The sequence below is a fragment of the Bos indicus x Bos taurus genome, chromosome 5, assembly GCF_003369695.1.
Source record: "Bos indicus x Bos taurus breed Angus x Brahman F1 hybrid chromosome 5, Bos_hybrid_MaternalHap_v2.0, whole genome shotgun sequence".
Taxonomy (NCBI): domain Eukaryota; kingdom Metazoa; phylum Chordata; class Mammalia; order Artiodactyla; family Bovidae; genus Bos; species Bos indicus x Bos taurus.
The window spans coordinates 7,544,998-7,682,667 of record NC_040080.1 but is presented as its reverse complement, the minus strand read 5'-3'; the positions used below and the strand labels follow the sequence as shown (position 1 = coordinate 7,682,667).

The window sequence follows — 137,670 nt, the reverse complement described above, 5'->3', positions numbered from 1 at the left end:
CCTGGTGACTTGTGAGGTGGCCTTGATCTGTTTTCCCTTGGCATGAGTACTGACTCCATTTCCAAGAGGAGCAGAGATAAGGTCTGCTCCCTGGGAAAGGGAGCTTTCCAGGGCCTCAGGTCGGGGAGACCACACCAGTCCCTGTGCCATGGGAGTGGGGGGTGGGTGTGGGTGTATGCACATGCGTGTGCACAAGCATGCAAGTATCCCCGAGAGAAGGTGCCACCAGTGTTGAACTTAGCCCACTCTGGAGCCCAGCTGGACGGGACCTGCCCTTCTCCTTCTCCCTTTCTGTTCACCAAGAGCAGGTCTGGCCTTGCCAAAGTCCTAGGGCCTCGACACGGGGGGTGGTTTGCCCTGCTGGGACGTGGCCCTGAAGGAGCTCCTGGAGGCAGGGATGTACTTCTTGGTCCTTTTCCTCACCGTGCATGTCCTTAACTCCATAATATATTTTGATTCCGCTGCTCCTCTGAAAGTACATTCTAGAATTTCACCTGGTGTCTGCCCACATTTCAGCTGCTTCTGCTCCGCAGTTAAGTCTCCTTTGAAGCTGTCTTCTCCCTCTGACTCACCCTCTCTTCAGGAGACCTGGGACCTAAGTGGTAACAGGCTGCTGTCCTCAGCCCTTCTTTTTCCTTCCGCGTGTTTGAGTAGAGACAGCATGGCTGAGTGTGTCCCTGTGTTCCCCTGTAATAGCTGCCACGGCCCATGCTTGCCTGATGGGGTGCTGACCTTGGGTGTGTTGAGGACTCTGCTGTTGGGTGTCATCCCAGAGATGGGCAACCAGCCCAAAGGGAGCCAATTTCAGTTCAGAGAGAACCAGATCATTTGTCCTTTCCTAAAGGCACTGTGCAGGCTCACGTGGAATAGAAACGACGCTCTTGCAGCCTGAACTCCCCTAAATGTGACAGGGGCTGTGCCTCCCCTCACCCCACCTCACATTGATGGGTGGGTCATGGGAGGAAGGTGGCCGATAGTGGCTTGCAGTTCCACAGCCTGCTCTCATCGCCTGCCTTTGTTGAGGGTGACTTGCCCAGCTGAGAAGAATCATTTTCCCCTATGCTCTTGCCCTTAAAGGATCAAGTTCTGCCTAAAGAGCTTCTGGGGCGATGGGACTTGATTGGCTTTCAGTTTTGCTTCTTCCTAAGTGAAGAAGTTGATGCCCACAACTTGATGCTTGGGTGCAGCAGGCAGGGCTAGAGGACAAGTTTAGCCACCGTTACAGCCCCAGATGGGCTTCCCACACCTAAATCCTATGAGACGATTAAATCCCTTTCTTGCTGCAGTCAGTCTGTCAGTGTTCCTTCTGAGACACCACCCCACCAGGTCGGTTACAGAGACGGGGAGAGTTCACCCGTGAAGAGTGCAGAACAGCACGTCTCCACAGCAGTATGCTATGTTTTTTGTCCCTGCCACTCCCCTCCCAGGACCCCGGGCTCCCCAAAGGCCCAGCCCGTGTCTTCATGTCCCTGGGACCTAGAGGTTAGTCGGTCACAGACGGGAGTGTCGACCTCCAGGGCGTTTTAGCTCAAGGCACAGAATGAACCTTGTCCCTCCACTGCCCTTGCCTATGGATGGGACTTGAAGTTCCACAGCAGTGGTGGGGGTCGGGGGCGTGGGGAACACCTGAAGACTGGAAGACATCCTGAGGAACAGAAGCCTCTCTACTCCTTGCCCCACTGCCTGACGGCCTGCAGCGAGCGGCTCCCTGGTACAAACACTGGTGGAACCCCCTGCACCTTCCTTTACTGTCACCCCGTCGGACTCGGCTGCTCGACGGATGGGGAAGCAAGGGATTCCACATTTGTGACAGCCTCATGCCAGACACTAGTTTACAGGTGTTCACACTGCTTGCTTCATCTTTGATCCTGTGAGGATGTGCTGACTTTATTTTACAAGTAAGAGAAAGAAGGCTTGTTAAAGTTCAGTAACTTGGTGGCCTAAGTTGACATGAAATGGCAACAGTGGGATTAAACTTCATCCAGCTCGTCGGCCAGGTCACAACCAGGACTCGGTGGTTTCAATCTGGTGAGCACCCCAGTGCAGAACATTCTGCCGGGGATCAGAGCCCATGTCCTTCAAGGCCTTTGTATTCCTGGGAGGAAGCAGCTATTTTCAATAGAAGTAGAAACAAATCCTAGGGCTTCCCTGATGACTTAGTGGTAAATAAAACACCTACCAGTGCAGGAGATGCTGGCTTGATCCCTGATATGGGGACATGCCACATGCTGCAGGACAACTACTAAGCCTGTGCTCCAGAACCCAGGAGCTACAACGACTGAGCCCATGTGCAGCTAAAGCTGAAGCCCAAGAGTCACCACGGTGAGAAGCCTGTGCACCGCAATAAGGGCAGCCCCCACTTGCTGCAATTCCAGAAAAGCCCGTGCAGCCAAGAAGACCCAGCCTAGCCGAAATAAACCCCTGGTGTGATCACTCACCTAGAGCCAGACATCCTGGAATGCGAAGTCAAGTGGGCTTTAGGAAGCATCACCATGAACAAAGCTAGTGGGGGTGATGGAATTCCACTTCAGCTATTTCAAATCCTAAAAGATGATGCTGTGAAGATGCTGCACTCACTCAATATGCCATCAAATTTGGAAAACAACAGTGGCCACAGGACTGGAAAAGGTCAGTTTTCATTCCAGTCCCAAAGGCAATGCCAAAGAATGCTCAAACTACTGCACAATTGCACTCATCTCACATGCTAGTAAACTAATGCTCAAAATTCTCCAAGCCAGGCTTCAGCAGTACATGAACCGTGAACTTCCAGATGTTCAAGCTGGTTTTAGAAAAGGCAGAGGAACCAGAGATCAAATTGCCAACATCCCCTGGATCACAGAGAAAGCAAGAGAATTCCAGAAAAACAGCTACTTTATTGACTATGCCAAAGCCTTTCTGTGTGGATCACAACAAACTGGAAAATTCTGAAAGAGACCGGAATATCAGACCACTTTATCTACCTTCTGAGAAATCTGTATGCAGGTCAAGAAGCAACAGTTAGAACTGGACATGGAACAACAGACTGGTTCCAAATAGGAAAAGGAGTATGTCAAGGCTGTATATTGTCACCCTGCTTATTTAACTTACATGCAGAGTACATCATGAGAAACGCTGGGCTGGATGAAGCACAAGCTGGAATCAAGACTGCCGGGAGAAATATCAATAACCTCAGATATGCAGATGACACCACACTTATGACAGAAAGCAAAGAAGAACTAAAGAGCCTTTTGATGAAAGTGAAAGAGAAGAGTGAAAAAGTTGGCTTAAAGCTCAACATTTAGAAAACGAAGATCATGGCATCTGGTCCCATCACTTCATGGCAAATAAATGGGGAAAACAATGGAAACAGTGACAGACTATTTTGGAGGGCTCTAAAATCACTGCAGATGGTGACCGCATCCATGAAATTAAAAGACACTTGCTCCTTGGAAGAAAAGTTATGACCAACCACGACTGAAGCGACGTAGCAGCAGCAGACAGCATATTAAAAAGCAGAGACTTGACTTTGCCAACAAAGGTTCATCTAGCCAAAGCTTTGGTTTTTCCGGTAGTCACGTATGGACGTGAGAGTTGGACTATAAAGAAAGCTGAGCGCCAAAGGATTGATGCTTTTGAACTGTGGTGTTGGAGAAGACTCTTGAGAGTCCCTTGGATAGTAAGGAGATCCAACCAGTCCATCCTAAAAGAAATCAATCCTGAATATTCACTGGAAGGACTGATGCTGAAGCTGAAACTCCAATACTTTGGCCACCTGATGCGAAGAACTGACTCCTTTGAAAAGACCCTGATGCTGGGGAAGATTGAAGGCAGGAGGAGAAGGGGACGACAGAGGATGAGATGGTTGGATGGCATCACCGATTCAATGGACATGAGTTTGGGTAAACTCTGGGAGCTGGAGATGGACAGGGAGGCCTGGCGTGCTACAGTCCATGGAGTCGCAGGGCCGGACATGACTGAGAGACTGAACTGAATTATGGTCCCAGTTACTTAAAGAAAACTATATGTTTTGTCAAATGTAGTCAAGGGGGTGATGGAGTCTCATCTGTGGTGCCAGCAGCACACCTGTACCCTTGCTCTTCCCACCCCAGCAACAAGCAAGGCCCCCGAGATTGGGTGGGAAAAGGCTGAATGGACAGCAAGCCAGCAGTGACCGTCATTGTGGGATTCTTCTGGACACACGGTCCCGGGAGGCTGCAGCTTAATCAGCCACTGCCCAGGGGACAAAACGGCGTGCAGTCATTTCCCCATAGGCCCCCTCTGAGCTTAGCGCAGAGCTGGAGAGGATGGACATCACTCTCAGAAGCCACCAGAAGTAGATCTGGTCCCTGCCCAGATCTACAACCTCATGAAACTGGGACCAAGACAAGTCAGACCCCTACTACCATAAGGGCCTTGAAACCTGACCCAACCACCCCTCGGCCGACCTTGTTCGCTCTCTGCCGTCTTCCCTTCGTGGGGGTCCCCCAGGCGCCAGGCCTGGGGGCTGGTGTCCGCTTGGCCTTCCTGGCAGCCTGGCCTGGGCAGGCTTCAAAGACAGCAGCTGCGGCCTTCACCCTCTGGCCACGGGCACTGGGAGGGGTGGCACAGGTGGCCCCCACGCGCAGGTTCAGCCCAGCCAGCCACCTGAGAAGAAAAGGGGTAGTGGGGAAGCCCCTGTGCCGAGCTTTCCTGAGGACAGCGAGGAGGTCCTCAGGGATTTGGGGATGGTGGGGCCTAGTGGGTGAGAGTGGACACACCAGTTAAGTGATCCTGAGCAAATCAAACTTCAATCCCCTTCCTGTAAAAGGGGGCCGGTAATAAACAGTGGTGGAGGACTGGTGAGCCAAACCGATCGAGACGAGCTACTGAATTTAACGTCATTTTACAGTCACCATCATGGCCTTTATAGATGATGAAACAGCACAGAGAGGCCACGTTCCTCAAAAGGAGACAATCACAGAGGCGGGTTTGAGCCCCGGTCACTGGGCTCCAGGGCCCTTGCTGCTTTCTTGGGCAATGATGTACAGCACTCACACACACTGACTAGGTCCACTCGGCCAGGCAGATTTCACCCCCACTTTATGGATGAGGGAACAGAGGCTCAGGGAAACCCACCCCAAGCCCTGTGGGGTAGTTCCCCAGAGGGGGTAACTGGCCCTGGCAGGATCCTCCCCTGCCAAAGGTGCTCAGATGGCACCGACTTGGTGCCCCCAGAGAGACGGTGGGGGCTTGAGAGCAGCTGGCCGGGCCCCCAGCTGGGGGACTTCAGGCGGAGGTGCTCACCTGTGAAGCGGGAGCAGCTGGCAGTCACAGTGGAAGGGGTTGCCGCTGAGATCAACGAGCTCCAGCTCACCAAGACCGGGCAGGGCAGGCAGTGTCTGCAGCTGGTTCTTCTGCAGGTGTAGGCTCCGGAGCCGGGGCCCCAGGCCTGAGAAGGCCCCAGGAGAAATCTGCAGGAAGGCGCCAGGCCCTGGTGTGAGACCCTGCACGCCTGTCCCAGCCCCAGGCCTGGGGAGTGGCAAGGCCAAGGCAGAGGCAGGAAGGGCAGTGCTGGTGGAAGACTCAGGCTGGTCCAAGGCCAAAGCACTGCCCTCTGCAAGCCACCCAGACCCCCAGTTCATGGTTCTTACTGCTAGGCCCTATCCCCCCATATAATATATATTATAAATATTTGATTATAAATATAATTATTTATATATATACCCCCCATGTAATTATAACAAAAGCCCTGCCCACAACGTGTGTAACAGCAGGTAATCCCACAGACCCTGGGGAGCTCCTGCCTCCAGGCCTCAGCAGCGTCCTCCCTGCTTCGCTGTGGCACAGCATTCGGCCTGATCTGTGGCCTACACCTGAGCCCCTAGGGGCAGGCGCAGTGCCCGGCTCATCTCGGGGCCCCACGCCCAGCCTGGGGCCCAGCGAGGCAGGGCAGCGGTGTGGGCTGCCTCCCCTCGCCCCTCTTCCCCTGCGCCCACCTGCTCCAGGCCACTGCTGTTCAGGAAGAGGTGCTGCAGCGAACGGCCCACGGGCCGGAAAGCGCCATCTCGTAGGGCCCCGAGCGGGTTCCCTGAGAGCTGCAGCTCCAGGAGGGCCGGCAGCCCCTCCAGGGCCTCAGTGGGCACCTCGCCCAGCTGGTTCCTGTCCAGGTGCAACTTCTCCAGCTCCCGAGCGGGGCCCAGCGCCCCAGGGGACACTCGGGCGAGGCGGTTCCCACTCAGGTAGAGCCAGCGCAAGGCCCGCCCGCCTGCCAGGTCACCAGGTGCCAGGTGGTCCAGGGCGTTGTCCTGCAGGTGCAGGGAGAAGAGGCTGGGCAGGGCGAGCAGGGCGGCCCCTGGCATCCGCACAAAGCGGTTCCGCTCCAGGTACAGGTAGCCCAGGCGGGGGGCCCCCTCGAGAGCGGCAGCGCTGAGGCCGGAGAGCCGGTTGTCTGACAGGTAGAGGTAGATGAGGCTGTCCAGCCCCGCCAGGGCGCCCGCCTCCAACTCCGTGAGGCCGCAGTGCTGCAGGTGCAGCGACAGGAGACGGCCCAGACCCGGGAAGGCCGCTTGGGGCACCACGGGGAAGCGGTTCCGCCTGAGGTCCAGGAGCTGGGTGTCGTTGGGGAAGCCGCGGGGCACGGCCTGCAGGCCCCGGCCCTCACAGCTGCTGTGCCGCGACTCCGGGACGCACACGCAGGTGCGCGGGCAGGGCCCGGCCGCCCCGGCCTCCTCCCCAGGGGCGCCGCCAGGGGCGCGGGCCCGCGCGGCCTTCAGCTCCTCGGCCTCCTCCTCCTCCTCCGCCCCGGGCCTGGGACAGCGCAGGTCCGAGGGCCGCAGGGCGTCCAGGGCCTCCCCGCGCAGGCGCCGCGGCCCCCAGCACGCGCCGTCCGAGCGCACGCGCGCCCGCGCCAGCCACTCCAGCAGTGGCCGGGCCCGGCAGCCGCACCACAGCGGATTTCCCTGCAGCCGCAGCCGGCGCAGCTGCCCCGGGCCCTGCAGCGGCGGCAGGGCGTCCAGCTGGTTCCCGCGGAGATCTAGGGTGTGCAAGCGAGGGCAGCGGGCGAAGGCCCGGGCATCCAGGGCCTGCAGGGCCCCGTGGTCCAGCCTCAGCTCCCGCAGGCCGGGGAGCGCCAGCCCATCCTCCTCGCCCGTGTAGGTGAAGGGGTTGTGGCCCAGCTCGAGGCGGGCCAGGCCGCGGGCCTGGGACAGGGCCGCCCCAGGCAGGGCCTGCAGCTCGTTGTGGTGCAGGCTGAGCCGGCGCAGGGCGGGCAGGCCGGCCAGGGCCTCGGGGGCCAGCACGCTGAGCGCGTTGTGCGACAGCTGCAGCCAGCGGGCGCGCACCAGCCCCTGGAAGGCCATGGCGGGCAGGTAGACCAGGGCGTTGTGGGCCAGGTTCAGCGTGGTCACCGCGCCCAGCGCCCCAAACGTCCCTGGCCGCAGCTCCTCCAGCAAGTTCCCCGCCAGCTCCAGCCGCTGCAGCGAGCCTAGCCCGTCCAGCGCCTCCTGGGGTAGCGCGCGCAGGCGGTTGGAGGCCAGGTTGAGGAGGAGCAGGCGGCCTAGGCCTCGGAAGGCACCCTCGGCCACCAGCTCCACCTGGCAGCGCCGCAGGTCCAGGTGCGTCAGGTGAGGCAGGTCCCGGAAGGCGGCCGGGGGATCTCCTTCAGCATGTTGCCCTGGAGGTCCAGACGCTGGGTCAGCTGAGAAGGGAGAGGGAGGGGACGCTGAGGGGCACCCGGACCACAGCCTGTGCCCCTTGCTGATGCTGGCACCTGTTCTTCCCTCACCTGGAACAGCCTCCTCCCCCTCATTCTCTTCATCCTGCTCCCTGACACCTGCTCCAGGGTATCCACAGCCACCCGGGTATCCCCCACTCTGGCACTTTCCACACTGAATTATCACTGACCCCTCTACATTCACTCTCCAGCTCTTGACTCCGCAGGGCAGAGACCATACCTTATCCCAGTAGGTCCCCAGTTCGCTGCCCTAGGGCCTGTAATTAACTCAGTATCTATTATAGGTCACATAACTTGTTCCAGTCACTTAGGATTTTAAATAGATCATCTCCCTGTTGTTGGCTGTTATCATTCCCATTTTACAGATGTGAAGACAGAGGCTCAGGGAGGAAAAGTGACTTGCCGGGGCCTCCCCCAGCCAGGTAGTGGCAGAACCTCCGGTGCCAGCCCAGGCTCCTCCCGCTGTCCTTCTCCACCCCACCTTGCCCTGCTGACCTCAGGAATGGCAGTTGGCACCTCGGTGAGGTTCTGGTGCCGGCAGGCGACATGCCTTCTGGGATTGTCACAGACACAGGCCTGTGGACAGCGCTGGGCCACTGCGCACCGGTTTGGCCCTAGCGGCAGCAGCAGTGGAAGCAACAGCACCAGGGAGAGGCTCTGGGGCCTGGCAGAGAGAAGGGCCAACTGTTCACAGAACAAGAGACCCACACTGTCTGCTTCCCTGAGCCCTGCTTCTTGTCCCAGAGCCCATCGGACATCTTCCTCCTTTGGTGCTGGGGAAGCTTTCGTTACCCTGAGCCTCCAACCCCTCCACAGAGCTGGGATTCCGTTTTAACAGAGGAGATGGGATCAGAGGGACGACCTGGCGAGTCTCTGTGACTATCTGCCCGTTGCCTTGGTGAGGCCTTGCCCAGTCAGTTCAGAGGAGTGAACAGGCAGTGCAGAGGCTCCTGGGTCCAGGGGAGGCCTGTCTTCCCGGGGTGCGGCTGGCGATGGAGAGTCAGCCATTCCTCAGACTGATGTGGCATCAGCACCCTGGTGCCAGGGAGCACGACACCCACCTTGAGAAGACGGCCCAGCAGCTGGAGGGGCGGACCCAGGCCTGGCCCGAGTGAGGCTAGACTTTGGGGGACCAGGTGTCATGGGACCCGAGAGCCTCAAGGAGCCTTGGTGGCTGGCCAGCGCCACTCTGACAGGCAGGCTGGTGGGAGCTCTGCCTTCTCTGCTGTTTATTCCTCTGCTCTCCTCTCTCCATCTTAGCACCACCCAGCTGGCCTGGCCTGGGGGAAACTGAGGATATGGCCTTAGAGCTGTGCTTTGGGCCTGGTCTGTCCACTTACCCATCTATCCACCCACCATCCATCCATTGCCCAGCAAGACCCCTTCACCTCCCAACTGCTACCTGCCTCTCCACAGGGCCCACCGTGCCACGATGGCACTCCTTGCCGCACCCCCCCCCCCCCCCGCAGCCTTCCGCTCACTGCTAACACCCAGAGGGAACTTTCTGAAATACAGCTGGGCCCTGACACCCCAGCTGAAAACCCTCCAGCATCTCCTCACTGCCTTTGCTGGGAGGTCCTGAGTCCTGATTCCCTGACAGGTACCCACCCGCTCTGAGCCTTCAGTGTACCGTAAGTACGCAGAGCAGCTCCCTCCTGTCTGCCTGCCACGCAAACCTCACCAGCTCTTCCCGTGTCTGTCCTTAGCTCTGAGCAGCCCTTCCTGACCCCTGGGCTGGCTTCTACCCTGAGCTGCCCCCATTTCTGTTCACTGGCTTGTCACCATCTATTTTGCAGTCTCCTTGGAGTCCCAGGGTCCAGCCTGGCCTTGGGGCTGGTGGCATCCTCTAGTCTGTAGTGAGGTTGGGGCTCAGCGCAGGCTGGAGTGGGGTGGGGGCTGCGTGGTGACAGATCCCTGCAAGGTCAAGCGTCCAGGAGGGCTGCCAAGCTCTCAGCCGGGCTCCTGGAGGACTAGCCCAGGGGAGCTCACGGGAGCAACTGCACCCGCCATCTTCCTCAAAACCCTCTTTTGAGACCCTTGGAGAATCTCTGTCCGGGAAGATCCCAGAGCCCCTGTCCCCCCAGCCCTGAGAGGCCCAGAGAGGGACAGGGGCTTGCCTGCAGCCATGCAGCTTCTCAGACCCCCCCAGCAACCCTGAGGCCCCAAGACTCACCCCGCCATGCCGATCGCACGGCCAGTCTGGCCTGGAGGCGCAGCACAGGGAAAGGCTGGCAACAGTCCCCCGCCTGGACGCCGGGGGAGCCCCCCCTCCCGGCCCACAGACCTGGCAGCAGGGGCAGAGCTGAATGGGAGGCTTTGTGAGGTGAGGGAGAGACAGGCACCACGGGAGCAGCGGCTGGAGTTACAGGGCCTCCTGCTCTGAATCTGGGCCTGGGCCTGAGACCCAAGTCCCTGGACCAGCCCAGCAAGGAGGGGCCTCGAGGGCCAGGCAGCCCGTGGGTCCCAGACCTAGACTTCCTCCTGCTGTGGGTCAGTTCCCTGCTCTGTTAATATGCTCACACACAGTGACTGGTTTACGGGGCTGCTGTGGGGTTACGGTTGGCATCTGGCACACCATAGGGGCTCAAGAACAGTTAACTCTGCCTTGTTTGTGCTAACATTTACCTATGTTCTTCAACACTTTACACAAGATATTCTGCACATTTTTTGTTTTTCCACTCAACATCATGGAACTAAGTTGATTAGTTAGTATTGGATGGTATTTCATTGGATAAATGTATCGACTTGCCTCCATTTTTTATTGCAGTGTTGCACAGAATACCTAAATACTATCTTCCTGGGGACATGCACACTTAAAAAAAAAAACAGTTTATCTAGACCGTAGCAATTATGTATCCTATGATTTTCCACATCCTATACTTTAGATCTGTGTTTCTGGTGGAAGTGCAGCTTTCATTCTTTTTTAAAAGCAAGAAACAGTGTCACACCACACACAGACTTCCCCATGTGCTTTATCTCACACAGCGAGTTCTATCCACAGTATCCCATGGGGTGTATTCTTTTATGTCTGGGCTTTTTTTTCGATCAGTATTGTTTGTGAGATTCGCCTGTGATGCATATTTTAAAAATTTGTTCATTTTCATTTTTACCCAGCATTCCCTTCTGGGACAGCGGCAGGAGCGTGGTCCGCCCCTGATGGAGGTAAGAAAGTGTAGCATCTCCTTGTCTCTCCTTTCTACCCGAAGGCAATGGCTTTCATGTAGTAGTATAGTTTTTAAATATATTAAACAGTGCCATATTATTTTGCAAACATGTTTCTTTCACTCAGCCATGTTTTTGAAGGTTTATTTAGTAGATCCATGTAGCTTCTGCATCTGGTTTGTTCACTTTGAGTGCTACACATATCTCACTGCATGTCTGTGTGCCATAGTTTAACTCTTCTACTGATGGATATTTGGTTCTTTATTTACTTTGGCTGTGCTGGGGTCTTAGTTGTGACATGTGAGATCTCTGCTGTGGCACGCAGAATCTGTAGTTGTGGCACCTGGGAATCAAGTTCCCTGACTGGGAAGCGAACCTAGGCCTCCTGCATTGAGAGCTTGGAGGCTCAGCTGCTGCGCCACCAGGGAAGCCTCATTCGGCTATTGAATCTTCTGGTATTCCTCACCAAGCTGCTTGTCTCCTTCTGCGCGTGTACAAGTTTCTCTCAAGCAGACCCTTAGATGGGAACTTGGACTCACAGGCCGTGTATGTTTTCAGCTTTCTGTGTCTGCCAAATTACTCTCTGAAGCGGCTTTCGTTAGCTTGACGTCCCTCCAGCAATGTGTAAACGTGCCAGACTCGTCTTTTTTCTGGTGTCACCTCTCAATCGTATCTGCCAGCCTGGTCTATAACGGTATTACCTAGAGTTTTACTTCGCATTTCCTTCAAACTGGATGTATATTCTCAGCACGAATCCTTGCTGTGTTGCAGTGTCTTTTTCTACTCTCTCACCTTGTCTGTTAACTTCCACGGTATTTTTGGTCACTTGTTTTTCACTTTGTTTTTCAAATGTATTTGGCTATGTCTGGTCTTAGTTGCGGCGCATGGGCTCCAGGGTGCGGCCTCAGCAGTGGCAGCCTGTGGACTTGGTTGCTCTGGGGCACGCGCTTTGTTCCCTGACCAAGGTCAAACCCACATCCCCTGCATTGGCAGGCAGATTCTTACCCAGTGTACCACCAGGGAACTCCCTTTTATTTTGATGAAGGCAAATTTCCTTATGGTTTGTGCTTTTTGTGTGTCAAAAATGCTCTTGTGTTTAATTTTTCCCTTAAAAAAAGCTATGGCTGTCAGGCAGTGGAGGTGGACCACTCTGAAGACTGGTGCACGAAGGCAGCCTGTGCCTTCACCCCGTCCTGACCCCTGCCCTCCCCAGGCTAACTCCCGTCCTGAAAGCTGGGTTTGTCGCACACGTGTATCCCGGCTTTGGAACCCGGGGTGCTGGGCTGAGGCTGCCTTTGCTCAAGGCCACTGTTGATTCACCTGTGGGGGTCACGGTGTGCTTCCAGCCCACAGCACGCTCTCACTGTTGTGACGTGGCCTGTGCTCCTGGTCCGCTTTTCAGATGTGCCTGTGAGCCATTTCTAGGTTCCTGCTGTCCCAACAGTGCTGCTCCGGGCGCCCCTGACCACACTGCGTGGGCCTTCCAGGATGGAATCGATGGTTTGCAAGCCACTGGCCCAAAGCTGAGCTCCGTTTACTGGGAACAGCCTGGGGCTGAGCAGGTCGTTTGCAGCTGGTGCGGGGGGTCACAGGCTGCCTCAGCGGAGGCATCCGTGATCTCGCAGACCCCAAGTCAGGGTGTTCAGGGACCTGGTGCCTGTGTAATCCTAGGATTGGCTGTCATCCTCAAATGTGGGCATTCGAGTCTGGGGAGGAGATTCCAAAGTCTGCTCTCAGTAGGCAGGGGAGAAGCCCCCGGCCCCTTCCTGCACCTGGAGTTGCTCTGAAGGACGGGGCAGGGGTGGGCATCCTTTGTATCACCTGTGAGAGGTCCTGCTTGGACGTCACGACTCAGCTCTTGAACCTGTAACTCGAGATTCTTCTCTGACTTCACCGCCCACCACCCCCACACTGGGTCTCCTACACCAGACTGGAGCTCCCCAGAGGCTGGGTGCCGCCCAGGAGCTCAAAATGGCCAGACCCCCACTGGCCTCCTGCCTGACACCTGGGATGGGGCGAGGGGAGGGTGAGGCCTGGGCATCGCTCTGCCACCCAGCCAAAAAGGATGTTGCCTGAGTGGTCCATGCCCAGTAAAGACACACTGCCCCCTAAGCAACCTCGGAGGGAGCTCTTCACTGTGGGGCCCGCTCCAGGGCGGGAAGGAGAGGATTAGGCTGTTGTCACACCACCGCAGCAACAAGAGGACCCCAGGGGTGGTGCCCTCCACTCTGGGCCGCTTCCCATGCAGGCCCAGGGGCTCCTGCCTCGGCCGCCAGCAGGGCCTGTGGCCACATCTGGACTGTGTTCCACTCAGCTGGGTCCGTAAATGGAATAATGAAAGGTCTGGTGGAGCCCAGGTTAGGTAAGGCGGGACGTGGGGCTAGGCAGGTGAACCAGGGCCCAATTCCCCTGCCCAGAGCAGAGGCCTTCCACTGTCCCCGAACTCCAGGAGTGGCTGCCCCTCCTGGGCGCCACCCACCCAGCTGTGCGAAGGGGACAGGAAGGCCCACGACAGAGAGAGGGGGCTACCAGGCTGACCCCCGGTGATGATACAGACTGGCCTGGGAGCTCTTGGGCAAGGCGGACTGCCCCTTACAGACCTAGATGTGGCAGGGGTTGGGGGGCGCATCACCGTGGCCCCGTGAGGCAGGACCCCAGGAACCAAGGCCTGAGAACAGCTGCTTTAGGGGAAATGTTTCTCAGTGGTCACTGCTGCCACACTTTATTTGTGAAGCCCCGGGCACAGCCCAGACACACACAGAGCACATGGGGAAAGCACGGAGTGTCGCAGGGCTCCTCCAGCCCAGCCCAGCCCCCACCTTGCCCCGGCCCCAGCAGGCCCTGTCCCTGCCCACACCGCTGGAGAACAGCTGTGGGCCTGCCCAGACCCTCCACCTCTCTGCCAGGGCTCCCAGGCCACACCCAGACACCTTAGCGGCCCACACGGGGTGCGGAGCCAGAGCTGTCCAGGCAAATGCAGCTCCCAGACCCTTGCGTCTGCCCCCCGCTTCCCTTCCTGCCCACGCGGTGTGGGCGGACACCCACACCCAGTCTTGCCCTCTGCCACCCCCACCCCGTGGCCCCAACCAGAGTGGTCCTGGCCCCTCAGGCTGAGCGGCCGCACAGAGCGGGGTGGATGGTAGGGGCAGGGGTGGCCGGAGGAGCCAGCCCTGGCGACAGGAAGCAGAGCAGCCCTGAGCAAGCAGCCCCAGGCAGGACAGGACACACCCGGCCAGCAGTGCCCCAGGCCTGGTGCCGCCCGCAGCGGGGGCAAGGAAGGCAGGCGGGGGGATGGCCGCCGGGGCCTGGCGCCTGCGCAGAGAGCAGAGCGTCCTCAGACGGCGGCAGCTTTAATGGCACAGCAGCCTGCAGCCCTGGCGCCTGGGGGCCATCAGCTCCGCTCCAGCGGGACCAGGGCAAGTCCGGCAAGGAGACATGAAAAACTCAAACCCCGACCAGAAGCACACGCCTGCACGTACGCCACACCAACACACACACTCGGGAGACGACACGCGAGACAAAGCCCGTCCCTGCCGCCGGCCAGAGTCCTTCAGCTGAGTCCCTTCCCAAGTCATGGTCCAGGCGAGGGATGGGCAGAGGCCAGCTTGGCATCTAGACCTTGTACAGCGTCTGCAGTAGATTGTGGCGGGCAAAGGAGCAGGATTCCAGGGCGCCGTTGGGCCTGTGGGGAGAGAAGGGTCAGTGGGCGGGCCCCGCTGGACCCAGGAAGCTCTGGCTGTGCGGTGCCAGCTTCCCAGCTGTGATGCTACCCAGAATACACACCACACTCGGGTTTTCTAATTTTCACGACGACTCTGCAAGGGGGACGTCAGCTCCTGCCTTTGCAGGTTGGGGTTGGGGAGGCACCTGAGGCCACATGGCCCCGAGCTGGCACCGGGCTGGGAACCTGGCCTCCGCTCCACCAGACAGGCTCTCCCAGGCTTCTCCAGCGGGCACAGGGCCAGGGAGCCTTCCTGAGCCACTGGTCCCTGTGAGCGACTGGACCGTGGGAGTCCCAGCTGGGCCCCTGAGAGCCACAGGTAACCAGATTGTTAGATGGTTAGTTCCACTGCCGAGAAAGAAACTGGCGAGGTGCTCAGGGGGACAGGGAACCTGGCGAGCAGCCAGGACCGAAAGCCACGGACGCCTTGCCTGGTGCAGGCTGGGCCTGGACCTAGAGCCCTGGGCTGGAGCTGAGGGAAGGGAGCACACGTGACCCTCACGGTCGCCTATCAGGCCCAAGCCCCCCTCCTCTGATGTGGATACGTTGAGGCCTGCACTGGAGGGCCGGCAACAAGCCGGGAGGAGGCAGTCTGTCACTGACCAGCAGGCGAGGGTGTCTTCTAGGGGTTTGGGGGTCCATGCCCAGCCCAAGGGCCAGACAGGGACGACAGGAGAACAGAGGCGACAGTCCCAACCAAGGGCTGGAAGGACACGGGCAGCCGGGGATGGCAGCTGGGGACACTCTGGACAGCCTGTGGCAATGGCTCCTGCAGCGGGAACAGGTGCAGGGAAGCGCGCACCTCGGCTGGCGGGGGAGGCCGGGCTGCAGTCCTCATGAGACCATGCCCAGGGCTTGGACTTGCCCTGGGCTTTGGCAGAGGAGCAGCTGCAGCACAAGGGGATGCCTGGGCTGGGGCAGGGGGTGGAGGGGTGGTGTGTGGTGGCAGGGGCAGGCAGACACAGCGAGGGAGTCAGGCCAGACCAAGGAGGCACCTGAGATGCCAAGTGGCAGAGGCCAGCTGGGTCCTCGTGGCCAGTGGGTGGTCCTCACCCTCCTCTATGCAGGCCACCCCCACATACTCCCTCACAAGCTCTAAGCGCCCTGACTGATGCCCGGGGGCCCAGTGATGTCACGTGTCCCCCAAGGTGGGGGCCCCTCCTTTCTCCTTGGACCCTCCCATGTTCCCCCACGGTCCTGACTTCACCAGAAGTATGGTGGTCAGAGCCTCAGAGACAGCCTCACCCACCCCTCAGTTTGGCAGAAGGGGAGACTGAGGCCTGGGGAAGGCAGGGGCTCGGCTGGGGGCCACACGGGGCCTCAGTGAGGGCAGGGACGGGCCTCCCACCCCACCCTACCCCACCCCACCCCAGCTGGGCCTTGAGGTTAGGAGGCTCCTTGTTCCTTGACTGTGGCCAGCACCCTACCAGGCCCAGGACCCTCCAGGACAAGGCCCCCCTTGGCCTAGGCTGCTGAGGGAACAGACACAAACTGCTCCTGGGATGCTGCCAGGCATGGAGCCCCGGTCGGCAGCAAGACGTGGGCAGACCCCCTCTGACCCGGTGTTCACTGCCTTGTCTGCAAGACAGGGCCACTACCGTGTCCCCACTCTCAGGGAAGATACTGTGCCCGAGCCGTGTCCTCAGCTGTCCAGGCCTGGTGAGATTCAAACACAGATGCCGAGAGCTGGGGAAGCCTGCGTGGCCAGGCTGGGGACATGGACACTGGCCGCGTGGCCGGCGGGCGGACACTCACTTGGTCATGAACGCTAGCAGCAGGGGGGCAAGGGCCTTGGGGAAGTAGTCCTGCTGCACCACGTGGGTCAGCGCCATCAGGGGGCCGTACAGGTTGGCAACGGCCTTGATCTTGTCTTCACTCTGCGAGACAGACACACAGCAGAAGGCTGGGTGAGCACCGACGCAGCCCCTGCTGAGAGCGCCCCACGGCCGAGGTCAAGCTGAATCCCACATCCCATCACAAAGGCAAAGCCTGCTTAAGCAGACCCAGGCCTGGGGACGGTGGGCAGGCGGCCCCAGCAGGACTCGAGGTGCCGGATGTTGGGGTGTACCCCCCCACCTGGGCCACGCTCCTTTTGGCGCACCTTGAGCAGCCCCATGTGGATGAGCAGCCGGGTGAGGAAGGCGTTGGAGTTGAAGGCGGACGAGCTGAAGGCCTTCTTCATCAAAGCATCTACAAGGCAGAAGCAGTCGAGAGGACTCAGGTCATGTGGCCCCTGGGCACACAGGCTGGCCCTGTCTCCTGTCTCGTCAGGAGGTGGACGTGGGGTGGATGTGGCCACGGCAGCCAGACGGCGGGACCAGCCAGCACCAGGGGAAGGGCTCAACCCCCCTCCCGCCCCTACAGGGACGCCTGGGCCTGGCCTGGCCTCAGGTGGAACGGGCGTGGGCAGAGGTGAGGTGAGGCAGGTCACCCTGGGGCGGTTTCAGCTGGTCTCTGGAGGTGGGGGGTTGGGGAATGGATGGGGGAACGGGAGGAGGTGTGGCCAAAGCCATGCAGGGACCCCACGAGCTCCTGCTCCTGTGTGAGGCTGTTCTGGTAAACAGAATTCAGGCAACCTGTCCCCACAAATGCCCCAGGAGGGGCGGGGCTGGGCCCTCAGGGAACAGACACAGAGACCCCGCCTGGCCCTTCCCGCCCCTCCCAGCCTCCCCTCCACCAGCCCACCAAGCGTCACCCACTTCTCCAATCGCTTCCAGCCTGTCCTCCCCTCCCTGCCTGGCCCAACCTGGTGGCCCAAACACTGGCAAGGTGGAAGGTGAGAAGTGCTGTGAGGAGAGGAACTGAGAGGATGGGGTGGCGAGAGAGGGTCCCAACAGGACCAGAGACCCTCGGAAGCCTGGGGAAGGCCTGAGGACCTGCGGGTGGAGGGGGACAGTGTGTGCAGCGGCTTGGAGGCGGGGACAGGGTTCAACTCTCATCACCCCTCCTCAGAGAGGTCTGACCTTCCTGCAGAGGGCACCACCTGGCCCGAGTTCTCACCGTATAGAACTGTATGGCTTTGGGAAGGGCCTCAGGCTCCCCATCTGCAAAAAACAGAGAGGCGAGCACCCGGCCCGAGCTACGGCGAGAACCCGACGAAGAACAGATGGGAGGGCAGCGCTCTGAGCCGAGCCCAGGGCAGCGAAGAGGCCGGAGCTGTCTGGGCCACCCCCCGCACGCACCTACAGCGTCCTGCACAGCCGTCCGCACCGAGGCTTCATCCTTGAACACGGAGGACACCTTCAGGAAGGCGGAGACCACCTTCTCTGGGTCAGACGTGTCAGTCTGAGGACACAGGAGACGACGGCTGGTCACCAGGGGCCTTGGCAGACGTGGGCCCCTGCCTGTGGCTAGAGGAGGCCTTGGCAGGACATGGGCCTTTGCTGGGCAGGGACACGCTGTCCCCCCAGAGCCGGCAGGGGCCCGGCCGCCACAGGTGTGCAGCACCCACGGAGAGTGTACACGCTAAAAACCACTGTCTCCAGGGACCCCCTCTTGCAGCCTAACCCGATGAAATAATCCAGCACGCAAATGACGTTCACATGAAGGAAACCTGCCTCAGCTTAACCGACAACAGAGGAAAAGCGAAATGTTGGGAATCCACGCAAAGTGTGGATGGTTTAAGTGCTACCTCTGCTCACTGACATAAAGGGCGTGATGAGAGCTGTACTGACACAGAAAACAATGAATGGTGTTCAGTGAAAGGGTGGCCACACGAAGGTCTGCATCATATAATCTCATTTACCATGGGGGAAATCAGATAACAAGAAAAAAAAAGAGATCACAGAACAACATAAGAGGGAAATAAAAAGCCAAAATACCAAGCCAACTCTGCGAGTGGCCCCTTTTATTTCTTCTAGACGCACCTCGCAGACACTGTGGGCTTGGCTCCAGACCACAGCAATAAGGCAGATGCCACAGTGAAGCCAGCCATGTGAACTTTGGGTCACCCTGTGTGTGCGTCTATGAAGTGTGCAGTAGCATCATGTCCAAAAAAACACGTATATTAACTCAAAAACACGTTCTTACTAGAACATGCTGTTATCTGAGCCTTCAGAAAGTCGTGATCTTTTGTCAGTGGACGGTGTGAAGCACTGTGAGAAATACCAAAATGTGACAGAGACACCGAGCGAGCAAATACGGCGCAACCACGGCATCAAGAGACTCGCTCACCATGGCTGCCACACACCTTCCATCTGTGTAAAAACAAACATGCAGCCTCAGCTTTCTTATCTGTCAAATGACAGGAGAAGGGCCTACGTTCCGAGGTGCCAAGAAGGTTGAGTAAAATCATGTCCAAGTGCTCAGAGCAGTGGGGGCAGACAGGCACTGGGCGCTGTTGAGCTCAGGGTGCTCGGTAATCACCTCGGCAAGAACGAGTCACAAGTGAGCAGCCTGGGGCCTGCTTGGGGGCCTGGGACCTTCACGGGGGCAGGAGAGCCGTCTAGAAGCCGGTCCTGCAGGACGTGCAGAGGGAAGCCTAATAACCGTGTGCTCCCGTGACAATCCTGCGAAAATTCCCAAACCCCAGTTATCACTGAGACGCCCCAGGCCTACCCTTCCTCGCGGCCCAAGTTGTGTCCACAGTGTGCGCAGACCTGTGCCAGCACTTGTCACACTCATTACACGAGTGTGCATTAGCTATGACGCTTGGCAGCCCCGCCCCCGCCCAACCCCGAGCTGTGCCGGAACCTCTGCTCCGGCAGCTCCAGCAGCCGAGGCCCGAGTGGGGCTGGCGTCAGTGGTACTGTTACCTGCTGGGCTATCAGCATGGAACTCTTGGGCCCGAGGCGCAGCAGCTTCTCCGGGGAGGGGAAGGCCAGGAAGGTGGAGACGTCTGCGGGAGGCGGGGAGGACAGGACAGGAGCTGGTTCCTGGGGGACAGGCGGCACAGGTGGCTCTGGAGAGGTCCATGTCCAGACTCCTTGCCCAGAAGGACGCCCCTCACTCGGGCCACTCAAGGCTCAGAGTCCAGAATTTCCCCAAATTCCCCAAGGGTGAGGGGCCTGCAGAGGCTGCCTCTGGTCAGCTCTTCGCGTAGGAGCCTCTAGGGTGTGGGCAATCACTTCCTTCAGACTCCAAGAGCCTGGTGCGGCCAAGGGGATCCTTGGGATGACATGGGATACTGCAGAAATGACTCCAAGGCTCAAGGGGCCCCACCAGGAGCCAGTGTCTTAGCCGGGATGACCACTGCCGGTGGGCACCAGAGGCGCCCGGCCATCACACTGGACCATTAGCCACATTCAACATAGCCTGGCCCTCTGTGCCCAACCCGAAGTCCCCCAGAAGCTTTACTTGGGAACCTGAGGGAACAGACATGCCTCCCGGCCGGGAAAGGAACACCAAGTATCCAAGCTGGGTCACGACCCGGCCACTGTCTCCAGAATGGGGACCATCCCTAGGGGTCACCAAGATGGGGAGGAAAGTGAATTTCCATTTTTGCCTGTTTTTTACCCTACTCTTTTAGAAACACTTATATGCCTCCCGCACAACTGAAAACCCAGGTATGACTTTACAGTTGCCCTCTGTGTCTGAGGTTCTACACCCACAGATTCAACCAACCACGATCACGGAGCCGCGCTGCAGTTTAGTCACTGCAGACACCCACACAGAAGTGGGCTCGTGCAGGGCACACCCGTGCTGTTCAGCAGTCTACTGCACGTGGTGCAGCAGCACTGTGCGTGTGGATAACTTATAAATGAGCAGACACATCTGTCCTGGGGTTAAGTAAGACAAATGCAGCCGCACTGGGGTGATTTCCTCTTTTCCATGTGGAAGCGCACAGGCAGAACGAGTCTGCAGTCCTGGGACCAAGACACCCCCACCCCTCCTCCCGGGGGAGCGGTCTCACGACCCCAGGACCCGGGGCGGGGCTCTGACCTGCAGGACTCACCCCACTGTTCGGGCCCTGGCCCTTCCTTGAAGGTGTGCTCGACTCCTCGCCCTGCTCTTCCTGCTGTGGCTCCTCTTCCTCCTCCTCCTCTTCATCCTCCTCCTCCTCCTCTTCTCCTTCCTCCTCCTCCTCCTCGTCCTCATCCTCGTCATCCTCACCCTCGTCATCACTGCGGAGGAAGGTCTGGCTGAAGCAGACCCCTCCCTGTCCGGTGGCCCACATTGGCCCCGAGAACCCACAGACCCCCAGCCAGGCAGGAGCCGGGCAGGGAGGGCCGAGGAGCAGCTGTCCCGGACTGGGGACCTGGGAGTCGCCTGGAGGCCCGTCCCACAGGGACGCCTGCACTGCATCTTGTCCCTGTCCCAAAGAACCCGCAGTCCCACGGGGGAGAAGGAGGAAAGGAAGAATTCTGTCATAGCTGGGGCCCAGGGCTGGGCGGGAACACTGCCCAGGCTGAGACGCCCAGGACGGTGCCACCCACGTCTTGCTGACCACGGGAAACTATGGTCAAGGGGGAGTGAGGGGGCCGCCCTGCCTCAGATGAAGCCTGTTCCACTTCCCCCGGACTGGGGGGCCCCTCGAGCCCTTCCTGGCCTAGGTCCTGCAGCAGCACGGGGCCTGGCCCTGATGGGACATGATGGAGGGCCTGACACAGAAATGACGCCCATCTAGAGGTCAGAGAGGCAGGCAGAGACGGGTGCTGATGGACGAGCCAGCTCCCATCCAGACGGAGGAGGCAGCCCCCTGCCCCTCAAACCCGGAAGACCCTCGCTCCTGCATCAACTTCTGCCTTCTCCAGTCGACCTCCAAGACTGGTCTCAGGAACAGCCCGGGCCCATCCCATGGCCACTGCACCCCACATCACTGCTGCCCCGCGTAGCGTCACCTCAGATCGAAGCGCGTCCCTTGGGAGGCTTCCCCGACCCTCCTGCTCTATAGGGTGACTGCTCTCAGCCCCCTCTATGTCCCTGTGATATTTACACGCCATTACTTGATTATCATTGTCTTATTCCTTGATCCCTCGCCCACGGCAACAAGGTCTTAGGAGTCAGAAACCTTGACTGTCTCGCTGTCAATCCCCTAATGCCTAGCACGGTGCCCGGCACACCACAGGGACTCCACCCATGTTTTCTGAATGAATAAAGGGAGGAACGAAGAATCCGGGGCCCCAGACCCCCCACCTGAGGGACGCCAGCACCGCGGCCATGTTGAAGCCTTCCAGCACTTCCTGCAGCTGCTCACAGCCTTCTTCTCCCAGCATGTTGCCTGCTCGCGGGGAGGGGCCGGAGGTCAGCACGGGGTGGGGCCCACTGGGCAGGCCGGGGCCGAGGCCACCCGCCTCCTACCATTGAGGTCCAGTTTCTCCAGTTCCGTCTTGTCTGCCACGGCCTCAGCGACGGACAGAGCAGCCTCTCTCTTGATCTCACCAAATGACAAATTCAGCTCCTAAAAGATAACGGGAAGGGGTGGAGGCAGGCAGACACAGGAGCCAGAAGACAGGGGGACCAGGAGACACGGGGTGACCAGGAGACAAAGGGGTCAGGAGCCTCCACTTCCCCAGGTGAGGGTTTGAGGCAGACTCTGTCCGGCGTAGACACACCGCCACGACAAAAGGAATACTATTCACCCAACAACTCCCACTAAACTGCAACGACCCGAGTCACTCTTCTCTTTGAAAAGTCAGAAACCCTAGCTCGGAGGGGTGAAGAGACTTGCAGAGTCACTCGGGGAGAAGGAGGTGGAAAGGCCGGGCTGTGAACCCAGGCCCACCTGCCTTGACAGGCCTGAACCCTGCTCCCCGCACGCTGTCACCCTGAGAGCGGGGGAGCCTGGACCCCGGAGGGAGGAGGTAGGGGGTCGGCCAGCACCTTCAGCTTCGGCAGGCCCCCGTGGATGGCGTCTGCGATGGCGATGGCGCCCTTGGAGCGCACCAGGCAGTCCCCGAAGTTGATCACCTCCACCTGCCGCAAGGTCTTCAGCGTCTGCAGGAGGAGGTGGGGGACAGGGTGAGGCCCTCCTTGAGCCAGCGTCACACCGCCCTGTGCCCGGTCCAGTTGCCTCATCAGCTCTTCCTGTTGCCCCCGGGAGGCCTCCCAGCCTCTGGCTAAGCCCCTTCCAGGGCTCCCTATTACTCATGGGAGGTCTCAAGGAGTCAGCAAGGCCCCTTCCATCCCCCAGCCCTCAGACACACCTTGACCCCCGGCCTGGTCACACCAGGACCAATGGAGTAAGGGTCACTCCTGTCTCTGGCCTGCCCACGGGCTGCTGACCCCTTTTCCCGAACACCCCTCCTGCCCTCCCTGTCCACACAAAGTTCACTTGTCCTGGAGAACTTGGCCACAAGGTGGCCTCTTTCAGGAAGCCTGCCCTGCGTCTGGCTGGAACTCCCTGTGTGCTCCCCAACGCTTGCTCAAGTCTCTAAGACCCCACAGCAGGCCTGCCAGACTCCTGTGGGGTCGTGCAGGCCTCTGAGGTTGATGGGAGCAGCAGCGTCTCCCACCCAGCAGCCCCGACGCCCAGCAGCCACTGTGCTCGCAGTGGACTGGCTCCTTCCTCCCCTCCTCGCCCTCGGGGCTCCTTGAAGGCAGAGTCCCAGACTCAGCTCTGTGTGGCCTGCACTCGGTACAGCGCTGGGCACTAGACGGGGGCTCAATAAACAGCTGAGGAAAGAATCGATGAGGCCAACAGGCTGGAGCAGCCTCTACGTGGCCTCTGAGAACAAAACCAGCACCGACAGCTGCGGCTGCATGGAGGTCGCTCAGGATGGGGCAGCGCGGACACGCAGAGCTGCCCCCAGGGCCCAGGCCCCCTGGTGACAGATGCCCCGTTCGGGACACGTGCACGTGGCTGAAGCCACGGGATACACACCAGGTGGGTGGGCCGGGGGGAGAGCAGCCACCTGCCAACGGGTCCACAGCAAAGACAACCACCAGTCCTGGTTTCCGTGGCCCACTCGGGCCCTGCTGTGCCCCTCTCACCTTGGCCATGGCCACGGCGCCCTTCTCGGTGAACGTGTTGTCGTTCAGGTTGATGACCCGCAGCAGGGGGTTGATGGCGAAGGCTTGGGCCAGGGCAGTGACGCCGGGGTGGTTGATCCCATTCTGGGGCATGTGGACCTCCTCCAGAGTCCCGATGATCTGTGGGGGGCAGGAGTGAGAGCAGTGGGCCCCGAGGTCGGGGGCGGGGCCAGGGGACACCCTGCGGGCAGGAGGGCAGTACCACCAACCAGGTGTGGGAGGGGCTTGTCCATGAACAGAGGGCAAAGCATGCTTCAGGGCACAACCACACCTGATCCTCTCGTCTCACGAGGGAGACCTACCTGGGATCAGGACCATCACCAGACAGATGACTGAGATCAGAGGGGCTAAGTAACTTGCCCAGGGCCACACAGCTCTGAGCACTGGTGTCTCTGTCTGGCACCTCTGCACTGCAGGGACCCTGGGCTTTGGCCTGCAGTCAGCCCAGGCCCTGCTCTGTATAATGCAGCACCACGTGGCCTTTCTTTATGAGGGTGCTGCTGCCTTATTTACACAGTATGAGTGGCAGCCCATCTTCTGCATCCTTTTCTTGGGGTGAGAAGGCTTCCTGAACCTAGCGAACCCCCTCACTCCAGCCTTCCCTCACCTCCTTTTCTCTGCCTGGAACACTCTGTCTCCTCCTTTTTCTGGCATTTTCTTGACAGGCTGACTCCTAATGTGTTTAATAGCTCTCATTTTGGATGCCTCCTCCCACAGGAAGACTTCCTGGATTGCCCTACCCCAACCCCCCCAGCACAACCCAACACTCTTCCTCTCTGCCCCCAGGGTGCCTCATCCTTCCCCTCTCATGGTGTTCATCCTTCTAAAGTGTCAAAGCCACCTTCCTGTCTGCATCCTAACAGCCCCCAAGATCTCAAGGAGAGGCCCACGTCCCAGTCTCTATCACCACCCTGGAGGGACTGAGGACAGGCCTGGCCTAATTCTGTACCCAGGCACCTTGTCATCTCTGGGCGCCCAGCACAGCATGGGGATTCACAAATGAACACAGGCAGCCCAACTGAGGCACATTCCAAGTCAGGGCTCTTAATATTTTCTGTGCCATTGGGCAACCTGGTAAAGCCCTAGGGCTCCCCCTCTGGATGTTTTTAAATTTTAAGCTAAATTATACAGAATAACAAATCAATTCAACTGGAAGACAAGTATCAAAATGTTTAGAAAACTGCCTAAATGTTTGTTGTACTCATACATATACCTCGTAAGCCAACGGATAATAAGACCTTGGAGAACCATTAACTTTAATGTATGAGAAACAAATACTTCTGTCTATCCACAATGGCTATCATTTGACATGAAAATACCTGTGATTTCTCCTGGTAACAATGCCACAAGAATTTCTAAAGCTGAAGTTTACTGTCCACATTCACCATGGAAGGTAAATGCTGCATTTTATTAGCTCTGGTAGTGAAACAATCATGCACTATCCCCCTGACCACATTCAAAGCCTTCCTGAACTCTATTCACAGACCAGTGGGATTCCACAGCGTGCATGCTCGGTCATGTCCAACTCTATGCAAAGCCATGGATCGTAGCCCACCAAGCTCCTCCGTCCGTGGGATTTTCCAGGCAAGAATATTGGCGCGGGTTGCCATTTCCTACTCGAGGGGATCTTCCTGACCCAGGGATCGAACCCAGTCTCCTGTGTCTCCTGCATTAGTAGGCAGACTCTTTACCACTGAGCCACCTGGGAAGTCCACGGACCTGACTTAGACGCCCTGCCCTGAAGGACACCTGAGAGCACCCCCTCCAGCTGCTGCTCCCGCCCTCCTCCCTGGCTCATGGGCAAGTTTCATGGGCTCCATCCCAGCGCCCTTCTCACTGGAGCCAGGGACTGTGACCCCACAGGCCGGGGTCAGCACTCACGCTGCTCTGGCACTGCCGCTCGTTTCCCAGCCTGGCAGGTCACAAATAGCACTGACGATTCACCCCAGAAGGCGGATCACGCCACCTTTCCTACTCGAGTGATGGGGATACTGTCCCGAGAAGATGAGCTAGCAGCCTCGGAGGGGGAGGTGAGCCACCCGAGGTCTCTTGGCCAAGTTCTTGCGTCTGCCGGCCATGCTCAGCCTGCCCCAGGGCAGGGAGGGCAGAAACCACTCACCCCGAAAGCTTCTGCCAAGGCGGTGGCTCCGTCATTCTCCAGACGGTTTCTGCCCGCCACGAAGACCTTCAGTGCCAGTGGCTTGCCTTGGGCACTGGACTTCCGATGACACTCGGTCAGAGCTGCTGCCAGGATCTGGGGGAGGCAGGAGGCCCTGGTCTTCAACGTGCTGCACCAGCCACAGCCCGGGTGGATATGGGACGAGGAACTGCTCAGCAGCAAGCACCTCAGCTGGGCCCAGCACTTTGCAGGAACATGGGCTGTGACATCCACCTCTGTGTCCACCTATCCCGTCAGCCTGTGGGGCTTAGCCTCATGGTAGGGACGGGGAGAGGGAGATAACAACACCGAGTGACGTGGGCAAGGGGCTTCATGGTCAGCCCACTTTAGCGTCAGGACCCTCTGTCAGGTGGGCACCATCGCGACTCCCACACTCTGGCTGAAGAAACTTGGGCTCAGAAAGCGACAGAAACTTTCCTGCAGACACCATGCAAGCGGCACACCCTGGACAGAACCCGAACCTTCTGGCATCTCCTCCATGCTCCGCAAGGCCTCAGGGGAGCTGGCCAAGGAGGGCAGGGCTCCCCCCACCATGACCCATCTGACACCCGCCCAGGCTCTGACCAGCCATACAGCGGGGGCTCACCTGCTGGGGGTAAAAACCTAAAACCTGGTTTGCCCTGACCCTGGGGTGGTGCCAGGAGGTGGCCTCTATCTAGTGACACCAACAGAGCAAGAGGTCACAAACACCAGTCGGCTGGTGGGTTGAAGTGGAGAGACGGCAGTATAGAGGATGTAAACGGGTCCTGGGCAGCGCGGCAGCAGACACTTACACACACCTGCCAGGCCCTGAGCGCTCCCAGCCAAGGTGCTTTCACACCTCATTCAACCTCAAAACCAGCCCGGGAGACAGAAGGCATTAGCCTTGCTCTGCAACGAGGGAGCCGGCTCAGTGTGGCTGCACACAGCTCTACTCCGGGGCACATACAGGACCTGGGACACCGCCAGCGGGGGTCGGGTGTGTGTTCAGGGCAGAGCCCACCGACTTCTGCTGCAGGCCAGCCTGAGGGATCTGCAGAGGCAGCTCTACTCCGGGTGGGGCTGGACTGGTGTCCTGCGCTGAGGCAAACACTGTTGTCTTAACACACAGCTTACTGCCCCTAGACCAGAGGCCTGCAGGCTGAGACAGCCCAGCGTGAGCTGCCCGCCCTCCCATGGGGCAGGAGGTGACAGGCCATGTGCAGGGCAGGCCACTCCTCAGCCTGGGCCGCCTCGAGCACACACAGGTGCCTCCTGCTGCTCTGAGCGGCCACGGGGATGCTGGTTCAAATCCCACATCCGGCCCACGCTAGCTACATCATCTGAGGCGCTCAACCCAAGAGCTCTAAGCTCAAGTGCCGTTATCTGAAAAGGCAGGGACAGTGTCACCCACCTCTCAGTAAGGGGGGAGAATTAAGGTGACACGTCTTCAAAGAGAAGACGTCCCTGTTTGCTGTCAGTTCCTATGTCCTGGCCCCCTGCTCGTTTTGGTCAGACGGTGAGGGAAGGAGAATGGGAATGCAGACTGGCGCTTGGCCTTTCTAGAAGCTAGGCCAGAAACAGCCAGAATGGGCCAAGAAGAGAATAATCAAGGCTGGCCTCCCTGGCCCTTCTGCCCTGACCAGCCTGGTTGCTGGCAGGACAGAGGAGGCACCCTGGGCAAGGGTCTGACCAGGGACAAAGGTGAGCTGCGCCCAGGCCTCCCCGAGTGGCCCCTTGCTGTGGGCTCCCTCCGCCACTGCACATGCCAGCCCTCACATGGCTCTGGCAGCTGTTCCGAGGGCACAGCGGGTCTGGTGATGCCCAAACCCTGTGCTCTGCAGAGCCAGCAGGTTGGAGCACGTCTGCAATGCTGCCTGTGGGTTGCTAAGGCAACACAGAACTGAGGATGGTTGCTTGGCAACTCCACCCTCCCAGATCCATCTCCTGTCCCCACTGGCCATAGGCTGCTGCCTTTGAGGCCTTTGTCCTTTGAAGAGAAAAACAAGAGGCGAACCATCCCAGACGGTGGGTGGCCAAGGGCACATACTCCAGGCGGATGCAGATGTACCAGGGGACCGGGCAGGGAGGAAGGCGGAAGACACAGGGATGTGGGGGAGGGAGTGGCCACACCCACCTTGCCACCACCGATGCCCATGCCACAGTTGTTGAGCTTGAGTTCGTGCAGTGTGAAGCAGGCGGAGCTCTTGAGCAGGGCCTCGAAGCCTCGCACGCCATCAGGCCCGAAGGCGTTGTCACTCAGGTCCAGCTCTACCAGCTGGGCCCCAGCCGTGATGAGTCCCTCCCCGAGAGAGATCTGGGCACAGAGGAGCTCGCGTCAGTTTCACAGACAGGGACCAGGTGCTACTTCTGTGCCAGGCCCTTCCTGCCCTTGGGGGGCATCTGGCAGGTGGGGACCCGGCAGAGACACAGACGGTCTCAGTACAGAGCTGACCATGTTACACTGGACTGAAAACCCTGCAGAGGACTCTTAATTCAGCTGTAGCCTGGGGCTTAGTACGGTCATCCGGGAAAGCATCCTGCAGGAGGCCACATCTGAGCTCAGTCTGGATGAGCAGCAGCCAATCATGGAATACGAGGAGGTTCCAGCCAGAAGTAAACCCACTAGCAGAGGGACACAGCACGAAGCGGCAAGCTGTGTGTCTGGGGACAAGCCTCCAGGAGAGGCGGGGGTCAACTCAGGCAGGCGCCAGGCCAAGAACTGTGAACTTGGGCCTGAGCGCAGTAGGCTTGGAGGCGCGTGAGGGGTACAGAAGACACAGCCCCAGACTTGGGGAGGGCAGACAGACAGGCAGAGGGAGGCTGGAGGTGTGAGACAGGGATCCAGGCAACAGAAGAGGCTGCGGGGGCCAGTGTGATGAGAGGTGGTGGAGGGGAAACTGAGTCTCGTCAGGGTTCTCACAGAGAGAGGGGGGACCTGCAGAGATGAGATCACTGGCCAGGGAGGGGAGGAAGGACCACCGATGCCCCAGGGTTTCCAGCGGTGACTAAGCACCCAATGTGGGTGCCCCATTTCCCACCTCAGCCCAGGACCAGATGTGGCCAGAAGGTGCTGAGCTCTCCCGGGAACCTGCCAGGCTGGGACACCGAAGTTCCCCAGGACAAGTGGGTGGGGCAAGGCGGCTCTGCCAGGGCTGGGCATGGAGGGGGCAGGGTTTCAAGGTGGGAGGCGTAGGGAAGACACTGCCCTTGATCCGGTGATGGACAGGGCAGCTGAGGCAGTTTCCACGGCCTCCAACCCCAGATCGACAACGAAGGGCCATTCTCTGGCTCCCCCGCCTGCTGAAGAAAGCCCAGCCCCAGTGATAGGGCTGCAACAAATCTCAGCCCTTAAGCGGTCAGAGGCTCAAGCTCTCCCTCTACACCACTCCACCATCCCTGCACTTCACGCCATTCCTGGACCCCAAATTTGTATTCCTGTTTCTGAGACGTGCTCTCACCGTAAGTTTAGTATGGAGATCACGCCTTCTGCAGAACTTCTGCAGAAGATTAGAGGCTAAAATGTAGGTAAGACAACAGCGCAGAGGCGCCCAGCCAGGATCTCGTCAGTCAGTCTCCTTCAACTTTTCTAACTCAAAATCCTTTTGTATACACTCACGTCAATTCACTTAACCTGTGCTCTGAATCCTAGCCGCCCCTGGTTCCTGTCCACCCTTGGAGACTTGTATCCAGCTTGAGCAACTCTGCCAGGGCTCCATCAACCTTCCACCCAGGGAGCCCGCTCTCCAGTGTCCCCATGGGGACAGCTGTCCCATCCTGGATGACCCTTAACTGTCTATTGGACAGAGGTGCTTTAGAGATGAGGCTAGTGCTGGCATCTCAGGAGGGCCGGTGCTGGCTGATCGGAGGCCTGGGAAGATAGCACCAGCACAACACAGACCAGACGGACCGGAAGCTTGCCCAGCCTCGCTGGGAGGCCTCGCTGGGAGGCTGCCAGCCCCGCCCCCTCCCCTTGAGCCCCAGGCAAGCCACACTGGGTCCTGTGACCCTCCGTGCCTCCCACACATGCACACAGGCTGGGAGCTCCACCCAAGCCAAGCTGAGCCCAGGAATGGGGAAAGGGAAAACAGGCAGAGAGAAGCCACCCATGATGAGAACCAAAGCAGAAAGAGTGGTATTGGAGAAAGGGAGGGGCCGGAGGAAGACTGGGCAGCCTGTGTGCAGAGTCAAGTCGAGAGGGACCTCAGGACACAGAAGGAGGGGCTGGGATGAGGGGATAATCATCTGGGGAGGAGACCCACGCTGCCTGTGGGCGAAATCTCTGAGCTCAGGTCTCTGCTGCGCTTCCTGTCACTGGGCCGCCCAGTCTCCCAGGGACCTTGAGTCCTCACTCCTGGCTCCCCATCACCGCGTGTGCTGCCACCTGCTTGTCAGGACACAGACAGCGACCGCGCTTGCCTGGCTGCCATGGCAGAATCTCGGCCGCCCCCAGGGCACTCTCAGCCTCCACAAAGAGGAGGCTGTGAGGGAAAGTCCTGGGAGGTGCTAAAGGGGTCCCTGCGGCCCGGGGCGCAAGCAGAGGTCGCCTTTACTCACCAGGGCGGGAGGGATCTCCGACCGCAGCCTCCCCGTGAACATGTCGCTCCAGTGGCATCGCTTTGGAAGGAAGAAGAGAGTTAGCCGAAACCCTTCGAGATGGCCTTCAGACAGCCCCTCACCCCCATGGACCTGGGACCAGCTGTGATGGACGCTGACAGGACCTGGAGGCCCCAGAGGAAAGGACCGTGAGTATCAGCAGCAGTGTCAGGAAAACCCTCCATCTGTCCAACCCTCTGGTTCTCAGAGAAAAAAATAATCAGGCTGAGAGGGAAGGAGGGGACTGGCCCCAGGCCCCCCGGCAAGGCAGCGGAAGGACCAGGACCAGGACACCAGACTCCTGGCCCAGTGCTCCTTCCCAGTCCAATTTTCCCCCATGGTGTGGGCCATAGCAACATGGGACATGATCTTGGAGAGTGGAGGAAAGGAAACGAGACAACATAGAACCCAGCAGTGAAGAAGTTACTCTCTTTTCAACCCTCCTTACCACCTCCAGAAGACAGGTTTGGTTGGGGGTTGGTGAGTCTCACCCACGCCCCCACTTCCAGCTCATCTGCCTTTTTAACAAAGGGAGAGAAGGCTTCAGGTTCAGACCCTTTAGATGACAGTGACCTCGAACTAGAATTTAATAACACTCTGATTTCCTTTATAGTAAGGGATGTGATTTTTCCAGCTAGAAAAGAGATCGCGTTTGCTTTTAAATTACTTCCAAGTGAGCTGATTTAAAGGCCATGCCAGTTAAATATCACAAAAGCAGTGGCCACGTAGCTGGGTCACATCCATGCTGGGGAGCAGAGTTGAGGCTCCCAGCACACAGCCCTACCTCTAACGCTAGGTCTGTGTCCACTTAAAATATCACCTCTGACAGCTCTGGCCTTTCCTGGCCAACCCTCGGAAAAATGGACACAGGAGAAGCAACTGTTCCCTGAAACCCAGGCCTCAACACGTATGAACTAGACCCAACATTAAGTACTAGAGAAGCTGGTGTTGGCAAAACTCTCACATCCTCCAATAAAGCAAATCACTAACACCCCTGCGGACATCCTACACAAGTTGGCTTGGGGAGATACACCTGTATGTAGGTGTGTGGGGTCAGAACCGGCAGCTCCAACCTAAGCGCCTCCCTATGGACAGTGTTCTCATCCAGAAGCTTCCCCAACCTAGCTCTGATGGGCTGAGGTCAGTGTGGGGCTCCAGGGCACGCAGCTGCCTTCTATTCCTGGCTCAGCTGACCCAGGCCTGCCACTCCCTGACTCTGACCCCCAGCATCTTATCTCTGAAACAGGCTTTAGGCCTCGCTCATATCCATGTGGGCAGTATAGCAGTTGAGAGGCTGGGGTGCTGTCTGGGCTCCAAGCCTGGGTCACACTTTGCTCACCTGGCAAGACCTAACGTGTGAGGTGCTACAGGAGTGGAACTACCATCTTATCTCACCTCAGCGCTGTGCCCAGAAGGGCACCGGTGTCACAGGCACCTCTGCCCCAGCTGCTGCTCCAACACCCCCAGCTCCTTCCTGCAGAGAGGCAAGCTTGAGACTCTGCGGTGAGGCGACTCAAGGCCCTGGGCCTGCACAGGGGGATGCGAAACAGGCCCTACTCCCACAGCTCAAGCGCTCTCACTCCAGCCTGCCTGTGGTCACCATGGCAACCACCCAGGGAGGAAAAACTCCTCTGCATCAAGGAGCCCAGACGCCATGTAAGGCCAGGCAGTGCAACCAATGAGGTGGCGGCACTGGGGCTCCAACCCAGGCCCTTGGATCCCTACGCTCAGCTGCAGGCATGTCTCCTCTGTTCCTGTCCTTCAGGGATCACCCGGGAGAGCAGAGTTCCTTCACAGAAAAATGTTCCAGTTCATGTGCAGGCAAAGGACAGGCCCTGGGCAGGAGAGCAGAAGCAGCCCTGCCTTGGCTGTCTGTTAACCTGACCGTGATCCTCTTGAGGACACAAACATCAGAGGCCACGCCATTGACCAGCTCGGGGCCCTCCGCTTCCTCTCACGGCCCTGGCCTCGTCTGCCTTCCCTTTGAGAAAGCCCTGAGGGCCACGAACGCGTGCTGGACTTGGAAATGTGAGCACAGCTCAGGCTCTGACCAGCAGCAGGATCTGAGGAGGCTGACTCAGCCGCCCTGAGGCCTCAGTTCCCTTGACTCACAAGATGGAGACACAGCTTTATGACGGCACGTCTCTCACAGAGCATGAAGGACCAGCATTCAGAGGAACTCGCTCTGAGAAACACCAAAACGGAAGAATCTCTGGGTTGGCTGAGGAAGGGCACCGTTTGCGTCTAACCTTCAAGAAAGGACCAGCCATTAGGCTGTGAGAAGGGCAGGTAGAAGGCCCCCACTGAGCAGCCTTCCTTCCAACCACCAGCACCTGAGCTGAGGTGTGGCCATTTCTGCCCCAAACGCGCCTCCTCCGAGGGGCAGCCTTTGCTCAGGAGTCTTTGCCCAGGCTGGGCTGAGCACCTGTCAGAATGGCTCCCAGATCTGTGACATGAGCTGCAGGCTCTCTCCAGCTCTGCTCCTTCCTCTTTCCCTTTCTCACGTGACCCGGTAAACCTCTTATCCTCCTGACACCTTCTCCGGGTCTGTGACCGCCGGGCTCGAGCAGACACATCACACAGGCAGAGGGGCCCCAGCTGGCGCTGTGCTCCAGGAAGCCTGGAGCAAGGGAGCTGTCCGAGGTGACCACCCCCAGGGCCCAGGAGGGACTGGACACAGGCACCTGCCGGGGGGGTGGTATGTGAGCGGAGGCCTGTCCCCACCCAGGCTGGGCCTGCTCGCCCCCGACCTCACCTTCAGCTCCGGCTTCTTCTCCAAGGCCTTGGCGATGACCCTGGCTGCCTCCACGCCCACCGTGTTGCCCTCCAGGCGCAGGGCCTCTAAGCCGTCAAAGTCTTCAATCTCCTTAATCACATCTTTGGCTGCCCGGGGACCAAAAAAATCACATTCTTAGACTTCATGGGCCACAGATGCAGGAGCTGAGGCCCAGCAACCACCTCGTCCCTCACGAGGGCTACAGTGCACCTCCTGGGTGCCAGGCCCAGGCTCACCAAGGGACTCAGACAGGCTCACGGTATAGTAGGGGACGTGGCTATGCGGACAATTCCTCTGTAGTCATTAGTAGTTAGTCGCTCAGTCGTGTCCGACTCTTTGAGACCCCATGGACTGTGGCCCGCCAGGCTCCTCTGTCCGTGGGGTTCTCCAGGCAAGAATACTGGAGTGGGTAGCCATTCCCTTCTCCAGAGGATCTTCCCAACACAGGGATCGAACCCAGGTCTCCTGCATTGTAGGCAGATTCTTTACCATCTGAGTTACAATTCCTCTGTAATGAGTGTTAAAACAAGGCTTGGGAACCAAGGGAAAAGAGGAACCGGCTGGTGTGGGTGAAGAAGGTGCTCGGGGCACCTTGTGGGTGGTGTGGGTGGAACCTGCCAAGAAGGGGCGAACACCGGCAGGGCAGGGAGAAGGCACACACGCATCCAGGGCGAGGTGACTCGGGCTGGCGTGCGCATTAGTGTGCTGCTTTATTGTGATGAAAAATCCCATACACTCTAAATGCCAATCAACAGAGGGCAGGGTAACTCACTGGGGCGCGTGATATAAGCAGTCACACTGATGTCACTACGAATGGCAACAGAGCTGTTTACCTGACTTGGAAAATAATCATCTTACAGTGATAAGTGAAAACATTGTATGAATTCTTACACACACACACACACCCCCCCCCCCGCAAGTTTTAGAAACCAGACGTTAAAGCGGTTATCTCCAGGTGGTGGGATTCTGGCTCAATCTGTGTTTTCCCAGCATCTGTTCAATGTACTCTCAATGTGTCTGGTTAGAAAGCAGCTTTTTAAGTATCTGTAATTATGATCCCAATTACTTAGAAAAAAAAAAAAAAAGAGGAACTCAACTATGTGTTTTGGGAAAAAAAACACAAAACTTGAAAAAAAAAAGCATCAAAATTAACAGCAGTTACATCCCTGGGCTGTGTTATAATGAAGATAATTTTTCCCCCTTCTTTCAATGCTTCTGTATGCTACAATGAGCATGTATTAATTTTACAATCTGAAAAAAACCATGCAGGTTACATGAAAGACAAATCTAGTCTGGCTGGCACAGGATGGATCGGGGTAACATGGTGGGGAAGAGATGGAGAGGAATGTGAGAGAGAAGAGCGGAACACGACCTTCCAGGCTACGACAACCACAGAAGGGTTGTCAGAAAGTCTGGGATATGCTAGGACTTCCCTGGTGGTCCAGTGGTTAAGAAACTCCCAATGCAGGGGGCCTGGGTTCAATCCCTGGTCAGGGAACTAGATCCCACAGGCTACAGCTACAACGAAGACCCGGTGCAGCCAAGCAAACAGTTTTAAAAGAGAAAGCTCGTGACCTGCAGCCTCTAAGGGGCTCCCTGAGAAGCTGTCAGAGCTGCAGGAGAGCTGGGGGTCTCCCTCCTCTTCCCCACCCCCGCCAACAGTAGCACCTCCTCAGAAACCTTGCTACCTCCAACCAGGTCCATTTTTCTTTCGGCCCTGTTGTGCAGTATGCTGGGTCTTAGCTGGGATGGACTGTGTGGAGTCTTATCCACTGGACCGCCAGGGAGGTCCCTGAACGGTTACTTGATTATCACACAGAGACTTCATTAATACCGGCTTCCTCGCTGGGTCATCCGTTTGTGAAGAAAGGGCCTTTCCTCATCTCACTTCGCCTCTGCTCACTGGTACCACGTTTCCTAAGGTTGTTACTGACAAGCCTGGTCTTGTTAAGTGACCTGAGGTAAGGAAGTGCCTGCGAAGGTCACACAGCTAGAGTAGTGACCAGCATGCATTTTATGACAAGAAAGACTGGACAGGCACGAGCCTCCCATTTCCTAGGAAGGTACGCTGAGGCTTCAGAGAATGAAGCCACTCTGCCCAGAAGTTCAGGGGAAATGGCAACGCTGAGCTTCAGACAGGTTTTCTCAAAATGAACGTATGTGCTGCTCCCCAAAGTCTTGCTTCTGTGCACAACCACAGACTTCACACAGAGGGGCCCTGGCAGAGAAACCCCCAAACCCCTCTCCCCCTTTGGAGCTGCAACTCCACAGCGCCAGGTGTCCAGGCCGCTTCTGCAGCTGGCACTTAGGGGCAGGGCTGGCGTGGCCTCTCAGCCTTTGGAAGACCTGCTCCAACAGGGCGTCCCCCTAACATCCAGGGAACGGCCGGCTCACCAGGAGGGAAGATGGCTGCTCATGGGAATGTTTACACCGTCCTTAGAAGCGAGGCAAGATGCCAGGGCCCCAGGGGAAGCCGTGTATGTGACACAGGTACAGAGACCGGAAAGTCCTGTGCTTGCCACGAGCTTAGCCAGGGAGTCAGAGTGAGCGTGCAAGGAAGAGCACCCAAATGGAAAGAGCAGGGACGGGAGAGGGTGGGGGTCACAGCCGGGTCGCCTCTCGCTTGACTGGCAATCCAGAGTTACTTTACACAGAACTTAAAAACAGGCCAGGGATGGGCCCCAGCTGGCCCTGACTAACCACCAACCGTCACCAGGCTGTGTGGAAGGGGGTTCTCCTTTCAGCCTCGACTGCCTCACAAAGAAACAAGTCCCAGGGGCTCTGCTACCTAAGGTAGCAAGGCCTTACTTTGGTCCTTACATGACTCAGTGAGCAGAGAAAAGGACCTAGTTCTTTGTTTTGTTTTCCAATTTTGGGGGCCTAGTTCTAATCAATGGCCTCATGGCCTTCCTTGGACCTCACCTGCTCACTCCCAGCCAAGACAGAGGCCCTTTCTGGGCTCACGATCAGGCCACCAGGCCCCTTGATACAGCACTCAAGGGCCTCTGCCCAGGGCTCCTTCTGGGATTCTGACTTCTTTTCTCTCAAGCCCACCCTGTGTGTCCCAGCTCCTGGGCCAAATCACATGGTTCTCCTGCCTGCGGTGCCCACTCCCCTTCAAATATCTGCTCATCCTCGGGAACTTCTGGAGCCCTCCTCCTCCTCCTCCTACTAAGTCGCCTCAGTCATGTCCAACTCTGTGCGACCCCACAGACGGCAGCCCACCAGGCTCCGCTGTCCCTGGGATTCTCCAGGCAAGAACACTGGAGTGGGTTGCCATTTCCTTCTCCAATGCATGAAAGTGAAAAGTGAAAGTGAAGTCGCCCAGCCACATCCGACTCTCTGTGACCCCACCAGGTTCCCAGCCTCTCCCTAAGTGGAAAACATCTGATCCCTTCCCCAACCTTACTTCCCAGAGCTCTTCCATGTCTCTGAGACTGTGTTTCATCTCTCTCCTGTTGGCTGTCTGAGGACCTCATTCCTACTCCAGGTCAGGAGCTCCTCAGAGGCCCGGGCTCTAAGCTGCCCATCCCTGGTGACCGCCAAAGCAGGAGGTGGCACGTCCAGCCTGAGCCAATGAAGTGGTTACGTGCATCTATTTTAGGAGCTGACAAACCTGAATTTTCTTCCCAGCTCCACTGCTTAGAGCTGGGCCTTAGGAAAGTCCTATCACCTCCCTAGGCCTCAACTTCCCAATTTGCAAAATGGGGTGAAACCTACCTCCAGACCTTTTCGGGGGGGATAAACGGAGACACTCTTTGTACAGCACTGAAGACTACGTGACTCAGTGTTAACAACCAGCATTTAATAGCAAATTCACGTTTACTGAGCTGGGCTGAATGTACACTGAGACGCACCAGACCAGGGACTCAGCTGGACCTCCGATGGAATCCTGGCTCTGCTATTCAGGGCTACACCACCTTGAGTAAGTTACTGAAGACTCCCGAGTCCTTTACTCCTTATTTATCAAATGGCAACATGTTTACCTCCCTTTCCCAGGGATGATGCAAGGATCAAAAGTGACAAAGCACAGGAAGGAACTCTAAAGATTAAGGCCCTACAGAGACATTAGGAATGTGCAAGGACTCAAGCGGTCTCTGGCCTGGAGGATGGGAGCCAGTCTGCCTGTACACTAGGACAACCGGGCAAGTCCAGACCAGTTTCTCTGGTTGGGCTGGAACCTCAAGAGGCCCGATTCGGGCACCTTCATTTCCAGATGCCTGGGATTCGGGGTGGATGCGTGCCAGCCATACTCTGGCCACAGAAGCAAAGACAGGGTCTGCATTCTGCTTCTAGTTCTGTCCAGGCCTGATGCCTGTTCACAGACAAGCACATCCATCCCTCCCCAGGGGCATTCACTATGTGGACTAGACTCCCAAGAGGGCCCCAAGTCTCTTTTTTTTTTTTGGCCTGCGCTGCACAGCATGTGGGATCTTAGTTCCCTGACCAGGGATTGAACCTATGGTCCCTGCAGTAGAAGTGCAGAGTCTTAACCACTAGACCGCCAGGGAAACCCCTGGACTGTCCTTTTCATGCAGCCTTACTGCTCTCAGGGGTGCAGTGCTCGGAACCTTCCCGCTCTCGGAAGGGCAACGACTGTCCCCAGACCAACTCTGGATTGTGCGGTGAACTCGGGGGTGGATCTGAAGTAAGAAATCAGGGCTGGATCCTGGGACTGCAGCTCACTGTGGTCCTGCGCTGCCAACCATTCCCCCAAAGAGGCGTTTCCCACCTGCCGGCCTGAAGCCACCGGCAGGGATGCCCACAATGTGCTCACGGACAAAACATCTTTAAGCCTCACTGGGCTAGGACAAGTGTGATCATGAAGCTAACCGGGCCTGACAAGTGCTCCCTGTCCCTCCAGGGCCATTCCACACGGGTACTCACCATCGTCCGCAGTGTTGAGTTTGAGGCTCTTGCCCTTGAAACTCAGCTGTCCCCCGGCCACCTGGGTCTTGGCGAGCGTCTCTGCTAGCTTGGCAATATCTTCAGAGGCCATGGTGGCTGCGTTGGTGGGCTCCTCTGGAAATCTGCAGACTGAGGAGGTCAAAGTGCATTAAGAGAGGATCTCTGGGCATCTCCAGGTTGGGGAGGGCCGGGTAGGACCATTTCAGCTGCCTGAGCCCACCTCCCAGGATAAGGAAATCCCAAGCACTAAACCACTGGGAGAAATAAAAACACTGAGCAAGGAAGAGTTCTAAAAAGGCAAAGATTCAACCTCTGTAGAGTTACCGTCTAACTACAAGCCCTCCTCTGCCCAACTGCCCCAGGCGGGGTACCAAGCAGAGCCATGTAAGTTGACCACTGGGTCCCCAGGGAATGGCAGTCGAGTCCCAGTCTGACGGCTATGAAGAGTCTCCCCAGAGCACACACCTGCCTGATCATGTTGGGTGCTTTCTGTTTGAGGGTCCCATTCCTCAAACAGGACACAGATGGCTATGGGATCCAGGTTATCCATCCCAAAGAATGCCCCACTGCCCTCGTTGGCATGACTCTGGGGGTGGGGCACAGGGCACAGCCCACTGCACAGCTCGTTTCAACCTTGGCCAGGAGACTGGGCAGCCCATGGCGGACAGACCTCAGGGGTTCCTAGGCGACCAGAGGTCTCTACATCACAACAGCCACCATCACAATAGACTGAGGACAGAGTTGCTGAAAAAAAGGAGCTTCTAGCTTATAGTTCAGCAGATTGGCAGAAAGGATCACTACATTTCCCCAAAGAGGAATGGGTGATCAGGAAGAACAAGGTTATTTAGTGTCTCAGACAGTGATAAGAAAAAAAACAAACAGGAATAGGGGTAAGAAGCTTTGCTGTTTTCCTTTTTTCTTGGGAGGGGGGAATGGATTTAATCTAAAATAGAGTGGTGGTTGTTGTTCAGTTGCTTAGTCATGTCCAACTGTTTGCAACCCCATGGACTGCAGCACACCAGGGTTCCCTGTTCTTTACCATCTCCTGCAGCTTGCTCAAACTCATGTCCATTGAGTTGGTGATGCCATCCAACCATCTTGTCCTCTGTCGTCCCCTTCTCCTGCCTTCAATATTTCCCAGCATCGGGGTCCTTTCCAAGGGGTCAGTTCTTCATATTAGGTGGCCAAAGTACTGGGGCTTCAGCTTCAGCCCTCCCAATGAATTTTCAGGACTGATTTCCTTTAGGATTGACTGGTTTGATCTCCTTCCAATACAAGGGGACTCGCAAGAGTCTTAGAGAAGGTATTATTAAGAAAGAAACAAAGACTTGAAGGATACTGGGGACTGACCCACGCAGATATCTGGGGGAAGAACATTCTTGCAAAGGCTCTTGTGGGGGAAGGGGGGGCGGTCAGAGGAAGTGCAAGGAGGCCAGTGGGGCTGGAACACAGAGAGAGAAGGAGAAAAGAGGTAAGAGATAAAGAGAATTAACAAGAGGCCCCAGTCACAAAGGCCATTTTAAGAACCGAAGCTTTTACTGTGAATGACAAAGGGAGCCACTGGAGGGTTTCTAGCAGAAGAGGAACTGTGATGTGACGTTATATTCTGACAGGATCACTCTATCTGCTGCGTGAGGCAGGGAATCTCAAAGCTGCTTCACGAATGAACGAGGGGATGAAACTGAGCATAAAACAGCCTGACACCGCCACCACCCCACTCCTTGTAATTCCAGTTTGGGACAATTTAAGGCTAGAAAAACGGTGGTGAGGCGTCCAGACGAAATAGGAACACAGAACTTCTCAGCTGGAAAAGTCCAGTACGCACACACACACACACCCCATCCTATCCACTATAAAGACTAGGCAACACACACACCGTTCACTGTAAAGTCTAGGCAACTGGACCACAGAGAGATGAACTGACTGGTCCAAGGTCTACAAAGGGCCAGCAGCGAAGTAAACACAAACATCTCCTCTCCCTCCCGAGCAGGAGCCTGGCACATTTGCCTCCGTGCACATCCACCGCTCCTGCCCAACGTCGGCAGAGACTCACGAGGGTCCCCGGGGATGAGGCTGCACCAGCCCAGGTCCTCGGCGGGTGTGGGCCTCTTGGGAGGCGGCGGCGGGAGAGCGACGTGCGAGTTCGGGCCGCGAATGACAGGCGGGGCCGCACCGGAGTCCCATCCGGGATCCCAGGCGGACGTTCACCGCCCTCGGATTGACACCGACGCGAACAGGGGACGCCGCTGCCGGCTGGGCGAGCCGGGTGGGCCTGATGCCCTCTCTTAAGCCTCAGCCTCGCCGCTTGGGAAAAGGGACAGCGCCCCTCCCGGCTTCCCAAACTCCCACCCGCTCGGCGCTCGGCGGTCGAGGGCACAGGGGATAAAAGCGGAGGGGGCATGCAGAAAGCGCCACACCTTCCTCGCCCGGTTCCAGGGCCGCGCCACCCCCGCCTGTATCCCCAGGCAGGTGACAAGGAAAGGAAAGGGATCCCCGACCCTACCGTACACAGGCTGCGCCGCCGCGTGGGGCGATCGGAGTGCGCGCGTGCGTCCGGCGGGCGCGGACGGATTTAGGGTCCGGGTCAGGTCAGGTCAGGTCGGGGTCGCCGCCTCCGATCCGGGGCTCCCGATGCTCAGCTCCACCGGTAGACGTCCGTCAGCTTTGCCCAAGCGCTTCTCGCCGCTCGCAACTCCGACACCACCTGCTCCCCGCACGGCGGCGGATGATGGCGGAGGGAGGTGGATTTTGAAAGCCGGCAGTTTCTTTCCTTCGATTTGATTTGTCGGAGGCCTGGTCCGGCTTCCCCTACCCCTGCGCGCGCGCGGCCTGTCGGGTATGGTAGTCCGCTTCTCCTGCGCGGGGAGCGGCTGGACGCCGCAGAGTCGCGCCCGCGAACTACCATTTCCATAATACCCGCGCGGCGTCCCAGGGCGCCTCCGCTAGGTCCCTCTGTGCCCTCCCTTTTGCGGCTTCTGGCTCTTTTTCCCGGAGGCCGCTGGGCGGCGTTGAACCGCGAACTCCCAGGGAGACTACAATTCCCTAAATGCCTTGAGGCCGGGCTGGCTCCGCCCTTCCGGAAAGGTTCAGGTTCACGTAACTTTATTGACAAAGGCTGGTGCTAACGGAGACTCGAAGCTCAATCTGTTCCGCAAGCTAAGAGGTGTCCATTTCCTAAAGGGAAAACCTCGCTTTTTTTTGTCCCATGAAATTGGAAGGACATTCGAGGACTTTCCCCAAAATAGCCACAAATTCCTTGATAATTAAAAGGAGGGGGGGAAATAGTAACTCTGTAGCAAAGAAACTCTACCACACCACCCTTAGCCATATTAACGTTCACATTAACGCTACACTGACGCTGACATCCATCGCACACCTCCCGCTGTGCTGAGGCCACAGCATCACCATCCAGTCCCCGCAACGCATAAAATTAATCTAATCGTGAGGGGCCATCGGACGTACCCAACTGAGGAACACGTTACGGAATAATGTGTCTGTACTCTTCCAAAAATGTCTGTGTCGTGAAAGACAAAAGCTGAGGAGCTGTTGCAGATAAAACGTGACTGAAAAGACACGATAATTAAATGCAACACGTAGTCCTGGATTGGATCCTGGGGTCGGGGTACAGAGAATTATTATAAAGGGCAATATTGAGACAGAAAAATTTGTATGTTAGATAGTAACATTGTAAAAAAAAAAAAAGATAATAGCATTGTTTCCATGTTAAACCTGTTGTTCCTTTTAAATTGTACCTGATTATGTAAGAGACTGCCTTTGTTCTTGGGAAATACATGCTGAAATAATTACAGGCATGATGTTGCAACCTAGTCTGGAATGGCTCAAAAAATGTATACATTCATATGTAGCGTTAGAGAATGCAAGTACAGCAAAATGTAAACAAGTGAATCTGGGTGAAGGGTCTGTGGGAGTTCTTTCAACATTTTTGCTACTTTTCTCTAGATTCGAATTTTTAAGTAACAGAACACAAGTAGCTATTTTCTTTTCACAAAGAACTCTTTAACCATTATGTAAATAAGGTGTTCATTATAAACACTTCAACCAACATAGAACAGGATAGAAACAGAAAAGTAAACCTTACCAGAGAAACTCCAGTTCCCAGAGATCAGCACTGGCAACACAGGCAGACTTCTTTCCAAAGTTACCTCTCACAACTCGGCCCACACACCCACTTACGCTTTCGCTTTACCTGCAATTCAGAGTTAAATGTCGTATGTGCCAGGTTCTTCCACATACAACTAAATTAATCTTTACAACCACAAAGGAAAAGGGCATCATTGCTACCCTTCCCAGCAGAGATGAGAAAACAGAAGCTCCAGACTCTAGTCCGAAGTGCTACTGAGTTGTGGATCCTCTGCCTTCTCCCTTTCCTCTTCTGCTGTAGAGCCCATATTAAATGCCACCTCCTCCAGGAGGCTTTCCTTGCCCTGGTGACTCCACCCTGAATGAATCAGCTTCCTGTGGGGCCCCTCAGCAAGCTTCAGAACCCTCACAGCTGTGGGTCTGAGAGCTTTTTCACAGAGTTAACATTCTACTTGGCAGCTTCCTCCTTCATCTGAAGAGCCTCTAGGCAGGTACTGTTTCTATCTGGGCAGCATTCTCTGGGGTCCTGGCCTGTCATAGGTACCTCAGTTCTGTTCAGTTTAGTTGTTCAGTCGTGTCCGATTCTTTGCGACCCATGAACCGCAGCACACCAGGCCTCCTTGTCCATCACCAACTCCCAAAGTTTACCCAAACTCTTGTCCATTGTCGGTGATGCCATCCAACCATCTCATCCTCTGTCATCCCCTTCTCCTCCTGCCCTCAATCTTTCCCAGCATCAGGGTCTTTTCCAATGAGTCAGTTCTTCACCTCAGGTGGCCAAAGTATTGGAGTTTCAGCTTCAACATCAGTCCTTCCAATGAACACCCAGGACTGATCTCCTTTAGGGTGGACTGGTTGGATCTCCTTGCAGTCCAAGGGACTCTCAAGAGTCTTCTCCAACACCACAGTTCAAAAGCATCGATTCTTCAGCACTCAGCTTTCTTTATAGTCCAACTCTCACATCCATACATGACCACTGGAAAAACCATACCCTTGACTAGATGAACCTTTGTTGGCAAAGTAATGTCTCTGCTTTTTAATATGCTGTCTAGGTTGGCCTTACTTTCCTTCCAAGGAGCAAGCATCTTTTAATTTCATAATCACTGCAATCACCATCTGCAGTGATTTGGGAGCCCAGAAAAATAAAGTCAGCTGCTGTTTCCACTGTTTCCCCATCTATTTGCCATGAAGTGATGGGCCCAGATGCCATGATCTTAGTTTCCTGAATGTTGAGCTTTAAGCCAACTTTTTCACTCTCCTCTTTCACTTTCATCAAGGGGCTTTTTAGTTTTTCTTCACTTTCTACCATAAGAGTGGTGTCATCTGCATATCTGAGGTTATTGATATTTCTCCCTGCAATCTTGATTCCAGCTTGTGCTTCTTCCAGCCCACAGGTTTCCTCATTTGAACTGGATTTCAGTCAGGGTCACAGGATGTTTCCTTAAAATGAATCATCATCTGAAAAGTCTGAGAAGCTTCCAGCTAGGCCTGATGTTATTCCTGAGCTGATTCTGGCTGCTGCTGCTGCTGCTGCTGCTGCTAAGTCGCTTCAGTCATGTCCGACTCTGTGCGACCCCATAGACAGCAGCCCACCAGGCTCCCCCGTCCGTGGGATTCTCCAGGCAAGAACACTGGAGTGGGGTGCCATTTCCTTCTCCAATGTATGAAAGTGAAAAGTGAAAGTGAAGTCGCTCAGTCGTGTCTGACTTAGCTACCCCATGGACTGCAGCCTTCCAGGCACCTCTGTCCATGGGATTTTCCAGGCAAGAGTACTGGAGTGGGTTGTCATTGCCTTCTCCAAATTCTGGCTAGGACTGATCAAATCAGTCTAAATTTTCCTTAGGATGACCCTAAGCCTCCCTCTTCTAGTTTTACTTTCTGAGACTCTTCTGATGGGGACCTCCCGAAGGGAAGAGAGAAGTGGGTGGCAGAACATCTGAGGTAATCTTCCCTGCCTCCTTGTCTGGGTGATGGATCACAGGGTTTTTTACAACTGCAAGTTTCTTAGCAGAAACTCAATGGCCTTCAAAGCCCAGGGGTAACAGGGTCCCATGGGGCCTGTGGAGAACCAATGGGTAGGTGTTCTGCTTGAAGGTGTTCACGTTCAAAGCTAAAAATCACAAATCCAGGCCCTTAGCAACACAGATTCTGTTTGTTACTCCTGAATCTAGATTCTATCCCAAACCCCTTTATTTTATTTTATTTTATTTTATTTTTTAAAATATGGAACGCTTCACGAATTTGCGTGTCATCCTTGCGCAGGGGCCATGCTAATCTTCTCTGTATCGTTCCAGTTTTAGTATATGTGCTGCCGAAGCGAGCACCCAAACCCCTTTAAAATGGGGAGACTACAGTTTAAAAGGGAGGAGGGGGTTTGCACACTGAGTCCAAATGTTAGGGGAAGCACACTGACTGAAATCGCCCACCCTGGCCAAGTACCTGAGTAACCATTTGCATGAGTTGTTTTAAGACAGGAGGTCCTGGTAAGGAACACGAAACTAACAGGCCACCACCAATGGGAAGAGTTCGGGAAAGGTCAAAAGGAGACACCATGTGTTCGACCACCTCCCAGAATCTTTCTTGCTGGCATCCATCTTGGCTGGGCGATGCGATGAGTGTGCCTTCAGGAAGGACTCTGAGTCAGAATCATTGGCTAAAGACAACCTGGAAACTAATCCCATCATCATAAAACCCGAGACTGCAAGAACGTGGCAGAACAGTCCTCCTAAGTGACCTTACCCTATTGCTCTCTGCCTGGGTGCCCCTTCCCAATAAAATCTCTTGCTTTGTCAGCGCATGTGTCTCCTTGGACAATTCATTTCCGAGTGTTAGACAAGAGCCCATTCTCGGGCCCTGGAAGGGGTCCCACTTCCTGCAACACAGAGTCTTGAAAAATCAGTGTTTCCAAGCAACTCATTTGTCATCTTCTTTCTCTCTTCCCCTCACTTTCTCCAACTCTCTCTTTCAGAGAGACTAGTCTGTTTGCCTGACCCTGAGAAAAGAAATGGAATGGACAGATGGAACCATCTTAGGCCATCCCTTGCCTCTTTTCTTTTGTTCTTCTTCTTCTTTTTTTAATATTTATTTGGAGGCACCGGGTCTTAATTGCAGCATGCAAGATCTTTAGTTGTGGCAATGCAAACTTTTAGTTTCCACATGCAAACTCTCAGTTCGTTGACCAAGGTTGAACCTGGGCCCCCTGAATTGGGAGCACCAAGTCTTAGCAACTGGACAACCAGGGAAGCCCCTGTTCTCTTTTCAGCAAATGGAGAACTAAAGCCCAGAGGTCAAATAACATAAATTACACAGTAATTTAGACAAGAAATAGTGGAAGCCAGATCTCTGGGGTTCTTTTTCATTACACATGCAAAATAAGTCACCTTTTGAGTGTGAGTTGGGAATAAGAGGAGAGTGGATGTTCCAGACCCCTTTCTCCATTGTGCAGCAGCTTTTATTGTCTGCTTTCTTTCTTTCTTTTTTTAATGTTTTGAAGAGAAAAAGCAGACTGCCTCTGATTAGTTTGGTTTTCTTGAACTGAATGTTTTAAATTCCATTCTGGTGCCTAAAAACAAACTTAATTGCCAATTTTGAATGGAATAAATAACACAATATTTATTCTGGTTTCCTGAAGAGCTACCAAGGCTGCAGACTTGCCATTTAGTCAGATCAAAAACAAATGCCTGAACTATGTCAGACACGTGAGGAATGCGGAGAGAAAGTCCCAAGAACCAACTGGGTGCTGGCCTTAGGTTCCTCCTGGAGAGAGGCAAGGGGGCCTGGCTTACCCACATTGCTGGAGAGTCTGCCCCCTCCCCCAGTGGGAGGGGATTACTACATTATTTGTTAAAGATAACTCAAACCAGGCTCCCCCCAGGTTCAAGCCCAGAGCTCCCTTAATGATTTCTTTTTAACCTCAATAAAAAAATGATACTCAAAAGAACTCATTCACTCCACAAATAGTTATCTACTGTGTGCAAGGCATTATTCCAGAATCCAGTGTTGAGTAAGATGGAAAACAGTGCCTGGGAGGAGCTTCAATTTGGGTCTAATGTGTATGAAGGGTTTCCTGGTATCCAATTCTTTTAGTAGATTATATCCCCTTTTAATAGTTCTTTTGTTTCAAAATGGAAATTATTTCATTTTTAAAATGAAAACTGATAGCAATTTAAAAAATTAGTATAAATGTAAAAGAGCACAGAGAAGAAAGTTAAAAATTACCTATTTTGTTTTTAACAAAAATATTACGTAGACTGATGGAGGGATGAATATATGATAAAACAAATACAGAAAAAGTTTAATAGTCAGAGCATAATATGGGCTTCCCTGGTGGCTCAGCAATAAAGAATCTGCCTGCAATTCAGGAGACTCGGGTTGTATCCCTGAGTTGGGAAGATTCCCTGGAGGAGAGCATGGAAACCCACTCCAGTATTCTTGCTGGGAAAATCCCATGGACAGAGGGGCCTGGAAGGTTACAGCCTAGGGGGTCGCCGAGTCGAAATGGCTGAGCAACTGAAGCAACTGCGCATGAATAGCATAACAGAGGGCTCTATAGTTCTTCCAGTTTTCCGTATGCTTGATCATTTTCAAGCATACTGGGGACAAATGTGAGCATGTTTTATCACCTGAATTTCATCCACTGTGTTATAACCTATCTCAGCTTCTGGGTTCATGGGTCCATCTTCATTTCTGAGAATTGGAATTCTATGGACTGTTTCCCAGAAGAATGTGTTATTTATTTAATCACACAGTACTTTGCATGCAGGAACTCAATCTTCATAGTAACCCTATGGGGAATGTTCTCATTACCCTCAACCTAAGCCTAAAATTGTGCACTTTATCTTCATGGTCTTTCCCTAACCCCGAGGTTAAGATCCCTTTCTGGAGGGCTGGGACCAGGGACTGTGCTGGAGCTGTGGGGAAAGGGGTTTACTTACAGTCCCAGGAGTGAGGCCTGGCAATGAATGTTTTTGAGTGAGTAAATGAACAGTGTATACATGATTGCAATTAAGGCTGCCCTTCTCTGGTGATCTAGTGGTTAAGAATCTGCCTTCCATTGCAGGGGATGCGGGCTTAATCCCTGGTTGGAGAACTAAGATCCCACATGCCACAGGGAAACTAAGCCTGTGTGCCACAACTAGAGAAGCCAGTGGTGGTGGTGGTTTAGTTGCTCAGTCGTGTCCGACTCTTGCGACCCCATGGACAGAGGAGCCTGGCAGGCTACAGTCCATGGGATTCTCCAGGCAAGAATATTGGAGTGGGTTGCCATTTCCTTCTGCAGGGGATCTTCCCAACCCAGGAATCGAACCCGGGTCTCCTGCATTATAGGCAGAGTCTGTAGCAACTGAGCTACAAGGGAAGCCCCCAGAGAAGCCAGTGGGCAACTGCAAAGATCCAGCACAGCGTGGAAAAAAAGAAAAAGATTGCCATGCACTCAGGCTTTTCCCAGGTGATAAGAAGGCATCCCTGAGGTCCAGCCCATGGCATGCCTAAGCTTGGAGCGGAAGGTGCTCACTGGAGAAGGGATAACTGAGTGATGTACCTGTCAGTTCCTCAAAGGTCAAGTGTCCACTTCCTATTCTCCAGCTACCCACTCCCATGACAGGCCCTTGGAGGTAATCAGTGATATGCATTCAGATTTAAGATAGTCACATCATGACATTCACATTCACATCTTACAGGTAGACAGCCCTGGCATTGAATTCTGTCTCTACCTCTTTCTTAGCTGTGTAACCTTAGTGAAGTGAAAGTGAAAGTCGCTCAGTTGTGTCCAACTCTTTGTGACTCCATGGACTATACACTCCATGGAATTCTCCAGGCCAGAATACTGGAGTGGGTAGCCTTTCCCTTCTCCAGGGGATCTTCCCAACCCAGGGATCGAACCCAGGTCTCCCACACTGCAGACAGATTCTTTACCAGCTGAACCACAAGGGAAGCCTGTGTGACCTTAACCAAGTCAATTAACTGCTTTGTGTCCGTTTCTTTACTGTGAAACAGGCAACAACTGCTTGATACCAAATTCTAGAGATGGCGGCAGCTGAGAGGAGATCCGATGTCCAGTTGAATTGCAACCTGAATGATGAATAGTCCTCTTTTAAGGATATGTGTTTTTCCACTGGCAGCCTGGGATGGTGGAATCACCACGTCACCAGGTAGTTCATTTGAGGCAAGATGCAGTAGTCCAGCTGACCTCAACAGCTTCAGTCATAAAACCGGACTGATAGTAACAGTGGAACCTAATCTGATAAATCTGTCAAGAATGTTTCACCATACATTGTACAGGGGATATGGGAACTAACATGGATTCACCCCCGTGGGCTGGGCACTGTTCTAAATATTTTACATGTATTATTTAAATGTAGTGTTTGAAACAAACTTTATGTTGATTGGGTTTTCTTATCTTTATGTTACCATTGAGGAGCCTGAGGCTTCAAGATTGCCTGGGGTCACATAACTAGCAAGCCCTGGAGCTAGGACTCCGACCAACCTTTGTCTACCTAAGGTTGCCTCAGTGACAGCTCCACTCTTCCACTTAGCCTCCCTAAATTGCCAGGCTCGGCCTATGGATACCTTTAACCTATGATCTTGGATTTCTTACAGGTGACCCAGCAGTGCTTGTCAGAAATACTAAATCAAAATCTCTGAGAGCTCCCTGGTGGCCTAGTGTTTAGGATTCTGGGCTTTCACTAACTGTGGCCCAGGTTGGGGAACTGAGATCCCGTAAGCCATGTAGCACGCCCCTCCTCTTCCAAAAAAAGAATCTCTGAGATAGCAGTGAGGTGGGGGGTGATTAGAGGTCTCCATTTTATTTCATTTAATTTTTTATTTTTGGCCATGAAGCTTGTGGGAATAAACTCGAGCCTCCTGCAGCGAAAGTGTGGAGTCTTAACCCCTGGACGGCCAAGGAATTCTCTAGAAGTCTTCATTTTAAACAAGCCACAACCCTCCTCTACCCCACCACAGTGAGCCTGCGTGGACGTGGCTTTTCCTTTCTGGACGTCCCCCTCATGCCAGAGACTGCCTTTCTGTTGTTGTTGTTAACCTCAGAGGAGTGAGGGGAGCGATGGCACCCACGGAAGGAAGGGCTGGAGAAATGCCGATGGTGCAGGTGTGCTTCCCCTACCCCTTTCCAAGGCTTCCTTGAGGTGGATAGTGAAAAGCACAGGAGGCCATCTAAAGCGTACAGACTCTGCAGTCAGACTTGCTGCCTTGGACAAGTCACTTAATCCTTAAGGGCCTAGATCTGATAAACAGAGTGCCTGATGAACTCTGAACGGAGGTTCGTGACATTGTACAGGGGACAGGGATCAAGACCATCCCCAAGAAAAAGAAATGCAAAAAAGCAAAATGGCTGCCTGAGGGGGCCTTACAAATAGCTGTGAAAAGAAGAGAAGTGAAAAGCAAAGGAGAAAAGGAAAGATATACCCATTTGAATGCAGAGTTCCAAAGAATAGCAAGGAGAGATAAGCAAGCCGTCCTCAGTGATCAATGCAAAGAAATAGAGGAAAATAATAGAATGGGAAAGACTAGAGATCTCTTCAAGAAAATTAGAAATACCAAGGGAACATTTCACGCAAAGATGGGCTTGATAAAGGACAAAAATGGTAGGGACCTAACAGAAGCAGAAGATATTAAGAAGAGGTGGCAAGAATACACAGAAAAGATCTTCACGACCTAGATAATCACGATGGTGTGATCACTTACCTAGAGCCAGACATCCTGGAATGTGAAGTCAAGTGGGCCTTAGGAAGCATCACTATGAACAAAGCTAGTGGAGGTGATGGAATTCCAGTTGAGCTATTTCAAATCCTGAAAGATGATGCTGTGAAAGTGCTGCACTCAATATGTCAGCAAATTTGGAAAACTCACCAGTGGCCACGGGACTGTAAAAGGTCAGTTTTCATTCCAACCCCAAAGAAAGGCAACGCCAAAGAATGCTCAAACTATTGCACAATTGCACTCATCTCACATGCTAGTAAACTAATGCTCAAAATTCTCCAAGCCAGGCTTCAGCAATACATGAACCGTGAACTTCCAGATGTTCAAGCTGGTTTTAGAAAAGGCAGAGGAACCAGAGATCAAATTGCCAACATCCACTGGATCATTGAAAAAGTGAGAGAGTTTCAGAAAAACATCTATTTCTGCTTTACTGACTATGCCAAAGCCTTTGACTGTGTGGATTACAATAAACTGTGGAAAATTCAGAAAGAGATGCGAATACCAGACCACCTGACCTGCCTCTTGAGAAACCTGTATGCAGGTCAAGAAGCAACAGTTAGAACTGGGCATGGAACAACAGACTGGTTCCAAATACAAAAAGGAGTACATCAAGGCTGTATGTTGTCACCCTGCTTATTTAACTTATATGCAGAGTACATCATGAGAAATGCTGGGCTGGATGAAGCACAAGCTAGAATCAAGATTGCTGGGAGAAAAATCAATAACCTCGGATATGCAGATGACACCACCCTTATGACAGAAAGTGAAGAGGAGCTAAAGAGCCTCTTGATGAAAGTGAAAGAGGAGAGTGAAAAAGTTGGCTTAAAGCTCAACATTCAGGAAACTAAGATCATGGCATCTGGGCCCATCACTTCATGGCAAATAGATGGGGAAACAGTGGAAACAGCAGCTGACTTTATTTTTCTGGGCTCCCAAATCACTGCAGATGGTGATTGCAGCCATGAAATTAAAAGATGCTTGCTCCTTGGAAGGAAAGTTATGACCAATCTAGATAGCATATTAAAAAGCAGAGACATTACTTTGCCAATAAAGGTCCATCTAGTCAAGGGTATGGTTTTTCCAGTAGTCATGTATGGATGTGAGAGCTGGACTATAAAGAAAGCTGAGTGCTGAAGAATCGATGCTTTTGAACTGTGGTGTTGGAGAAGACTCTTGAGAGTCCCTTGGACTGCAAGGAGATCCAACCAGTCCATCCTAAAGGAGATCAGTCCTGGGTGTTCATTGGAAGGATTGATGCTGAAGCTGAAACTCCAATACTTTGGCCACCTGAGGTGAAGAACTGACTCATTGGAAAAGACCCTGATGCTGGGAAAGATTGAGGGCAGGAGGAGAAGGGGATGACAGAGGATGAGATGGTTGGATGGCATCACCGACTCAATGGACAAGAGTTTGGGTAAACTTTGGGAGTTGGTGATGGACAAGGAGGCCTGGCATGCTGCCGTTCATGGGGTCTTAAAGAGTCAGACATGACTGAGTGACTGAATTGACTCAGTTTTCTATTTGTAAAATGAGCATGATAAACCCAATCTTCCAGGATTATGGTGAGAATTAGGTAAACTGTTTAAGTTTCTTGTGCCTCCCAACATTTGCCACATGTTTAAAATTCATCTCAGTAATGTACCTCCAGTTCCTAAGACTGTATGGCACAAATGTGGAAATGATAACATTTATAAAGATAAAATCTTCACAAATCTCACAGTTGATCCTCACTAAATAACTTTCTTTTTTTGACCTCACTGCACAGCGTGTGAGATCTTAGTTTCCTGCATGCCTGGATCTCAGTGGTATCTGACTCTCTGAGACCCCATGGACTGTAGCCCACCAGGCTCGTCTGTGCATGGGATCTTCCCGCAGGAATATTGGAGTGGGTTGCCATTTCCTTCTCTAGGGGATCTTCCCAACTAAGAGATAGCACCCCCGTCTCCTGTGTCTCCTGCATTGCAGGCAGATTCTTTACCACTTATCTGTTGGGACAAATGCTCAGTCATGTCCGACTCTTTGTGACCCCGAAGACTGTAGCCCGCTAGGCTCCTCTGTCTATGGGATTTTCCAGGCAAGAATACTGGAGTGGGGTGCCATTTCCTCCTCCAGGAGATCTTCCTGCCCCAGGATTGAATCTGCATCTCCTGCATCTCCTGCACTGCAGGTGGATTCTTCACCCCTGAGTCACAGAGGAAGCCCCTTGGTTCCCTAACCAAGGATCAAACCTGCACTCCCAGCATTGGAAGTGCAGAATCTTAACCACTGGATCGCCAAGGAAGTCCCCCCTCAATAAAGAAATTTATGTGCATATACATACATGTGTGTAAAATGAAGAGGGAAAAGAACTCTAGGAATCAATGGTAGGGTGGGATGGATGACACGGTGTTTGGATCTGAAGCTCTGGATTCAAATTCAACCTGGACCTCTGACAGCTGGTTTCTCCTTCGGGTGATCTCCCCTTAACTTTTGGGTCTTCTTTGTTGAGTCGTCAAGTCGTGTCCCACTCTTTGCCACCCCATTCACTGGGTCTTCTAAGCGGCCTCACATCCTTTAGGGAAAGATCCTAGACAAACAACAACCTTGGGTTCCCACTCTTGAAAAGGGCACAAGGCTCCTAGGGTTTTGGGGGAGCCTACACTGAAAGCAGCTAGAAACTCTGGGGCGGGGGCGGAGGGGGTGCTCTGTACACGCATGAAGAAGGGCGGAGGCGCTCAGGGAGACCAGCACCGTCCCAGAAATGCAGAATCGCCAAGAGAAAAGCCCTAAGAGGGCAGGACACTTGCAAAGAAAATAAAGGTGAATTCCAGGCATGAGCTGTCGGCGAGGAAGGGGGACCTCCCCGCCCCCTCCGCCCCCAGGTGCGCGGCCCGCGCCGCCCACCCCCGGCGCCCGGCGAGGGAAGCCGCGCTCTAGGACCCGAGGAGGAGGGACTGCAGGGAGACCGAGCCTCCAGCGGGTGCTGCCGCGAGCGGCCGGCCGGCGGGGAGGGCTGGAAATGAAAGTAAAGCGCTCCGGAGCCACATGGACGGAGCTGCCGGGGCGGCGGCGCCGGGAGCAGGATGCGGCTGCCCGTAATTAAATAGCATTTACTCTTATTATTACTAATAATAATAACGTAATCATACCTCTAGTCATAGCATACCATTTATCGGGCTCGGCGCAGGCCCGCGGGGAGCGCAGCCCGGCCGAGGTGAGTGCAGCGTGCGGCCCGAGCCCCGCGGGGCAGAGGCCGGGGGCCCGACCGCGGACGGGCGGCCGGCGCGGGAAGGGCTCGGGGTACCCGGGGGCCGCGCCGGGCCGGGCGGAGGCGCGGGGACCCCTGGCCCGGCCGGAGCTGCGCTGGGGACGCCTGGAGAGTGCATGTTGCAAAAATAAAGACACAGCTTCCTCCCCCTCCGCAATCCCCCTTTCCTTCTTTTTGGGGCTCCCCCTCCCGGCCCCCGCGCCCAGCCCCAAAGTTTCAAAGTTATTGTGCGGCCGGGGGCACCTGCCGCTGGGTGATTTGGCCGCCTCTGCAAGCCCCCGGGAGGTGTCTCGGAATTTCTTGCATGGGGGCTCTCTCTTGGGCGTCCGGAGCTTTGGGGTGCGCGGAGCCTTTGCGGGTCCCCGCGATGGGGTTCGAGGGGATTGGCGATTGGCGGGGGCGTCGCTGGCAGCGCTCCCCTTCCTTTTGTGTGCGCCTTGGCCCCGCAGCGCCGGGAGTTGGAGGGACCGCAGCGCGGGCGGAGGACAGCGGCCGCCAACGGGCCGCCCCTGCGGGCTGCGGCGGCCACGCGAGCCCGGGGATCCGGGGCCTGCGGCCCGGCCGCGGGGAGAGGGCGGCAGGAAAGGGGGGCGCGGTCTGGGTGGGGGGAATTTCCGGTCGTGGGATCGGTCCCAGGACTCCTAGGCCTGCGAGAATTCCGTCGTCTGACCAGGTGCGCTCAGGGGCTGCGGGGGACAGCTCCAGTGCCTGCGGGGCGCCCCCTGAATATGGGTCCCCGAGAGCCACCCACAACGGCGGCCTCGGACCCCTCTACTACCCTCCGCGGGCCTCAGGACCCTTCCCGGCCTGCCCCTTTCTTTCCCTGATTTCCCCCTAAAATCTGACCGACTAGGACGTTTATAGGTGCCTGATTTGGGGGTCTTTAACAGAGACAAAGCAGTATTCCCAGGAGAAAAAAAAATCAGGATTCACTCTGATGGACTCTGATGGGTGTGATGCCTACATGCCATCTGTGGGGAAAAGTAGGGGCTGGAGAAGGGGTCTGAGCCCAGAGTAGGGGACTGGGGGCCCCCAGCAGCTTTGTCAGGGATTTCATTTTCCTGGGGCTGCTTACTGGGACTTTGGTCCTGGGTACAAGACTTTGAACCCCAACTTCTTAGCATTTTCCCTCAGAGCTTGCAGTTCATCAAGTTCCATGAAAATAGCAGAATGCAGATCCTTGAATCCTCACACAAATGGGATAATTATAGTATGTTTAGCAACTGTTGGACACAAAATTCCAGCAGAATCTTTCATTCTGTTACCAAATCTTCCTCTTCCTCTCTCTGCAAATACAAGCATACCCACCTTGGTTGTCTTTCCCCATTTTTACTTCCCTTGGAAATTGGACTGCAAGCTAGAAATGATGCCCAGCAGATCACAATTAGAGCAGGTTTGAGGTGTGGGCTTCCTTAAGCTGGGAAGAAGAAACATGTTCCAGAAGGGTTGAGATCTGAGGATGGGAGAAAACTTCTGTGATCCCTGAGCTGGGATGACGGCTTCCCCAGTGTCTCAGCAGTAAAGAATCTGCCTGCAATGCAGGAGTCTTGGGTTCAATCCCTGGATCAGAAAGATCTGGAGGAGGGCATGGCAACCCACCCCAGTATTCTCGCCTGGAGAAGCCCATGGACAGAGGAGCCTGGCGGGCTGCAATCCACAGGGTCACAAAGAGTCGGACACGACTGAACATGCATGCACGTTCGTACTGGGATGAGGTTCCATGGATACTGTGAATGACTGCTGGCTTTTTGTTTAGGATGAACAATAAAGAATGTGGGTTTTGGTGGACTATATGGGGCTAAGAAGCTCTGTGGGATGATCTGGGCTCTTGAATCTTAAGTATAGGACAGTTGAGGCATCAGTAGGTTTGGATTTGAGAATCCAAACATAATAATCCCTTAAATAGCACTTTTTAGTTTATAACAAAAGGGTTTCCACATATGTTCTCTCATCTGTCCTCCATAGCAACCATGTCAGCTCGACATTTTTCAATCTTAATTTTCCAGATGAGAGATCTGAAGCTTAGAGAGTTGAAGGTCTTCCTGGAAAGTCACACAACAGAGTTAGGATTCCTGCTTTGTTTTCTGCCTGCAAATCTTCACCCTCTCCCAGAGCCCTGCCTACCTTAGCAAATTAGTCTTCAAGAGCCTCTTATGGTGTACAGTGTGATGCTGTGGAGTCGGCTTGGGTTGAGTTTGCCACTTAAAGGCTGGCTGGAAAGAGAAAAGTTAACTCTAGTGAAGCAATGAGAGAACAAGAAGATGATCAATACTGGGGTCCAGGCGGTGAGAGCGGAGAGAAGAGAGAGCTCTCAGGGTAACCTGGAAAAGTTAGGGAAGGTTTCCTCCAGCAGGTGGATCTTGAGCTTGAAAGGATGAGGAGGTGTGGCTGGGGTGGAGAAAAAGTAGGGAATTCTGGGCTCCTCACCACTGCTTCTGCGCCGCGACGTTGGTGTACATTTTCTCTGATTCTTCCAGCGGCTCCGTGAGGGGTAGGCACTATTATCTCCATTTCACAGATGAAGAAACTGAGGAACACAGGAACACAGGACCTTGGCTGGTCACCCAGGGTCACCTGGCTGGATTTGAAGCCAGTCCTGTGTGACAGTTGAGTGGGCTACATGGTGTCAGAATTGGACCACCTCCATCCCAAATATGGAGAGCAACAACAGGGACCCAGACAGTCTGAACTGGCAAACGCTCTAGGGGTGAGGACCCAGGCTGAAAGGTCGGTAGGCTCCCCAGGGCCAGAGTTTCACTGAACTAGCCTTGTGTCCCATGGTCTTATGGGGCTGGCCCAGTGCAAGTCCTCTCAGGCAGCTATTGGAAGCCTGATTTTAGAAGGCAGACTGGTGGTGGAAGGAGACTGGGTCCCGAGCATGAGATCCGAGCTCAGTTCCCAGTGCCTGCCAGAGCCTGATTTGATACTGCCGAGGAGCTTGTGCTTGGAAAGGAGAAGGATACGGATGATTAACCTGAGTCTCCCAAGGACAGAAACTGGTTCTGATTCACCCTCTGTGTCCCAGGCCCCCGTGGAAGTGCCAGGAAGACACGATCAACTATTGTCTTGTCAAATTGAATAATGTCCCAGTGTAGAGGAAGAAGATTTATTTTGCCCTGGGGGTTGGAAGGTCTTCCAAGAAGTGCCACTTAAAACATTGGAAAGGAAAAAAAAGAATAACGTGTTGGAAAGATGGGTTGAGAAAGGGCATTCTAAGGAGAGGAGCTGAGCTGGACAAAGGCAGGGCTGTGTAAAGTCAGACCGGGCAGGTTGTCTGGTACAGTCCACAGTGCGGGTGGCAGGTGTGAGTTCAGGTTCAAGTCAGGCTCTGCTACCGTGGTCCCTTGGGTTCTCTGGACCCAAGTTTCCTTTTCTGAAAAGGAACTCTGAGAGTTGATGTTTTATGGTAACCTCTAGGAGAAGCCCAGTGCCAGGGGATTGGGACAGGAGACTCATATGAGAGGAACTTTGTTGTTCAGTGGCCCAGTTGTGTCTGACTCTTTGCAACCCCATGGACTGCAGCATGCCAGGCTTCCCCGTCCTTCACCATCTCCTGGAGTTTGCTCAAACTCATGTCCATTGAGTCGGTGATGCCATCCAACCATCTCGTCCTCTGTCGCCCCCTTCTCCCCCTGCCCTCAGTCTTTCCCAGCGTCAGGGTCTTCTCCAGTGAGTTGACTCTTCACATTAGGTGGCCAAAGTATTGGAGCTTCAGCATCAGTCCTTCCCATGAATATTCAGGACTGATTTCCTTTAGGATGGACTTGTTTGATCTCCTTGCTGTCCAAGGGACTCTCAAGAGTCTTCTCTAGCACCATAGTTCGAAAGCATCAATTCTTCAGTGCTCAGCTTTCTTTATGAGAGGAACTAGGGGAGTTTATGCAGAAGGCAATGGCACCCCACTCCAGCACTCTTGCTTGGAAAATCCCATGGACGGAGGAGCCTGGAAGGCTGCAGTCCATGGGGTCGCTGAGGGTCAGAAACGACTGAGCGACTTCCCTTTCACTTTTCACTTTCACGCATTGGAGAAGGAAATGGCAACCCACTCCAGTGTTCTTGCCTGGAGAATCCCAGGGACGGGGGAGCCTGGTGGGCTGCTGTCTATGGGGTCGCACAGAGTCGGACACGACTGAAGCGACTTAGCAGCAGCAGCAGGGGAGTTTAAAATTTTTTAGTAACTTCACAAACACCAATCCAGCGATTAGCTAGTGGCCAGCTGTTATGAGTGCTTTCTCCTGGATAAGCTTATTGAATCTTTATGATAGCCATATACAGGTGGGTGCTACAATTATCCCCATTTTACAGATGGAGAAATTGTGGCACAGAAAGGTTAAATGTCATCCTGTAAGTGGCAGAGCTGGAGGGCAAACCGGGGCAGTCTGGCTCTTGAGTTGGCCCACTTGGGGACCAGGTGAGGCTAGGCAGGAGGGAGGCAGGAGACTCGTGGGGCCGGTGGTGGTACAGTTGAGACAGCAGAGGGTGGAGGTGTCCTCTGAGGAAGTCTGACTGCAGCTTCAGCTGGGGTTGATGAAGTGACGGCTATGTGTCAACTCCCTGGAGCCTCCACGGAAGCCAGCTCCTTTCATCACATTTAATGGTCCATAGAAAACGGGATCGTTTTCCTTTTCTCTGTCAACACCAGCTATGGGGCTCCTTCCCACCTTATTTATTTCTCCTAGTAAGTCTGTTTCTTTGCAAGTGCCCTGATGGCTTCTGCAGGTGTGTTAACGCCATTTCACCATCAGGCCTTGGAGGCCCAGAGGGAAGGGGAGGCAGCCTTTCTGCATCCAGGAGCTGTCTAGAGGTGACTTCAGTTCAGCAGCATTTCCTGAGCTCCGGATCAAAGCCTGAGATTCAAGCTTGATGGGCACAGCGGCTACAGCGCCAGCAACCACCACAGCTGGACGCAGCTGTGTGCCCACACTGTACTTGTGCTTTCTGTGTGCCTTCTGTTACCAAACCTGCTAGCAGCCCCATTTTGCAGAAGAGAAGACTAAGGTTCCCAGATCATACGACTGAGGTAGAGCAGGAGGGTCAGGGGGAGCCCGAGCCCGAGTCGGAGGTCTTAGCTGCCCTGCCAGAGAGATGCTGTCAAGCTGTTTCAGTTTCCAGGGAGCTCTTTGCTTTTTCTTTTCAAAATATTTATTTATCGATGTGGCTGTATGGGGTTTTAGTTGCAAGATCTTCATTGTGTCATGTGGAATCTTTCCTTGCGGCACGAGGACTCTCTAGTTGTGGCACACAGGCTCCTGAGCGTGCGGTCTTGGTTGTCCCGCAGTACATGGGATCTTAGTTCCCTAACCAGGGATTGAACCTGTGTCCCTTGCATTGCACAGTGGACTCTCAACCACTGGACCACCAGTAAAGTCCCTTGAGCTCTTTTCTTACCTGCCTGGAAACCTTAGTTATCTAACATGTGTGTCTAGTCTCTCATTCATCCTCATGATAATCCTTCATGATAAGAGAAATCTCTGTTAGTCAAAAGAAACCAAGGGGCGACCCACCCACCCTCCAATTCTTCCTGCTCTGTCCACAGTGTGACTCAGAGAGGGGACCAACCGGGTGTCAGATACCCTGAGACCGAGAGCTGGGGTCAGCCAGCAAGTGTCTATCGAGCACTTCCCTGAGGGCTGCAGGCAAAGGTCGAGACTGTGACCCTTTTCAGAGGCTCCTCTAAGCTCTGGAGCATTCCGTGTCAAACCCTGTCCCTCTGCAGGCAGAGGGGTCCAAAGTCCTGGCTTTCGTTCCCCGCTCCAGCACACACTAGCTGTGTGAGCGGGGCACCAGCACCTCCTCAGTCTTGGCCTCGGTCTTCTGGTCTGTGAAATGGCCTTGCTGATTCAGTCCCATCTGCCTCAGGTTGGCTCTGAAACTTAAATGAAGGAACTTTGAAAGTTATAAAGACCACCCAGTGTGATGGCCATGAATACTGAATAACCTCCAGAATGTTCCTGAATCTTCTCCACTGCCCGCCTTGATCTGGGCCTTGACCACAACAGCAGGCAGCCTCCTAACCTTCTACCTTTGCCTCTTAGGACCCACTCCCAAGGCAGCAGCCAAGGGGTCTTCTCAAAATTTAAAGGAGACCCTGTCAGGACTTCCCTCATGGCCCAATAGTTAAGACTTGCACTTCCACTGCAGGGGGCATGGGTTCGATCCCTGGTCAGGGAACTAAGATCCTGCATGCCACACAGCCAATATATAAAATAATAATAATAATAAATATTTTAAAAAATAGATGAGATTGTCAGTCCTCTGCTGAAAACCTTCTGGTGGTTTCCCAGCACACGTGGAGCACAGAGCTGGCTCTCGCACAGAGTGACCTGCGTGTAGCTCTCTGACCAGCTCCAGCCTGTCCCCTGCCCCTTTTGCTTCCTGCTTGACCTGCTCTCGTTCCAGTCCTGCAGCCTCAACTGGCCTTCTGTCTCTTCCTTGAACATTCTAAGCTTATTCCCACCTCAGGGCCATTCCCCAAGCTGCACCCGGTGCCAGGTGCGCCCTTACCCACCTCCCGTGTCCCCGTGACTGGCTCCTTGTCTCTTAAATGCCACCTCTCAGGACAGGCCTTCCCTAAGCTCCCAGCCGCCCCACCCCCGTCATTCCCTGCCACGTTCCCTATTTTAGTCTCTGTGTAGCTCTTATCTATATCTCTGCTTGTCTTGTGCATTTAACACTGACCTTTTTATTTGTTTTTCCACGCCTGAACCACAAGCTCCCCAAGGCCAGGGACTTCATTAATCTCATTCCCTCGGCTCCGGTAGAGCCCACTGCACACAAAGGTGTTCTGTGGTTGTTTGTTGAGTAAATGAACAGTAGTAGCAGAGTGGTCCAGAAGAGCCCTTGCCCAGAAAGAGTGGCCTAGACAGAAAGCAGGGCTTCCCTGGTGGCTCGGCGGTAAAGAACCCGCCTGCCAATGCAGGAGATGCGAGTTCCATCTGTGGGTTGGGAAGATCCCCTGGAGGAGGAAATGGCAACCCACTCCAGTATTCTTGCCTGGAGAATCCCATGGACAGAGGAGCCTGGTAGGCTCAGTCCATAGGCTCTAGGAGTCGGACACGACTGAGCACACAGGTGTCATCATTAGTCTTGCAAGGTGGATATCATTAGGTCCATCCTATAAAGGACAAAACAGAGGCTCAGACTGATGCCATGAAAGCTAGCATGAGTCAGGGCTATGATGGGAACCCAGCTCGGGGCCCTTTGCACTGCTCTGGCCTCTCTTCAGCCCATGATGCAGGCAGAGCAGCTCATGAAACTCTTGGTGCTCAGGTGTTAGGACCACAAGGATTTCTTCTCCCATGAACAGGAGCAGTGACTTCAAATTGCTCAAAAAAATAAAAAAAAGAATAGTAAGCAGTCAATCGGAGCTCTGGGACCCTGGTTGAGTTCTGGTTTTTTTTTTTTTTTAATGTGTGCATGCCCATAACTCCCAAGAGTAAGCTTCTGTTACTTTTCTATTAAAAAAAAAATAAAACAAAAGAGTTATTGTTCAAATGTCTCACTTGAGCAGCATAGCAGGTGGGTCTTGATGGAGAAGCAGGAGCAGAGCGTTGGTCCCCTGGAGAGAGATGTAGGTTTGAACCCTTCTGTGCAATTGGGCCCTTAGGTTGCTGGGAAGGAGAAAGACAAGGTGAAGAAAGTATTGAATCAAAGCCCTTTGGAGCCAGGGTGCTGCGGGAGGGTGGGGATTAGGCCTTGCTGCTGATGCTTGCTTTTACTTTGGCTTATGGTGGGGCGCCGGAGGAGGCCTGGGGCAAGTTTCTTGAACCTTGGTTTCTGTTCAAGGTGGCCAATTAAAAGAAACAAATTACAGGTTGCTGAGGCCTGTGGGTATCCATTGCATGTCCATTCCTGAACATACCTGCAACCCGCTTCCCTGGGAGCAGTGTGGCCTTGGACAAGTCACAGAGCACTCCAAGCCTCATTTTTTGTTTTTTGGCCGCTCCACGCTGCATGTGGGATCTTAGTTCCCTGGCCAAGGATCGAACCTGCACCCCCTGCATTGGAAGTACAGAGTCTTAACCACTGGACCACCAGGGAAGTCCTCAAATCTCTTTATTTTTTTAATAAAAAGACTTTACTTTTATAGGCCTAGCTTTTGGGTGGAAAGTGGGGATAAGAGCACCTATTTTTGAGATTACTGTGGGGATAAATAACCTGATCCTGAGAGCAGGGCTTCTCAAGCCCCTCTGTACTGCAGACCTGTCAGGCAGCCTGGGGCATCCATGAATGCCTTCTCAGAATACTCTTTCTAGATGCATATGGTAAAAACACACAGGATTACCAAGGAAATCAATGCTCTTGAACTACAGTTTGGGTCTCTTTTAAATCATTGCACTAAAAAATAAGAACTAGCAGTGAGTCTATGTAACTACCAAAATTTCAAAGTTGGGGTGAGCGTGAACCAAGATTTTGTTGTGTCTGCAGCAGCTGAAATGTGACAGGGAAAAAGCTGTGATTTCTGTGCCTGGCGCTCTTGGGGTGTTTTTCCTGTGTTCCTAATTGGAGGGGAATGGTCAGTATGAGGTAGAAGTTTGTGAAAAAAGTTGTGTTTTCCCAGACCCCTGAAAAAAGGTCACAGACCCCTGAGTTCTCTCCTTGGGACCCAGGTTCAAAACTCCTGCCTTAGAAGTGGCTGGAAACCCAGCAGGTGACCTCCAGAAATGACTTCCCTGGAGCAGAGGGTTGTCCATTGGACAGATGGGGGATGGAGGAGGATGAGGGGAAGGGATAAATGCAGACCCGGCGAGCTGACGAGTGAGGTCAGAGACCATGGAATTAAAGCCTTCCCGGTCTCTCTGGGTAGCCGTCGAGGGCCTGGTGAGTCGGGAGAAGTGCCAGGCATGGAGATGACGTAAGCTCAGATAGTGTTCGTGTGGTGTGGAACCTGTCTGCACACTGTGGTGGGGCGGTGAGTGCCGGGGGTTGTGGGGGGACGAGGAGTGCAGGTCCAGGCTGAAGGCAGCCTGTGGGGGTGGGGGAGCACTTTTGAGTTGGGAGGTGACACTATCTGAGCCCCAGAACCCACTGCCAGAGTTCAAAGCCCAGTTTCGTCACTTAGTAGCTAACCCTGGCAGGTCACTTCATCTCTTTGTGCCTTGGTTTCCTCATCTGTAAAATGAGGGTGATAGTGGTACCTTCCTAAGGAGTGTTATAAGGATTAAGCGGTATACTTAATGTTATATATAGTGTCTTATAGTATGTTATATATAGTATCTTACTCTATTGGTATATAGTATCTTACTCTCTTGGTATATAGTATCTTTTTAAAATTAATTTATTTTATTGGATAGTATCTTAGTATAGCATTATAGTTAAAGCTCACCAGGGCTTCCCTGGTGGCTCAGTGGTAAAGAATCCCCCTGCCAGTACAGGAGATGCAGGTTCAATCCCTGGGTTGGGAAGAGTCCATGGAGAAGGAAATGGCAACCCACTCCGGTGTTCTTGCCTGGGAAATCCCATGGACAGAGGAGCCTGGCTGGCTCCAGCCCACGGGGTTTCCCAAGAGTCAGACAAGACTTAGCAACTGAACAAACAACTCAGAATAATATCCGGTAAGAGAAAGTGCTCAATAAATGGTGAGTGAACTCTGCATCTTCACTTTTATTCCAGCTTTCATGAGACTGTACTTACTCTGAGTGTATTTTTCTGTGCTGCTGAGAGATAAAGCAGATACAGCTTCTTCGTTCAAGGAGCACCTAGTTTAGGGAGAGAATGGGAATATGAACACATACTTTCAGTTAACTAGGATCACTGCCGTGCTTGTGAGCTTGGGGAGCTGTGCTAGGGTGGACTTTGGGGCAGACAGCCTTCCTGGTAGAAAAGCCACCTCAGCTGAGCTTTAAGAAACAGGCGTTAATCAGGGTTATTCTAGAAAGAGCCGGCAGCTTGAACAGGAAGCTGCGTGGTCCAAAGTTGCTGGAATGTCACATTCCAGACCGGGCCACGGGCTCTGTGTGCCCTGGATGAACAGCCTGGCCTTTGTCCTCCTGGTAGTGGGTGTCATGGAAGGTTTTGTTTGTTTTTAACTTTTTATTCACAGGAAGTCGCGAAAATGGTAACAAAGGGTTCCCTTTACTCTGCTTCCCTTGATGGTGATATATAGCCAATATCAAAATCAGAAAAATGACATTGGTACATTACTGGACCACAGAGCTTATTCACTTTTCACCTTTTTTTTTTTAATTGATTTATTATTTATTTGGCTGCGCTGGGTCTTAGTTGTACGGTGCTCGGTGCTCAGGAACTTCACTGTGACATGTAGACTCTTAGTTGTGGCCTGTGGGATCTAGTTCCCTGACCAGGGATTGAACCTGGGCCCCCTGCATTGGGAGGGTCGAATCCTAGCCACTGGATCACCAGGGAAGTCCTCACATTTTTTTAAACCTACATCCATGTGGGTGTGTGCACGCATCTGGAAGGGTTTTGAGCAAGGGAGTGATGCTGATATGTGAATTAGACAGAGATCCCTGACCAGCAAATGGCAGCAGATTGCAGGGAGCACAATGGTCAGAGGTGATGGAAGGCCTGCTTGTGGAGGTGGTGGGAGAAGCGTGGACAAGCGTTTCAGAGGTAAAGCTGGAATTGGAGATTGACTGAGAGAAGGATGATGGTTGGATCTATAACTAGAGTTGGAGAATGATGGAGGAGGAGCAGGATTAGGGGAGAAGCTGCTGAGTTAAGTCTGGAATGTATTGAGTCGGAAAGAACACTCAGCTCAACTGGAATGGGTACCAAGGAGGACTTTCTGAACACGGAGGCATCCATGTTGGGTCTTAAAGGATGAGTAGGAGTTGGCTGGAGGTGTGGCTGGGGAGGGGGAGGGCATTCCAGGTAGAGGGTTCGGGATTAGGAAAGGCACAGAAGTCATAAGCAGCCTGGGTATTGGGCATCTGGGTAGCATTTCCCACAAGGTAAAAGATGCGAATCTGAAATATTGGGGAGGGGGTGAGCCTGGTGGGAGGAATAGATTTGTGAGTCATCGACATGACTCATGAGATCATGAAATGCAAGAGCTCATCTAGGGGGAGCAGGTGGAGTGAGGAGACCAAGAGCACTGTCCCTGAAGCTGAAGACCTGGGCGGACGAGGACAAGGACCCACAGATGCAGCCAGCAGTCCCAGAAAAGGCCAGTGAAAAACTGGCCCCTCCTGGACTCAGCAGGTAGGAGGTCCCTGGGACGAGGAGGATCCTTGGCAAGCACCCTCAGTGGAGTGAGCGTGGGCTTGTCGTGAGTTGGGGAGTGGAGTGGGAAGTGTAGATGTGGAGACAGAATAGACAACTCTTTCACAGAATGTGACCAAGAGAGGGAATCAAGTTTGTGCTCGCCAGAAGGGGATTCGGGATCTGAGGAGGGAATTATTTTGAGGGGTGAGGAAGACTTGAGTGCGATGACAGATGGAGGTTCCTGGGGCTAGGTCTCTTTGCTTAACGGGTAACACTAAAGGTAACGGCCATGTGCGTGGGCTTGAGGGCCAGGCTGCTAGGGTTTGAATCCCAGCTCTGCCTAGTTCCAGCTGTGTGACCTTGGGTAAGTCACTTAACTTCTCTGTGCCCTCTGCTTCTCCACAAATTGGGAATGATAGTAGTCCCGATGTCATAGGATTATGCAAGTCTTAAGAAAGGTATTATGTGGGGTGGGAGGTGGGTAAGTAAGTGTTAGTCGCTTAGTCATGCCGACTCTTTGTGACTCCATGGACTGCAACCCACCAGGCTCCTCTGTTCATGAGATTTTCCAGGCAAGGATACTGGAGTGGGTTGCCATTTCCTTCTCCAGGAGATCTTCCCAACCCAGGGATTGAACCCAGGTCTCCTGCACTGCAGGCAGATTCTTTACCGACTAAGCTACAAGGGAGGGTGAGAGGGAGGCTCAAAAGGGAGGGGACATATGTATACTTAAGACTGATTCATGCTGATAGATGGCAGAAACCAACACAATATTGTAAAGCAATTATCCTCCAATTAAAAATAAATATTAAAAAAAAAAGAAAGGTATTATGTGTATAGGGATCATGACAGTCCCTGGAACATCATAATCACTGAGGAAATATTATTACCTGATTGTGTATCTTGGTATCAGTTTTTTCATTCATTTATTCAACACTCATTCATTCTTATCTATGTAATGCTTGGATTGAATGAATTGATACTCATTCATCCATTTCTTTTTCATCCAAACCACCATTTCCTGAACACTTGCTCTATGTCAAACATGGGCCAGACGTTGAGATTTTGGAGAACCTAGCATAGTCCCTGCCTGGTCTGAGGAAGATCTGAGTCTCTAAAATTCTGTCATCTTCAAACCCTTCTCCAAAGTGGGAAAAACATCAGGTTTCCTTCGTGGCTCCCAGGTCAATGGTTTGGTCTTTTTCTTAGGAAGGACAGTCCACGGATGCTTTGGCAGTCCCAGAGCACTGGGTTTAAAATCAGGCTCCTGGTTCCCATTTGGCCCCTGTCCTGCTGTTGGCGTCAAGTCAGTCATCTCATTTTGTATTTTAGATTACAAGGCAAATACTTTCTCCCTGCAAAATGTCCAAACCCTGCTGAGGCATTTAAAGCAGAAGGGAACGTGGTCTGTGTGCTCTTGCCTCTTGGCAGATCCTAGTTCCCAGAAAGAACCAGTGAAACTGGAGAATATTCTCTCAAACGCCTTCTTTATATAAACACACATTACACACAGATGTAATCATACAAACCCAAATGTTCTGAAATCTGTTTCTTTTTTTCCTTCCTCAACCATGTACAGAGGCATTGCCATGACAGCACCTATACATTAAATAGCTGGTTGTATTCCATAAGGTAGTAGTTTGATTAAACCAGTTCTTTACTGATGGACATTAAGGTTGCTTCTAGTTATACAGTACCAGAAAAAGGGATAATCACTGCACCCCCATTTTATTTATTATTTTTAAGGTTTTTTAAAAATTTTTCTTGAAGGTTAATTGCTGTACAGAATTTTGTTGTTTTCTGTCAAATCTCAACATGAATCAGCCATAGGTATACATATATCCCCTCCTTTTTGAACCCCCCACCCCGCCATTTCCCTCCCTATCCGACCCCTCTAGGTACAGTCCCATTTTAAGTGTGAAGGAAATCTTTTCCAGAAGCCCCTTGGCTGATGTCCCCTCCTTCCTATTGGCCAGGATGATGTCACATGCCCTTGCCCAAGCCAATCACTGGTAAGGAAAAGAACCATTATGATCGGTTTAGCCCAGTGCAGGTTCACCTGCCCGGCTGTGTGCAGACAGAGGAAGTGATGCTGGCTGCTGGGTAGGCAGCTTGCTCATTTTGGTAGGTGTTGCTTCACAGAGACCTCACCAGTTCACAGGCTGAGTGTGTTACGGTGTTGGAGACTGCTCTTTCCTTCACCTCATTGACCAGGCTCTCTTCTTTCATTAGCCTCATAGGTGAAAAGAGTTATCTTGTTGTTTTAATGCGTTTTTTTTTTCTTTAAATTATATTTATTTATTTTGGCTGTGCTGAGTCTTCACTGCAGTGTGTGAGCTTTCTCTAGTTGCAGAGAACAGGCTTCTCACTGCAGTGGCTTCTCTTGTCGTGGAGCGCAGGGCTATAGGGCTCAATAATTATGGTGCATGGGCTTAGTTGCCCCGGAGCATGTGGGATCTTCTCAGACCAGGGATAGTACTTGTGTTCTCTGCATTGGCAGGTGGATTCTTAACCACTGAAGCACTAGGGAAGTCCTCTGAGTATCTTTTCTTAATGAGTTATGTTCCTGTGAATTTCCTGTTTATATTCTTTGCCCGTCTTATTTTTTTAATTATCATAATAATTTTATTTATTTTTTATTGTGCTGGGTCTTTGTTGCTGCAAGGGCTTTTCTCTAGTCGTGACTCTGTAGTTGCAGTGTGTTTCCTGTGAATTTCCTGTTTTATGTTCTTTGCTCCTCTTTTTAAGTAATCATAATAATTATAGAATAAAAATCAGTTCAGTTCAGTTCAGTTCAGTCGCTCAGTCGTGTCTGACTCTTTGAGACCCCATGAATCGCAGCATGCCAGGCCTCCCTGTCCATCACCAACTCCTGGAGTTCACTCAGACTCATGTCCATCGAGTCAGTGATGCCATCCAGCCATCTCATCCTTTGTCGTCCCCTTTTCCTCCTGCCCCCAATCCCTCCCAGCATCAGAGTCTTTTCCGATGAGTCAACTCTTCCAATGAGGTGGCCAAAGTACTGGAGTTTCAGCTTTAGCATCATTCCTTCCAAAGAAATCCCAGAGCTGATCTCCTTCAGAATGCATATCTTGTGTCAAACATGTCATTGAACTTTCACAACAACCCCTGACAGTAGCTACTATTCCTGTTTTAGAGGCGAGGGAAGTCAGACACTGAGAAATTAAGCAGCTCATATGCAGTTAATAGGGAGCCAGATCTTGGATTTGAACCAGCATGCCCCTGGGTATGAGGTCACATACCATGCTGACATATTGACGGAATCGTTTTCTGTTGGCTCTTTTAATTCACAGCTGTATTTCTGAGACGAGCTCATTTGAGTCAGGTCCCACTTAGAATTCCTAAATTACCAGAATCTGGACCCGGAGCTGGGGGGAGGGGACCGCCCAGTCTGGTGGTGGGATTCTGGGGAGATTGGGGCCTTGGTTTTCTCCCTGGACTTTTTTCTTTAGAGGGAAACAAGGTTTATTTGGCTTACATGCTCCTTGCTCTTTCACCAAGTGCCCTCTCCAAGCCGTGCCTGACCCTCACCCTGGAGGAGCTCACTCCCTCTTTGGCTGAGAACCAGTGATCTTTTAACCACTGTCTTCGTCCGCTGTGGCTGCTGTAACAAAGTCTTATAGCCTGGGTGGCTTAAACAGCAGACATTTATTTTCTCACAGTTCTGGAGCATAGATGACCCAGATCAAGGTGCTGGCAGATTTGGTTTCTACTGAGCACTCTCTTCCTTCTTACAGACGGCTAGCTGCCTTCTCACTGGCCTCGTCTGGCCTTTTCTTGGTGATGCCTGCCTGTAGGGAGAGGGAGGGAGAACTGTGTGGTGTCTCTTCTAATAAAGGAATCAGTCCTATCAGACCAGGAGCCTACCCTTATAGTCTCATTTAACCTTAATCACCTCCTTCGAGGCCCTATTTCCTAACAGTCGCATTTGTGGTTAGGGCTGCCAACATGTGGTTTGCGGGGAACACAAACATTCAGTCCGTAGATTCTACTCTTCCCACTTCCCCAAAATTCATGGTCTCATCACATGCAAAATGGATTCATTTCATCACATTAACCCCCAAATTATCAACTCGTTCCTGCATCAACTGTCAAGTCCAGAGTCTCATCTGAATCAGATATGGTTGAGACAAGAGGGATGATTCATCCTGAAGTAGAATTCCTCTCCGGCTGTGAACCTGTGAAACCAGGCAAGTCACAAGCTTTCAAAGCACAGTGGTGGGATGGGCATGGGACACATTCTCCTTCTCAAAGGGATTCACGGGAAAGAAGAAAGAGGTCACAGTTTCCGAGTATGTACAAAGCCCAGGGGGGCAAATTCCATTTGATTTTAAGGCTTGAGAAGCATCTTCTTTGGTTTGATGTTCCTCCTTCCTGGGCCCCTGGGGCGCAGCATCACCCCCACAGTTCTGCCAGCACTTTGCCGCCCCCAAGACTCTGGGCTTGTAGAAAAGGAAGCAGTGGCCCCACCCTTTGAAATGGAGCAGGTGGCCCTGATGATCCCTGAATCACCTTAGGGTTATATTTCCTTTTTCTTGAAGAATAGAGCATGTATGTAGCCACATAGCTCTGTTGTCTTGTCCTGTAGAATTTCAGAAGTCCTCCAGCCTTCTCTTCACTCTTTATTTTTTCTTTTAAGCTCGAGAAGAAACATGATCTCTTTCCCCCCAGACTTTAAGCTTTTTATTTGTATTGGGGTGTAGCCTATGAACAGGGTTGTGGTAGTTTCTGGTGAACAGTGAAACCACTCAACCACACACACATGTATCCATTCTCCCCCAAACCCCGCTCCCATCCAGGCTGGCACCTGACATTGAGCAGAGTTCCGTGTGCTCTACAGTAGGTCCTTGTGGGTGATCCATTTTAAATATAGCAGTGTGTATATGACCTTCCCGAAGTCCCTAACTATCTGGCAGCCATACGTTTGTTTTCTAAGTCTGTGAGTCTCTTTTTGTTTTGTAAGTTCATTCTGTATCATTTCTTTTTAGATTCTACATATAAAGGTGCCATACAATGGTTCTCCTTCCCTGTCTGACTGACTCTACTCAGTATGACAATCTCTAGATCCATCCATGTTGCTGCAGATGAAGTTATTTCATTCTTCTTAATGACAGCCTGCCTTCATTCTGCCATTCAGTTTTCTCTGTCCCCTTCAGTTCAGACTGGCATCATTTCTGCTGCTATAATCCCATCTCTGTTTCTGATTTCTGCTGATGGCTGGTTTGAGCCGTACTAATCTCCTTACCCAACAGTTGTTCAGCCACACACCAAACAGTTGTTCTGGTGTGCTTTTCAGAACACTCCTCATTTTTTTTGCAATATGGATACATTCTGGCTATAGATATGGATAGTTCTGGTTCCTTTTGTTAAACAATCCCTCCTTCCATTTATCTCTCTTCTCTGCATTTTAGCATAAGCAATAAGGAGGACCCGTGCCAACACTTCTAGATTTGGCTTAGACCCGCTGCCTCTGTACTCCTCTGCTAAATACCCAGTTTCATCACTTGCAAAGTCTACCCTCCACCAAACACAAGAACACAGTTCAGCCAAGTACTTTGTCACTTTTTAACAAGGATCACCTTTCCTTCAGTTTCAGGTAACCTATCCTTCATTTTCATCTGAGTTCTTACCAGAATTGCCTTTCGTGTCCATGTTTTTACCAATGGAGAGGCAGGAGACTAGGGTTTGATCCCTGGGTCGGGAAGATCCCCTGGAAGAGGGCATGGCAACCCACTCCAGTATTCTTGCGTGGAGAATCCCATGGACAGAGGAGCCTGGCAGGCTGCAGTCCACGGGGTTGTAAAGAGTCGGACGCGACTGAGCACACACACATTTTTACCAGCAGTGCTTCCATGGCAGTCTAGGGGGTTTTGGTAGCGTGCACCTCAAAACCTTTTCAGTCTCTACTCATCATCCAGCTCCAAAGCCGCTTCCGTGTGTTTAGTGTTTGTTATAGCAGCACCCCACTTCTCAGTACCAAAATCTATATTCGTCTAGACAGTCTGCCAGAACAGAACACTGGATCAGAACCCTCTGCTTGTGACCACATGAAACCTGAATTCCTTCCTCAGAGGCTGTGTCTCCAAGTACCGTCAGTCACACTTAGGGCTTCAACATATGCATTTGGCCGGGGACACAAACATTTAATTCATAACAACCACCGGTAAAAATATTCTTCCCAGGGGAGGGAAACTGAGGAAAGGGGAGGCATGTGGGGCGTTCGGTGCCTCCTGGGGCTGGGGGGGGGGGGCCTGTCTTTGCTCACCTGGCATTTGTTAAGGTGGCTGTCTGAGGCCCATCTCTCCAGGCCTTTTCATCCAGGTCCCACCATCCCTACATGGTCATGAACAACTTCCCTAGCCTCTTGGAAGCACTATTTTCCTGCCTGATGGGGTCGTAGTGAAACTTAAGTAAATCTTATTTGTTTAATGACAACACGTTTTCATGTAGGGCAGAGCCTTCCTACTCACCATGCTCCCCAGTACCCACCCCAGGCCATCCACACTGGCCTCCCTGCTCCTCCTCAAATACGCCAACCAATTTCTACCTCAGGACCTTTGCACCCACTGTTCCTTTCCCCCAAACATTCACAATGACGTGTACCCTCTGGTCATTGAGGTCTCTGTTCCTGAGTCCCCTATATAATTATAGCACCCTGTCACTCTATCTCCTTATTTTCTCCTTCATTATTATGATTTAAATCTATTTGTTCCTTTGATTTTTAAAAAATACTTATTTATTAATGTATTTGGGTACACCGAGTCTTTCATTGCATACGGCACGCAGGATCTTTGATCTTCACTGTAGCATGTGGGGTCTAGTTCCCTGACCAGGGATTGAACCAGGCCCCCCGTGTTAGAAGTCTTAGCCACTGGACCACCAAAGTCCCCTAAATCTAAATGTGGTATCCCTGCTCCCCCAGAACATGTGCTCTATAAACAAGGGGAGACTTTATCACCTTTGATCATTGCTGAATCCTCAGTAGGCCCACAATGGGGTGGCGTTTCTCCAGCGGATTGCGGGTGGCTGGGGGCTCTTCTAAGGCTCCTCTTCTCATCTGCATGTAATGGACATACTGCAAGTGTTGACTTGAATATTCAGCATAGGAACTCTGATAAGAACCGTCATTTATTGTCTGCTGTGTACCAGGCCCTGTGTACCAGGGGTGCCTTCTGTGTATTAATCCTGTTGGTGGGCACTAGTTGTAATCTCCGATTTACACAGCAGGAAACTGCCACTCAGAGGGGATCGGAACCCCTCTGCATAGCCCACGTGCGTGGCTGCGCTGCTGCCTTGGGAGTTTGGTGGTCAGAGAAACGCATTAATGCCCACCAGCAGCGGAGCCTTCATATTGCCTGGGGCAGAGAATAAAGAGAATGTTTATTCCCTGGCATGAGGTTCAGATTTGTCAGGAATTACCGCTAGGATGGTTACAGGCAGCATTTGTTTCTGTTAAGTCTGTTCAGACCTCAGGACCTAGAGAGCTGATGCAGAAACGCGTCTGTGACCCCCGGGGTTTTCTGAGAAGACCGTGGGCTGAATGGGGCCCGGGGGGTCGCAGTGGGGGAGCAACAGGGCACGTGTTCCCACGAAGTGTGCGCTGGTGTGGGGAAATTGACCAGCAAAGGTCAAGAGAGGCTCTTGGCTGAGGAGGACGGGGTCTGATCTGTGGTTTGAAAGACCCCTGTGATGGCATTGAGGAAGTGGGGGCAGGCAACACCCCAGGTGGTGGGGAGGGACGGATGAGGAGACCATGAGTGTGGTGGCCATGGGCATGGCAGCTTTGGGGGTAGACACTCTGGCCACGCCCTGGGCTGCTGGTGGTCCAGGCTGGCATGGTCCTTCTTCCCTCCCATCCCCCACTCTCCCCCAGCTTCTTGGCCAGTGCTGGGCTGCCCTGTTGTCTTTCCACCCAATGAGCCTGTCTTCCAGGGCAAGGGTTGGGTCTGACCCCAGGCTCCCAGGAAATGGGATAACTGAGTGTGTGATAGTGCTGTTGGAGAGAGTAGGAGCAGCTCCATGGAGGAACCGGGCTTGAAAAGATGGATGGAGTTTCATTAACAAGGCGGATGGAGGAGCATGGCAGCATAGGCGGAAGGAACGGCAAAGGGAAAAGCCTGGAGGCGGGAAACCCCCCAGGCCTTCTGGCTGGAGCCCTGATGTGGGGCATGGGTGTAAGGATGATGAGCGCTTGTATCACAGACAGGGACACCGAGGGCCAGGACACCAACCAAGAGGCCCGCTCGGGGAGGCACGGGCAGCCTGGGGCCACTGCTGCCCGCCTCCTGCAGGAGAACAGGGTCTCACCGGTTGGGTCCATCCCAGGAAACACTCGCAGCGTCTTTGGAAGAGGGAGTGGATGACAGACACTCGCACGGTTGTTGGACTGTCGCTCCGAGCCAGGCCTTCTGCACGTGTCATCTTCTGAACCCATGACAGCCGGCGCGTCGGGAGCACCATCAGCCCCACTTTCCCCATCCGTCAGGCATGTGACCAAGATCCAGAGTCACGTGGTGTGCAAATGCTGGCCCTCATACCCAGGTCTGAGTCCAGAGTGCTGGCCCAAGGCCCTGGCAGGGCCAGCAGACGCATAGTGAGTGCTTGCCAGTGGCCCCGGTCCTGCCTGGAGTGGGAACGGGTGTGAGCAGCGCTGCTCTGGGAGCCTGAAGACGCGGCATGGCTCCAGCCCTCCTGGGATGGACCGGCGGGCGGACCAAGGTTCCCGTGGCCTGAGCCCCTCGCTCTTAACGCTCTCATCAGTCTCCTTAGAGCCTCAGGGGCACCCTGCCTGACCTGGGCCGCATGGCATATCACAGCTTGGAGTGTGGGTAGGGCTGTGGCCTCTGACAAGCTGGGTTCCAGCCACGGGTTAAGTGACCTTGGGAAAGAGACTTGATTTCTTTGTGTCTCACTCTTCTCATCTGAAAAATGGGGATAGTGACCCCCTGCCCGCTTACCTTATGTGAGGACAAGGTGGTCCAACCCGGAGTGGGGAATAAAGAACAAAGAAGCAGAGAATTTTTAGAAAGTATCAATTTGGTACACTTGCTGCCTCTCCAAAGCAGTTAGGTGTTTTTTTATACTTTTTTAGACCTCTTTGCCAGTGAGGCAGTGAGGACCCTCTCCCTGTGTCTGCATATCAGCCCTCTGAAGATGTTGTGTGGGGCTGAGATATGAAGCCGGAGGGGTCCTGCAGTCCCCGGCTGTCCCATCCCCGAGCCTTGCCTGAATCCTCTCACAGTAATGGTTTGATGGGCAGAGCCTGGGAAGGGCCTGGGAGTGGCTGGGATAGAAAGTGCTGGGCAGCAGGGCAGTGAGTGCCCCAGACTCAGTTTCTCCCCTGGGGTAGGCCTGACCCCCTCGGGGCTGTCACTGGGCGGGATCAGCTGAGCTCCATGGTGGCATGGAGAAGGAGCCCAGCAGGCTGTTTGGATCTGGCCAGGAGCTTCCAGCTCCCGGGGAGGAGGGGGGGCCCTCACCCTGGGGGTACCAGAACCCTAGCTGCTCTGCCTGCGCCTCCTTCTCCTGAAGCACCCCTGCCTTCCGTTTTCACTCCCTTCATCTCTGGAGCAGATCCCTGCACGAGTTCAATGCCATTCATTTGCTCTGCAGCCTTGGGCCACCCCTCAGCCTCTCTGAGCCTCGGTCTCCCCTCATCCATAACATGGGGAATTCACACCACCTCACTGAAACGGTGCGGGTACCAGGCCACCACGGCCTGGTTGTGGTGGAGGCCAGCCAGCTTATGACGAGGGCTCCCTGAGCTTCAGTTTCCTGGTAAAATGGGGACAAAGTGACACCCACCTCAAGACTTCCCTAGAGGTCTGGTGGTTAAGACTCCGTACTTCCAATGCAGGGGGCATGAGTTCAATCCCTGGTCAGGGAACTAAGATCCCATATGCCACATGATACCGCAAAAAAAAAAAAAAAAAAGATACCCACCTCCTGGCAGATTCAGTGAGCCTGATACAGAGTGCCTGGCCCACGTGTGATGCTACACTGTAGCTGTAATCATGGCCGTGCTGGCATTTTCTGTGTTTCTTCTCTCTAAACTGTGCCTGCTGGTAAAGCAAGACTTTCCCCTTGAACTTGAGGGTGTCCTGTGCAGTTTGGCAGCCCCAGCCACGTATGGGGAAGGGGTGGTGGCCTTCACGAACCCCCCTGTCCATTGAAGGTGCTGTACAAACTCAGGGTCCAGGGGAGGTGCAGGTGTGGATGGAGAGCCGTGTGCTGGAGGTCTGTGCGGCCCCCGAGATGGGTCACTGCCCTCAGGGACGCCCTGCCACCCTGTGAGATGGGGTGAGCAGGGAGTAAGGGAACACACGGTGGGGAGGCGGGTGTAGATGGCGACCAGCCCTGCTGACTTCCTGATGGACGGCGTTCTCTCCGCAGAGACTGATGGAGAGGCAGAGACGGAAGGCGGACATCGAGAAGGGGCTGCAGTTCATTCAGTGAGTGTGTGTTTGGGGCGGGGGGGGCAGGGGTCGGAGGGTGGCACATCTTCTCCAGGGCTCCCGTTTCTTGCTTACTGAGCTTTTGCTGTTCTGGCTGCCCTGTGTGTTGGGGAGTGAGGAGGTGGGACAGGTTGGGAAGGGGCTGGCGGGGCGGGCGCCAGGGGTGCTCTTAACCCTGAGCCATGATCTGCACATGTGCACACGCTTCCTGACCTGACCCTGGCCACCCTGTGGCCTTGTCCAGCATATCATTTTACCCTCCCTGTCCACGCATGCTCCTATGCTCCCTGTTAATTCTCTTGCTTGTCTGTGCACATCCCATAATAAGTCAGTAGTCTTTGCTTGCTGAGCACGTCTTTCTATTCCATGCTGGGCCCTTCACATCCGTCGTCTCTCTCATCTTCACAACGGCTCAGTTAAGCAGGTGGTTTTATCTCCATTTTGCAGATGAGAAAGCTGAGGCTCAGAGAGGTTAAGAAACTGGTTTAGTCACACAGCTATTAAACGACGGAATTCTAACCTGGGTCTTGCGGACTCCAAAACCCAAATTTCTTTCCATTATTTGCCCCTGGTACCCATATGCCGTGTTGGTTTTTTTTTCATCTTTTTCTTTACACACAAAATATTTTTATTAACTCTTTTCTCTCTCTGAAATGGACCCTCAGAGGCACGTTTATCATGACTCTGATGAAGTGTAAGCTCCCAGCCCCTCATTTGTAAGAGTTTTTTCCAAAGCCCTGAAAGATTGCCTAGCAATTCTTCATTTCTCATTTTGTGTCTTTATCTTAAATATGACTGCCTACAAAACTGGGGTTTGCACATACGAACCCTCATTGTTGTCGTTCAGTAGCTCAGTTGTGTCCAACTCTTGCGACCCCATGGACTGTTAGCCTGCCAGGCTCCTCTGTCCATGGAATTTTCCAGGCAAGAATACCGGAATGGGTTGCCATTTCCTCTTCCAGAGGGTCTTCCTGACCCAGGGATCAAACCCACATCTCCTGTGTCTCCCGCACTGAAGGCAGATTCTTTACCGCTGAGCCACTGCAAAAGCCCCACAAACCCTCATATACTCCCTGATTTTGTGCTCACGCAGACTTGCAAAATGCAACCTGCTTTTTCAGCACAAGCTCGGCCCTTTTCCACACACAGACACACACACACATGATCTGCTGTGTGTTTATATTCTCACAACACGCTCTCCTTCCTCAACTTGCAAAACGGCCACTTTTCCTGGCTTCTGCCAGCTCAGAGCTGTGGCCTCACCCTTCTTCACAGGGGGCTCGTCTTCCATCTGGGGGAGAGTGTTGATCTTGGTCAAATGCCCAAGTTTTGCTCAGAGGCCATTCTGGAGAACAAGGCAGGCCTTGGGAATCCTGTCTGTCATAAAAATTCTATCTTCAAGTCACTGATTTCTGTGTAACTGGACCTCCAAGCCCCAGTCTTCAGCCCCCATCCTGGTGCCGCTGCTTTCTGTGGTCTCAGCGTCTGTGAAACAGAGAGAATGCCCCTTCCTTCTCCAGATCGTTGCGCTTGAGGTCAGTGTTAGCTCCGTGTCTTCCTTCCCCTTCCCAAAGGGGAACTCTGAGGAGGTATAGCAGTGGGTCACCCTCCCAGGAGCCCACACGTTGGTCTCCTGAGGAACTACAGGTTATACAGTCAGGCCTGTTCCTTTAGAAATGGCTGTTTCCTCGTGTGCCGACCTCGTGTGCTTTGCTAGGCACCAAACACCGTAGGAGCCATGAAGTGCTGCGGACAGGTGGGTGACAGGCTTGTGTAGAGCCTTAAACACCAGAATAAGGTGACCTTAAGGACAGAGTGTGACCTACTGAAGATGAAGCTGAGGCTGGAGGAAGAGAGGCTGGAGGTGGAAGATGAGTTAGGAGGAGAGCGGCGGGCAGCCACGGCTGAGCGAGGAGGGACAGGCCCTGGTTTCTGATGGTGGGCGGCAAATGAGAGGGTGGGTGGCCAGCCCCACTGTCACAGTCAGGGACACCTCCCCCTCCCCACAGGGGACCTCCGGGGTCTCCACTCACCACTTGTCACTCACCAGCTTAGGCTGCCTTTAATGAGATCTTACCTGACCAACCAGGAATTGAACCCATGCCCCCTGCATTGGAAACACAGAGTCTTAACCACTGGACCACCAGGGAAGTCCCTGTGTTAGTCGCTCAGTCGTGTCTTACTCCTTGCCACCCCATGGACTGTAGACTGCCAGGCTTCTCTGTCCATGGATTTCTCTAGGCAAGAATACTGGAGTGGGTTGCCATTTCTTTCTCCAGAGGATCTTCCCAACCCAGGGTTCGAACCCACATCTCCTGCATTGGCAGGTGAATTCTTTACCGTCTGAGCCACCAGGGAAGTCCCTAAGCTGTTCTTTTTTGCACAGGTATTCACAGTGGCTCCAGGCAGTAGAAGGAGCCCCAGCCCTGCTCTCTGGCCCTGGCTTGGACCTGCTGTGTGACCTTGGGCCTGTCACTGCCCCTCTCTGAATGTCTGGTTTCCCCTCTGTGACATGAGAGACCAGAAGACAAACCCCAGCTTCCCTTCCAGTGCTGCCTTGTAGCCTCACAAATGTGCCTTGGGCTCATGCTTGCTTTCTCCTTGCTTTCTCCTTTCTCCCTGAAGGCCCTTCCTCTCCCTTCCTTTCTTTCACACTTTCTCCTGGGCTCAGCTGTTCTGAGCTGACATTGTTTTGGCAGGAGAGGGTGCCTAAGGTCCCACCTACTCTGCTGAGTTTGGCAGGAAGGGTTAGGTTCTATGTGCTGGGCATTGGTTGGGGTTTGTGTGTCTTGTGGGCAGGGACAGAAAAAGTGCAGAGACTCCCAAATGAATGGCCCCCAAGGTAGACTTTGGGTGCTGCCTGCGAATCTGAAGTTGCAAGTTTGGTTTGCAGGGACATGGTCGTACCCAGGGACTGGTTTCTTAGGCAGAGGACAGCCAGCCAGAGCTCCTTCTCAGCAATGTGCACCTGGAAAGGTCTATACAGTCAAAGCTATGGTTATTCCAGTGGTCATGTATGGATGTGAGAATTGGACCATAAAGAAGGCTGAGCGCTGAAGAATTGATGCTTTCGAATTGTGGTGCTGGAGAAGACTCTAGCGAGTCCCTTGGACTGCAAGGAGATCAAACCAGTCAATCATAAGGGAAATCGACCCTGAATATTCATTGGAAGGATGGATGCTGAAGCTGAAGCTCCAATAGTCTGGCCACCTGATACGAAGAGCCAACTCATTGGAAAAGCCCCTGATCCTGAGAAAGATTGACGGCAATAGGAGAAGGGGGTGTCAGAGGATGAGATGGTTAGATAGCATCATCGACTCGATGGACATGAATTTGAGCGAATGCTGGGAGATAGTGGAGGACAGAGGAGCCTGGCGTGCTACAGTCCATGGGGTCACCAAAGAGTCAGACATGACTTAGCGACTGAACAACCACAGCAGCACCTGGGAAAGCCTGGCTGCCAGGCCTGGGGCAGAAGCAGGACCTTCCACCATCCTTTTGTAGGAAAGAGAGGGGCAGCGTGGTGTTGATTTAGGGGAAAAAAAAAAAAAAACTGCTGTCCCCTCATCTCGGTCCACAAGGTGATGTCTGAGGTCTGACCTGGGGGAACCAGCTCCCAGGCATGGTCTCTAACCTGTGGCTCTGGTTCCTGGGTCTGTGGGAGGCTGAGAATCCTGGGCCCGTCCAGACCTTGTGTCCTTTTCCCATAGGTCAACCCTACCCTTAAAGCAAGAAGAATATGAGGTGAGCATCAGGGGCTGGGCTGGGGGAAGGCAAAGGGCAGGGTGTCCCTGGTGGGGGACATGGGGCTTGGGTGACAGGGCCCGAGCTGGGTGCAGAAGACCCCCTGAGCACCCTCATTCCCACGCCCTGCCCCGGCAGGCCTTTCTGCTCAAGCTGGTGCAGAACCTGTTCGCTGAGGGCAATGACCTGTTCCGGGAGAAGGACTACAAGCAAGCGCTGGTGCAGTACATGGAGGGGCTGAACGTGGCCGACTACGCCGCCTCTGACCAGGTAGCCTTGCCGCGGGAACTCCTGTGTAAGCTCCACGTCAATCGGGCCGCCTGCTACTTCACCATGGTGAGCTCCCCCCACCCGCTGGTCCCACCCACACGCCCCTGTGGCTGCTCCGCCCCCATGCCCCTCACCCCCGCCCTCTGCTCCCAGGGCTCTCAACCCCAGCGCACAATGGACTCACCTGGAGAGCTTTTAAAGGACTAATACATAATAAAAAGTGTTGTCATGATATGGAGCCCAAGCCCTGCCCCAGATGAGTTAAGTTAGGTTCTCAGACGGCCTGGGCCCTGGCAGGAGTCTGTGGGCCATCAGAGCTGAGGACCGGCGCCCTTATCACCATCTCTTTCTGCAAACCCCCTCCCCATCCTCCACCACCTTCCTCCTTTCTCCAGACTTCAGGTTCTGCCTTTCCCTCATTCTTGCAGCTCCAGCCTTCTCCTCTTGCTTGTCCTCGCTCAGGGCCTCAGTCATTCCCCAGATCCTACGGGGCTCTGCAGTGGGCTCTGCTGAGGGTTAGGGTTAGGGGAGTCAGGGCTGGATGAACGGGTCTACCAGATGCCCGTTCTTCACGGTGTGTTCTGTGTGCTGAGCCACTTTCCTGATGTTGCCTCCTCTGGAGATGCCTGTGTTACTTGCAGTCTGTGGTCTTCTGAGTGGCCGGGCTCATGACTGTAGAGTTCGAAGGCCCTTCCCCTTCATGTCCTGCCAGGGCTCCTTGGCTGGACAACAAACACCCTTGATTGGGTCTGAACACCAGAGCTGTCTCCTGGAGCCCTTGCCCCCGCCCCGTCTGCGAGGAAGGGAGGAGGTTGGTCCTCGGTCCCCGTGGAGGCAGGAGGCTGAGGGAGGGCGGGTAACAGGCTGACGGGCGGCCCCCTGCTCCTCTCTGGCAGGGCCTGTACGAGAAGGCGCTGGAGGACAGCGAGAAGGCGCTGGGCTTGGACAGCGAGAACATCCGGGCGCTGTTCCGCAAGGCGCGGGCCCTGACCGAGCTGGGGCGCCACAAGGAGGCCTACGCGTGCAGCAGCCGCTGCTCCCTGGCCCTGCCCCATGTGAGTGCCGCCTCGCTCGCGGAGGCCAGGCTCCCCATCCTCTCTGGGCCCACGTGCCTCACCCCTCTGAGCCTTGCTTTCCTCCGCTGAGATGCTGATATTAACACCAGGCACTGCTAAACATATACTTGTGTATCAACTTACTTACTATTCAGGTTCTATATTAACTTACTTAACCCTTGAGAGAGTCCTGTGAGATAGACGCTCTCATTATCCCCATTTTAAAGATGAGGAGACAGAGGCATGGAGAGGAGGGAACTTACTGAAATCCCAGTGAGGGGGCAGGGTCGAGACTTGAGCCCAGTAGTCTGACTCCTTTTATATACATACATACATACACACACACACACACACACACACACATATATATATATATATATAAAATTTTGGGGGGCTTCCGTCGTGGCTCAGCTGGTAAAGAATCTGCCTGCAACACCAGAGACCTGGGTTCAATCCCTGGGTTGGGAAGATCCCCTGGAGAAGGGCGCGGCTACCCACTCCAGTATTCTGGCCTGGAGAATTCCAAGGACTGTAGAGTCCATGGGGTCAGGAAGACTTGGACACGACTGAGCGACTTTCACTTTTATTTGTTTTTGTCTGTGCTGGGTCTTCGTTGCTGAGTAGGCTTTCTCTAGTTGCGGCGAGTGGGGGCTACTCAAGTTGGGAGCATGGGCTCTAGAACACAGGCTCAGTAGTTGTGGCTCACGGGCTCAGCTGCCCCGGGGCATGTGGGATCTTTCTGAATCAGGGATTGAACCCATGTCTCCTGCATTGGCACTGAGCCACCAGGGAAGCCTGAGCAGTCTGACTGTTTAATCTCCACCCCTCTCCTAGAGTCAAGGGTTTCAGTGAGCACCTAATGGGGGTGTCGTGTGTGTGGGATCCTGACGTCCAGGGTGTCATTAGGTGGGGAAGGTCAATGGGAAAATCCAGTCAAAGGTCTTGCTTGCCCCAGCTCACACACAGCTGGGCACATGTCCCCTCCCCATTTATCCATCAACTTAACAAATATTTATGAAGCGCCCACGGAGTGTCCAGATCTGTGCCTTCCAGGGACCCACAGTCTGGAGGGAGACACGTGAAAACAGCCCTGAGGTCTAGGCCTGGCTGCACGGAGCCTGACATGATCCTGGCAAAGCCCCTCCTCTCCTCTCTGCAGATCAGCTCCATGTCTATAAAGTGCCCTTCCCACTTTGTCTCTGGAATCATGGGTGTGAAAGGGCTTGGAGAAGGGTAAATGCTGCCTAGGAAGGACTAAGAGAGCTCTCAGGAGTGGTCAGGATCCTGGAGGGCTCCCAGGAGGAGGCAGGGCTTGAGTGGGGCTGGAAGAAGCAAGAAAGATTTGAGTGGGCAGAGCAGAGACGAGGCTGGAGGCAGGATGATCAGGAATGTCAGTGCCAGAGAACTGGTCTGGGTTTGGGTTCTAATCTTGGGCCTGCTATCTACGAGCTCTGTGCCCTTGGACACAGGGCTTAGCCCCTCTGAGTCTTGGTTTGCACCCCTTTGAAGTGGGGGCGATGACATGAAGCGGGGGTGATGGTATACCATGCACCATAGGGCTGTGCTGAGGATGGAATCAGAAAGTCATACAGGGAAGTGGGCACAGTGGATGGACACAGTAAGAGTTCAGAACACTCACTGTTGTTATACTTTCTGTTTATTATTCTTGCTTCTCCAATTCAGTTTACTCTCTTTTGATCTAGTCCCCGACCTCCACCGAGTTCTTCAGCATCTGCAGCAGGTCCACATCTGGGTCCTGGGCCTGCCTTCTTATAGGAGGAGAGGGTGGCTCTCACCTCGCTGTACAGGCCAGGGAGCCAGACCTGTGAGGGCTCCCTGTGAGGGCTCCCTGTGAGGGCTGGTAACTCCCCAGAGGGACGTACCCACGTAAGGACTTCTGCCTTTGAGTCAGAGAATTCCCTCGTTTTCCCGGGCAAACGCTGACCAGGCCCTGCTCTGTGCTGGGTGTCAGGACCAGAGGTGACCCAGACCCTGGGCTCCAGGAGTTGTCAGTGAGGTGGGGAGGTGGATGAATGAACAGCGTCCCCAATGCCCATCTGAAGTCAGGACTGCAGTCGCCGTTGCTCTGTTCACTGACTGGTCTCCCCACTGAACTGGCACCTCAGGGAGGCCTGGGCCCCACCTGCCCTGTGACTGCGATGTCCCTGGCCTCCAGCTTGTGCCTGGCACATAGGCGGTGGTACAGACATGGAGGGTGGAAGGGGTGCTGGGTGCCATTACTGAGCACAGCCGTGGGCCAGGCTCCTTCTAGACTCTACCCGGCCTTGTTCCTTGGCGCCTGTGCTCCATCTGCTCGTCCTCACCTGCAGAGAGCTCCAAGACACTGTTTGATAAAAGAAGCCCATTGTAGAACAAGCAACAGGTGTAATATAATCTCACTCATATACAAAAAGAAGGAGAAAATCCCCACAAAGCAAAACTAAACATCCTTTGTCATCCACGTGTGTGTGAGTCCCTAGCTGAGATCTGTAGGGACACAGAGCACCCTTGTTGGCTAAGCTCCCGCTATGGGAGTGGGAGTCTAGGGTGAGAGTCCAGGGAGTCCTTACTCCATCTCTGACATTTCCGCCTTCTGCAGTAACTGTTACTTGAATTGTGGAAACAAAGAGATAATATTGAAATGAAACCCCAAACGTATTCCTTTCTACTCCGTATAATAAAGGGAACAGGAGAAGCACGGTTTCCTGGCCCCAGCCCCCCACGCACCAGCCGTGTGACCTGAGCAGCTAGCATCCCCTCCTAGGATCTCGCTTCCGTACCCATAACCTGGGGTAATGGGGACCCTGTCCCCCTTTGCTGGGCTGCGCAAGCGTTTGGAGCACAGCTTCGCAAGTCGGAGCAAACTCACCCCCCCTTACCCTGTGTCTTGCCTTCTCAGGATGAAAGTGTAACTCAGCTTGGTCAGGAGCTGGCTCAGAAGCTTGGGCTTCGAGTTCGGAAGGCATATAAGAGGCCCCAGGTAGGTGGGCCCTGGGCACTGGGGCTTGGGTGGGGCTGGGGGGTGGGGAGACGTGTAGAGGGGGGCCGGGGCCTTTGAGAGACATAGGTGAGGGGGGCTGGGGCCAGGCCAGGACAGAGGGGGTGACAGCAGGTAATCTTCCCTGTCTGTTGGCTGAAAGCCCTGGAACGGCTTTCAGAGCCTCTCGGAAGAGGAAAGAACAGCCAAAGCTCCCAGCTCACCCTAGACACCAGCTGTTAAAGCCTGCTCAGTCCCCTGTCCTGGCCAACCTTAACATCCCAGAGATGGCCTCAGTTGACACTGGTGTCCTTCAGCCTCCTGTTCTCAAATAACCCCCGTGTGGTGCATGTTTGAATTGTCGGTATCTGTTTGGCTCATTCACATCCACGTGTATTCATTTGGCTCCTACTTTGGGCCAGGAAGCCACATTCAGGAGAGGGTATGGCTCTAGAGTCTCTGCTGTGACCTGGAGCAAGTTAGTTCCTCTCTCTCCCCCTTCTTTTCCACATCTGGGATGTGGGGATAATCGTGTCCCCTCTCAGAGGGCTCAGTGAATTGCTGAAGCTGAAGTTCTAGTACTTTGGCCACCTGATGAGAAGTGCCAACTCCTTGGGAAAGACCCTGATGCTGGGAAAGACTGGGGGCAGGAGGAGAAGAGGGCGACAGAGGATGAGATGGTTGGATGGCGTCACCAACTCAGTGGACTCAAGTTTGAGCAAACTCCAGGAGACAGTGAAGGACAGGGAAGCCTGGTGTGCTGCGGTCCATGGGGTCACAAAGTGTTGGACACACTTAGCAAGTAAACAACAATAGAGGGCTCATGGGAGGATCACAGGGAGAGAGTGTTTGAGACTGTGCCGGGCACACACAGGAAGTGTGTGCCTAGAAGTCCTCTGCCCTGGTCGTGGTAGCAGGAAGAAAACATCCAAATGGAACTCACAGAGACAGGGTGGGCGACTCCCTGCAAGCCTAGGGGCAGGAAGCTTGGGAGGGCACCACAGACCCCACCCGCCTGGTTGGGGCTCCTTTGCAGCCCCAGCTGGTGGGAGCAGCTGAGCACCTTTGCAGAATCGCCATCTCTTCCTGTCTCTCTCCAATCTCTGGCAGGAATTGGAAACCTTTTCTCTGCTCAGCAACGGCACTGCGGCTGGTGTGGCAGATCAGGTAGGATGGGGCAGGACCCTGAGCCGATCCCCACCATCTGTACCACTGCCCCGCACCCCACCCCCTGCCCAGGACCAGCCTATCTTGGTTCATCCATCATGAGAGCTTTGGGTTTGTTCTCGGATATAAACAACCTCAAGCAGCAGAGCCAGAGGCAGCACACTGAAGGGTTGGGCTCAATCTGTCCCCATTCTCACCACTGCAGCCAGTCCCTGCCTGGAGAAGTGGGGTGATGACAGCTTGGGCCTGCACCAGGCTCTTGAGGGCAGCCCTGGGACCCAGAGCACCTCCCCGCTCCCAGGAGGGGCCTCCTGGGACCACAGGGGCGGAGTGGGGGTATGGAGTATGGCTGCGGTGCTGGGAGTGGTCCCCACACATTAGAGTCAGGGTTAGGTCACTGCAGGGGGACCGTTGGGGGTACCCTCACTTGTGGACCCCGAGAAAGAAGCCAGTGGCAACAGGAAGAGTGGGAGTAGGACTGAGAGAGAAAGGCGGTTGAGATCGGACCACCAGGCCTTGTCTAGGGGGCAGGGCAGGGCCCTGCACACATCAGACCCCCCACCACCCACCACACAGGAACTGCTCAGGAGGACCTGGGGAGGGGGACGGGCTGTGAGAGCTGACCGTGGCTGGCGTCCCGCCTCCTTGTACGTAGGGGGAAACTGAGCACAAGAGTGACGAGGGGACTTGGCCAGCGCCACACAGTAGGACAGCTCATTCACTCATTTACTCCACAGACTCCCAGGGAACCCCTTCATGGCTCTGGACTGCCGCTGGGCCAGAGCTGAGACAGGCGTGTCCTTGCCCTTGGGCGCCTGGCAGGCTGCAGGGGAGGCACATGTGGACCTGCCTGTGTAGCGTTCAGGATGGTTTGTAACCAGAATGGCTAGGTCTGCCGCATACCGGGTCTTCAAAAAAAATTTAAATTAAGGGAATGTCATAGTCTGTTCTGGCCACTGTAACAGAATGCAGGGAATTTCCTGGTGGTCCGCTGGCTAGGACTTGGCACTTATTGCTGGGGCCCCAGGTTCCATCCCTGGTCGGGGAACTAAGATCTTGGCCATGTGGTATGGCCAAAAAAAAAAAAAAAACAGTCATGTACTGGGTGACTTACAAATAAGAAATTTATTACTCACAGTTCTGGAGACTGGAGGGTCTCCTGCTGTCACTGGTGGCATGGCCTAAAGGAAATGACATCATGTCCTGGCCTTAGGTTCCCTCTGTAGAATGGAAATGACACTGGTGCCCGGGTCCCTGGGTGGGTGTGTGGCTGGCATAAGGGAGTGCAGTGCCCGAGGCAGGGCTGGGCCTGTCGGGTCTTTCCAGGGCAGTGTTGGGGAGCCCCTGCAGGTCCTTGGGGCCCACGAGGGGGTGTGTCTGCTCATCACAGCAGGCAGAGTGGCGCTGGGCAGGCACAGCGGCTGCTGAGAAGACAGTTGTTGAATAACTGAATGATCATGGCCAAAGGGGCACAGCAGATATGGGTGGGATGCTCAGCTCCACAAGGGCCAACCCTCGGTGTCCACTGAGTCTGTAGCCAAGGGGTGCCGTGCATGGCAGTGGGCACCCCAGCCCCTGGCAAGCCAGCCACCCATCCCTGCAACCTTATGGATCCCCCACTACATATTGGTCACAGGGATGGGAGTCTTTAAGAAGCCCAGGCAGAGAGGATTCCACGATGGAGAGGACCCTGCCTCCCTGTGCTAGCATGGTGCCATGTATGCGTACACATGTGCACACGTGCACACACACCCCCACATCCACCACACACTCCCACACCCACATACCACCCCCTACACACAGTGGCCTGCAGACACGTGGGATGGAAGGGCAGGAGGGGCCCAGCTGGATCCCCTGACCTTCCAGAGGTCCCACTGAGATGCTGCATGTGAGCCTGGCCACTGGGCTCCCCACCAGATTCTCCAGTGTGGAGGTGCCAGCCAGGCAGTCATTCCCTGCGTGCCTGGGAGCAGAGATGGCACGAGCTGTGCCCACAGGGCGCTCCCCGTGGTTTGGAGACAGCGAGGCCCCGGGGCACTCTTGGCAGCCTGGGGAGCCAGACGCAAGGAGGACTGTGAGATCCAGGACCAGACAGAGCCTGAGGCAGCCTTGGCCTCCTGCTCACCTTGGGCTTCGCAGAGCAGCCAGGCTGCGGGATGCCGGCAGGTGGAGAGGAGGGAGCCGCTCACTTGAGTGCCTGGAGGCAGGTGGGGAAAGGCAGGCCACAGCCCAGTGCTGGGCACGAGCCAGGCGAGTCCACTCGGGTCAGGCGTGGAGGCCGGTGGACGAGAACGCCAGGTTCCCCAGGCCAACCTCCTGGTGGCCTGGGTTTAAAAGTTGATGTTTCACATTCGACTGACACATGTAGCACTCCCTGTGTGTCGGGCACTATTCTAAGCTCTGTACAAATGCCACGTGATCTCATCCTTTTAACAGCCCGGGGAGGAGGTGACTGTGCTGTCCTCATTTTACAGATGAGGAAGGGGGCCCAGAGAGGGTGGGGGACTTGGTCAGGCCCACAGCACAGGCTTGGGCCCAGCTTTTCCTCCAGTGGGAGGTCCGCAGGGGGCAGGGGAGTCCCACCTGGGCCAGTTGGGCCTGAGGCTATAACTGGGCGAGGGGACACTAGTCAATCAGGAGACTGGTGTTTTAGGCTTTGAGCTGTGACCTGTCCACGCCTGGCATGCACATGGACGGCTCAGTAAAACACCCCCTTGTGACGGGCAAGGAACCAGTTCAGAGGTTGCGTCCCCTCCCTCTGAGGACACTCTGGTGAGAGGCAGACACAAGGCCCCTGACCAGCCGGCCTGGTGGTTAACACAAGCGGGCCACTCAGGGAGGGGCCCTCCCAGCCCGTGTCTGTCTGACCCGCCCCGTCCCCCTTCTCTACAGGGAACTTCCAATGGATTGGGCTCCATAGATGACATCGAAACAGGTAGTGTCCGTGATGCCAGACGACGGGGTGGAGATGCGCCCTGGGGAGAACTCAGCCCCCACCCCCCACGACCCCGGGAGGTCAGCCTGGTCAAGCCCCTGCAGATCCCTGGCCCTGCAGACAGGGCTCCTAGGGGCTCCCTGCCCTGGGGACTGCCTGAAGTACAAAAGAAAAGAGTGAGTGCAGGAAAACAGACTCCCCTACAGGGCGAGTCTCCAGCCTGGGAGGTATGGGGTCACCTCAGTGGGACCCAGGTGGGGGTCCACCTTTCTCGAAGTCCTCCTCTTTCTTTGTCTTCCTCACTGGCTTCCAGGAGGGGTCACAGTTACAAAGTGTCCTTGAGAGGGGGTGTTGCATACCCCAGAGGTGGGCACTGACCTGGCTCATCTGGGAGATGCCACAAGACTGAAGTCCCCTCTGCCAGCGAAGCCTCCCCGTGGGGTCAGGCCATGGGGCAGGCAGGGCTCCAGGCTCCGGGGAGGCAGGGGAGGAGGGCAGATGGTAGCTGAGGAGCCCCGGGCCCCGGGCCAGCTCCCCCATTCCCACCAGATGGGACTCCCTGCAGCTACTGAGCCCACCCCATCCACAGACTGCTACGTGGACCTGCGAGGCTCCCCGGCCCCCCTCCCCTCCACCCCCACGATGCCCCTCTTCCCTCACGTTCTGGACCTGCTGGCCCCCCTGGACAGCAGCAGCAGGGCCCTCCCTGGCACTGAGAGCCTGGATGACTTCTCCGATGGGGACGTCTTTGGTCCAGAGCTGGATACCCTCCTGGACTCGCTGGTGAGCATGGCTGTCCCCTCCTGTTCCCAGAACCCCTCTCCCCACTCCCCGCTGGGACCCCATCACATCCTCACATCCCAGGTGAGGGGGAGGGAAGGCCCGCATCCATGTCGCAGTGGGGAGACTGAGGCCTAGGGGAAGGCTGCTTGCGCTGGATGAAACAAGAAAAGTACAGATCGCGCATCCAGGAGGGACTGAGGTCCGCCCTGTGGAACGGGCCTGGGCACTTGCATCTCGCTGGTGTTCTCCTCCAAGAGGGACTGAGGTCCACCCTGCGGAACGGGCCTGGGCACTCGCATCTCGCTGGAGTTCTCCTCCAGGAGGGACTGAGGTCTGCCCTGTGGAACGGGCCTGGGCACTCGCATCTCGCTGGTGTTCTCCTCCAACTCCTCCCTCTGTTCCCATCTCGCAGTCTCTGGTGCAGGGAGGCCTGCCTGGCGGCGGTGTGCCCAGCGAGCTGCCCCAGCTGATCCCCGTGTTCCCCGGCGGGACCCCGCTGCTGCCCCCTGTGGTGGGGGGCTCCATCCCCGTGTCCAGCCCGCTGCCCCCTGCCTCCTTCGGCCTCGTCGTGGACCCCTCCAAGAAGCTGGCGGCCTCTGTGCTGGATGCCCTGGAGCCTCCGGGCTCAGGGCTAGACTCCCTGGACCTGCTGCCATATTCAGAGACCCGATTGGATGCCCTTGACAGCTTCGGGTCATCCCGTGGTTCCCTGGACAAGCCCAGCTCCTTCCTGGGTGAGGCCTTCCACCACCACCTGAAAGTTGGCAAAATGCCATCTGTCTCTAGTCTCTGGAGAGTGCAGCTGGGATGACAACTCCTTCCTGGTCTGGGGCCCCTGGCTTTGCGTCTCCTGTAATGCCCACCACAGCGTGGGCCCAAGACCTCAGGGGCTGGGTGACTTGCTTAAGATCAACAGCAGGGCTGGTATATAGTCTGGTGCTCTCTGCCCAGCCTCCCAGGACCCTGGGATCGCCAGACTGGTGGGAGGATGATCCTGGGGCTGGGGGCAGAATGCAAGGCCATGGGTTCCTCCAGCACCACTCTGACCTAGGACCCTGCAAGGAAACAAACCTTCCTGGGCCTCTGTGGGACCAGTTTTCCGACAGACCTAGCCTAGAGTGCTCGCTGTTGATGGGAATTCCCAGGGGGCACAGATGGGCTTCACGGAGACTTCCTGGAGGAGGTGACAGCTAGCAGGATTGCCTGCCAGCCGACGGAGCGATGCTATGCAGGCCTGGTGTTGGAGGGTCTGGTGGATGAGCAGAGGTGTTGCCCACAGGGTGGGTGGGTTGGGGGGCCTTGAAGGCCTGAGGCTGGTCTCGGAGGACCGTGAGCCAAGCTGAGGAGCTCAGGCTTTCTCCCAGGGGCTATCAGGGCATAGAAGGTGTAAGCGCGGGGTGGATGTGCCTGAGCTGGGAGGCTTCTCTGTCCCCGGGCGATAGCTCACATAGGAGAGCATGTGTGGCCTGGATGGCTTCTCCAAGTTAGAAATACAGAAGAGAAATACAGAAACATAGAGGGCCCCTTACACCCTTCAGGACAGGTGACCCCTCTGTCTTCTCGCCCAGAGGACACCAACTCACAGGACCATCGTCCCTCGAGCGGTACTCAGAAACCAGCCCCCTCGGTGAGTGACTCGGCCAGGATGGGTGCCCAGGTACCTCGTGCTCTCCGGGGGGTGGAGGCAAAGCCCTGTGGGCTCCAGAGTGGGGGTGAGCCCTCAGCGTGGGATGAGGTCCAGCAACCTCAAGAGCAGGTGGGCCAGAGATGGTCTCTTCCTGGCCCTTCCACACCCTTCCTGGCCTGGTGGCGTGCTGGGAGCAAGCAGAGGGCTTGGCCCTCGCTTTTCTGACTGGAGAGGACATCGAGACTCAGAGGATTGAGTGATCTCTCCAGGGTCATTAACATCCCATATCTCAGGATTCAGCCAGCTTTGAGTTGAAGAGAGCATCTGTCCAGGACTCAAGTGACCTAGACTCTGGCCTCAGCCAAGACAGTAGCTGTGTGGCCCTGGGGAAGCCACCAAACCTCTCTGAGTTTTGCCTTCTTCCCATCTAATGAGGCTGTAGGGGCTTGGGAGAGAGGATGGGTTGCGGGGGCTGGTGGTGGGCTGTGCTTGGACCCCAGTCAGGGCCACTCCTGTTCACTCCTTTTACGTTGGACTTTGACTCAAGGAAGGGTTCTAGGCCAAGGTCACTGTCACGCAGGCACCTTGACTAGGCTGAAGTAGCCCTGTTGGATTCTTGGATCATGTTACAAGGACCTCCCCGTCTGGGAGGCTGGGGGAAGGAGGAGGGTCCCAGGCTGTGGTTCGGCTCTTGAGTGGGATGGGGGGGATGTCACACTTCTGGTGCCCAGGCTGGCCCTGGTGGCTCCGGCCACTGTCCAGCGCCTAAAATGGCCAACCTCCTCCTGTTACAGCCAGAGCCTTCCATGCCCAACACCGCCTTGCTCATCAAGAACCCCTTGGCTGCCACCCACGAGTTTAAGCAGGCCTGTCAGCTGTGCTACCCTAAAACAGGTAAGGCCACACCTCCGTGCTCCACCCCTCTGCCCAGAGATAGCAGGGGTCTCAGGAGCGTAGAATCCCAGAATGCCAGAACCCCAGTGCACCAGTCAGAGAGAAGTCTGGGAAGACAGAAGCCCTGCTGGCTATTTAGAGCAGCCAGGGATGTCAGGGGAGAAGGCAATGGCACCCCACTCCAGTACTCTTGCCTGGAAAATCCCATGGGCGGAGGAGCCTGGTAGGCTGCAGTCCATGGGGTCGCTAAGAGTTGGACACAACTGAGTGACTTCACTTTCACTTTTCACTTTCATGCATTGGAGAAGGAGATGGAAACCCACTCCAGTGTTCTTGCCTGGAGAATCCCAGGGACGGGGGAGCCTGGTGGGCTGCCGTCTATGGGGTCACACAGCTGGACACGGCTGAAGTGACTTAGCAGCAGCAGCAGCAGCAGCAGGGATGTCGGGTGGGGCAGGGACTTTCAAAACTGCCAGAAAGGCTGGAGGGGTGGAAGCCAGGAGACACCATCGAGCCTGTAGGCTACTTCTTCACAAGCTGAGGCCCAGAAGTGGGGTATACTGCTCACACAGAGCTCAGGGGGCTGCTGGCCAGTATCACGGCTATCCCATAGCCCAGAGGCTGGTTCCTGGCTGTGGAAGGCAGGGTCTAGCTAGCTGCTGCAAACATATCTGCTGAGAAAGTGCAGCCTGCATCTCTGTCCACATTCACCTCTCCATCCAGCTCTCACTGGGTGAATTCAAACCTTGCCTAGAATCCAGAGGACAGAGGAGCCTGAGAAAGGTTATTTCCTGGGCTCCCCGCCCCTGAACCCAAAGGAGACTGTAGGAGCAATTCCAGCTAGGTACCTGGTGTTGGTAAACAATTTTCAACACACCTAGAATTTCAGATTTCTAGACTCAACATCATTTCATCTGCCAGAATTCCACAGTCCTGATGTTTCAGAATAATATTCTCTGGGTATCTCAGGGTTACAAATCTTCCCAGCCTGAAATTCTCCATCTCAGAGGGGCTGGAGTTGACAGGACTCAGAGGTCATCTATTGCTGTCGTCCACCCCCTCCCCATCACATGCATATCACGCCTGCCAGAGTCATCCTGCGAAGCCCATGGCCCTACAGGGCCAGGGGACAAAACGCCGTCTAGCTGGGTGTCTGTGCCCACGAGGAGGTTTTTTTCCTTGTACGGAGTGATCCGCAGTCCCCTGCTAGGGAAGCAGAGTTTTTGCCCACCAGTTGCTGGCCAGCCACGTCATGTAGGTCCCCATGAGGGACCTTGGTCCTTCTGGTCTCTTTGGGGAGACTCACCCCACTCTATTGTTGGGAGAGAGGAGTCCCTTGGTCAGAAGATTCAGGAGGACCAGGGGAAAGAAGAAAAGGAGCAGGGGAGGGAGGCTAAGGAGAGCTGGCCATGCCTCCATGGGCAGGAAAAAGAGGAGATGGAGCCTGCTCTCTGCCGGCCTCTGTCTTCATCATTTGTTCCAAGCAGACACTGACATGGTCAGGCTCTCTGACTGGAGAGTCAGGGCGGTGGTGGAAAGGGGGTGGATGCTGAGAAGGGGCTCCTCAGAGGGGATCTTCGGCCAGCCCCAACACCCTGTCCGCAGGGAGCACAGGCAAGGAACTGGCGGGAGGCCCGGAGGAAGGAGGTGGGCTTCTAGGCAGCAGTGGGGTGGCCAGTCCCCCGTCCCCCTTCAGTTCTGCCTCCGGAACCGCAGTCCCGGACCTCCCTTCCCCACAGGCCCCCGGGCAGGCGACTACACCTACCGCGAGGGCCTCGAGCACAAGTGCAAGAGGGACATGCTGCTCGGCCGGCTCCGGAGCGCTGAGGACCAGACGTGGAAGCGGATCCGGCCCCGGCCCACCAAGACCAGCTTCGTGGGCTCCTACTACCTGTGCAAAGGTGGGTGGGCCGCCGCAGGAGCGGGCGGCACGGCCAAGGGCCCAGCTGCCCACAGCTGGCCGCGGCTCTGCGCCTCACCGCAGGCAGACAGGCAGACAGACAGGTGGTCTGGAGAGGATGGAGTCAACGTAAGAACAAACAACCCCGGCCCTGACCGGCTCTGCAGACAGACAAGAGCCTCTGGGTGTTACACTCGAGCTGGGGCCTCGGCAGCTCCTGGGTGGGAGGATCAGAGAGTTCTGATACGCTGCTGGGCCCCAAAGGGCTATGGGAAGGATGTGGAGAGAACCTATGTAAAGCACTGGAGACTGGACCATAGTAAGGGCTTGATAGACACTAGCTTTTAAAAACTCGTGTGTTGTCATCATCCTCCCTTCTGGCTCACGTTGGGTTGACATGTTGTGGATATTCGGCAGGTACCTCATTTGCTTTCTTCTTCTTCTTCCCAACCAAGCGTCTGGGTGCCATCTGGGTGCAAGACCTGAACAGTCTTGATAGCGTTCAGAGCTTTAGAGTGTCACCCTTTTGTTGCCACCGTCACACATCCTCACGACAACTCTGAGTGAGGAAACTGAGGCTTTGGGAGCCCGCCCCAGACTCCGCCTTTGTCCCCCAACCCAGCCCGTGGCAGTAGCCCACCCAGGCTTTCTGGATCAGCTTGTTGTCTTCCCGGCTGGTTCTAAGAGCTAGCTTTATTTTTTTTAATATTTACTTACTTACTTTTGGCTGTGTCAGGTCTTGGTTGCGAGATCTTCCTTTGCAGTATGTGGGCTTTTCTCTCGAGTTGTAGCACACGGGTTCAGTTGCTCCACCACATGTGGGATCTTAAGTTCCCTGACCAGGGATTGAACCTGTGCCTCCTGCATTGAAAGGTGGATTCTTAACCACTGGACCACCAGGGAAGTCCCTCAGCTGGATCTTAAAGACTTGTCATTTCTGAGCCTGAAGGTCTCCGGTCATGCGCAGCCAGTGTGGATGAAATCCCGATTCCATGAGGCCTACAAGTCCCCCGTCGGCCCTGAGCAGTCGCCACATACACTGAACCCTGACTCTTGTACACATTGTGCCCTGGGAGCCTGATCATCCTCTGCTCCTCCTTCAAGCAGTGCCCAGATCTTGGGAGCCCCCCCAGGGCTCCCCGATGGACTCAGAGTTGGTCACAGTGCAGAGCCCACTGTCTGTGGGGTCACTTGGCCACCGGCCTGCTCATCCCTGTGTGCCGGCAAGCCTGGCCAGGGGCCAGGGGCGACTTAGAGTGTAAGGGAGGGGGATGAAGAAAGAAAAGCAGTTCCCACTGCCAGGAAATGGCTGGTCTCCAGGTTATAAACCTGCTGCCTTCCCAGCTCCCTGGCCCCCAGGAGTTTATTTATTATTATTCTATTTACTATCATTACTTTTTATTTTATATATTATTTCACTTAATTCTTACAACAACCATGTTCTCGTTTCATGGACAGCTGAGGCTCAGGAATAACAGGGAATCCCCAGGCCACATCTGCCAGACCCCAAGGCCCATGCTTTCCATCACCAGGAGTATTTTCCTAGTGACTAATAATAATATAATAATAATAATAAAACCTCCCATGTTTATTTAGAGGCTTATATATGTCTGGGCTTCCCTGATGGCTCAGATGGTAAAGAATCTGCCCGCAATGCAAGAGACCCTGATCCCTGGGGTGGGAAGATCCCTTGAAGGAAGGGCATGGCAACCCACGCCAGTATTCTTGCCTGGAGAATTCCATGGACAGAGGAGCCTGGTGGGCTACAGTCCATGGGGTTGCAAACAGTCGGACACAACTGATCGATTAACACTTTCACTTTCTATATGTCTACAAAGCCCATTTGTGCCTGCCATCTTGCCTGGCCCATACACAGCAGCTCTGTGCAGGGGAGGAGCAGGGATGACCGCATACTCTCCCAAGCCCCGCTGGGTGGCTGCCTGTCTGTCCGGCCGCGGCAGTGGCTGTGAGGGTGCTGCGGTGCCGTCCGCCTGGCGGACCGTGTGTCCTGTTGCCTCTTTGCAGACATGATTAACAAGCAGGACTGTAAGTACGGGGATAACTGCACCTTCGCCTACCATCAGGAGGAGATCGACGTGTGGACGGAGGAGCGGAAGGGCACCCTTAACCGCGACCTGCTCTTTGACCCGCTGGGGGGCGTCAAGCGCGGCAGCCTCACCATCGCCAAGCTCCTCAAGGAGCACCAGGGCATCTTCACTTTCCTCTGTGAGGTACCAGCCCCTCCCCAGTCCATGCACAGACCGGGGTGGGCTCCATGGTGGGCGATGAGCCCGGGGACCCGAGGGTTTTGGAGGCCTGTCCTTCCAATGAGTAGGTTCCTGGGACTGTCATAAAGTTGGGCCCATAGGACCCTATGGCACTAGAGCCCGGATCCTATCCAGTCCCCTCATTTTGCGGAGGTGGAAACTGAGGCCACAAAGAGAAGGAACCACACCTGGCTCTTGACTTCCGGCCACCAGAGGCCAGACTCAGGTGCCCTAGGAACTCATGCTAAGCTCCCCGCGCTTCCTCGTTCAGCTGTGCTGGTTTAATGCCCATGGTACCTTCCGGCCCACTTCCCTGCCTGTGTCCAGGCCAGGCCCTCTCCCCGGGGTGCCCTCCCTATGTTTCTGCGTCTTGGACCCTCTGAGTCTCAAGGGTGATGCCAGCAGCCCCACCAAGCTGTTCATTTCCTCCCCAGAGCTGTCACAGGAGACCCTGCTGGCCCCTGCCTCCCCACCAGGCATCACGTGATACGGGCAGGGACAGGCTCCATCTCTGGGAAGTGAGGGCGCTGGGTCTGGGTTGCCGGCACGGTTTGGTGCTGCTCGGCCAGCCCCCATCCCTCACACAGCCAACCCTTCCCTCTGACTTAGAGCAGGTGGGCCTCCCGCTCCCTTCAGGGGACCACAGTCTGCAGCCTAGGGGTTGCATAGACTTCACAAAGCACCTGCAGTTCTGTTAGATCCTTCTTCGGTTTCACAGTGGATCCGTGGGACAGAGCAGGTGTGGTTTTCCCCTGGGTTACAGCTGAGGAAACGAAGGCTCAGAGATAAGGAGTAACCCCTGCCCCAGCCATTTGGAGTGGTGGGATCAGAGAGGTGGGGGCCACAGACCCTGGGGTTCCCTTCCTCATCCCCCTGACTCAGGACAGGGCTTGCAGGGACCCAGTCTGTCCCTCTGGGGTGGCCATGCTGGGTCCCAGCCCACCCCCTCCCTGGGCAGATCTGCTTTGACAGTAAACCCCGGATCATCAGCAAAGGCACCAAGGACTCTCCATCTGTCTGCTCCAACCTGGCTGCCAAGCACAGCTTCTACAACAACAAGTGAGTGAGGCCCACAGCCAGACCCATGGCCTGGATCAGGGAGGGAGCAGGTGGAGAGGCCCCCTGGGGCAGGTTAGATGCCTGGGGAGCAGTTGTGGCCATAGGGTGGGCCTAGGGTGTCAAGGTAAGGGGCAGGATTTGAGACTCAGATCCAGCATCCACCTGGAAAGGACAGAACCACATGTACTGAGCATCTACTATAGTCCAAGCATTTTCTTACGTATTTTAATAATCAAATCCCAGGGACGGGGGAGCCTGGTGGGCTGCCGTCTATGGGGTCACACAGGGTCGGACACGACTGAAGTGACTTAGTAGCAGCAGCAGCAGTCATTAAAGTCCTCCTGTGTGGAGGAGTGAGTGTCTCTGATACATGGTTGACAAAGCTGAGGCTCAGAAGCTGCTTACTCAGACAGCAAGTGAGGGCCACATCCCTGACTCCCATCCAGCGCCCTCCACGGTCCTGACACAGACACTGGACAGTGAGTGTGAGAGGCTGTGGGGTCCAGCACCCACCTATGGTCCCTCTGATTCCTCTTGGCTGTGCCCCAGCCTGAGTTGATGGAATCAGAGTTGGGTCCAAACCCCAGCTCAGACCCTGGTCTGTTTTATATCCTCTGACCTCTGTGACCCTTGGTTTCCTCTTCTATAATGTGGATGTTAATCCCCATCTCCCAGGGTTACTGGGAAGGTAGTTAAAATTCCCAGCCTGGAGGAGATGCTCAGGCGTCATCCCTCCGGGTGCAAGACCAACTCTAGGGTATCAAGCTGGGGAACCCAAGGGAGATGCCCTTTCTGGGGGTCTGGTGCAGCTCCTTCCTAAGCCGTCTCCAGGGTGAGGCTGGGAGAAGGGCACACCGCTGGGATTCGCGGCAGACCTGCCTGAGCATAGGACCCCCGCCCCTTCCCTCCTGTGCCAGTGGTGAATAGGGGGAGGCAGCCGGGTAGGAGACCTTCATCAAGTGTCTGGCACAGATACCAGGGAGAGGGCCTCGGCCAGGGATGGGGCGCTGCAGACTGCATCATGCCCCGCCCCCCCCACCAGGTGCCTGGTGCACATCGTCCGCTCCACCTCCCTCAAGTACTCCAAGGTTCGCCAGTTCCAGGAGCACTTCCAGTTCGACGTGTGCCGCCACGAGGTGCGATACGGCTGCCTGCGCGAGGACAGCTGCCACTTCGCCCACAGCTTCATCGAGCTCAAGGTCTGGCTCCTGCAGCAGTACTCAGGTGAGGGCTTAGGTGGGGGCTCAGGTGGGGACTCAGATGAGGATTTACGTGAGGGCTCAGGTGGGGGCTCAGGTGAGGGCTCAGGTGGGACTCAGATGAGGATTTACATGAGGGCTCAGGTGAGGATTTAGGCGAGTACTCAGGTGGGGGCTCAGGTGGGGATTTAGGTGAGGGCTCAGGTGAGTATTCAGGTGGGGGCTCAGGTGAGGGTTGAGGTGGGGGCTCAAGTGAGGATTCAGGTGGGGGCTCAGGCGACAATTCAGGTGGGGGCTCAGGTGAGGATTTAGGTGAGGGCTCAGATGAGTACTCAGGTGGGGGCTCAGGTGAGGCCTCAGGTGAGTACTCAGGTGGGGGCTCAGGTGAGGCCTCAGGTGAGTGCTCAGGTGGGGGCTCAGGTGAGGCCTCAGGTGAGTGCTCAGGTGGGGGCTCAGGTGAGGATTTAGGTGGGGGCTCAGATGAGTGCTCAGGTGGGGGCTCAGGTGAGTACTCAGGTTGGGGCTCAGGTGGGGATTTAGGTGGGGGCTCAGGTGAGGGTTGAGGTGGGGGCTCAGGTGAGTACTCAGGTGGGGGCTCAGGTGAGGGCTCAGGTGGGGATTTAGGTGAGTGCTCAGGTGGGGGCTCAGGTGAGGATTTAAGTGAAGGCTCAGGTAAGTACTCGGGTGGGGACTCAGGTGAGGATTGAGGTGGGGGCTCAGGTGAGGGTTGAGGTGGGGGCTCCGGTGAGGACTCAGGTGGGGGCTCAGGTGAGGGTGAGAGGACTGCAGGGTTCAGAGGAGGGCAGTGATGTTGTGATGGGGGCTGCAGAGAAACCAGTACTTCCTGGACATCCTAGGACTCAAAGGCTCTGCATTAGGGGGCTTCCAGGCCCAGAAGACCCTGGGTTTATCCCTGTGTGGGCACTGCTAGGGGAGCCAGTGCAGAGGAGCCAGGAGGCAGAGCTCCATGGGCCATCTGGGTGGTCTGGTCACCAGCGGCCCCTCACTGAGCCCCACTGCTCCTCTGTGAGGCAGTGATGTCAGCTCCGCCTCAGCGATGAGGAGGTTAAAAGCCATTCACTTGCTCTCTGGCTCACCTGATGGGATTCCTTGAGCACCTACTCCATCAGGGTCCTGAGTGAGCATGTGGAGGCCCCTGGCCTCAGGGCCCTGGGATGTACATGAGAGCAAGGCAGACAGTCGGATGGGGAGGTAAGGGACCCTCCATCCTTCTGCTCCAGGAGGCACACTGTCCCCTGCTGCCTGTCATTGTTCACTTAACAGCATTTTTGTTCTGTGTGCAGCATAAAATAACGGTGCATCTAACAAGCCTTGTCTTCTGAGAGTTGGTGGAGTAGGGTGATAGAATTTCAGATGTACATCAGTAACATGAGGAAAGGAAAGCAGAGCAGGAAGACGGAGAGGGACGCGGGATGGGGCATTTGGGATTAGGAAGTCTGGGAGGGCTTCTCGGAGTAGGTGGCATTTGAGCAAGGAAGGGCAGAGAGAGCGTTCCAGGCAGAGGGATCGGCAAGGCTGGCAGCCAAGGAGCAAGCTTGATACAGAAGGAAGGATGTCTGTGAGGGCAGAGCAGCTTCGTGCTGGGGGGAGGGGCAGTGTCAGAGATGAGGCCTAAGAGGTGAAAAAGTCTCGAGATCATAACAGAAATAGAAATAGTTGCATGCATGTGTGCATGCTAAGTCACTTCAGTCATGTCTGACTGTGACCCTATGGACTGTAGCCCGCCAGGCTCCTCTGTCCGTGGGATTCTCCCAGGCATGAATATTGGAGTGGGTTGTCATGCCTTCCTCCTGGGGATCTTCCCCGACAGGGATTAAACACCAGTCTCTTATGTCTCCTGCGTTGGCAGGCAGGTTCTTTACCACCAGCGCCAGCTGAGATTGTTCTAAATACAATGTGCAGGGTTCGGGGGTCGGGGGTTGAGCGGGTAGAGTTGTATGACCTGATCAGTGTTTTTAAGAATTCGCTCTAGCTACTGGGTGGAGAACAGAGGGGCCAAGGGCAGATGGAGAGGGGCCCAGGGGTGTGGCTCAGGCCCTGGTGGCAGCGGTGGAGGTTGTAGAAGTGATCGGATTCTGGGTGTTTTGATGGTGGAGCCAGCGGGAGCTGATGAACCAGACATGATGTAAGAGACAGAGAAAGGGCATCAGGTTGACTCCAGTGGGGACTCTGTGGGCTAAGACGGGGAAGAGCAGGTCAGGGGATCACATCTAGGCTTGTGTGGGATGTGGGGCGGTCTGAGCTGCCTGTTGGACTTCAGGTGGAAAGGTCAAGCAGGCAAGCCAGATGTGGGGGTCTGGAAGGTCCCAGGAGAGCTCTGGGCTGGAGATGCATCCATCAGCAAGAAGGTGGGTGCCAAGCAGATGCCTGGCCGAGTAAGGCCCTACTGGTGAGCCGCTGTGGGGGAGCAATATCCACAGGGCCAGACTGCAAATGAAGTGGGTCTGCAGAAGGAACTAGAAGACCAGAGCCAGGTTGGGAGGAGGGCGGGCCTCGTGGAAGAGGCTGTGAGCTGCCCCTCGGAGGTGCGCTCAGTGTCCACAGTCAGATTGGGAGGGTCTGGGCCACGAGGCTTGGGTATCTGTCCTTTACCAATTGGCAGTGAAGTCCTGGCCCCTCGGTAAGCGGGGCAGCCGGGCTGGGCCAGACATGAAGCCCTAAGAACCTGTGGGCTAGAGGCCACCGAGCAGGGGTCAGACTTGAGGTCCCCCCTGAGGGAGGCAGGGGACAGGGGAGGGACAGAGACACTGGCGTGGATACAGGGAGGCCCCTGTCATCCTGCAGAGCCCACATCTTGCTCCTGCATCTTATTCTCTGTGGGACCTGGAATAAGGCCTGGAATCAGGCCTCTGTCTCCAGCGGCAGATGAACCAACGGGCCTAGAGAGCGTGCAGGGTATCCCTGCTCCCCTAGTCTTTCCCTGGCCTAACTGGGAAGTGGGGCTCCTCCCTGGGCCTGGGGTGGCACCAACACCTCTTGGACCCCCCGCCTTTCTCCTCACTGAGCTCCAGGGATGCCATGTCTTTCCCCCCTCTCCCTTCCCAGGCATGACCCACGAAGACATCGTCCAGGAATCCAAGAAATACTGGCAGCAGATGGAGGCTCACACAGGGAAGGCCAGCAGCAGCTTGGTAAGACCCTGGGCTGGCATAGGGGGTGGGGTCAGCCCCCACGAGGGGCATCCCCCGTTCCCCATCCCTTTGGTTTATCTTTATGTAATGGAGAGTCCAACTCTTTGTAATCTCATGGACTGTAGCCCCCCAGGCTCCTCTGTCCATGGGATTCTCCAGGCAAGAATACTGGAGTAGGTTGCCATTCTCTTCTCCAGGGGATCTTCCTGACCAAGGGATCAAACCCGGGTTTTCTGCATTGCAGGCAGATTCTTTACCATCTGAGCCACCAGGGAAGCCCCCACCTCTTTACCTAGTCGTCATTTATTTAACAGAAAATTTTAAGAAGAACACAAAGAATTTGTGTATAGCTTTTTCTAGAGTCCCCTGATGTTAACATTTTACAACTGTCCACACTCACTTTGTGCTGTGTGTGTGTGTGCATACACACATATACATTTATTTATAGAAACACACTTTTCTGAACCATTAGAGAGTAAGATGGAGACATGATGCCCCGTTACCCCAAAATACTTCAGTGTAAAAATAAGGACACTCTCCATAATAACCACAGTACAGTTACCAACATCACCAAATTCACGCTGGGGTGATTATCCAGATTGTGCTGTACTGTACGCGCGTGCTTAGTTGCTCAGTCGTGTCCGACTCATCGTGACCCCCTGGACCGTAGCCCGCCAGGCTCCTCTGTCCGTGGGATGCTCCAGCAAGAATACTGGAGTGGCTTGCTGTTTCCTCCTCCAGTGATGTACTATTATTCAAATTTTTGTGACTCCTCCCCAGATCCCAGCAACACATTGTATTCCTTTATTGTCTTTTGTGTGTGTGTGTGTCTTTGATTGCCTTTAATCTAGAGCAGTTCCTCAGTCTTTGTGTTTCATGACATTGACTTTTTTTTAATATTTATTCTTTATCTATTTGGCTATGCTGGGACTTAGTTGTGGCACCTGGGGCTTTAGTTATGGCTTTAGTTATAGCTTTAGGATCTTTAGTTATGGCTTTAGTTACAGCTTTAGGATCTTTAGTTACGGCTTTAGTTATAGCTTTAGAATCTTCAGTTACAGCTTTAGGATCTAGTTCCCTGACCAGGGATCCAGGGCCCCTGCATTGGGAGCACAGGGTTTTTAGCCACTGGACCCCCAAGGAAGTCCTGACATTGACATTTTTGAAGAACCAGATGCTTTGTAAAAGGCCTGTCAGTTTGGGATTGTCTGATTGGAGACATGTCACTTCCATTTGTCCCTTCCCCGGTAACTTGATTAAAGGTGCCTCCACTGGAAAGCTTTCTCTGTTGTGAAGTTGATCTCTCCTCCTTTGTAATGAATGACTGTCTTCCTGGAGGGCCTCTGAGACTCTGTAAATGTCCTGGTGTCCCTCAGCCTTTGCCCCCACTGCTCATATCACTTCCTATCCCTCTGGATCCTCACCCAGGTCCCCTGCCGTGAGCTGGCGTGTGGTGGTGTTTTCGGGAGGGGAGACTGAGGCTCAGGACACGCTAGAGACTTGCCCGGGGCACTCGAGCAGAGCAGCAGAGGTGGTCTTGGGTTCTCTGACGGCTCGTCTAGAGTCCACTCTGCTCCCGCCCCAGCTGCTCCATCCCCATCAGCCTGAGGGCACCTCATTCATAAACCGTGGATCAGAATCCTGCCTGCCATCTCCAGGGCCAGTGTGAGGCTCACAGGAGCTGACCATGTCCCTGCTCCATGCAGGGACCCCATCACCCCTGAAGCTCACACTCTCCCCAAGCGGCAGGGGTCATTGTAACTCTATCTGATAGAGGGGAGAGAGGGGTGGTCTTAGGGCCCAGGAGACAGTCACGTGGGGGATGACTCCCACCATGCCCCGCCCACCCACTGGTCACCTAGGGAGGACCCTGGGCCTCAGGCCCCTCTTAAGGCCGGCCTGGGTATGGCTTGGAGCCAGGGAGCAGGCAGGCTGGCCAGTGGGGTACGCCTGGGCCAGGCTGGCTGACCTCGGCCTTCAGTCTCCTGGCCTACCTGCTCCTTCCTGGTCCTTTTTCTTTCTCTCTTCTCTTCCTAGTGGTTCTTGTCCTCCGCCCCTCTCCCACTCAGTCCTCTTCCCCACCCGCCATGCAGTTTATTTTTGCTCCTGGCCAGGAGCCCGGCTGGGAAGCAATGCAGGACTCAAGCTGGACCTGCAACGTTGTCTGCTAGAGAGAGAACACCAAGTCTGCACCACCACCATTCCTCTGATCCCCCTGATTCCTGCCCCCCCGAGATGCCACTCTCGGGCCTGGCTCAGGAACAGGCCTTCTGTGCCAGACCTGGCTGTGCCCTGGGCATGAGGTGTCTCGCTTGCCATCAGAGGGTGGGGCCAATGGCAGCTTGAGGTCAAGGACAGGATGCCAGGGTAGAAGCTGCTCGGGCCTGGTGCTCCTGGTGCAGCTGTGCCACTGTACAGGGGAGCGGGAGCACCTGCCTCACATCAGATCTCTGTCCTTAGGCCACTTACCCACGGCAGGGTTAGTGACCGCTCTGAGCCTCTGCTTCCACTCAGTCCAGTGGGAATAACCCCTACCCCCAGGTCTGCTGCAAGAAGATGCTGAGTCTGCAGTTCTGAAAAGGAAACTGTGGGCCAGCGTGGCTGTTCCTTAGAGCAGTGGCTAAGCCATGGGACTCCTTGGACTCTACTTACCTCACCTGTGAAATGGGCCCTCTCACACTTCTGTGAGGAATCAATGGGACGTCTCAAAATCACTGGTGACACATAAACTTCCTGCCAGCTTTAGCCAGGCTGCGGGATCTGAACCACCTCGTGTTGACTGATTCATCTAGTTATGAGGGCCAGGCCCGATGGAGAGCAGGGCCTAGAGGGTGGGGATAGGGGCCTGCCAGGTAGCTTTAGCCAGGTTACAAAGGCGGGATTTTACCTTGCTGTTGGGATGTGTGTTAACCTGGGGCTGAGCCAGGCTGCATGTCTCCCAGCAAGAGGGTCATTCAACACCCAGGAGGGACTTTCCTGGCAACCTAGCATTTAAGACTCTGTGCTTCTGACATAGGAGACACGGGTTCAATCCCTGGTCAGAGAACTAGGCTCCCAAATGCTGGGTGGCACGGCCAAAAAAAAAAATCCAACAAAGTGAGAGCCCCCTCCTGCTCAAGGGAGGCCCTGGTCTAGGCAGTGCCAGGGACAGAGGATCCTCCCGTGGCAGGAGAGGAAGAGGAGAGGGCTGCCTGGAGGGGTGACCCCACATCTGAGGCCCCAGGGAGCTTGGGGAGGTCTAGCTGACAGGAGGGCCAGCAGGGTGGCCAGCACAGCTGGGCGAGGGGTTGCAAGCGGTAGGAGACAAGGCTGGTAGGCACCCCTTCCATCTCTCGCCCAGCCCCCGACCCTGCCCCAGGCAGGAGTGCGGAAGAGCAGGCCCTCTGCCTGCAAAGGAAAGGCTGAGACAGAGAATGGGAAGGAACATGGTGGGGCTTCAGAGAGGCTGGGACTTCCCTAGTGCTCCAGTGGCTAAGACTCCATGCTCCCTATTCAGGGGGTCCCGGGTTCAATCCCTGCTTAGGGAACTTGATCCCATATGCTGTAACTAAAAGATCTTGCAGGCCATAACAAAGATTGATGATCTGCATGCCGCAACTGAGACCTGACGCAAACAAATAAAAATAAATATTAAAAAAAAAGAGAGTCCAGGGCTGCTCAGAAGTCTGTCCCACTGATAGGCTGGCAGGCTCCTCCAGCCCCACCCTCTAGGACCTGCTCTCCACCAGGCCTGGCCCTCATAACTAGATGAGGCAGTCAGCGTGAGGTGGTTTAGGTACTATGGAAGCCCACAGGATGGTCAGCTGCTACCTAGGAGGACTTCAGGGAAGGCTTCCTGAAGGAGGTGGTACTTAAGCTGAATTTCAGAAGTTTCCAGAACAAGCCTGATAGAAAGGGGCATTCCAGGCATGTGCAAAAGCAGGGAGCTGAGAGGTCACAAGCCATGCCCAGGGATACTCCAGCAGCTCCACAGAGCAGGCCCGTGGGGACTAGCCAGATAAGGTGACAAGTACTCTCCTTCAGGAGACCAGAGCCCTGTCCCAGGCCTGGCCCCCATGCTGAGAGGCCGTGGGGCCCGGAGTTAGGGGGTCGGTTCAGTCCAGTCACTCAGTCATGTTTTACTCTCGGCGACCCCATGGACTGCAGCACGCCAGGCCTCCCGGTCCATCACCAACTCCCGGAGTTTGCTCAGACTCACGTCCATCGTGTCAGTGATGCCATCCAGCCATCTCATCCTCTGTCGTCCCCTTTTCCTCCTGCCCTCAATCTTTCCCAGCATCAGGGTCTTCTCCAGTGAGTCAGCTCTTCACATCAGGTGACCAAAGTATTGGAGCTTCAGTTCAGCATCAGTTCTTCCAACGAATATTCAGGACTGATTTCCTTTAGGATTGATTGGTTTGATCTCCTTGCAGTCCAAGGGACTCTCAAGAGTCTTGTCCAACACAGTTCAAAAGCATCAATTCTTCGGCGCTCAGCTTTCCTTACAGTCCAACTCTCACACCATACATGACTACTGGAAAAACCATAGCTTTGAATAGATGGACCTTTGTCGGCACAGTAATGTCCCTGCTTTTTAATATGCCATCGAGGTTGGTCACAGCTTTTCTTTCAAGGAGCAAGGGTCTTTTAATTTCATGGCTGCAGTCACCATCTGCAGTGATTTTGGAGCCCAAAAAAATAAATCTGTCACTGTTTCCATTGTCCCCATCTATTTGCCATGAAGTGATGGGACTGGATGCCATGATCTTAGTTTTTTGAATGTTTTAAGCTAGCTTTTTCACTCTGCTCTTTCACTTCCCACCAGTAACTGGGAATGGAACTACTGACTCCAAGGCTCCAGGCAGCTTGTGTGTCAGACCCCAGGGCCTCAGCCTGGTCCTGTGGCTTCACCAGCCCCTCTCGCCAGCAGGGTGCCCCACGGACCCACGGGCCTAGCACCTTTGACCTACAGATGAAGTTTGTGTGTGGCCAGTGCTGGAGGAATGGGCAGGTGGTGGAGCCCGACAAGGACCTCAAGTACTGCAGCGCCAAGGCGCGGCACTGGTGAGCCAGGCGCCAGGCAGGGGCATGGGCAGTGGGGGGGCAAGCGCCACGGGTGAGAAAGCCAGGCTCCCTGAGGAGGTCACACAGCCCTCTGCGTCCTGCAGCTGGACCAAGGAGCGGCGGGTCCTCCTGGTGATGTCCAAGGCCAAGAGGAAGTGGGTGTCGGTGCGGCCGCTGCCGTCCATTCGCAACTTCCCACAGCAATACGATGTGAGTGCCAGGGCGGGGTGCAGGGTGGCATCAGGGCTTCAGATATGGGGCCCAGGAGGGCTTGCCCGCTCGCTGGGGCCATGACACTGTCCAGCAGGACTCAGCAGACTCTCCCTACGCCCCCACTGCAGCTCTGCATCCACGCACAGAACGGCCGCAAGTGCCAGTACGTGGGGAACTGCTCCTTCGCACACAGCCCGGAGGAGAGGGACATGTGGACGTTCATGAAGGAGAACAAGAGTGAGTGGGCAGGGTGGGGCAGAACTGACCCCGACAGCCCCACTTGGCAGGCCCCAGGGCACCCGCTGAACCTCACTTTGCTGCCAGGGCCCTGCCCTGGGCCGTGCCCTCTCTGGGTCTCCAGTGGACCAGGCAGCCCCGCAGCTGGGGTCCCGCAGGGGTCGTGGGACAGAGTGGAAGGGGGATCCGTGCTCACCAGGCCCTCCATCCCCTCTTGCCCACCAGTCCTGGACATGCAGCAGACCTATGATATGTGGCTGAAGAAACACAACCCTGGGAAGCCAGGGGAAGGGACGCCTGTCGGTTCACGGGAAGGGGAGAAGCAGATCCAGATGCCCACGGACTACGCCGACATCATGGTAACGCCCACCCGCAGGCTGGTCCCAGCTTGACCTGGCAGGGCCGAGGGGAGGGCCTCAGTCTCCCGGGGGAAGCGATCTGGGCAGAGGGGCGGGGAGTGGGCACCCACGGTGGCCGTGTCCCCAGATGGGGTACCACTGCTGGCTCTGTGGCAAGAATAGCAACAGCAAGAAGCAATGGCAGCAGCACATCCAGTCTGAGAAGCATAAAGAGAAGGTGTTCACGTCTGACAGCGATGCCAGCGGCTGGGCCTACCGCTTCCCCATGGGCGAGTTCCGGCTCTGTGACAGGTGCCCCCTGGGGAGGGCCGGGCCGGGGGGCCGGAGTGGCAGGGCCTGGAGGGCTGTGGGGTGGCTGGCTCTGGTTCTGCTTGGCTGGGAGGTGGCAGGCGGGGGTGGCGTGTCCAGAAACAGTCACTCCTGGCATGAGGACCATGGGGGCATTGGAGGCGGGGACTGCTCCTCCATGTGTGAGATCCTTGGGGAAGGCTGGGCCAGGCCTGCTGTCCTGGGGCTGATGCTGCTGGGGAGAGGCTTGTCGTTGCGGGGAATGGGGATTTCCAGCCCCAGGCCGGGCAGCCTGTGGAGGCCAGGGCACAGGGCTTGGGCAGTGAGCCTCCTGCTGCCCGCAGGCTCCAGAAGGGCAAAGCCTGCCCGGACGGCGACAAGTGCCGCTGCGCTCACGGGCAGGAGGAGCTCAACGAGTGGCTGGACCGGCGTGAGGTTCTGAAGCAGAAGCTGGCCAAGGCCCGCAAGGACATGCTCCTGTGCCCGCGGGACGACGACTTCGGCAAATACAACTTCCTGCTACAGGAGGATGGGAACGCCCCTGGTGCCGCCCTGGAGGCCCCTGCCACTGCCGCCGGCACCGGGGACTAGGCCAGCTCTCGGCCACACGTGAAGTCCTAGGATCAGGGGCCGGGGGTGGAAACAGAGCGCTGTTGGGAGGACTGGGGCCAGCCAGGGCTGGGGGCAGGGGGCATTGGGCAGCCCCCCACCCCGGGGCCCCATCCATCCTCTCTGCCCCCACCCCACCACCGCCCCTGTGCATACCCAGGTGCACGAGCTGCAGCCTGCCCCCTTACCCCTTGGTCCCGGGGTTCTTATCCTACCGAAGCCCTGGGCAGTGCCTCCCCTCCCCGACCCCAGCTCTCCTGGTTGTGGAGGGAGGGGTCTGGCTGACCCCTCCAGCTTCAGCCTACAGCTTTAACTTCTGTCTGCTCCTCAAGGGGGCCCAATGCTCAGGGCTGGGGAGCCTGGGGTCCCCCACTTGAATCTGCAGCAGGAGGGTCCTTCTCCCTGCCCCACTCCCACCCCACCCTCCCCGCCCCTGGGGGCAGATCAGGACACAACAAGGGCAGGAGGCCCCCAACTAGCTTTAAAACACAGCCCCAGGACAGGACTGGAGACACTGCACAGGTCACTTAACCCTCTGGGGCCTCAGTTTCCCCTCTGGTTGGAAGAATGGGAGCTGCTGGACTTCATGGTCTCTGCAGCCTGACTGGGGAGCCTGGCTCTCTGCTGAGGCCATCTGCCCAGCCCTTCTTGTCTGTGGGCCACCGAATGTAGATAGTAGATCATCGGAGCCTTCAGAGATAACACACCCCCAACCCCCATTTTGCAGATAGAAAAACTGAGGCCTAGGAGAGGGGAGTGATCTGCCCAGCATCCCCAGCACACGGCATGGCTCAGCTGGGACGCACATGTGGTCACAAGACTCAGGGCCAGTTACCAGCCAGAGCCTCCAGGCTCTCGGCAGGGATGTGACAGTCTCTGTATCAGCAGCTGGGATCCCAGGCAGCCCCACCCAGGGGTGGGTCATGGCCACACACTGTAGAGGGACAGTTCCCTCTGAGGATGGTCGGAAGGAGTGTAGCAGTGAAGGTCACTTCCCTATGGTCTGCTCCAGAGAGGAGGTTACCTGGCAGGGCGCTTGTGGGCTCAGGTTCTGCACAAGGTCCTGGGGGGAGGGGACTGGGAGGGTGGGCAGTCATGGGACGTGGGGAGAAGGGAGACTTGATCGTGGGCACCATGGGCTGCTCCAGGATCGGACACAGCCCCTCTTTCTTAGGGACTCAGCAGAGTCCTTCCACCTTCTCCCCTCAACCCAGACATACAATTAGGACCATCCATCCCAGCCCCTCCCTGATCCCGGCCCTACCAGCTGCCTGGGATCCCAGCTGACCCCCAACTCCCACCCGCCTCCCCCCACCCAACCAAGCCCTCTCCCATCCCTCCTGTCTCATGTGTCTGCGTGCACCCCCTCCTCTCCATCCCACCCGCTGTGGGCAGACCCAGCCTCCCCCGGTTCCCTAGACATTCCAGAACGCCCCACACCATTGGCACAAGAGGTGGGGTCCCCCGGAAGGAGCTGAGGACCAAGGCTGGAGTCAGTGGTGAGGGTGGGGGGTGAGACAGAGAGAATGGAATACCCTTTATTTCCCCTCAAACAAGAATTTCGAGTGTGCGATGATATGATGACGGGCACCCTGGGCCACAGAGAACCCTGTTCTCGCTGCCGCTGCCCGACCTCTTCCTGATAATTGTGGCATGCATCTTTCCTCTCCCCGCCCCTCCCCCCGGCAGGCCAGCACTGAGGGGTCTGGGTGCTGGTGGTGTGGCTGGAGGGGGAGGAGAGACCCGAGGTGGGGGCCGTGGCCGTGAATGTTGATGACACTTGTTTTCCCTGATCTGTGCCGTTGCAGTCTGTCGTCACCAGCCTTGTTTTTAGTGTGTATATATGTCGCCCCCGTGATGCATATATACACAGGTATTAAATATATCGCTCTATATAATATTATATATGTGTGTGGTATCCAAGGAATCACTTCTAATGATAAAGAATGAGGGCTAAAGATAAAGCATTTGGCCAGAAAATGCAGCCATCCTGGCATAACAAGGATTTTTCGGGGTCAGCAAGCCTTTTACAAGGATTGAGGGACTGAAGCAGGGTGGGGAGAGCAGGTAATTTGGGCAGCAGGGGCAGAAGTGGTCCCTGCCTGGGCTCAGCTCTGCCTCAGAGCTTCCAGACCACCCCAGCTGAGTGGGGAGGGAGCACGTGTGCTCAGGGAAAGAAAAGGGCTTGGTGTCTGTCTCCCACCTGAAGGAATAGGGTTAGAATCCAGATTTTTCTTCTTCTCCAGCCTGTTATCCATGCAGAGGCCCCTGGGATGTTGGGGGCACCCTGGCCTGGCCGGAGCTGGATTCCCCCATGGGGTTGGAAGCGAGCCAGAGGCAGGCAGGGAGCAGGAGGTGGGGGTGGGAGACAGGCGTGTACTCTGAATGATGAGTGTGTTTATTTCAGTTGTGAACCCGACCGAGAGGCTCAGAGAGTTGGAGTGGGCCTGCGTCCCCCCCGCCGGCAGGCAGGGACTAGACATCACGGCAGATACGGCAAAGCGGGGACAGGCACCCCTGATGTGAGGGTCCCTTAGGGATGGGGCCGGGAGGGAGGCTGCGTTTCTCAGGTGGGCAGTAATCAACTTAATGGTCCTTTAAAAATGTCTGTGTATTAAAAATTTAAGAATACCACACTTTAATATTAAATATTCATAAGGTCTAGTATCTTGATAATAATGTAGATGTTTTAATAACAATTTTTGTCCTTCTTAAAATAAAATGAAAGAAACTTGCTTCTTTTAGCCTTTGTTCTAGAAAATAAACAGGTGCACTTTGACCTCTGTCCCCGAGGTGTCACTCCTGCTCCTCCCTTCCTAGCACTTGTGCCAGGGGGCCCTTGTGGGACGAGCTGGCCGGCTGGCTGGCACAGGGCATTCCCCAAGGCAGAAATTCCGAGGGGTGAGGGGCAGAAGGTCTGTGTCCTTGCGCAAACAAGGCAGCCTGGCTGACCCTGGCTCACACAGAGCCTCGCTGGCGGGGACAAACTACTCTCGGTTTAAGTGGCCCCATGGGCCACCCTTTGCTGGCTCTTCCACAGCCTGTCTGCTCGTGGCCTCTGTGTGGGGACTCAGCAGTACCCACACTTTCCTGCTTTTACCCTGTGCTATCTCTGTGCCCTTTCTAGGGGTGGCTTATTCCAGAAAAGTAAGGGGCTCTGACGAGCTTTGGAACGTGAGCCTGTATGCAGCCTGGACTCCTTGGTGCCTGAGGGAGGTCTGAGTCACCTGGGACCAGCTTCCTCATCTTTAAGAGACAGCAAACTGGATCAAGGATTCTCAGTTGGGGACTCCTGTATCTGCCGGAGGCCCTTTTGCAAATCTCCTGGATTGTGTGTGGCTACAGGTGACGGAAGGGGTCCTGACGGGAGCAGCTATCATTGAGAGTAAGCTCTCGCCAGACAATTTCAAACTACAGGGTGCAGTGGCTCCAGGGACAGAGGTCGAAGGTCTGTGAATCCTCTGAGGACAGGGAATCATCTGGGCTGGGTACTCAGTAGGGGCTCAGATGCTTGATAAATGACCAGATGAATAACAGGAGCAGCTGACTTGATGGAGCACCTTCTGCATGCCAGGCACTGTGGATATAGCAAGTCTGTCTCTATAGCAACCTGAACATTTGGAGTCCACATCTCAGCTCACAGAGGTTCCGTGAAGGGTTCCAAAGACCCTCAGAAAAGAGACAAAAAAGATGGAGAATCAGTGGCAACTGGGTGATCAGCAGGGTCCCTTCAGCACTGGTGTTCTGGGGTTCCCAGCACCCCTGGCTGCACTGTGAAAAACCAGCAGGGTATGTCAGGGTCCAGCTCTCAGGAGAAAATGCAGACCTGTCCTCAGGCCGAAGAGATCGTTAACATGCATCAGAACCTCCTTTAAACTTAGAAAGTCAAAGAATAAGATAAGCAGTACTTCAGTGAACCGAGTGGACTAAATTCTCAAAAATTCCCCTAAATTCTCATCCAGTTTTCTCTTAGCCCAGGTTGGTAGGCATTAGCTGAACACTTGTCCCATCTCAGATCTTACAGATACAAGATGATAGACAAAACGTGGTCTTCTGGGAATCCAGTCTGTGAGGTGGAGATGGGCCTGTAGGGAAGAGTGTAGGATGATGTGACAGACAGTGGTGGGAGACACCAGGTGCCACGGAAAGGTACCACATCCACGCTGGGGAGCTGGGGAGGGCTTCCTGGGGGGAGGTGAGCCTGGATTTGAGCTTTAAAAAGATTGTATCATCGTAATCAATGTGTACTTATTACTCTGCATCTTCCCTTTTCTTGGTTGCATTTCACACGTGCATCTCCACCTGTGACATGTAACCTAGAAATGCCCAATGTAACCTAGATATTTATGGTCAGTGGCTTCATCCATCAAGGTGCCTGAGCTGGCTTGAGCTAACTAACCCAGATATGGAACGTAGGCCCATTTCTGGCCTTTGGTCCTGTGATTAGGGGCCGCCTTGCGTACCGCCATCACTATGGTTCCCCAGCTCCTCCTTCCTGCCTTCGGGGAAGCTGCTTGTGAGAGGCTGCCTGGGCACCTAGGGGACTCTGCCCAAACTGCATGCACATACAGCCCCCACCGGCACAGCCACCAGACCTCTGAGCCAGGAGACCCAGTGCGTGCGGACGATCCCAGCATGCCTGCCATGTGGGCCCTCTGAACGTGTCCAGGTTTCCGTGTGCCGCCCCTCCCCTGCCTCTGCCCCCCCACCCCAGCCGCCTGACCCAGCGTCCTGCTGATGTGGCCCCTGTGTGAGCCATGGGTGATGCTGCCAGCTGGACATGCTGACTGTGAGTGGGGATGCCACGTAGACTGACTTTCCATGGCATGAAAATTCCCTAATGGCAGGGCCTTGCCTGGCCCGGTCTGTTATTTAGCTTTGAACTCCTTACAAGGTCTAGGCTGGTGCCAGGTATGCAGTGAGCAATCATTCACAGCCTTAGAGGCTTCGTACATTTGTGCATTGGAAGGGGTCTGACAGGAGCGAACTTCCGAGAATGAAATATCACGCGGCAGGCAGGCACATTTGAGACACGTAGGGACTTCCTGCTGCCTCCCAAATCACACTCTGTGTGCACCTGCCCACTCACCACTGGGGTAAAGCCAGTCGGGCACATGAAAGTGTTCATGGGCCAAGAGATGGCTAATGCACCGACTTAAACCCAGCCCCAGCCCCAGCCTGCGAGTCACAGGTCAAACTGAGGCAACCTGCACACCAGGTCCTCCACACTCTCCGCCCTCCAGAGTTGGACCCTCCAGGGTCACAGAGGCAAAGGGAACTGGGAGGATAAATAAACTGAATCTGTTATGAGGAAGGGGAACAGGGAGGGAATGAGATTCCTGAAATGCACCTTTATCAAAAGCTTTGAGCTTTGAGCCACATACTGTTTTTTGTATTCAATAATGGAAATTAATTTTTAATTTGGGGAAAGAACAAATGGTTTGGGGAGGGCTATTAGGGTGGATCACTTCATGGGAAATAGATGGAGAAACAGTGGAAACAGTGTCAGACTTGATTTTGGGGGGCTCCAAAATCACTGCAGATGGTGACTGCAGCCATGAAATTAAAAGACGCTTACTCCTTGGAAGGAAAGTTATGACCAACCTAGATAGCTTATTCAAAAGCAGAGACATTACTTTGCCAACAAAGGTCCGTCTAGTCAAGGCTATGGTTTTTCCTGTGGTCATGTATGGATGTGAGAGTTGGACTGTGAAGAAGGCTGAGCGCCGAAGAATTGATGCTTTTGAACTGTGGTGTTGGAGAAGACTCTTGAGAGTCCCTCGGACTGCAAGGAGATCCAACCAGTCCATTCCGAAAGAGATCAGCCCTGGGATTTCTTTGGAAGGAATGATGCTAAAGCTGAAACTCCAGTACTTTGGCCACCTCATGGAAGAGTTGACTCATTGGAAAAGACTCTGATGCTGGGAGGGATTGGGGTCAGGAGGAGAAGGGGACGACAGAGGATGAGATGGCTGGATGGCATCACTGACTCGATGGACGTGAGTCTGAGTGAACTCCGGGAGTTGGTGATAGACAGGGAGGCCTGGCGTGCTGCGATTCATGGGGTCGCAAAGAGTCGGACGACTGAGCGACTGAACTGAACTGAACTGAACTGATTAGGGTGGAAGGGGCTTCCCACGGTAAAGAATCCGCCAGCACAGGAGAAGTGGGTTCGATCTCTGGATCAGGAAGATCCCCTGGAGGAGGAAATGGCAACCCAATCCAGTATTCTTGCCTGGGAAATCCCATGGACAGAGGAGCCTGGCAGACTACAGTCCATGGAGTCACGAGAGTTGAACACAACTGAGTACCACGCATACACACACATGTTGGGGTGGAAAAGAGGGTAACTGGAGAATAAGCTGGGGACTGTTGGGAAAAGGAGAGGCTTGAAGGCATCCTGACGTATCTGCTGTTTGAGCAAAATGGGATTTTGGAAAGTGGGGAAGGATGACATAGAAATCAGCTACAAGTGCAGGGAACCAAAGGCTTATTGCACCCAAACAGAGACAGAACAGAACCAGAGACAGAACCAGAGCTGAAAGGAGCCGTGAAGGTGGCCACATTTGGTGGTTTTGGAGCTGAGACTCCAAAGAGCAGTACAGCCGGTTCACGATGCTACATGTGGAGGGGAGGAGCCCGATGATCCCCCGCCCCGCCACCTCCCCTGCTCGGGCAAGGCTGGCGTCGGTCTTTGTAGAGACTGCCAAACAGAATCATGGCTTCAACCTCACGTTCAAGTAAGTGGCCCAGGGACCACAGAGGCCAGTGAGAGGGCCAGGGAGGGGACTGTTGCAAACAGCCAATTGCTGCCCAGGCCCCCAGGCTGGGGCAGAGGCTGAGAAGCAGGACGGTGTCCCAGAAAGAGTCTCAGCCAATCTGCGGGGCCGCTCCCCTTCAGTGGCACCTACTCTGCCTGCCTGCCAGTACCTGTCCACTGGGCACCTGCCTCATCTCCCCCTCCCCTCCGTCCGTGAAGGCCAAAGGGATCTCAGGCTGCAGGTTTGTCCCTCCCCTTAGAAAAGCAGGCTTCAGTTTCTGCAGATAGCGTGCCCCAATTACCCATGCCACACGCACACCGTGTGCCTTCCAGGGCACGTGTGCATGTACACAGCCTATAGACCAGCATCAAAACACACCAACACCCCCTCGAGACTCACAAGCTCGCAGGTAAGTGCGTGACGCCCACTTGTGGGCCTGTGCTCACCAACACAGTACATCCTCTGTGCCCAGCTGCCTGCGGCCGGGGTTGCGGGTCCCGCAGGGCCTGGCCTCTGAAGCTTCTCTGCCGAGTGGGCCTGAGTGTGCAGTGCACGCTCACTGTGGGCGGGCAGCCAGCTCACTGTTCTCACCTGGCAGGCCCGGCTCTGGCTCCCAGCCTGGAGGAGAACTTCCCTTTGCAAAGTTAGATAACACCAGGCTCTCTGTCAGAGGATTGGCGCTGTGGCTCCACGTGCTGATGCTGGCGCCGGGCCAGGCCCGCCCTGCCAGGCAGCGGGAAGGGAAGGCCTGGCTGCAGCCGGAGCTGGCAGGTGGCCGAGCCGGGGGTGGACGGGCGGGCCGGGGCCCGTGCTGCCCATTGGCTGCCTCGGGCTCCCGCCCCGCCTGCCTCCAGAGCCTGCGGCTCTCCTGGGCCAGAGCCTGCCTCTCCAGCTGCTTCTAAACTCCCCCAGCAAGCACCTCCCGCCAGGCCATGTCGAGCTGTGACCGGATCGGAGTGGCCCCTGCCATGGACATGCCGGAGGTCCTCAAGTCCCTGCTCGAGCACTCTTTGCCTTGGCCAGAGAAGAGGACAGGTAGGAACGGAGGTGGCCTGCAATGGCCAGCCACCCAGGTGCCTGAGGGGTGGGGGCCACCACGGGCACTGTGGCCGGACAGGCATCTCCAGGCTAGGGAGGGTCCTCAGCAGGGGTCTTCTCTTGGCTTCTTCCCCGGGCGAGGAAGGGCTGGGGTGTAGAGAGGGTCACGGTGGGGAGGGCCTCTGCCTCTCCAGGGATGCCCCCTAGGCTTGCTGGCCCTGGGAAGCTGCGGCCAGCATGCGGCCACTGACAGGTGCAGGGCTCACGCAGGACCAGGACAGGACCAGAGGGCCCTGCTGAAGGAACGCTCCGGATGCTGACGGCTTATTACGTTCCCCCCTCCGTGTGTTGGGGTGCAGGGGACCAGCAGAAGCTGTGGCTTCAGGCGGCCAGCTGCCTGTGTCCTGCAGGAGAAGCTGGCCTCCGGGCGCCTGCTTCAGCTCCCGCTCGCCGGAGGTGCTGGACCCGGCGATGGGGTGAAGGCTGTTATGTAACAGGACCACAGGCTGGAAGCCCCGGTTCCTAGGATACCACAGGCAAACACGGGGCGAGGGAGCCTGTGGAGGAGGGTGTGGACAAGGGGCAGAGCCAGCAGCCAGCACCAGGTGTCTCCCGAGTCCTGCCTGAGAAACCCGGGGGCCATGAGAACTCTGGGGGCCAGCCTGCTCGGGGCTCTCCCTCCCGACAAATATTTCCCCTCATCTCTTCTGTTCTGAGACGTCAGGTCCTCATTGCTCAAGCCCCAGGGATGCCTTTAATGGAGCCCAGCTCCCCCTGGCTGCCAGAGCCTGACCTGAGGGCCAGGTGGCCCTTCAGGGGACCTTTCTCAGGCCTCTCCCTCCCCTCCCCACACCTCACCTCCCCTGCAGGTACCTGATCCACCCCATCACCAGGTAGCCCTGGCTGGGCCCGCAGGCCCCGCTTCCACGGGACCCTTAGCCCACTCCCAAATTCTGGGGCCCGAGGACACACACCACAGCCCCTGCCTGGTCACGCCTCTCAGGGAACTGGGCTCAGGAAGGGAGGGTGGCAGGCTCTGAGCACGGAGACACCGCCTGAGGGAGGGAGGCAGCGCCCAGAGCCCACGGCAGGGTCCCCCGTGGGCTCTCTCCCATGGAGCTCTGGGCCCCTCGGACCTCACCCGTCGGCAGTCTGTGCCCTCTCGGCACTCAGGGTCCTGGCTGCTCACTGGGAGAAGCCCATCCCCTCCAGAAACTCACAGCTTGGCCTGGAAAAGAACCACGGCTGATGTTTTCTTGCCATTCCTGAATGTCCTGTGTGGGGAGGTGAGGCGGGACATCTGGATGTTAAGGGCTCCCTTCTTGGTCTGAGTGCTAGAGAAGGCAGGGTGGGCCTGTGGCCCAGGGCGGGCACAGGGGGCAGCTGGGCTGCTGGTGGGTCTGCGGGGACAGCTCCCACTTGGGCAGGGAAGAGTTCTTGGGGGCGACTCAGGGTGCAGCTCCTCAGACCAGGGCAACAAGGCTTATGAAGTGTGGCAGCAGCTGCTGGTTCCTGGATCCCACCTGGTCCCCAGAGCCCTGTGGAATGTCCCCATCAATCACTGTGGATGGCAAAGTCCAGGCCCAGAAACCCGCCCCCCTCGCCAGGGTCTCAGGCAGAGCTTTGTCAAGAGCTGGGAAACTGACAGAGGACGGTGGGTCTGGTACAGCCAGGCTGGTCCATGGGAGACGGACCATCTCAGGCCACCTCCTGTCTCTTCTCCATGTGCCCTCTCACTGAGGGTCCGAGGCATGAGACCCTGACAGATTGAGAGATGCCGACGGGTGGATAAAATGATGGAGTGAGGGTTGGAGACTCAAGGGAGCCAGTACACCCCACAAAGACCTCACTCTTAATACTGCCCTCCATCTGCTGTCGCCACTTTCCAAAGCTCCCAGACTCTCCAAATCTTTCATGAAAGTATCCACCTGAAGGCAGTGTACCTTGGTGAAGACAGGGCACAGGACATCAAAGCTGGAATTCCCAGCCAGCAGGGAAAAAGTGTACTTGACCCTGGCACAACTCGGGGGTTAGGGCCCAAGTTGAAAATCTGTCTGTAACTTTATGGCCACCCCCAGATCCATGGTTTCACATCCTCAGATTCAACCAACCACAGATTGAGTAGTACTGTATGTGTTTAGTGAAAAAAATTCACGTATAAGTGGAACCCGTGTGGTTCAAACCCGAGTTGTTCGAGGAACAACCTGTGCTTTAAAAGTTCTTGACGAAGGGGCTTCTCCCCGTGTGCGTTCCTCATGCTGGCTTCAATCCCCCCGGGAGGAGGATGACAGAGGTCTGGTTGCCTCCTGTGCTTCAGCTCACGTGGGGGTCATGGGTCACGTGCAGAGCACACCTGGGGTCCAGAGGGAGGAGACATCCAAGGAGAGTCCTGGGGATGGTGAGACAATGCCCTCACAAGACCCTGCTCGCCCTGCAGACTGTGTTCAACGATGCTCCTTGAACCCCAACTGTGGGGCCTCTGGCTCTTGTTGCCCCTGGGCCTCCCTTCCTCCTCCCCAACTTCCTGGAGGAACAGACTTTCTCCAACAGAGCTGACCAGGCTCCAGACTCCCTGTTTTCAGGCTACAACCACCACCCAGTGGCCTGTCACTCTGGGCCACCCAGGCAACCAGCTTTCTTGCGGGAAGAGAAATCTCTGCCCAGCAAGAGAGTGGATCTGTGCCCCAAGCCTTGACTCAGTTTCCCCTCTGTCTGTGGGCCCTGTTCTTCCCGCTCCCCTGCCTGCCTTTTCTCCTGTGAATCCTCTCCCAGGAGGCATTCCGTTCCAGACTGCTCACCCTCCACTTTCATCTCCAGTTTACAGAAAGACGCGGCTTCTCAAACCACATGGTTAGCGCTTTTACTCCCCAACTCCTTGGCTGTGCTCAGAGGCCGGCACCTCATCTTTCGGCCAGCTTTGGCCACTCAGGCCTCCTTCTCAGGGAACCACGGAGCGCAAAAGCACACCGGAGGTGGAACAAGGCCTTCACTTTGAGCTGGGCAGGCGGGATCCCCAGGTCAGGAGCTCCTAACTGGAATCACTGTGGGCTACCCAGCAGGTATCCCTGACATGCCTCTCTCCATCCCCAATCTGTGAAAAGAATACCTGCTTCACAGGCTTGTGGCCAGGATTAAATGACATATCCCAGATGAAAGCGTCTGCAAACTGTGAAGTGCCACGCTGTTTTCTCTGCAAAAGATAAACAGCAGCTGGGCCTGGTTAGGCTCCTTCCATGGATATCACATCTGCCGTCTGACCCTCACTCCCTCCTTTCCGTGGATATTCTCCTGGAAAGAAGTGGATGTGGCAAGGCTGTGGGCACACAAGCAAGGCTGTCTCCGTGGAAACACGTGCTGAGGTTCCTAGGGTCACGGTGCCATCAGCCCTGTGCCAAGCAGGACAGCCCAGCTGAGCTGGCTCGGTGGGACCTGGTGGGGCAGAAGCAGGGGTCTGGGTAACCTCCCATTGGGGAACTGAGGTGAGCAGGAGAGAGGGTGGACTCAGAGCAGCCTGGGCTGTCCTGGGCTTGGCCTCAGTGATGGTCTATGTGGTCGCCTCCACTCCCAGCCTGGGGGAACCAGAGCAAGAAATCATGAAATTTGCTTCCATGGAAAAAGAGCCTGGAGAAGTGGCCTTACATGTACTGCACGTGTTATCTCTAATCCTTGTTGTGCTGTGCTGTGCTCAGTCGCTCAGTTGTGTCTGACTCTTGGAGACTAGATGGACTGTGGCCCAACAGGCTCCTCTGTCCGTGGAATTTTCCAGGCAAGAATGCCGGAATGGGTTGCCATTTCTTTCCCCAGGGGATCTTCCCAACCCAGGGATCAAACCCGTGTCCCTTGTGTCTTCTGCATTGACAGGCAGATTCTTTACCACCACGCCACTTGGGAAGCCCCTAACCCTCGCTACCATCTCCTAATGGCAAGGAAACACACTCAGAGGACTGGCTACCCTCAGGGTCAGCTTCTTCTCCACCTCCCTTGTCAGGGGCTTACCTTTCTTCTCTACCTGTCCCAATCAGAGAAATGTGAGAAACTCATTCTCACCTAGTGTGGACACTGACAGCAGTGTCCAGCAATCCAGATGACTTTTGCATCCTAATGGGCCTGTCCCACGGCTAGGTTAAGGGAATGAATCCTGGTTCTAATGGCCCCTGTTTCCCAGGTGTGGCTGGGGACTATGCTCAGTGCTTTTACATTGCTACTGCTAAGTCACTTCAGTCGTGTCCGACTCTATGCGACCCCATAGACGGCAGCCCACCAGGCTCCCCCGTCCCTGGGATTCTCCAGGCAAGAACACTGGAGTGGGTTGCCATTTCCTTCTCCAATGCATGAAAGTGAAAAGTGAAAGTGAAGTCGCTCAGTCGTGTCCGACTCTTAGCGACCCCATGGACTGCAGCCTACCAGGCTCCTCCGCCCATGGGATTTTCCAGGCAAGAGCTCTGGAGTGGAGTGCCGTTGGCTTTTACATTACCATCTGTGAAACGGCTTTGCAAGAGAGGTGTGATTATCCATTCTACAGACCAGGAGACTGACACTCAGAGATGGGAAAGCCAGACACTTGTCGAGGGGCTCCAACCCAGCTTGGCCTGCTTCCAGGCTCCTCCCTACCCACAGGCTTCCCCGGGGTCTCCAGAACCGTCTCAGGGCAGCACCTCCCCAGTCATCCAAACATTCATCATGCTGAGCGCTTGCTAACGTGTGGCACGGGAGCGAGTGAGACAAACACTGCCCTGCTCGCCTGCTGTCTGCATTCCAGTGGGGAGACAGACAGCAATCAGGAGGGTCAGGGCCAACCTCTCTGAGAGGGGGACATTTGAGCCAAGGCCTGGAGAGTGAGGAAGGGCCAGTTACACCAAGAACTTTCAGGCTGGGGGAACAGCACCTACAAAGGCCCTGTTTGGGTCAAAAACGACACGTGTCTGAGGAATAAAAGGCCACTGTGGCTGCAGAAGGTGAATACATGGGAAAGGAGGAAGAGTGAGGTTAGAGAGACCCGCAAGGGGAAGGACTGCAGGGCCTTGAAGGTCATAAAGAAGAGTGAGGCCATCTTCTCCCTGACTACAAGGTCCCACCCTCCCCCAACTATTCTTGGGGAAGTGGCCGGTTGGGAGGAATGGGGTGTTGCCAGGACAACCCAACATGGGATTGTAGTCAGAGATAAACTTCAGGTGAGTGCGTGTTATGCTCCCAAGTGCTATTCTCAGCAGTGTGCCTGAACCGCTCCTTTCCGTCTCAGGCTCAGAGAGGTTAAGTAACTTGCCAAGGTCACAAAGGAAGTAGTCCAAGCAAGAATCAGACCTACACGTTCCAGCTCCAGAGTCCACTCCCTACCAACACCGCCTCCACTGGAGAACCCTTAGCTGTCAGAAAGTGGCTGTTGAGACGTGGCAGAGCCTGGAGGTAAGGGCTTCTCTTTGGAAATACTACTCTTAGGGTGGATATCATTCTATATTTCTAAGCTGGGCAGTGGACAAAATGCAAGCCAAACAGGAAACTAAGTACTCTTGAGAGTACTGAGAGATGGGCAAGAGTTGGTGAAGGGCCTCCACCCACCACCTCTCCCCTAGAACACACTGAGACCATGGTACAAACCGCGGCCCAGAACTATGCAGCCACAGGTATGTAGGCTCAAGAGGAGGCAGTCGTTGGCAAGGCCAGTGGTGGAGGACTCGCCATAAGGGTGGCTTTTATTTACTATTCTAGGTTTGATTGTGAATTAAACACAATGAGTGTTATTTAATGTTAGTAATGTTCCAAATGTGTATGACCTAGCTCTGGAAAGTTTTTGTTAGCCCTCCTACTGGCACCAACAACAAAGTAAGCCAACAAATATTTAGTGGGTGACTACCCTGAACAAAGCTTTGTGCTCTCCTGCATTTGGGATCGCAAAGCACACAGATAACTGGCCTTTGTTAGTGCTCAGTGGAAGCCTTCTCATCGTCCTGCTCTTGCAGACACCAGGCTCATGTCACATTTTGCAGTAAGTCAGGAGAGAGGGTCATACTGTCCTGCAAGATGCTGACTATGAGGCCAAAGAGTCATTATGGGGTATCTGGCCAAAGGCTCCCATGCTGGAATTTTAGCTCCTCTGAGCTTCAAGTTTAAATTACCCAAATTGGCATAATGGTTTCATGTAAGGCCCTTTGTTCTGCACATGTTCAATTGAATTAAATTTTTAACTTGGGTTGGTTAGCAAGTTTCTGGAACACTGAAGAGTAGAATTTAAAGCCAGACCAGCTCTGGAAAATGGACATTTCATATCCCTTCTCGACTCTAGAACACACCTTGTCCCCCCACCTCAAAGAATCCTGCTCCTCACCCAACACAGCCTGAATGAAGCGGAAGGGTGGAGGCCCACACAATCCATGCCATACACCATTCAGGCTGGCACTTGACATTGCTTCCCACACGTAATTCTCATAACCACCCTGTGACGTAGGCAGATCCATTTCTGTTTCCAAGAGAAAAATACATGAGACTTAGGCAGCAGAAGTCACTTGTTTGGACAAGAGGTCAGGCAGCCACTGAGGAGGGTCTCTACCCAGGCCTGCATCTCATCCCCACAAAGTCAGCACTGCCCCAGGACCCCCACCTTCCTCAAGAAGCTGCTGCATTGAAACCCTAATACTTTAGAATACAAAGGTGCTACTTCACAGTTTTAACATCTTAATCATGTAACAACATGTTCTTTTCATAGAGTTTACTTCTTTGTCAGGGCTCTCTGTGGAAATTACACTATGGAACACTATGAAACACTGTGGAAATTAGCTAACTGCTTCTCAAATGTTTTCCTCCACTAAGAGGAGGGGCTGCAATGTTCCTCCCACTTTACTGATAAGAAACAAAGGCAGAGAGAGGACGCTGTGGGTCTTCTCAGATCCGCTGGAGAATGAAGACAAGAACATAATGGCGCCCGCCTCCTGGATGGTGCTGTTGAATGCTGCCAGTCGGCAGCGTGGCTAACCCCCCAGCCTGCAAGTAAGCACGAGAGAGAACATGTTTATGACGTTCCTGCGGTGTTTGTGACACACCATTTACCCTGTGGTTATCCAGGGGAAAAAACCCTCTGTGGGGAGTGTCAGTACATGAACAGAGGACTAAATCAGAACAAAGTTTTAAAGCCCTAACCTGTTTACCCAGCTTCTTAACCTGCTTAGCAGTGCCACTTGCCTGTTAGATCAGTTGCTCCAGGCTGGGTGGTAAATGAAGTGGGTATTATCCCCTTTGAATAACTGAAGATTAAAAAAAAATTGTTTAACTTTTTTAATCTTAAAAAAAAAACACCTAAATCTAAAATGTCATACTACATACCACCTTTGTCATAAACAAATGTTACAACTTTCCACTGTTTTGTTACTATAAATCCTCCTCTAATATCTTAAGAATTTTTTCCCCTTCAATAGTGTCATATTAGCTATGAAAATATACATTTAACAGTAATCCAATAAGTCTCTCCCTGGCCAAACTAGCCATTGTCTTTTTTAAACTCATACTTTTTTTCCCCATACTTTGTTTTAATCAATTTCCCTGAACTGTCCTTTGAAATTTGTTTCTAAAAACCTCTAGGTCAGTTTATCCTAAAGATATCTTAGTTTAGCCACATAGAGAATTCCCACTAATAACAACTCTGCAACACAACAGATGTTCTGTACATAATTTAGTACTTTCACTAACTAGAGAGTGACATGGGCACTGTACCTCCCTCTAGGATAATGGATACATCAAGCAGTGGATTTGTACCCATCAAGGGTAGCAAAGCTATGAAAATGATTTGTTGACTGCATGTTTGCAATTGTGCATTTTAGGACTTCCCTAGTGGCTCAGTGGTAAAGAATCCACCTGCCAATGTAGGAGACATGGGTTCAATCCCTGGGCTGGGAAGATCCCCTGGAGAAGGATTCTTGCCTGGGAAACCCCATGGACAGAGGAGCCTGGCTTGCTACAGTCCATGGGGTCACAAAAGTCGGACACCACTTAGCCACTAAACAACAAAACAAAAACAATTGTGTATTTTACATGAACTGGCTTACGCTAGCCTCACAAGGTCAGTCCTTCCCCATCTCTCTCAGACAAAGAATAGGAAAGGTGGCCTGGAGAGATGAAGCAATAGGCTGGAGATATCAGACTCAAAAAGTGATTATAGTCTAAGTAATGAGGCTATGAGAACTTGAATTTTGGAGTCAGGCTCTGTCACCTGTCCTCCACAACCATCCAGAGTTCTTTCAAATCTTTTGCTTTCCAGGCTTGCTCAGGCGCCCAGCCTCTTGCTTCAACTGCCAGTACTGATTGTATCAGGCTGACAACTTTGAGCTAGCTGGGTGTCGCAGTCACACACCTACTCTATGAATCAAGGACTGTGCCCTGCATCTCACAGCCTCGCTCCTGGAAGGCAAGAGTCACTGGTCTCATAGGAACAAATAAACTAAAGTCACTGGTCTCATAGGGACAAATAAGCCAAAGTCCCTGCCCTCTCAGGCAGGGAGTACCTAGTATTGTTTGGGTTCAAAGCAGGGTATGATTCCTGCTATCAAGAGGTACAAAGTTTGGGTGACCTGTAGGATCAGGTTCCTAGAAGGACTCAGCATGTGTCCGCCACCCAACCTCACGTTTGACATTTGTACCCGCCGTTTCCCGATGAACTCCTAGGAAGCATGTGCATATATTTTGAGAGGGAGGAATTTTGCGTTTTTTTTTTTTTCCCTAAGAAAAAGAAGGCAATGTCCTAGAGAGAAACAGAATTTCAGAGCTGTTTAGGACTTGAGACTTATCCAGCCCAAGCCCTACATTTTATGGACGAGGAAACAGGCTCGGGTGAAGCAACTGGATTTTCCCAAGGTCACAGGCTAGTTAAGCGCGAGGAGGGAAGCGCGTACTCCCGCCCTGGCTCAGGGCCCAGGCCCTCTCTCTGTACCCGCGGCCTCAAGAATGCGCCCTCCACACTAGTGTTTATCTGGCCGCCACGCCCGCACCAGAAACCCGGGATCAGGGGGTAGAATCTGACACCATCTTCAGCGGCAGCCAAGCCTGTTCCGTCAGTCCCTACGGGCGGGCAGGTCGCCGTCCCCGACCCCGCCCTCAGCCAACCTCTAGGTCGCGGGGTGGGGGAGAGGCGGGATAAAAGCTGCGCTGTGAGTCCCGGTACCACGACCCTAGGCAGTCCCTAGAACAGAAAGGCCCGCCCCTTCCCTCCCCGCCGCAGCTCCGCACGTGCTGCGCCTCGTGCACCGCCCCGGGCCCCGCCCCCCGCCCTCCATTGGCTGCTCCGCGCCTTCCTCCTGTCCCCCTGCTCCCCGCGCGGCGGGACTCGGCTGCAGCTCCACGTGACCCGCGGAGGGGAGGGGGGAGAGGATGGGGTAAACAGCCGCGGGGACCCCTAGGGGTCTGATAGGCTACCTCCCCACCGGCATGGCCGCTGCCAGCCCCGCCTCCTCTGGGTGGCGCTTCCGGAAGGTGGCGAGACTGGGATGCGAGGGAAGGGAGAGCGGTTTACAGTGGTCCGAGAGAAGGGCAGGGGTTACGGCGAAGGCGAAAGCGTGGGTTGAGGGGCAGGGGCTGTCGCCGGAAAGGGCCCCCTAGACCCAGGCCTCGGCAGGCGCCAATCAGGTGACAGCGAGGAGGACGGGGCGGGGCCTGCGGCCCTGCTTCTCACCTGGCCCGGCACGTGTGGCGTTTACCCTAGGGGCGGCCTAGCCAATCACGATCCGGAAGGCTGCGCCTGCCCCCGCCCCCTCTCGCGGGATGGGCCAATCCAAGGCCGCCATCCGGGGAAGCTGGCCTGGCTTTATGAATAATTAATAAGCCAGAGCCAGTCCGCCGGCGGGGTAGGGATGGATGGGGAGTGGGGGGGGCCTCTGCGCGCCTGCGCAGTAGCTGCCTGTGTCGGCAGCTGCGGCGGGTCGCACGGCTCCGTCCCATCTCGGGGGGCGGGCAGGCGGGCGGGGGAGGCGAGGCGAGGCGAGGCGCGCGCGAGCCGAGCGCGGGGCACGATGTCCGACGCGGGCGGTGGAAAGAAGCCGCCTGTAGAGCCGCAGGCGGGGCCGGGCCCGGGGCCGGGGCGCGCAGCTGGGGAAAGGGGCCTGCCGGGCTCCTTCCCTCTGGTCCTCAAGAAGCTGATGGAGAACCCCCCACGCGAGACGCGCCTCGGTGAGGGGAGGCGGCGGTGGATGGGGTGGGGTGGGGGTTCCGCGCTGTTCTGGGGGCGGGGTTTCTGCAAGGGCGGGGCCTTGTGAGGGCGGGGCCGGGGAGGTCGGAGGTCTGGGTGAAGTGGTCCAGCCTGGGGGATGGGGCCAGGAAGGATTCATGGACGGGAGGGCGAGGCGAAAGGGGGTAGGAAGGGGTCGCGGATGAGCTGAGAGAGGCGGAGTCACATGGGGGTTGGTGGGGAAGGGTGGGGGAGGGAGGCAGTCGGGTGGGGGTCGCGGGGAGGAGGTTCATTGGGGAGGGTCCGGAGCACGCGCGACGTGAAGGGATTACCGAGGAGTCTGATGGGGGTCGCAGCAGCTATTCCAGTGACGCTCCAGGACGCCTGCCCTGGGGACCCCTGCATCAGAATCACTTGGGATGCTTGTTTAAAATGCCCATTTCTGGGCCCCACCCTTCACCCTTCACTGGATCTGCGGCTTCAGAGACAGGACTCTGCATTTTAAGGGGCACCACCCCACTTCCGTGATTCCACAGTCCGCTAAAGTTTGAGATGCCCTGATACACCGTAGCGAACTGCTTTTGTTTATGGCCGTCCTCCTCCCAGCGGGGAGGAGGACCTGCCTTCTTCCCTGCTTGTGAGTATCCTCAGGTTCTGGGTCCTCACTGGAGATTTCTTGGAAATGAGTTTCAGGGCTGCTGCCGAGGTGGAGAGGGGTGTCAGGAGGAGACAGGAGGTGCCTTCTGAGGGGGAGATTGGGATGAAGGATAAGGGTCAGAAAGAGGCCACTGAGGCCCTTTACCTGGTTGTTTGGGACTGACCCTGGACTTGGAGGCCACAGGGTTGGTCTTTGTCCTGTTTGCTGCTGTGTGTGCTTAGTCAAGTCCCCACTGTTTGGAACCACATGGACTGTAGCCCACGAGGCTCCTCTGTCCATGGGATTTTCCAGGCAAGAATACTGGAATGGGTTGCCATTTCCTCCTCCAGAGTATCTTCCCGACCCAGGGATCGAACCGGGTCTCCAGTGTCTCCTGCACTGGCAGGCAGATTCTTACCACTGGGCCACCTGGGAAGCCCTTGTCTTGTTTCCTAGGCCACAGAGGTCCCTGGGGCTTTTGTGGAAAGCAAGTTTGGCCTTGTTTTTGGTCTGAGAGCATGGGGTTCAGGGAGCAGCAGGAATACCACCTATAGTGGAGTTTCAGGGGCACTGAGGTATGCTTTCAGTCTTCTGAGATTTGAATTTCCAAGAACCACTGGTGTCTTTCAGGGATTTGGGAAGGAATGGGCCTTCTGTGAATTACCGGTCTTGGGGAATTCATTTTCTTTTAAAAAAATGCCATTTCTCTTCCTTTCTTGGGTGTGTTCTGAGACTCCCATCCCTATGGCTATCACGGTCGGGTTATAAATAGCTTCAGCACATTAGGTGAGGCCAGGCTCTCTCCTTCCGCTTCAGGACCTCATATGCACAGACCCTTTTGTTTATTTTTAAGGCAATGCTTTGTTCCAAATCTGGGGCTGAGGCAAGCTGCCCCGGGACGGGTGTGCAAATCTGTCAGGTTCTGTCAGATTACCGAATAATAACCATCCATAATAATAATTCCATCTCACATTTGCAGAATTCTTCCAGAGCCCCTTGACATAATCTTATTTAGTCTTCTGCAGCCGTCCTATATGGTATTACCCCACTTCTCAGATGAAGAAAGCAGAGGCTCAGAGCGGTGAGGATGTTTCCTTAAGGTCACGTCACCAGTCCTTACGTTGTATCACTGGTAACCACTGATGAACATCTCCTACAGTTAAAACTCCATCTTATAAAAACACTGATTAACAGTGTGCTTAATTGCTCAGGCCAGACAAACCCTGGAACTTGGTACTAGTTCTCCAGTATGGCTGTCTTTCTGTCTCCTCCCTTCTTCCTCTTTTAATCCCCACGACCCCCACCCAACAGGAATCTCAGTCATCTCTGATCAGAATGTAGAGTCAGTGTCAGGGAAGGAGAACAGGGAGGCCATCTGGCCCACCCAGCTCACCAAAGCTTGGCTTTCTTACTTCCCATTTGGTTTTAAACCAAAGCCTGGTACAGAAGGCAGTTGCAAGAATTCGAGTTACTTTGTATTAGTAGCCATGACCAAATTCTGTTTGTCAAAACCTCCACCTTTTCACTGGTTGTGTCCATTTTTATTGAACCAACAAGCTGCTTTTTGGCTGTCTGAGGTCTAGGCGTCCATGCATGACTGGTTTACTTCCAACATAATCGTATTTGATTTCTGTTTCATTTCAGAAACCAGAGTTCAAAGTTGTCGCCCTCAATTTGAAAACCCATTATGAGCTTGTCATGATCTTATCTCCCACTTCCCTCATTTGCCTCCCTGTCACTCTGATTTTCTTCCAACCTTGTCACATTTTTCTCTTTTTTTCTCAATTTGCCCTTTCTTGGATATCCATCCACGTGTATAACTTTCGGGCTGAGACAGTTAGGTGGGTTCATGTCCCCACTGATTGATTTGTTTTGCTTTGAATGGGAGCATTCTTTCTTCTACAGCTCCATGCGTCTCTTTCTTCCCAAAAAACCTGCCTTAAGTCTCTGCTCATTCAGGGATAAGCAAATGGTCTCTGGAAATGGTTGCTGTGAAAAAGGTCCTGAAAAGACAGCTCCAGGCCCTCTCTTTTATAAACCCAGCCTTCTTCATTCAGTACACTCATCTTCCTGGGGTCTGCTGTCTTGCCTGCTCCTGTATTGGTCCCCATGATCTAGAAATGAATCAAACGCAATCCCTTCCCTGAGCAAGCTCACCATAATAATGAATGCCTGGCGTGTGCCAGGAGCTCTACAAGACACTTTCAAATGTTACCTCTAGTCTTCACCAAAGAAGGAGCTTTATCCTTACTTACAGTGGAGGACATTGAAGCTGAGAGAGGTTAAATAACATGGCTAAGGTCACACATCACTGCAGTGGGTGGCAGGCAGGATGGGACAGGACAGAAGAACAAGCAAGTTCTTGGCCTGAGGAGTCAGCCCTTTCCTAAGATAGCAGGATCAAAAACCCCGTTCCCCACCCCCCGACCCCTGCCGATAGGCTCTCTCCAGCAGATGATAATCCCACAGCCTGTTCTGAATTAACCCTGGGACTACATCAGGCCTCAGAGCTGATGGCAAGCATCCTAGGAAGCCCAGGCATGGATGTGCAGCACATGAGGGTATGCTGCCATCTCTAAAGGAGACCAGTGGTCCTGGTTCAAGCACCAGGTTATAACTGGAGAATGATGTGGGCTCTTGAAATGCATGCATGGATGGATCAGGACTCCGAGAGAGATGGCTCTGCCCTGTGAGGCTCACCACGTGCCTCCTGGGGTTGAGTTACTCTCTCAAGAGATGTCTCATCACAGATTTTGTGTCTACAGATAAGGAAAAGGGGAAGGAAAAGCTGGAGGAAGACGAGGCTGCAGCAGCCAGCACCATGGCCGTCTCAGCCTCCCTCATGCCGCCCATCTGGGACAAAACCATCCCGTACGATGGCGAGTCTTTCCACCTGGAGTACATGGACCTGGATGAGTTCCTGCTGGAGAATGGCATCCCCGCCAGCCCCACCCACCTGGTGCAGAACCTGCTGCTGCCGGTGGCTGAGCTAGAAGGGAAGGAGTCAGCCAGCTCCTCCACGGCGTCCCCACCATCCTCCACTGCCGTCTTTCAGCCCTCGGAAACCGTGTCCAGCACAGGTTGGTGATGAGCCTTTGGGCAGGGCCACCTGCCTCATCCAAGGAGATCCACTTGCCAGGGGGCTGCGTGGTCCCATTGGACCTACCATTAGCAGAAGCCCTCTGCTCCCCCACCCTTCAGCACAATCCCCCACGGCTGGAGATAAAAATAGCCATCCCCTCAGCGGCAGCCGGAGCCTTCCTGTCTTTGGTTGCTACAGATGGTCAGCCCAGTGGAGTGAGCAGTCCCAGTCGGAGGCTTCATAGGATAGCAGTGCCATCCTGCCTCTCCGCAGTACTGCTCTCTGCCGCCGTGTGCACTTTGCCTCAGATTCTTAGGAAGCTCAGGCAATAATAATAACAACAGCAAACATTTATTTAACATTTATTCTGTGCCAGGCACTAACACATAATCCTCACAAAACCTCCTTATGAGGTTGATACTTTCATCCCCATTTTATTTTATTTATTTAGCTGCACTGGGTCTTGGTTGTGGCACGTGAACTCTTAATTGCAGCATGTGGGATCTAGTTCCTTGACCCGGGATCAAACCCGGCATTGGCAGTGTAGAGTCTTAGCCACTGGACCACCAGGGAAGTCCCCTGTTATCCCCATTTTCTAGGTGAGGAAACTCAGAAGTTAGGTCACTTGCCCAGGGTAACACAGCTGATGGGAAGTGGAGGCAGCACTTGAACCCAGGATGTCTGACTGTTTAGCCAGGTACTTCTCAGGTACTACCACGAAGAAGGCATTTCCACTGCCAGGACCAATACCATCTTTGGGATTCCTGCTTCATCCTCTTGTCCTTTTTCTGTTTTACCTCCAGTTGGTTGGTTTTCATGCCCCTGGGTCATGAACCCATCAGAGCAGACATGGTCCCTGTTTCAGGGGCTCTGCAAAGCTTTCCACAGGCTCAGTTCAAGGCATATAGGCAGATGTCTCCTGGAAAAGACCCCAGGAGCTGGTGTGGAACCCAGGAAACCTGCACCCAAGGAATTCTCATGCTCTATTTTTTTTCTTTTTATAATGGAAAAATGTTCAGATATGAAAATGAAGGGCTGCTATAATAAACCTCCAATAACCATCACTCAGGTTCTGTAGTAATTGGCTCATAACCAGTCTTGTTTTCTATAACCTCCTTCATTCCCCTAACCTGATTATTTTCAATCAAATGTATATGTAAAGTATAGTTTTTTTTTAAGAACAGAAATACCAGTTTTACATCTGAAATTGACAGTAAATCCAAATGTTACTGTTTTACAGTTTGCTTGAATCAGGAGCCAAACGAGACCCACACATTTCAGTTAGTGATGTGTCTTAAATCTCTTGTAGTCTGTGGGGTCTCCTTTCCTTTTTATTTCTCTGCAGTTTGTTTGTTGAAGCTGAATTGTTTGTCCTATAGAGTTTCACACATGCTGGATTTTCTGGTTATATCCCTCTACTGCCTTTTAACATGCTCCTCTGTCCCTCGTTTCTGTGCTGTAAACCATTCAGCTTCAGAGGCTTCAGCTGATTCCAGCCGAATTCTTGTTTGAAGGCAGCTCATTTTTGTGCTGGTCAGGTTATCCTGAAAGGCTGGTTCCGTGTGTGGGTAGGGGACAGAGCTGGAAATGAGCCCTCTTCTTATACCTGAGGCCGCCTAGGTGGAATTTCCCTCTGATTTTGTGTTTAAGTAGACCTTAATGAAGTGTGGCGTCCAGAGGTGCCCCTATCATAGGTGCACCGCTCGATGAATCTTCAGAGTGAGCCCACCCATGTAACTACGCCCCATTCAGAGCAGAGAACAGTCGGTATTCTGGAAGTTCCTCCTGACCCCACTCAGTCCTCACTCCCCAGAGGTATCCACCATCCTTATTTCCATCACCAGAGATTCGTTTTGTTTATAGATGAACGTTCTGTAAATGGAACTGTATATTACGTTCTCTTTTTCTTTGAGTAAATTACATTTACACGTTCACATTTAGAGCTTCCTATGGCTAGCTTTATAGTAACATACAGATCATGTGGGCATCAGTGACTAAAAATAGATTTATAGAACATACTTATGGACTACTCCTGTGACAGAAAAACCACGATACAAATAAAGTAAGATTTATACTGAAGAGTTATACATGTGGTAGAAATGAAACAATTCATTTTTCAGTTCCTCTGTAATAAGTAGTCTGTGTGCTTTCGTGACTAGCTCCTTTCCTCAACTCCGTGTATGAGAATCATCCATGTTGTTGCCTGTAGCAGAGCTGTATTCATTTTTTGTTGCTGAATGGTATTCCGTGTTTTATTTTGCCTCACTATGCGGCATTTGGGATCTTAGTTCCCACACCAGGGATCGAACCTGTGCCCCCTGCAGTGGAAGCACAGTCTTAACCGCTGGACAGCCAGGGAAGTCCCTCCAAGTTGTATTGCATGGCCACACCAGTTTTTACCCACTCTTTAGGGGATGGACACAAGAGATGTTTCCAGGTCGGGGTTATGCCTAATAGCACTGCCATGAACATTTGTGTGTGTCTTTTTTTTTTTTTTAATTCTTATTTTGTGAGTCTTTGTATGCATTTTCTGTTGGGCATTTTCCGAGGAGTAGAGCATCGGATACCCAGTGTTGGATGGGAAGGATTGTGACTTGCACGTAGACTCACTCTAGATTGTTTCAGGGCCACCCGCCTCTCTGTCTTTCTGAATACTCCCTGGAAGGGAAGCTGAGTTGCACCCAGTCAGCTTTTTGTAGATGTTTCCAAATAGGATACAAAGTGGCTGTTGCCGTTTATACTCCCACCAGCAGTACAGCGGCGGTCTAGTTGCCAGGCTGTGGTACCTTGGCTGTTGGTTGTTTATTCCTATAGTTACCACGTTGGTCCCTGGCCACTCACTCTTCTGACACTCAGCCCTGTTTGTAATTAACCTGTCTGATAGGATACAAGTCGTTTATATGCATGATCCAGTTAAAACCTATGTCTGATCGTGTCACACCTCTGCTCAGAACCCTCCAGTGACTTCTTTCACCTCAGGGGAGAGTCAAAATCAGTAACACTGTTGACGTCCGGACCAGATAGTTTTTGCTGGGGTTGGGGAAGGGCTGTCCTTGCACCTCAGCATGTGTAGCAGCACCCATGGCCTCTACCCACCAGACGCCAGTGGAACACACCCCTCCACCCTAACAGGGTCACGTGTCCCCTGCAGAACAAACTTGTTCCTGACTGAGAACCACTGCTTTACTGGGATTAAAGGTCCTACGCTTTCTGTCCCCATCCTGTTACTCCTCCCTCTTAGTCACCCCAGCCACAATGGCCTCTGCTCTCCTCAAGTCTCCCAGTACTTGCCTGTGCACAGACCATGCACTTGGTGTTCACTCTTTCTGAAATGTTCTCCCAAATATCCACATGGCATCCAACACTTCTGTATGGGTGTTTGTAATTTATCTTATGTAACGTCATCCTTCCCCATAGGATAACATTCCATGAAGGCAAGGATTTTTCTTTTGTTCACTGCTTTGTCTTTGCCAGGACAGTCCTTGGCATATAGTAGATGTTTAATAATGTATCTATTGACTGAATAATTATTTTTGTGTCCTCTTATAAGTAGCATTGAGCAAGTAGGCCAAAGATATAGATTAAAAAAAAATAACTTATCCCTAATAACACATAAGATTTGAATAGGGTTTTGCTTTTTGTTTTTTTGGCCAGACTTAAATTTTAGTTTATTTACCATCCACGTGACCCTAGGAAAACCTTGTCATTTCTCCAAGCCTTGGTTTCCTCATCTGTAAAATAAGGTTAACACCCATCTCCCTTTCAGAGTTGTCATGAGACTGAATGAGCACAGCCACTGATTCGTCTCAAGGGGATTCAGAAATGGAAGCCATTTCATTATTCAGTCTGTGTCCCTAAACCATTATAGTTCCTGGTGAGATTCAGCTGCTTCTCATTACTTGAGAACTTGAAACCACAGGAAGTTAAGGGGGTATAATGATTTAATGTTTTGCTTAACATTTCTGGGGGGAAAAACAATTGGAAAATCTTGTCTTTTTCGAAGGCCCCTGTTTCCTTTTGAGCATTTTGTTCCTAAAGGGAAGAATTCTTTTCGTGTTTGCGTTGTTGAATTGAATCACATATGCCAGTCTGGCTTGTGAGGGGCTGGTGCTCTTATAGATTTTCTTCCCTCCAAGCAGCAGTCGCTTCTGTGACCTTGAGATTCAAGTAGGTGTCTGGGTATGTGACGTGAGCCTTGGCTATTTAGTGAGTCTAGGCTTTTTCAGGACCACCTGCCTCTCTGTCTTTCAGAATCCTCCCTGGAAAAGGAGAGGGAGACCCCCAGTCCCATCGACCCCAACTGCGTGGAGGTAGATGTGAACTTCAATCCCGACCCTGCCGACCTGGTCCTCTCCAGCGTGCCCGGCGGGGAGCTCTTCAACCCTCGGAAGCACAAGTTTGCCGAGGAAGACCTGAAGCCCCAGCCCATGATCAAAAAGGCCAAGAAGGTCTTTGTCCCTGATGAGCAGAAGGTAACTTGGTACATAGTGAAAGTGCAGCGTGGGCTCAGGGGTCAAGGGGCTTTCCCCAACTTCCATTCAGTTTCCCTGGGAGGACCCACCCTCCTTGGGGACACATCGAGAAAGGCGTGCATTCAGAGCTTTGGGCCACATCCTGCAGCAGTTGAGAGAAAGGCATTTGGGTGGCGTTTGGCCCCGGCTTGACTCCCCGCAACGTCTCTTTCCATTCTAGTCGCCGGCTATGCCCGTGCTCCCACTTCCCTGGCTTCAGCCCAGCCCTTGGGCAAGAGCTCAGTCGGCCACAGAAACCGGGATTGAACAAGCCCTCACTTTGAAGGACAAAAGATAGCTATACATTGCCATGACAGGGATGAGCCAGCAGCCTTCAAGCTGATGGTTTTATAGGAGCTGGGATGGGAGGAGTTGTTCAGTCACTAAGTTGTGTCCGACTCTTTGCGACCCCATGGACTGCAGCACACCAGGCTTCCCTGTCCTTCACCAACTCCCAGAGCTTACTCAAACTCAGGTCTGTTGAGTTGATGATGCCATCCAACCATCTCATCCTCTGTTGTCCCCTTCTCCTCTTGCCCTCGACCTTTCCCAGAATCAGGGTCTTTTCCATTGAGTCGGCTGTTAGCAACGGGACTGGGAGGAGAGGAGGATCTTGTAGTTTTTCCCTTCCCCACTGAGAAAAACTCAGAAAAGGGACTGGATTTTTCACCTAAGCTTTATAGAGTCAGGCAGACCTCAGGTTCCTCATCTGTAAAATGGGAATAACCATACCTGCCTCTTGAGAGGTTTCTGAGGCTTTTACAATAATAACGATGAAAATGGTAAACCTTTATGGGGTCCTTACTATAAGCCAGGCATTGGTATAAGCACCTTGTACATATTAACTCTTCTAATTCTCAGGTAACTTTGAGGTAGTTACTGTAATTACCCCCCATTGTAAAGACAAGGTGGGGAGACATCATGAGGTTAAGGAACTTGCTCGGTTCCACTGCTAGAAAGTGGCAGAACAAGATGTCAACTCCGGGAACTGGAGTCAGGGTGCAGACCCTCAGCCACAGCCTAAGTGAGGCAGGAGTACAGACAGTGCTGTATGTTGGAGCAGCAGAGAGAGACCACTGGTAAGAGGAAGGCCCATCCTTCCACCAGTGGTCCCACTTGGATTCTGTGGGGTCTGTGGATAATGCTCCCTGGGTGTAAGGGCTGGGCCCCTGGGAGTCCCCAGGTCCCAGCTGCACCATGTGGGTTAAAAGAGGAATTGGTGTGGGTGGGGTGGAGTGCTGGCAGGAGGGGAGGGGTGGGTTCTCTCTTGGGAAAGTGGAGAGACCCACCAAAGACCCTTCCCCACAGGACGAGAAGTACTGGACGAGACGCAAGAAGAACAACGTGGCGGCCAAGCGGTCCCGGGACGCCCGGCGCCTGAAGGAGAATCAGATCACCATCCGGGCAGCCTTCCTGGAGAAGGAGAACACGGCCCTGCGGACGGAGGTGGCGGAGCTGCGCAAGGAGGTGGGCAAGTGCAAGACCATCGTGTCCAAGTATGAGACCAAGTACGGGCCCTTGTAACACGCACCCCCGCCGGGGCGCTGCCTCACTCAGACCTCTGCCCGGGGCCCCTGAAACCCACCCCCGCGTGGAGACTTATGACTCGTCGTGGGCGCATGGCGGCGCACCTGCCCCGGAGCCTTCACGTTCAAGCTTCATTATCACACACGACCAGTGCGGCGACTTCCCTGGGGGCCGGCCTCCTCCCTGGCGGGACTCGAGAGAATCTACGAGGCGGTGAATAAGCCTTCGTCTCTGTCCTTGGCTGTCGCAGCTGGCCCAGAAGGGGACCTCTGGAGCACAGGCTCTCCTCTCCCAGGGGGCCCAGGCTTCCGTGACTCTCCCTCTTCTCCAGCCTGGGCCGGGCCAGGCCCGTATCTGCAGAATGAGTGGTGATGACTGTCGCCCTTACATCTTCTCAGGTAGCTGGGCACATTTCTAGGCAGGGCGGGTCTGTCATCCTCCCCAGAAAGTCTTAGAGAGAGAAGCCTCTGTTCCCATCTTCCTCAGAGGTAGGAAGACATGCCAGCTCCTCTGTAGCGTCCGTGTGGGCACCAGGCCATGGGGGCGTGGTCTCTACGCAGCCGGGGATGACCTTTGCATCTGGGCCTGCAGCAGAAGGTCACCCAGCCGTTTCTGGTTCCCTGACCCCTTTTCTCTGTGGCTCGAGGCTTGGGAGGAGGAGGCCCTGGTGAGGGGCTCCCTGTGCGTTCCATCCACTGCTGGGAGAGACTCCCAGGGCGGTGGTCTCTGCGCCCTGGTCACCGTGCTCATCTACTCTTCTCCGGGGCACTCGTGGAGGCTGCCTAAGTCTCCTTTGTCCCACCAGACTGGGCCTCTGGCCCTGCTGTTTTTCCTCACCCAGTGACCACGCTCAGATCTTGGATTTTACCTGAAAAGTCCCCTCGTCTGGGGAGCTTAACTTCCTGGAGTGGAGACGCACCTTCTGCATGGTGTTCAGATACCTGGCCTCCACGGCCCCCTCTCACCCTCCCCCAGCACCGCTGGTGGAGAGCCGGGCATGTTTCTCTAGAAGCTCCCGTTCTTTCTTGCTCTGCTTTCTCGTGCGGGCCATGCCCAAGCCCGCTCTCCCCGAAAAGCAGAAGAGGGCTTCCTGGTTCTCGGTTCAGGATCCACCCAAGTATGAGCAGCCTAGAGGGCGTCCCCGGGCAGGGCCCCGGTCACCGGGTCCCACCCAGCTCATATGGAAGAACAGGCTCCTGGGACTTGGACATAGGCTAGAAACCCCTCCATCCGGGTCCTAGGAGACGGCCAGCTGTGCAGGCCCGGCCAAGGTGTGGGTGGAGGGGCCCACCTCGCAGCTGCTCCTTCCTCTCATGTCCGGCTGGACTCATCCTTCGGTTCTGCCCGGAAGACTTGTTACGGACATCTGCGGAACCCTCTGCTCGCTGTGGTCAGCCGGGCACCTGGAGATGGGTGTATTTATTTGCTCAGGGCGGGCAGCCTGTGGTAAGGAGGGGTCAGAGGTGACAGGCACACTTTTGTCGCGTTCACCACTGGTTTTTATTTAAAGTGGTGGCTCCGAGTCCTGGGCCTTGACCCCTAAAGACTTTTTATAACAGATGTTAAGAGCAGGGGAAGCCATCCACTGGCCGTGGACCACACCCCAGGGGAACACACGGCCCTCCAGGGACCTGCACCCCCACCTCTCCAGGGGACTTGACAAAGGTCCTCGAGGCCGAGGGACATTGGTGCCCCTTCCCCCTCCCCCGACTTTGACTTCGTGGTTCTATGAAAACCATGTTAACACTTTTCACTCTTATAACCACAGCAGGGCAGTTGCATCCAGCATGTCCATGTCCTGCCCTGGGCAGCTTGCCCGCCCGGGCACTCTCGCTCTGGTCTGGCCACCCACCCAGAGGGCACTTCTCATTTTGTTATTGGGAGAAGAGCCACCAGCTTAAAAGCTCTTCATTTTCTTTGGCCAGAAAGTGTATGGTTTGTGTTTTCTCGGTTTTTTTCCCCCCCTCTAAGGGATGGACATTTAGTCTCTGGGTGGCGTCCACTCTCCGACCCCAGCAGGTGTGGTGATGGCCTGCTGTCTCTTCTCTCTGTCCCACTTTCTGCCTGTCTGGGTGCCCTCCCCTTGCACCTCCTCCCCCAACCCTCCCCCCCCCGCCCCCGCCCCAGGCAGTGGGTGTCTGGTTCCTTCCCAAAATGCTCACTTGGAAAGAGCGTGGCTGCTGGCCTCTTCTAGAAGAGCCCCTTCGAGTCAGGAGTCTGGCGGGGACAGGAAGGAGAGGTCCGTGGAGATTGACATGCTGGGGAAAAGGGTGCTCAGGTAAGCGTGTCTTCTTAGTCCTTGCAGGAGAGGTGGTGCCTCCTCAGTTTCCATCGTGGAGTTGGGAGTCTTCTTGACTCCCTGCCAGGCCCTCTCCATCTTAGGGCTAATGGCCAAAAACTGAGGCTCCTGTCCTCATGTCTTTGACACCCTCTGCAAAGCACCAGAGACGAGAGATGCCAGTGTGAGTGGCTTTCCCTGGGCTTGCAGTGGGCTGGGACGGGCCATGCCTTCCTGAGCGCCCCCTTTCACCTCAGTTGCAGCCTCCGAACAGACAAATCATGAATGAGATGGAATGTTGCAAGAATATGCATATAATAAATGTATATCTAGACATAGAATACATATATATTTAGGGAGAGCTTTCACAGTGACCAGCAGTCTTGTGGAGGACCTGGGTAACTCTTACCCTTGGCCCAAGGCAAAGGGTTTGCCTGTCTGGGGCCTGAGGTTGGGGAAGGCACGTAGCAGTGACCCTTGATTCTGGGTAAGCGTCGCCCTGGTCAGGGGGGACCTGCTGTGGCCCTGGCAGGCAGCGTCTGCAGTCGTCCAGGCAGAGGTGGGGCAGCAGGCGAGGGGGCCAGCTGACAAGGGCTGCTCTGTGCTGGGCAGCTCTCCATCCGGGACCCTGGGAGCAAAGGGCTCAAAGCCCCCTGGTTTTCATGGCAAAGCCCTACCACCCCAGAGCTCCTTTAACATCTGTTAATTAAGTGCAATAAATTTTTCTAGAAAATGGCAAAGATGACTTCCAGGTGGATATTGCTGTCTTACAGTGTTGGGGACGCCAGAGCACCACTTGGTTTTATTTTTGTAAGTGCATGTGATGTGACAGAGTGTGTGGGGCTCTGCGCCCTCCCCCGGGAGCTGGCATTCCAGCAGGCCCCTCTCTCCTTCACCCGTGTCGGGGAAGGAGGCACGGCGCAAACCCCTTCTCCCTGGCCGGCGCGGGGCAGATGCGGAGCGTAGCCCGCTGGCCTTATGTGCGTGTGTGCGTGCGAGTGTGCCACTGCTGGTGGGCCCGGGTGACGTGGCGGGAGGGAAGCCGGGGATGTAGCCTTTTCAAACAAAATTAAATATTTTGAGACGAGAATCGCGGGGCTGTCTTTTCTGTCCTCCTCCCCACGTCAAGGCCGAGCTGCCCTAGCCAGTCTGTGCCTGCTTCTTCACGTGTCAGGTGGAAGGAATCCCTGCCCCCTTAGCCACACAGTTCCTGAGAAGGGACAAGTGCCAGGCCCCGGAATCGTCCTCAGCAGTTAGAACAAATGAAAGTGCAGCACAGCTGCTTGGAACGCCAGGGAACTGCTCATGA

At 54.6% G+C, this 137,670-nt stretch overlaps 5 protein-coding genes and 2 non-coding genes across 22 annotated transcripts in view; 3 read left to right on the top strand and 4 right to left on the bottom strand.

Moving 5' to 3' along the window:
- L3MBTL2 (L3MBTL2, polycomb repressive complex 1 subunit) overlaps window positions 1-493 on the top strand; it is a 17,540-nt gene extending 17,047 nt beyond the window's left edge. For all 4 annotated transcript variants that reach the window (XR_003510981.1, XR_003510982.1, XM_027540686.1 and 1 more), the window contains one exon: window positions 1-493. This exon is cut by the window's left edge and continues 643 nt beyond it. The gene's annotated coding sequence lies outside the window, so the exon portion shown is untranslated.
- On the bottom strand, window positions 179-13,435 carry CHADL (chondroadherin like). Its single transcript, XM_027540685.1, is given in 7 exon segments — window positions 179-2,095; window positions 4,425-4,623; window positions 5,263-5,429; window positions 5,955-7,612; window positions 7,615-7,654; window positions 8,186-8,354; window positions 9,864-13,435. Coding segments are annotated over 7 exon segments (2,274 nt in total). The 5' UTR covers window positions 9,872-13,435; the 3' UTR covers window positions 179-2,062.
- A 108-nt stretch (window positions 13,436-13,543) lies between these two features.
- Window positions 13,544-42,233, bottom strand: RANGAP1 (Ran GTPase activating protein 1). 6 transcript variants are annotated; one of them, XM_027540691.1, is made up of 17 exons: window positions 42,000-42,233; window positions 40,404-40,604; window positions 37,880-38,029; window positions 32,972-33,099; window positions 30,178-30,237; window positions 27,758-27,937; window positions 25,603-25,737; window positions 23,445-23,603; window positions 22,335-22,448; window positions 21,813-21,912; window positions 21,648-21,732; window positions 20,467-20,635; window positions 19,328-19,447; window positions 17,756-17,858; window positions 16,675-16,763; window positions 16,329-16,450; window positions 13,544-14,534 (listed from the first exon to the last, which is right to left on the bottom strand). In XM_027540691.1, exons 3-17 carry the CDS (start codon window positions 37,989-37,991, stop codon window positions 14,465-14,467), a joined length of 1,746 nt encoding a protein of 581 aa, XP_027396492.1. In that variant the 5' UTR covers window positions 37,992-38,029; window positions 40,404-40,604; window positions 42,000-42,233; the 3' UTR covers window positions 13,544-14,464. The 6 variants fall into 6 exon arrangements, 5 of the variants coding, with proteins under 5 accessions (XP_027396492.1, XP_027396493.1, XP_027396490.1 ...); XR_003510983.1 differs by lacking the exons at window positions 40,404-40,604; window positions 42,000-42,233 and adding an exon at window positions 38,940-39,307 and having other exon boundaries at window positions 20,467-20,619; XM_027540692.1 differs by lacking the exons at window positions 40,404-40,604; window positions 42,000-42,233 and adding an exon at window positions 39,954-40,045.
- Window positions 42,234-44,218: 1,985 nt separating this feature from the next.
- LOC113893888 lies at window positions 44,219-44,325 on the bottom strand. Its single transcript, XR_003511401.1, has one exon. It is a non-coding gene; the product is annotated as a U6 spliceosomal RNA (small nuclear RNA).
- An 8,166-nt stretch (window positions 44,326-52,491) lies between these two features.
- ZC3H7B (zinc finger CCCH-type containing 7B) lies at window positions 52,492-109,119 on the top strand. Of its 7 annotated transcripts, none has more exons than XM_027540679.1 (23): window positions 52,492-52,516; window positions 74,544-74,602; window positions 78,316-78,349; window positions 78,488-78,685; window positions 79,516-79,674; window positions 82,574-82,654; window positions 83,762-83,818; window positions 86,711-86,753; window positions 87,343-87,536; window positions 87,949-88,270; window positions 89,075-89,163; window positions 89,958-90,057; window positions 91,797-91,958; window positions 93,983-94,188; window positions 95,183-95,283; window positions 96,326-96,507; window positions 99,549-99,634; window positions 104,541-104,677; window positions 104,782-104,887; window positions 105,019-105,127; window positions 105,353-105,486; window positions 105,614-105,777; window positions 106,119-109,119. In XM_027540679.1, the coding sequence occupies exons 2-23, from the start codon at window positions 74,550-74,552 to the stop codon at window positions 106,363-106,365; spliced, it is 2,964 nt and encodes a 987-aa protein (XP_027396480.1). In that variant the 5' UTR covers window positions 52,492-52,516; window positions 74,544-74,549; the 3' UTR covers window positions 106,366-109,119. The 7 variants fall into 7 exon arrangements, with proteins under 7 accessions (XP_027396480.1, XP_027396478.1, XP_027396482.1 ...); XM_027540677.1 differs by lacking the exon at window positions 52,492-52,516 and adding an exon at window positions 52,635-52,910; XM_027540681.1 differs by lacking the exon at window positions 52,492-52,516 and adding an exon at window positions 52,636-52,910 and having other exon boundaries at window positions 89,105-89,163.
- TRNAG-UCC lies at window positions 60,932-61,004 on the bottom strand. The gene has a single exon. It is a non-coding gene; the product is annotated as a tRNA-Gly (tRNA).
- A 4,873-nt stretch (window positions 109,120-113,992) lies between the features above and the next one.
- TEF (TEF, PAR bZIP transcription factor) lies at window positions 113,993-137,451 on the top strand. 2 transcript variants are annotated; one of them, XM_027540676.1, is made up of 4 exons: window positions 113,993-114,179; window positions 127,729-128,043; window positions 132,297-132,517; window positions 133,865-137,106. In XM_027540676.1, the coding sequence occupies exons 1-4, from the start codon at window positions 114,077-114,079 to the stop codon at window positions 134,078-134,080; spliced, it is 855 nt and encodes a 284-aa protein (XP_027396477.1). In that variant the 5' UTR covers window positions 113,993-114,076; the 3' UTR covers window positions 134,081-137,106. The 2 variants fall into 2 exon arrangements, with proteins under 2 accessions (XP_027396477.1, XP_027396476.1); XM_027540675.1 differs by lacking the exon at window positions 113,993-114,179 and adding an exon at window positions 124,048-124,328 and having other exon boundaries at window positions 133,865-137,451.
- The last annotated feature ends 219 nt before the right edge of the window (window positions 137,452-137,670 follow it).

What these genes read in the sequence shown, in the direction of transcription:
- RANGAP1 (XM_027540689.1), bottom strand. Translation starts at nt 38,997, where the DNA reads ATGGTTGGATGGCATCACCAACTCAATGGACATGAGTTTGAGCAAGCT. An exon ending in ACTCAACACTGCGGACGATG is followed by an intron (nt 33,100 to 37,879) that starts GTGAGTACCCGT and finishes GTCCCCGGGCAG; the next exon opens with CCAAAGATGTGATTAAGGAG. An exon ending in AGAAGAAGCCGGAGCTGAAG is followed by an intron (nt 30,238 to 32,971) that starts GTGAGGTCGGGG and finishes TTCCTTCCAAAG; the next exon opens with CGATGCCACTGGAGCGACAT.
- TEF (XM_027540675.1), top strand. Translation starts at nt 124,172, where the DNA reads ATGTCCGACGCGGGCGGTGGAAAGAAGCCGCCTGTAGAGCCGCAGGCG. An exon ending in GGAAACCGTGTCCAGCACAG is followed by an intron (nt 128,044 to 132,296) that starts GTTGGTGATGAG and finishes TCTGTCTTTCAG; the next exon opens with AATCCTCCCTGGAAAAGGAG. An exon ending in TTGTCCCTGATGAGCAGAAG is followed by an intron (nt 132,518 to 133,864) that starts GTAACTTGGTAC and finishes CCTTCCCCACAG; the next exon opens with GACGAGAAGTACTGGACGAG.
- ZC3H7B (XM_027540679.1), top strand. Translation starts at nt 74,550, where the DNA reads ATGGAGAGGCAGAGACGGAAGGCGGACATCGAGAAGGGGCTGCAGTTC. An exon ending in CTCAGAAACCAGCCCCCTCG is followed by an intron (nt 89,164 to 89,957) that starts GTGAGTGACTCG and finishes CTCCTGTTACAG; the next exon opens with CCAGAGCCTTCCATGCCCAA. An exon ending in GCTCCTGCAGCAGTACTCAG is followed by an intron (nt 96,508 to 99,548) that starts GTGAGGGCTTAG and finishes CTCCCTTCCCAG; the next exon opens with GCATGACCCACGAAGACATC.